This window comes from Alexandromys fortis, unplaced genomic scaffold, assembly GCF_014885135.2.
Source record: "Alexandromys fortis isolate MF-2015 unplaced genomic scaffold, M_Fortis_MF-2015_v1.1 scaffold_48, whole genome shotgun sequence".
NCBI classification, from domain to species: domain Eukaryota; kingdom Metazoa; phylum Chordata; class Mammalia; order Rodentia; family Cricetidae; genus Alexandromys; species Alexandromys fortis.
In genome coordinates this window covers 11,895,860-12,040,038 of record NW_026067947.1, presented here as the reverse complement: position 1 = coordinate 12,040,038, position 144,179 = coordinate 11,895,860, and the positions used below count along the sequence as shown (strand labels likewise).

Genomic DNA, 144,179 nt, shown 5'->3' with positions numbered 1-144,179 from the left:
CTCCCACCTATGTTTTAACCTATCAGGGCCAAGCAGTTTCTTTATTGCTTAACCAATGAAATCAACAGATTGATATATGATACTCCCACATCATAAATGGATCAAATAGAAATGTACAGATGGGATGGTGAGGTGTACAGGCTCTCACTAGCTGGGACCTGATCACCAAGTGAGAATCTACAACAGGAAATGTCAATTAGGGTATCCTGGGCCAGCTTTGGTCAGCTGCAGCCCACCTGTGCATGGCTCACAAGCTAAGAAAGGTTTCACATTTTCACATAATCGGAAACAAAAAACATGTTATTTTATAACATAACATTATATAGAATTCAAATTTCAACATCCATAGAAAAGATGAATGACTCTCACCAATACGAACATTTATGAAACATTTGTTCTCTTGTTATATAATATCCTTAGTTTTGTCTATTGAACTGCAAAGCTTAAAATATCGCCTGTCTCAAGGCTGCAAGCTTGCTCAGTGGGTAAAGGCATTTCCCATATAAGCCTAAAGACTTAGAGTTTAATCCCCAGAACCCAGGAAAGGGATAAGGGTGGGAGGAGAGAATCAACTCCTGGAAGTTATCCTCTGACATTCATATATACAATAAATAAAAATACAAATATTACTTTAAATATTTCCTGTCTCATCCGTTACTGGCAATGTATGCTGACCTGAGACTTGGAAGCTCCTTCTGAGAAGACACAGAAAGCCCCAGAGAGATGCCCTGCCTGAAGCCCTTTGTGAGAGAGGTGCCTTGCTATTGGATAATTTGTGAACGAAACTACCCATTCACAAGCCCTACAGTTTCATGCCTTTTCATATCTACACAATACCCAATAAGCTCCTTTGGGCTCCTCTTCCTATCTAATCTACAGAGATAACCAAGATCAGCAGACATAGGATCCACCTCCCAATGCTACACAGAGGTACCTGAATACTGACAAAAGCAACTGACCCTGAAGAAGCAGAGAGAACAGAAAGAATGGAAGAGAGAAAACAGCAACACTATAGTCAACAACCTCACAGGTTAAGACTGAAAACTATCATCCTAAATATGCACGACACCTTAATAGGTGACAAAGAAAAGAAATTTAAAACAGGGAACCTGAAATACAAGGACAATGCAGTTTTTGAACATAATAAGTTTTTGAAGCCAGGTTGGGAGACTTTTTCCAAAAGTAAAAACAGAGGAAAGAAGAGAAAAAGAACTAGCGGCTAAAACCCACAACTCCAACACCTAAGGATTTCAGAACAAGACACTGCAAGTGCAGAAAATTACTGAAGAAAACATCCTGGGCTTGGAGAAGACGACTTTCTAGGTTGAAAAAAAAAAAAAAACTTCACCAAATCCCTGCATGTGGTGAGAAACCATACATATGGTGGAAATAATTTAGAATAACAAGGAAAAATATGCTTGAGTCTTCTAGCAAGGGGTGGGGAAAGCACCAACTCTTAAACAGCAATATTAAAAATAGAAGAAGAATAATACTATCAGATACTCCATATTAACTATCTCAGGACTCTGTTGCAACACAACAGTGCCTTTAAAATACTGACTTAATAATGATTCTCAGTCTAGAATTCTGAGTGTGCTAAATAACCAAGAAGGCTTGAGAGTCAAATCTCCAGTCAGGAAGCTGTCAGAGGGTACATTCTATCAAAGATGGAGAGGACATTTCTTGGGTTATGTCTATCTGTGTGGAGGTATATGCACATGAGCACACATTCTTGCAGAGACCAGAAGAGGGCATCAGCTCCTTTGGAACTGGAGGTTGCTGAGGAATCGTAAATGAGTGCTGGGAAAAGACATTTTTATTATGATATGTATAAATATTTCTTTGAATGTATGCATATGTACCATACATGTGGCTGTGCCTGGGGGCCCTGGACCCCCATAACTGAAGCTACATGCCTATGATCTACCATGTAGAACTGGAAACTGAACCCAAGTCCTCTACAAAAAAACAAATGCTCTTAGCTGCTGAGTCATCTCTCCAGCCCCAGAGAAGACATTTAAAAAATAGCTATTTGGTGTTTAAAAGATGGTACCATAGTTCAGCTCCATTTCTGTGACATGAATTAAATGTTTAACTATGGCTCTCAACATCACAAACAGCTATGGTAAAGAAAGTTGTATCATGACACATAGTGCAGGCCCTTGTCACTGACACAAGCTGAAACAAAGAGACCAAAAGCCCTAAAGGCAGTACAGTATTAAGGACAAAAGGGAAAGGGAAAGGATCCCTTGCCAATGGAACCATACTGTAGCTTTCAGAGTGAAAAGAGGTTCAGTACATACTATGGGTGATATAGGCAAAGAAAAAAAAAAAACAAGCCTTTGGTCCAGGAAAAAGTAGCACATGAAAGTCATGCTCAACAGTAAATAATATACGCACAGTCATAAAAGCATAAGGCAGAGTATTAATTTAGCTAAAATAAAGTGGAAATGAAATATAGTGAAAGAGAAACAAAGAAGTATCATTAAAGCCAATGCCATATATACTAGCAGTAAGCGGACAAGTGATATTTAAAACAGGCTAGTAATCTATAGATACCAAAAAGTAGTGGTAAACACCAATCCAAAGAAAATGTTAAAGTATTTCAAACTGACCCTGAGAAGTGCAAGGTGTGAGCTATTATTGTTATTAATTGTATTCCATCAATATTTGATAAACACAAATGATGGAGGAGGGTCATCTGTCTATGTGTTACTTTCATTGGTTAATAAAGAAACTGCCTTGGCCCTTTGATAGAACAGAAAATTAGGTAGGCGGAGTAAACAGAACAGAATGCTGGGAGAAAGAAGGCAATGAGGCAGACGCCATGGAGCCAGCCACCAGGTCAGACATGCTGAATCTTTCCCGGTAAGCCACCACTTCGTGGTGCTACACAGATTATTAGAAATGGGTTAAGCAAGATGTGAGAATTAGCCTGTAAGAGGATGAAACTAATGGGACAGGCAGTGTTTAAATGAATACAATTTGTGTGTTGTTATTTCGGGTGTAAAGCTAGCTGTGCGGAAGCCGGGCGGGATGAAAAGCAGGCCTGCTTGCCCCATCACTACACATGAAATCTATCCACATGACATAGAATCAATCATTTCAGAGTGTTCAACTTAGTGGCAATTAGTCCTTTGGCAGCATTGTACAACTGGCATATCTCCCACCTTCCCAATCAGTGTCATCATTTTCCAAAGGAAACCCTGTCCCTACTACTCAACTGCCCCTTCTGTGATTCATATTTGAGTTTTTGAAGGAGGTACATATGTTAATGAAAACATTTATGACTTTAAATTACTTCTGGGTACTCAGTTGTTCACTCAGTCCTGGAATATTACTTTACCTTACAAATGTATGCAGAGGAGATGGTCTAGGAAGGTGCAAGGAGCGGTGGCTGGGAAGCAACTCAACACTTTAACTCATCATCATCAGTGTCCTCATAAGGTGGAGTATCTAAGACATGGTGTTTAGCTGAGCCCTGAGAGAAGCACTGACAATGTGTGCTCCCTATGTGCCTACAGTTTCTGTTACCACAACTTAAGTTTGTCTGGCATTAATTCACTTCGTGCCTCATTGACTGGCTCAATCAATTAAACATAGACTCTTCCAGAATCATGATCTTTAAAAAATACATCACAAACAGGATAAGCAACCAACAAGCTCCCACCGTTGAAAACAACAACAACAAAGCTCCATTTAAGGGCTGGGGAAAATGACTCCATTGGTAAAGTGTCTGCTGCACAGGCAGGAGGACTTGAGTCTGGACCACCAGCATGCATATAAGATCAGAGGCCTGCAGCCTGAGCCTGCAATACCAGAGCTGGGCACGGGGTCAGAATGGTAAAATAGGTACAGTCCTGGGGCTAGCTGGTCAGCCAGCCTATCCAAAATATTGAGTTCCTGGTTTGAAAAGAGACTATGTCTCAAAAATAATGATAAGTTGGGGAACAATTAAGAAAGACACGTGACATCAACTTCTGAACACCCTGTGCACACACGTCCCTGTATACATACATACACACAAAAATTTAAAAATGAAAAGACAAAACTCTTCATTCATTCAGAATATATAAAGGCAACTTTTATCTCTAGCATGTGTGTGTATGTGTGTGTGTGTGTATCACAAATAAAAACAACAACTGTCGATCATTCACTGCTTCCTTTTTTGTGAGAAGAATGAAAACCAGCAGCATGAGTTCAGGGCGAGGTAGGAGGAGGAGTATCAGTTCCTCACCAAGAAAATTTTTTATCAATGAAAAAGAATTACGAAAAATATCATCCCAGTGGAAACTCACTACATGAATAAGATTAATGAGGATGGGTTTGCTGATTCTGCCATACATGCATTCAATAAACATGGGACAAAAAAGAGCAGTTCACAAAACCAATCCTGTGTCCAACAAACGCCTTTCAGTGAGCAAGTCATTAACTCCAGGTCACTCTAAGTGGAAGCCGTTTAGACACTGTTGTGTCTACTGCATGCTAATCACATTTCCTAAGCTGTGGCAGCAGCTTTTTGAAGTTAAGTGACATTTTCCAACTGACAGTGCCCGGCAAACCTGGTATTACCTGTCTGCAAAAGCATAAACAGTGTCATTAGAAGATGAAGTACAACGAGGTACTGTTTTTCCCTTGGAGACACCCAGATGCCTTCTCCAAACAGAAAACTCAAGATGACACCCACGAGGATGATGCTTTCTGCCTTTTGCCACCTTTCCTGTATTAGATGGACGATCTTCACACAATCTCTGGAACTGGAAGTGCAAGAAAGGACTTCTTTTCTGGCCTCCAGCTACGGCAATTCCACTTTTATTTACCTAATGATTATTGTGTTTAGATTGGCACTGGCCCAGAGAATGGCAGCTGCTAGTCAGCTGAAACAGCAACTCTCCCCACTGGAGAAGACAAACGTGCCTGAAAGTGTCCTTACCAACAGAACACATGGCCTACGCTTGTGCGGATACTGTATCCTGGCCTCTACACCTGGGAGATGTCTGCAAGGACCGGGGTCTATTAAAGACTGCCTGGAATAGCAAGGTCACATGACAGAGACAGCAGCGGCCCATCAAGTAAGGATGGGAAGGGAGTTACAGGACCAAAGGCACTGTCTCCTTCCACAAAGTTCTTCATATGAAGCTGGCAGAAACATCGCCACAGCACCGAAATATGGCTCCACCCTCTGTACTGAGTGTGCAGGCTAGCCAGCATTCTTAGTTTTTGGCCAATGCTAGTAATTTTTTATTGTTTGCTGATGGAGGAAGGTCATTGGTTAATTAATAAAGAAACTGCTTGTCCTGATAGGTTAGAACATAGGTGGGTGGAGTAAACAGAACGGAATGCTGGGAGGAAGAGGAAGTGAGCTCAGACGCCATGCTGTTCCTCTCCATGGCAGACGCGATGAAGCAAGCTGCCAGGTCAGACATGCTGAATCTTTTCCGGTAAGACTGGTGCTACACAGATTACTAAATATGGGTTAGGCAAGATGTAAGAATTACCCATTAAGAGGCTAGAACTAATGGGCCAAGCAGTGTTTAAAAGAATACAGTTTCCGTGTAATTATTTCGGGGTATAAGCTAGCCGGGAGCCAGGTGGCAGGAACGCAGCCCTTCTACAGTTTGCAATTAAGATCCTTCACTCAGCTGGTAAAAGGACTAAGAACAAAGGTTTCACCTCATCAAAGAGAATGCCAACTGTGGTTATTCAGGGACCCACAGAGACAGGTTACGGGCCTGCCTCTGCCACTCATTGGCTGGTCAATCTCCCAGGTGGCTAAACCTTTTCCAGTCTTCATGTCTCCCTTCATTGGTACAGATCAATCATCCCTTGGTTCTTCTTGGCAGAGCCTTAGTCATATAAATTCCATTCAACGTCCTGTAACTAACAGGAAATTCAGATCTGCGCATGCTAAACTGTTCAGGAGAGTAGAGTCTTCTCTATCACATAAGTTGTATGTATGAACACAGAAGTTGTATAATTTTGGGGAAAATTTTCCTCCTTTACATATTTAATATTCTTGTCTATACAGGGATAAATCACAAGTTGGCTTTCAAGATGAAATTAGCTGCTTCACTTAAAGCCCTAACCCAGAGCGATGAGTCAATTAAATACCATCGCTATGATGCAGTGGGCAGGCAAATGGCACAGTCACGCTACATTGAGATGCTGGGAGGCCATGCTGCCCTAAAAAGCAAACCAGTGTCACACAGAACAGCAGGAACGGATTTCACAAATGTTATTTTATTTTGAGCAAAAGTTGGCAAAGCAGTGACAACAAAAAGGAGTCTGTTTGTACAGAATGAACTCATTTATATGAAGTTCCAGGTCAGGCAAAACTAACTTAGAATGGCAGTATCAAAACATTGGTGGAATAGGATGGTGTTTGGAGGGATTAAATGCTTTCTGGGGAACCAGTAATTTTGTCTATACTTAAGGGAAATATACTTATGAGAATGAAATGAGTGTGTAAAATTTAATCAGGGATACATTTAATATTTGTACATATATGTATAAATAGATGCCTGTATATACACATACATATATGAAAAACCTCAATGAAATATTTTTAAGGTTTCACGAAAGATCTTGCTGACAAGGAAAAGAAAGAAAAAAACAAAATTTCCCTTGATGGAAAAGGTCAAAAGTGTCTGATTTCTATCACTAGAAAAATATGCTTTGTTTGGTCAGGGTTCAGGGTTGGGAGTGGTAAAGGGAAAGGGAAGGGAGGGAGGTGACATCACCAGCTTCCCCTATGGTCCCAGTCATCTGTGTCACCCACAGGACACTCAGGCAATACAGCTTTTCTGGCCCTATACCTAGTGGCCCAGAGGGACATAGGCAAGCTTTCCTGGTTTTTTATTCTACCCAAACAGCTGGACCACATTAAAAGGTAGCAACTTAAAGATGTCTTCTCTAATCAAATAATACAATGTCTTTAAATTAATCAGGGCAATGAAGCAGGGGTTTGGCCAGTCGCTATAGAAGGTAGGTGTTGTATATATAGAGACCCTCACACTACTGTTCTCCCAATCTACAGGCTCCCATCTCTGTATAATATAACATTTCCAAAATCACCTTTGAAATTTACTTTCAAGCTTACCCTTTTAAACCAAATCCAATATATTGACTAAGTTCAAGGGGTTTTGTTGTTGTTATTCTTGTGTGTTTAAGTCCTAATTCAACACAAAAGGAATGAGAGGAGACATGTCTTCCATGTGAAAAAAGAAAAGAAATGTTAGGTGGATCTATTCAATAAAAATCTGACACATAGAGTCAGGGTTCGTTGACGAGAGAGAGAAGTCAGATTTTTTGATAAAACAGCACTGTAGACTTTGGGTTAGAAACTCTGGCTGTATAGAACTCACATCTTAAGCACCTCTTAAAGTCAAAGGCAAATAAATCTCACCGCACAGGCCTGATGTTTCAAAAACCACAGCCCTAGCCATGACAGGTTATAGCCACAAAAGGGCCTTCAGAAGGCGTAAGGCAGCTGGCATGAAAGGAGTTACATAAGCTACTGGGTTGGTCATTCCCAGCCTCCTGGAAAAGTACTTTTCTCCCGAGAAAGTTCCACTACACAAAAGGAAATTAGGTTGTTTCTGCTCCAGTGCTGGGCTACAGCTTTCACTCAAACACGTATTAAATATCTGTTCACTGGAGATATTAAGTCAGTAAAACCTGGTTGCAAGCATCATGGGAAGCCGCAGGGTATTTGGAGCACAGAGACACAGAGATGCAAACCCAGGCAAGGATGCAAGAGGCATTGAGAGAAGGCCTCTGAGGTGCTTTGCAGGTAAAAGTCACTGACAGGGCAGGAAGAATAGAGTGTGGCATTCAAAGAATGAAAAGCCAGAGGAATAGGTTTCTTGAGAGCCAAGCCAGCAGCTCCATTTCGTTGACTCTACTGCGTAGCAGCCAGACCTCTTGATGTGGTCCTTCCTTACATAGAGGTACTGACTTCCTTAACGCCATGTACACAGAGTACAAGGAAGGCTAAGGGCTAGCTGAGCAGAGCTGGGTTTGACAAGAGAGTCCATGTATGCCATGCTATTCCTGTCTTTCCTGCTTGCCACTAAAGAGGTGACAACCTAAGCGGGACTCCACTGTCCTGTCCTCCACCGCAGCCCTACCATCCAGCTCCTTGCCAGGGGGATATGGGGTCAATTCCTTACTTTTAAAAGACTACGATTTTTAATTAGCACAGAAAATCATCAGTTTCACTGTGACATTTAAAGATAAATGTTTCATTGTACTTTCTTTATATCTACTTCATCTTCCTTTTCCCCATCTCACTTCGTCTCCTCCTAAGCAAGCCCTTCCTACTTTCATATCGGATGGATGGATGGATGGATGGATGGATGGATGGATGGATGGATGGATTTATCTAAACATGGATTCTACATATAGAGAAAACATGATTTTGCTCAATATAATGACCTCCAGAGCCACACATTTCCTGCAGATGTATTGCATTCTTACTGGAATGTTGACCACATTTTCTTTATCCATTCATCTCTTGCTAAACCTTTACGCTGGTTCCATATCTTAGTCATTGTAGCTAGTACATCAAATACATGTACCCAAGTATCTCGGTCATGTGCTGGCTTAGATCCCTTTAGGTATGCGCCCAGGAGTGGAACAGTTGAATCACTGGGTAGTCCTATTTTTAGCTCTTGTAGGAACCTCTAGACTGATTTCCACAGTGATTGCACCAGAGATTACATTCCCACCAGCAGTAAATAAGGGTTCCTTTCTCCCCACATCCTCACCAACGTTTGTCATTTGTTTTCTTGACAATCTGACCAGGGCGAGGTGTTATCCTAATACAGTTTAAATTTATTTTTCCCTTATGGCTAAGAATGTTGAACTTTTTAATGCAGTTGTTAACTGCTCATACTTCTTCCTTCATGTTTCCTCATTCACCTATTTATCAACTGGATGATTTTTTTCAGGTATTTAAATTTTTAGTTTGTTATAAATTCTAGTTATTAATACTTGTCACATGTACAGTTGGCAGAGTTTCTCACAATCTATATATGCTTGTCTCTTGACCCTACTGCTTCTTCTACTGTGCCAAAGGGTTTCATTCCATGCAATCCCATTGTCAATTTTTATAAATATCTCCTGAGCTAGTGGAATTATTTCCAGAAAATTCTTGTCTCTACTTATAACTCCAAGTGTCCCCCTCTGTTTAGAGTTTCTGACGTTAGGTCAAGGCTGCCAATCCATAAGTTCAGGGATCTAGATGAAGATGAAGGTTCATTTCCCTACATGCAGATATGCAGTTTTCCAGCACCACTGTTGACATTTGCACATGGTGAACTGGCTCTTGGTGAAGAGATTCCTTAAAGACCCCAACACTGACCTTATGTCCAATAAAATAGGAACAATTAAACTGGGGCTCACTTTAATGGCACCAAGCATTTGCCCCGAGGATGAAAACTGTTTCCTTAATTTCCTTTATGACCTATGTTTCGTGTGCTTACCCATTATTTTTATCCTAGCAAACACAGCCCACCACTAAACTGCCTTTTGAAAACTCAAAAACTATTAGCCAAGAAGAATGCCTGTCATATTGCCTTTTTCTCAATAGCACCTACTCCAGTGGCACAGCACAGTGCTGCCTCAGATAATGGCTTATAATCAAGCCTCAAGAAGAAACTGCAAACCAAGCGGTGGTGGTGCACACCTTTAATCCCAGCATTTAGAAGGCAGATGTAGGCAGAACTCTGTGAGACTGAAGCCAGCTTGCTCTATAAGAGCTAGTTCCGGGACAGGCTCCAAAGCTACAGAGAAACCCTGCCTCGAAAAATAAGAAAATAAAAAAAAAAGAAGATACCACAAATGATTCTGTGGGGGGAGGGGGGGGTGGAGAGGGAGGTGGGGAAGGGAAAAGGGAGATGGGGAGGGAAATGGGAGGCGGGGAGGAGGCAGAAATTTTTTTTCAATAAAAAATTATATTAAAAAAAAGATGAGATTAGAAGAACAGGGCTCCTCAATGCCATATGCATTTTGGGTACCACTTGTAATTCTTTTTTGGGGAGGTTTGATTTCTACACGAAAGGGTGCTGCCCTGCTTTCAAGACACTCCATCCCCCAAAGAATCATAATCTAGAATCTTGGTACCTAGGGTAAAAGTTGTAGTGAGGTCATGGGGCTTATAATAGTTAATCTTCACTGTCAAGTGGATTCAGAATCACCATGGAAACACACCCCTGGATGTGCCTATAAGGGTGTTTCCAGAAAGGTTTAACAGTGGAAGGAAAAGACCTACCCTAAGTGTGGGTGGTACCATCCCACAGGCTAAGATTCCAGGCTGAACAAAACAGAGAAAGTGAGCTAAGCACCAGCATCCGCCCTGATGCCTTATGCTCCTGATGCCAAGCCATCCTCACCACAATGGGCTGCAAACTTAGACCAGGAGCCAAACTCAACCCTTCCTACTTTACGCTGCTTTTATCAGAGCAATGAGGAATGTAACTCATTGAGGGCTCCACTCTCCACTCAGCAGATGGATGAGTGCCCCTCCTGGGAGTGGATCAAGTCTGGGAGGCTTGATTAGTTCACACTAGAGAAGGCCGTTACGGATAGAGCGAGGCTGGCCTCTTTCTAGTCTCCTGCTCTCTTGCCCCTTCTGCACAGGACATTGAGCCCTTACAGACACTAGAATCATGAGCCAAACATAGCTCTTTCCCTGTGAGTTATCCAGTCTCAAGCAGTCTGACACAGCAATACAGAACAGACTATAAGACATGCTAAGCATCACCTTGGGCTTTCCACAGTAGCTGTCAGCTTCACTCTGCCCTTATTTATAACTATTAAAAGCGACTCCAGGAGTTGGTCAAATGTCCTCCATGGGACGAAATCACTTCCCATAAGAATTATAAAATTAAGCTTTCTTCTTTACCTTTTCTATGAACCAATGCCTTAAAGGCAGTAAGTGGCTGATGAATACAAGAGTGAGAGCAAGAGGTATTTTAGACCCCTTTGAAGAATGCCTCAGAAGCATCATGAAACCCATCTTAATGGATGGAATTCACTCTTTAAAACTGGCTCCCCTGTCAAAAATCGTATAGGGATGTGATAGTCACTGGGGGAGCATTCAAACAACACAATACTCAGGCCTATCAATTGCAAGGTGGGTCGTGGAGAATGTTTCCCGCCCATCTTTCCATGATAGCTACATCTTCCCATGATAGTTTCTGCTGGGAGCAACTTCTCTGGGATTTCACATCACATGTGCTATGGCATGGTAGATGGCACCCAGGTAGATGGAATGGACCTAGGAATTTTTATGTCTCCTAAGGTCTCCAGCTGACTCTGACACAAGAGACCCCTGCACACTGAGAAACACTTAATGTGCAGGTTAGCTGAATTCTGAAAACAGCACTTCTCGCCTGTGACATGCAGGGGGCTTGCCGGGGATCTTGTAAAAATGTGGTCTCTGATATAGGCCCAGGGGAGCCAGGCATCTGAATTCCAGACAAGGTGCTGGTCCAAGACTCACAAGGAAGAGTGAGGCTGGAGCAGACTCAAGTCACTCAGTCACTGCCAACAATCATGGTGGACTTGCCAGTCCAAGGACATCTTAAAGAGCGTGGTGGTACAAACGAGCAGATCCTTCGAACGCTTCTCTTACCTGCTGTATAAGGAACTTCAGCCATGGGCACCAGGCCTTCATTTGGCCCATCAATTACTCTGTTCCATTTTTAAAAAATGTGCCCCCTCCACCATTCTGCCCATTTCAATGTCATTTCAGCTCTCAAGTATGTGCCACGTGTCACCCTCCTGGGTCTTTACCAGGCTGTCCTCCTCTCTCCTCTTTGCAGCAACTATATTCCAGGATACCTTTCCACATCAGTACCGCTTCACCTCAAGGACTGTCTTCATCAATAGTAGTCTAAGCCCACCTCAAAGCCAGTTCTCTAGAGGAGACTTTCCTGTCCTCCACCTGCAGAGCTCATCACTCCATCCTCCAGGACCGCACAGAACTTTTTCCGCTCTAGAACTGCTTTATAATTTGCATATATGAATGTAGTTTAGCTATCAAGAACATATCTGATATTTAAAAAAAAATCTTTGACTCTGATCTTCCATACCTCTGGTGACAGGAAGAGTTGCTCTTTGCTCAGGTGCTAACTCAGACATTAGCAATCTCCGGTGCCACAAGCAATCAAAGCTCCCAGCATTATCTCTACTACCTGCCTTAGTTGCTCTTATATTTCTCTCCATTGTCCCAATCCCATTCCCTTGTTCCCTCCCCTTATTCCACTTGGATGGTGGAACACACCGGACCACAAGAGCAAGGAGGGCTGGAGGATTAAGATGGTTTCTCCCTTTTGGTCCCAAGGCTAAGAAATTCAGGATGACCTGCTCATTTCTGGACACACCGTCCTTAATTTTTATTTGGAAAGAGTTGAAAACTTCAAGAAAGCTTACAAGGAAAACAACATTCTCAACCCAGCATCAACCCTTCAATATTTTACACGTGTGTGTGAGCACACGTTTGTGTATTGGGCTACAATTTGCTTAGCATTTGCTTAGCATATATGAGGCCCTAGCTTTGATCTATAGCATACCCAGATATATGTATATAGAGAGATATGCAAATGTATACATAAAATTATTTCCAGAACCTCACAGTGAGGTGTATCCATCTTGTCCTTATTACAACATGCATTAGTGTAAAATATATTTATTCCTGAACAGTTATCAGTTCCACCAAATTTAATGTTAATGGTTGATGTTTATGTTATCTATGGTTTATATTCCCATTTCGTCATTTGACTCAATGCTGTTTTCCCCAGTGCTTTTTTCGGCCTCCAGTTCAAGATGCAACTGAGGATCAATATACTGTCTGTCGATACAATCTTTCCATTGCTAGTTTTCATCTTTTATGGCCATGACTTTAAAAGTAAACAAAAATAGAATGTTCTTCATATGGGTTTGTCTGATGTTTCCTTGTGCTGAGATTCCAGCTGGAATACTACATAAAGGATGTTGTGTCCTTTGCAGTGCCACCCATCTGAAGACTCACAGTGCCCATCTGCTCTCACTGGCACCTCCGTAGGCATCTTGGCCATCAGCCTGGCATTGCTAGAGGGCCCTCCCCTGCATTCCCATTTCTGAGGAAAGGCATCTGTTCTTCAGTAGCAAGCATCCCCCCTGAGCCTTTCGCCCATAGGCGCTCCACTCTGGAGCTTCCTTTACAGCTATGAAGACGCCCATACCAGTTCCTTCATATGCAAGCCCGTATCTGGAGAAATCGGGAGCTCTTCGCTTAGTCAAACTGCTGCCAACATAGGACAGAAATGATTCTTTATTCCACTTGTCGAGACAGCTAGACAGCCCTGTCAAACCCTAGACATTCTCTTCTCACAGTCAGATCCCTTGATTGCTATGGGTCCATATCCCGGCATTAAGCTCAAAAGCTCAAGGCCAACCTCAGTTACGTAACACGTTGGAGGCCAACAGAATGACGTGGGACTTTGTCCCAAAACAAAAGAAGAAAATCATATACCTCCTTGTTTTCCCAAATGAAGGAAACATATCAGCAGTTCTCTGAGGAAACCACTTGAGGCTTTTCTATGCCAATGACTCTACTGGCAGAGAAACACTCAAGGGTGCAGTGCATGAGTCCCAGGTTCTAGTGCTCCAGTGAAGACTCTGACTTCCATTCTGTCTACTCAACCTCTTCCCCCAGCCATAACTCTATAAGCCCCAAAACACACACTCTAAGTCCATTTTGTTCCAAAGGGCCTCGACCGTACATACACCTGCAATGATGTGCCCCCCCAACTTGGAATATATATTCAGACACAAACAAAACTCATTTCAAGAGCAGATCTCATCTTATTTCCCTCCCCCACACCTCACTTCTCACTTTCTTCACTTTTCTTAGCTTACCCAAAGGAGGTATTTTATTATCTTACTTGACATGTCTCTGGTGTTCTATTTGTACGTATTATGACCAGCAAGCTTAAATATCTTACACATAGACATTTTTACTGATTTCATTCAAATCTAACCAAATGCATAATACAATTTAGCAGTTTTTAAACAACTGAGAGTTTATACCACCATCACTACTATCAATTATAAAGCATTTGGAGTATTCCCCCGGGCGGGTGGAGGTGGGAATTCTGCGCCCATTCGTAGTCACTCCCCATACTCCCATCTCTCTGGCCCTGCCAACTATACTTCCTAAGTTTATGGATTCTGCGCATGTCACATAAAGAGACTTAACTTATGTGTAGTCTTTTGTGACAAGGTCCTTCCACACTGTACCATATGTCAGTACTTCTTTCCTTTTTGTGCGTGAATAATGTTATTGTGTGGTTATATTGTGTATTGCTTCTCCATTTATCAAGCTATAGACCTGTGTCGTCTCCATAATTTAATTCCTATCCATAAAGCTATTATGAATATCCATTCATTAGGGTATATATATCTAGGGTGGAACCGCTGGGTCATATGGTTTGGCTGTGTCTGACCTTTTGAGAACTGCCTATTTGTTTTACAAAGTCATTGCGCAATCATAAACAATCTAGCCAGTGTCATATGATTACAATTTCTCCAAACTCTTGCCAAACTTTCTTCCTCTTTTGTCCGTAATAGGGTGTTTTGTTTTAGACCGTGTGTATGTAGCCAAGGATGGACTCTATATCCCTAAGATCAGAAACTGCAGGCAAGTCCCAACAATGTCCAGTTCTGTACTGAGGACAGAACCCAGAGCCTTGTGCACACCACACAAACGTTCTGCCATTGAACTAGATCCCCAGCCTATGACAACATTTCTTATTGTTATATATATATATATATACCCTTGCTGACCTCTCATTATGGGTGAGATCTGCATGCATTTTCTTAATGACTAATAATTCAGAAGACCTTTCCAAATTCTTACTACTTTGGAAAATTGTCTTGTTAAAGTTGTTTTGCTTCTATTTTTACTCTTGAGTTGTGATTATTCTTTATGTATACTAAATACTAGTTCCCAATTAAAGACTTATTCATGTTTTCTCCCTTTCTTAGTTGTATTTTAGATTTTTAGGATGCTCAGTTTTGCTAAGCTTGTTTTCCCTTTCTTTGTTGTTTGTTTTATTTTGTCATTACCTATTCAAAGCCATGAAGTCTTAAAGCTGTATTTTCAACTAGGAGTCTCATAGTTTTATGTTTTCAACATTTGGTCCATTTTGAGTTATCTTTAGAAACAGGTATTTGCTATAGCAGCACAATTCATAACTATATTCTAAATATTTATCCCTCCTCCCACAGATATGTCTAGCTCTCAACCCTCAAAAAGTAAATTTCTCTTTGAAACAGAGGCCATTAAAGAAAGCGACAACCAACAAAAATGCAGAGTTGTGAAGCCCAAGCCCAGCTGATACATCTACAACACAGCTACTGTACCTAAGGCTCAGGGTAAGGCTCAGGGATCATTCCAGAAAAGGGGCCGAGGGAATAGGAAGCTTTCTGTGAGACTGTGTCTTCTGAGAATGTCAGAGAAGTTATAACCATGAAACTGACCACCATAGCAGCCTAAAAGAGACCCGAATAAGGATGAGGCCAATAGACATGCTAACGTAGAGGGGGGAAAGTCCAGGTGGCTCCAAGCCTAGACAAAGACCTACAGGTAGGAGAAGTTGTCTTCTAGATTCCTTCACACATGGAAATCAATTGTATTCACAGTATTTGTAGAAAAAAAAATGTTCCAGATATAACTGTTTTTGGCATCTCTGCTAAAAATTAGTTGGCCGTAGATTATAAGTTTCTTCCCCTTAACTTCCCCTTAACACATGATTAGAATCCATCAAACCCAACTACCACCTATAAAAAGAAAAGTAATTTCTCAATTATCAACTAAAAAAAATTATAAGTGTGAGGCATGTACCTCACTAGAAGTGTGTACATAGTATGCATAAGTTATGTTTAGTTCTGGGCACCAGAGGGTAAAAAAAGCTAGAAACTCACCAGAAAAGTCTAAAAATATATTTAGGGAGATTTGAAAATATTAAAACATATATATAATTTCTCAAAATTAGACAAACATGGCATATAACAATAACAAATGAAAAATGCTGTTCAGTATGAAGTGATATATGCCTGGATATGAAAATCCAGCTTTTCAGAGACAAGAAGAGAAAGATGGGTGCTCATAATGAGTCTTGTTGATACACAGACTGTGCCATGGGGCATTCCATGGCCACTTTTCTCTAAGGGCTTTGAAGGCCATGAATACAATGCCGTATTTGGTGAAATACCTCTGACCAAGATGCCTTCCAGGAGTAAATGCAGCTGCTAACGACAAATTCATTTTGCTGAAAACCACAAAATCACAATGTGGTTTCATATGGTACACCACACAGCCAAGAAATTAAGTAGTGCTCATGTTTCTACCTCTCCGTTCCTGAGCTGTGAGGCCCAGGGGCGTTCCAGAGGGCTTGCTTGGGGAAGCACAGCCTCAGAAATGAGCTCTTTTGACACAAGCATGGCATTCCTTCCAAGGCCTGCATCTTCCATCACTGACTTCATGGTCTCAGTATACCACATTTCACATCATCCTCTCCACACTGCAGTTCTTCAACAGCCCACAGGCTATCATCTTATGGGGCAGATCCATTCACATGTAATTAACAAAGGCCAGGAAAATGTTTTAATTGTGAAACAAAAACGGAAACTAATTTCAATCGTTCTTTCAAACAGCACAAAATAGGAAGGTCCAAAGAAATGGAGTTCTTTCTGGGCTCCAGCCTGGAGACTTTCAATGGGCCTGTCTACATTTTCCCTAAAAGGCATCTGTGATGGTTGTAAGGCTTCTTCCAAAATTCATGTGGAAATGTAATTCCCATTGTGGTGATACTAAGAGGCAGAACTCTTAAAGAGTTATTAGGTTCTGAGGAAACAAATTTATAGCATTGCTTCATGAGCATGTTCCAAATAAAAGCAATGACTGAGGCCCACAATTTTCTCTTTTCTCACGTGCCCTTCTGTTGCATTGTGACACAGTTTAGTGGCTCTTACAGAAAACCAGTGCCAACCTCTTAGTCTTCCAGAAGGGAGAGATAAAAATCTTATAAACTAGTGGTAAGCCATCAGCAGACAACATCCCAAGACAGTGTGCTTGTCAGTGTTCCATTCCCACAATACCCGAGACAGTCAGGCAATCGAAAACAAAGCTTATTTGATGAGAAATCTATCCATCTCATAGTCACCTCATGGCTGGGATTGGGGAGCTGGGGAAAGAGATGAGGAAGGGAAGAGAGGAAAAGGAAAGGGAGACACACTGAGGTCCTACAATCCCCTTCAAGCACTTTTCCTCAGTGACTGGAAGATCACAAATTAAGTCCTAAATCTCAGAAGTTTGCACCACCTCTAGATATCAACAAGTTGACAAATGAAGTTTTTGACACATGGGTCTTCCTGGAATGTTACAGATTCACAGCACAACCAGGCCTGATCATAAACAGTTTAACAGTTTCCAGCACCTGAGTTTGCGCTCTCTGAGCTCTACATCCCTTGATGCCTAAAATGGTCCTCCTAGACTTTGGGTCCTTTTCCCCCTCCTCTTTTGGTTTTATGAGACAGGGTTCTCTATGTAACAATCCTAGCTGTCCTGGAACTCACTCTGTAGACGAGACTGGCCTTGAACTCAGAGATCCATCTGCCTCTGCCTCCCAAGTACTGGGATTAAAGGTCTTTGCCACCACCATCTAGCTGACTTTGTGTCTTAAATGTCTCCCACAGGCAATTGTGTTGAGGCTTTGTCTACCAGATAGTGCTATTAGATGAGGATCAACCCATAGAGAGGTGGAACCTATCATTTGGAGCAGACAGTAATAAGGTCCTCAGCTCCTTTCTCTTTGCACTGTGACTCATGAGATAAACCAGACTGATGATCTATCAGTTCCCACCATTGTGGACTGCCAGGCCATAGACCCTAAGGCCAACTGATTGTGAACTTCTCTCTTTGTAAGTTGGTTGTCTCTGGTATTTTGTTATAATACTGGAAAACTGACTACACGGGGCCCCATCTGCCCTGTCTCCTTCCCAACAACCGAAATGACTCTTTCCTTGGTGATGACAGGCAGAAATTCTCTCTCCAACTTGGGAACACTCATCTTCCGTCTCTACAGTACTTCTTATAGATGGCCCTGGTTCCATTCTTCTACATTATGAGAGATGTGCTGACTGCTTACCTTTCCTTCAAGCTTCTCAAAACACTTTCCTCACTGCTGTGCACACACAAGCTAATATTGTTTCACTTAAGGAGACATGATTTTAAGTAAAATTTGACTGCTATTAGACTTCATTCTAAATCCTACCCACAAACTTCTATCTGGCCTCTCCAATGTTTTCAACAGACTCACATTAATTGCCACTATTTGGAAACTGGGCTATTTCACATTAAAACCCAGCTCTACAGCTTTTGGCTAACAAGCAAAGAAACCAAACAAACCAGTGTTTGGCAAGACTCTATGGCAGCAGCAGCTGGACGCAAAGGGCCTCCTTAGACAGGCCAGAGACTTTCTCATTTGCACTGTCCTCGTTGAGTTTATTTACTCACTTACTGCTCTTTCTAGCATCCTAACTCAAGCTTGTTGAATACGCATTAGCCGCAAAGCCCCAGTGACACATCAGCACGCCGAGATAATCAGATTCTAAACGCCAGCATACTCCCGCTTGCCCAGAGAAACAATAAAGATCAGCGTGCTGTAACGTGAATTACAGCTACCATCCACCCGGCCCAAGGAGTGCCTTCTGCCGTGCGCTATATAATCTGCATCGAGGACTCGTAGGCTTTGATGGTGATTATGGTACAGACGGGCAGGATGTGCAGTCGCCAAGGAGCATTTCTGATCACAGGAAGCTTCCTAGGAGTTTATGAGAGGTCTATAGAAGTGTACCCTAGCAAAGATGCAGCCAACCCCAACCAGACATTTTACATCTCGATATGACAGCAACCTGGTTTGGGAAACTGAGAGCCCCCCTATGACCAGTTGCTCAGTCCTTTGGAACATAAATAAACCCTGAGTTTCAACTTAGGCCCCTATAAACAGGGGATTGACAAACATAACGATCGCTTCGCAGGGATAACAGGCTACTACTTAATTCTGCTAATAAGTTTGAGTTTGGGAATCAAAGATGACAAACACTATTAGGAACTAATACTTTAAAAGCAGAAAAAGAATGACTCATAGCAAGGCAATGTCTGTTTGTATATGGACTTGGCTTTCAACTGTTTGTCAGAACCTCTACAACACTTCCTTGGGAACTCTCTCTCTGTTCTTGGCTCACAATGCAGTTTTAACTGCAAACACTTGCATGAGATGTAGATACCAATTACATCCAGCCTACCATCTTTCTGAGACAGACAACTTTGGAGAACAGTGTAGGTCTCCAACTTGGGCGTATCTCAATTTTTGTGAATGCTGTTTGGGTTGATGGCAAAAGCCTCAAAGTCAACAGGTCTGTCATTGGCTTGGGAGGAGGTGTTTGGCAAGATAGAGGCACTTGGGTAAAACACACACACACACACACATACACACACACACAGCACAGCTCTTTGTATAGGAAAGCAGTCATGACTTTGCAGGTCCATAAAAGTCTCACCCCCGCATCCTCCCAAAGCCCTCTGAAAGGTTGCTGGGATCTACATGGTAAAGTCAGCATACTTTGCAGATCTCCCCTTCCCCCATCTTGATGTTGTCTGACACCCCCATCACTCTCCTGAGAGGGGCCCAGCACTCTGGCAGTCCCCCTTCCACCCTCTTCTCTACTAGATGGTCCCTTTTTAGGTTGCTTTTCCATCTTCTCTTTTTTAATCCCTTTTAAAATATTCCTGGATCTTGAGAAATGGCTCACTAGTTAGGAGGTAATGGTTGTACTTGTAGAGGACCCCTGTTTCAATTTGCAGCACCCATATGAGGTTCCACAACCATCTGGAATTCCAGTTCCAGAGATCTGATGTACTCTCCTGGCTTCCCCAGCACCAAGTACACATGTAGTACACAGACATACATGCAAGCAAAATACCCATGCATGTAAAATAAAAAAATATTAGAGGGAGATTGCTGGGGAGATTGTGGTTCTCTTTTAAAAAAAATCTCCGAGGGCTGGAGAGATGGCTCAGTGGGAAAAGTGCCTACTAAGTAAGCACGAAGACCTGAATTGGGATTCCCAGCACCCATATAAAAAATACCAAAGCAAGAGCTGCCACCCACCCCAAACTTAGGGCCCATAATCAAGAAGGAGCTGCCTGAATTAGCAGTGTAGTGGGGCAGGAAATCTAACCCTGGCTCACAGCAGAACTCTAGCCAAGAGCCTATGCCATGCCAAACGCAGGCAAACACACCAACCAAGAGCCTACCCAGTAGTGCCTATGGCAACAGGTGGTTAGGCACTGCAGTGATCTCCATATGATGAGGAAGCATGGCCTAGTCCAGAATCGCGGCTACCTGAGTGAGACAGGGAGATCATACTCCAGTCTGGGGTTGACCACCCAGGGCTCCACGATGAAAGCATGGGTCCACCCAGTACCTTGCAGCACCAGCCAAATGGGCACTATTAGAATGAGCAGAAGTATGGTATGGTGACTTACAGAGTGAGGGAGAGGGAAAGAGTGGGGAGGGTTCAGGCCCGGTGGACAGATGCATATCTGAACAGATGAGAGAGGAAGGGAGAGGTCTGAGATGGTCAGGGAGCTGACCCTTTAAGCAAACCCTGCAATTTGTCTAGGTATCATGCAGAGTTGACCCTGTTGATGAAAGCACAGGTGAGCCAACCCTGAGGATGTATGTGTGGGAGATCTAGCACCACCCCTCATCTGCCACATGACAGGGGCTAGGGACAGATGCCCTCCCTCATGCCCATCAACACCAAGGGCAGGTGGGCGAGCTCTGGCCCTGTGGTCATAAGAGTGAGAGAGCTATCCCTAATCCCCACCAGCTGCAACACTCAGAAGAGCAGTTTCTGCACCTTGCTGTCAACAGAGGTGTGAGTAAGCCAGTCCCGAAATGGTAACCATGGGAGAGCTGTCCCCATTCCCCACCTGGCGGACCAACCCTACAGCTGCTGCTCAGGTCAGGCTCAGACCCAGGCTTATGACTTGGTCTGCCCAATCTATAATCTGCTGGAGCATGTTAAGGGACCTGACCTGCAGCCCCAAATTTGCAGGATTTCCACAACACAAGGTAGTAGTGGGATGTTCAGGAAGACTCCTAGTGGGGGCCCAACATTGATTGTGTAGTGGAGACCAGGAGCCTCATACGGAACCAATGACTCCTTGCAATAAACACTTGCATGTAGAGAGTTTGGACAAAGGGGTATATGGCGTGACTTGTTGGGTTGCACAGCAACTTCCATGATGAGATTATTTTTTTCCTATTTTTATTTTTTCCATTTATTTTCTTCCTTTTTTCTCTTGAATTTTATTTTGTTTGGGGGTGGGTGCAGGGGCGGAGGGTAGATGTGAAGGGACAGGAAATGAATGAAATCAAGATACATGGTGTGAAAGACACATCAAATAAATACGAAACAAACAAAATTAAAGAATGGCAGTAAGTATTTATTACCTTAATACCACAAGACAGACAGAGGATTGCAGAGACTTGCCTGCCAGCCAGTCTAACCAACTGGTGAGATCCAAGTTTGTCAGGAGACGCTGTCTCAAAAAGTAATGTGGAGAGTGGCAGAGAAAGACACCAGATGTCAACCATGGACACATGTGCAGACACTAACACAGAGAGATATATTGATTATTCTATTCCTCATATGGCAATTGTTCAAAATTGACGGCTATGGACATTATTATGAGAATCTCATTAATGGATTCTCTTAACTATCATAGTAGCTAGACTGACTGTCTATAGCTAGACTCACTTTTTAGATGGGTAAACTGATGCTTAGCAACTGGTCCAAGATATGCACCATGGGAATGGTAAGACTAGGAGGATTTTAATACAGTCTAAATTCATACCTATTACGGATACCCCCAACCTCCTGGCACACCTCCCTCCCACTCCCCTGCATGACATCATCTCAGTTTCCTCTTAAAGCCTGGTAGCAGACAGTCTATGCTTATACAGAGTCCATTCTCCTCCTTTTCCTTGCTACCAACCACTTTATTGCCGAGATAACGGGGCTAAGGGCCAGCGAAAGGCCTCAGTAGGTACAGGCACACGATAGGGATAGAAAAGCAAGGAATGTCAAGCAGCCCAGCTCTTGTCAACCATACACCAGACATGGATCTCTTTTACCTAAAAAAAAAAAAAAAAAATACCAAATTCTATATTGGATTATGGTCCCTTGAAGGGGACCCTGGAAGAGAGACTCACATCTAACTGACTTACTAAGAAAGTGCTCCTCAGGTAAACCTGATAGGAGGTGACAGAAGCAAGTAGGGTAATGAGTCAAAGTGATCAGGGTGGGTTTCAGGCAAGGGTCTGGAGGAAAATCACTTCAGCATGCTCCATATCAACTCCGAATACTGCTTATGTCCCCTGAAGCCGGGCTGTGCCACTGGACTTTCAGACTTCTGCCCCAGCAGTCCCAGTGAGGGCATGAGAGGGGAACACCCCCAGCCCTCTAGGCTTGCTGAATCTCAGGAAGAGGTGGTGGTTCTTTGATGGTGAGTCTGGCCTCTATAGCTAAAGAACCACAGAAACAAGAATCCAGGCCAAGCACCCACAGCACCCACTGTAACATCTGTGCTGTGACTTACATTCCTGGCTGTATCTGAGCCATAGGCAGTTGCTCTGCAGCTCCACCCTCCATCCTACACCCCAGACTAGGCCTTCGGTTCTTGGTAAATAACCCCATAGCAGTTTAGATCTCAGCTGGTTCCTTCTGGGATCTGGATGGCTGCCATCTACGCCTCTTGGACTTGTCTGCATTAACCAAGGTCAAATCATTTCCTGCCCCTGCCTCATTCAGTACCTAGTCATTCTGACAAGCATCTGCCTTAACTCTTGCTACCCTTTACTTTTCTGGGAGTCAGCAAGGGCTGTTTATATTACCTTTGCTTTCCTCCTCAAATCTTCCAAAGCTGGTGAACACGCCCCAGAGATACTGCTTCCTACTTAAGGCCACCCCCACCTTTTCTGCTGCTTCACTGGGAGCTTCGAACCCCCACTTATAGTCTTTCACCTGGACTCTCCCAGGAGTCTCTCTGGTTCCAATCTTTCAGGTGACTGCCAAAGTTCACTTTCTGAAGCACCTGCTGATTGACTCCATCCATCCCTACCCAGAAATCCTCAAAGGTCTTTACTGGAAGCAGATCCTGAACCCCATGAAATCATCCCTCAAGGTAAGAGTCTCAACCCCCTTGCCTGTCTTTACATCTAGCCTCATCTTGCATGTCTTTACTACGTGCCATATGTTCTCTTTAAAGTAGAGTCACCTGATATGTTACATAAATTTATTAAGCATTTCTCATGTCTTATAATGGAATTATACTAGAACACAGCTACCCCCGTGTTTTACAGTATTCTATATGCCTAATGGGCAATGAGGCTCCATCTGACTCATTTTTTTCCCAAGTATTATTAGAAAAATAAGTCTCTCACCAATCCCGTCGTTGTGCTTATTCTGTTCTGTTTTGTTTTCTACTGCTGAGGATGGAACCCAAGGATATCCATGATGTGCAGGTGCTCTACCACTCAGCTACATAAACCCCAGCCTACATTCATGCCTTTGCGATCCCATGCATTCAATATAATGGAAATACTATTAGACAAATGATAAATGCAAATCTGCTCTAGACTCTTACTCTCTTGGGTCAAATATTCTGTTTCTGAAAAAGCAGAGTCAAGTTTTAGGGCCCAAGGTGACTATGTCTAAGCTTTGTGTTTGCAAATGAAACAGCTAATCAGAAGAAGGAAATAAGTGTATGTTCATAAGCCATATGAACATGCCACATGTATATCCCATGGATGTTAGTAGGCAGACCCAGCAAGGTTCAAGACAACAGTCAGAAGAGCTGAAATCAACCCAATGTTTTATGAGTGTAAGAAGTAAGGAGGGGACCTCTTGACACAGGCATGTTCTCTTACGGCGAACAGCACATCCTCAGTTATCAGACTATGGAACCATGTCCAGTGATCATGTCAAGAAGCTAACTGTTCATTGTATGCCCAGGAAAGACCAGTGTCCAAGAAGGACTTCTAGTGCCACCACTCCCATTTCCTCAGGGAACTAGCCTTCTGTCACTCAGAGCCTATGTACTTGAGTGCAGCTACTGCATCTCTCTACTCTAAAGAAATTCTATGAGCTAGCACTAGGCAGAGACAGAACTCTGCCCTGGCCTCAGTGATGAAGTCTTTGACTCTACAGTTAGCGGACTGAACCCATAGAGGAGTTAAGCAGAGTCTCTCTCCTTCTGGACAAGCTGTAAAAAGGAAGGTTTACATCTAGAGCTACTGACAAGGATTTGGATATCATCAAGGTAGGAATGGACACAGAATTGCTTCACCCATAGGAAAGCAGATGAAAACTGGAGAAGGGGCAGAGTTCAATCCCTAAGGATGGGGTACCATCCCTTGAGTTTCTCTGCCCTGGCCTGTTACATAAGCCAGTGGAAGTGGAAGCTGCTTGTTTGTTTCCCAGCTGCCCAGACCTGAATAATCACATAAAACTATATTAACTACAACAACTCAGACATATTTCTAGATAGCTCTTATATCTTAAATTAATCCATTTCTATTATTTTTATCATGAGGCTCCTGGTTTGTTACCTCTTGCTTCTTGGGCAGCTACATAGTGTCTGCCTCCTTTGACAGCTACATGGCATCTCCTTGACGCTGCCTACTCTCTCTCTCTCTCTCTCTCTCTCTCTATATATATATATATATATATATATATATATATATCTTTCAGCCTGTCTATATTCTACCCTGTCATAGGCCAAAGCAGTTTTATTCATTAACCAATAAGAGCAACACATATACAGAAGGATATCACACATCATCTCCCCTTTTCTGTCTAAATAAAAGTAAGGTTTTAACTCTAACATAGTAAAATTACATATACAAAACAGTTATTAAGCAAGAATTATAGAATATTTCTTTGTGAGTATAAAGTTTTATATCTAATTTATCTTTTATCATAACTAAGGAAAATTATAACTATCTGTCTTCAACTATACCAAAGACCCCAGAAGGATATAATATGACCTAAGTAAATAGGAAGTACATTGTAAGAAACTTCCAAAACTTTAGAATTGAGAGAGACATCTCACTGCAGACAGTCACTGAAAGTTCTTCTATAACACTGGGGCATCCAATTTCAGCCTATAGGCCCATAGTATCTGGCAAACTTGTCCATGAGGCAGGAAATTTGAAGATCTGTTCTGCCTTGTAATGGCAAAGTTCATTAGTTGCTTTCTTCTGTGTCCTTCATAATGTCTGGCAATTTCTTCTATGAAGCAGGAATCCTAAAGAAGCATTCCATTTTCTGGAAAGTTCTGCAGTCACTTTTCTGTGGGCCCTGCATGTCCAGTTCATACAGTGTACCATCAAGCAGTCCATGCAAGACCAGTTTCTTGCCCAAATGGTTAGCCTTGTCACACTGAAGGCAAATTCCATAATGAGTTTCTTCAATGCCCATCAACCTCTCTGAAGTAATTGGTATTGCCAGATGCAGACATGTCTCACTGTCACGAAAAGTCTAAGTTCTTGAAACATTTTAAATGCCATATTCTGTAGGTCTTTGAAGTGTTGAAGATTATCCATCTAGACTTGAAACAGTTTAAATGCTATATTCTGTAGGTCTTTGAAGCACTGAAGATTATCTAACTGAAATGTATCTCTTTATATCCAGAAAACCTAAAGTAATTAAAAGTTTGATTATTATAGCTAACTACCTATTTATCTATTTCTTATCTACAGATTACAGAGCTGAATAATACCTTAAACAAAAGTAGAAATATACATACAACAAAATTGACCTTAACTTTGTATTAATAGATCAAGACCCATACCAATGCAAAGTATTCATTTCTATATCATATCCCTTTATAAATGAAATCAAACATTTATAAACAATTATTTTGTGAATTTGTGAATTGTTTTCTCCGACTGCTTCCTGCTGTCTGTTTGGTAAAGTATTTTTAGGGTTCACGAAGACCTTTCAGGGGATCTTGGTCCATCAAAACACATTAGCCTGAAAGAAATTTACAGGTTCTAATCTTCTGTGAAAACAAAAGCAGAACCTCTTTTCCAATGTAACATATACTTAGACTGAAATTGTGAAGCGAAAATATCTTTAAAATATATATGTTAGCTTAGGTTAGCAGCCCCCAGAATCAAATGTCTCTCTGCAGTCAAACATTCAAAGAAAACACAATAATACACATAATCCAGACTCTGTGAATTTTCCATCTTTGTGTGGTTTTGTAATGCTTATTTTATTATCTTTTTAAATCTATTACTGTCTATACCCTTTTATATTACTTTTACTGTTCTATAACTGTCTATACTCTTTTTCCTTTCTCCCAAGCCTACAGACATTTAAAACACACTGTGACCTGTTCAGAAGTTCATTTTTGTCTGAATTTGTCTGAATCTGTCTTTATTGCATATCTGTAATCGCGAATCTGACTAGAAGCACCTTTTAAAAAAAATTTTTAAAGCTAAGCAGGATAGTACTAACTCCATGGCCCTGCCTGTTGGCTCAACCCTATCCAACATGGCAAAGGTATCACCTCTGTGAGCCATGCTCACCACCCCAGCTCCATATACGGAGCAGGTCTATGTCACCATTAAGCAAACAATTCATAGCACTCTGCTCATAAACCCCACTCAAGTGCACCATAGCCAGACCTCACGAAAGAGGCAGAGCAATTCCTTTATGCTGCTAGTATGAATCATTAAACCATTATTTAAAGGAGCTATGCCTCTGCTTGTGGTCTGCAAACAGAGCCTATCTGAAAAATAATGTGACTGCCAAGAAGCTGTGGTTGGCTCCCATTTTTTGTGGGTAAATAAGCCCTCTTCTTCCCCCTTAAGTTTTTTAGAGGTTTCCATTTTGTAACTGGAGACTGTTCTTTCATTTCCTGGATGCCCAGACCTAAATAATCACACAGAAACTATATGAATTACAACACTGTTTGACCAACAATTCAGGCGTATTTCTAGAAAGCTCTTATATATTAAATTTACCCATTTCTATTATTTTGTATTTTCCCATGGGGCTTGTGGTTTGTTACCTCTTGCTTTCTGAGCAGCTCCATGGCGTCTGCCTCTTTTGGCAGCTACACAGCATCTCCTTGACTCCACCTTTTCTCTCTCTCTCTCTCTCTCTCTCTCTCTCTCTCTCTATATATATATATATATATATATATATATTTATTTATTTATTTATTTATTTATTTATTTATTTATTTATTTATTTCAGCTTGGCTATATTCTGCCCTATACTATAGGCCAAAGCAGCTTTATTCATTAACCAAGAAGACCAACACCTATACAGAAGGACATCACACATCAAACCAGCATATGAAAGCTGGGGTTTTCGATGTTTGTACCTTCAAAGACTACGATTAATAAAAAGGCCATGAAGAAAAAGCAACAGGAACTATTCTCCAGGAAATCAATGACCATGCATTTTATATATAATGAGCAAATTTTAGCACAATGTTTGATATGCACTGAATACCACCAGTACTCAAAGACAGATGTGAGACAAGACACCATATGGTTTTACACTCAGCATCACCAAAGGCAGAGGACTGAGTATCCTACCTAGACTGCTCAGAGACTGGTCAAGCTACCTCCCAGCCTTCCCAGGTATGGCCAGCAGGCTGTGGTGGTATGTCTTTTAAAAAGATAAGACTGACATGATCTTCTGTACTTGCCCAAATTTTATTACACATAGACATTCTCTTTCAAAAGCCCAAGAATCCTTCAGAACCCCAGCTCTGAATTAACCACCTGAAAAGGCTGTATCAAGGGAACAGGATCAGAAGCAGGAAGCCCAAGGCTCAAAGCAGACACAGTAAAAGGAGTTCTAAAGCCTAGCTACAAAAGCTTTCCAATTTGCATCCTTGAAATGTCTGATTACATAAGATGGTTATGTCAGCTCTGACTGTTCAACTGACACTGCTCTAGATGAAGGCTGAAAAAAAAATTTTTTTTCTACTAAGTCCAAGTAAGCCATCACGTTAAATTCATTCCCTCTATACCCAAGCTAGAACAACCTGTGACAAACATGGTCCGGTGACAAGTGCAAATGCTGCGTTCGATTGTGAAAGAAAAATGGTCAGGTGAAATGAAAAAGTCAGCAAAGACCTAGTAATCTAGAAACAGACACTCTGCTTTAGAAAGATAATGACATTGTCTTGTCTTGTCCTTCCTTCCTTCCTCCTCTTTATTTCTTCCCTAGGTAAAAAAGGAAAAATGCCATCTTGAATCAAAATACATGACCAGGTCCAGTGTGACAAATGACTACGAGCAAAGTATTCTTCCTCCCTTGTCCAGCCAGGGAAGCCAGAGAGCCAGCAAAGCCATTCTATATTCAGTCTTTTATGTTACTTCCAGCTGTTGGTTTGCAGGGCTGGGATGGAACCCAGGGCCTTGGGTATGCTAGGCAAGCCCTCTACCATTGAGCTTTACCATGAGCCTGCTACTCCTGTTCATGAGTAATGTGAATTCTGGCTGGGCAATAGTGGCACACATTTCTAATCCCAGCACTCGGGAGGCAGAGGCCAGGGGATCTCTGTGAGTTCAAGGTCAGCCTGGTCTAAAAAGTGAGTTCCAGGGTAGCCAGGGCTGTTACACAGAGAAACCCTGCCTTGAAAACACAAAAACCAACAAAAAAAAAAAGAAAGAAAAGAAATAATGCAAATTCTGAATTATCTTTGAATCAGACACAGTTCCAGATACTAAAAACACAGTGGCGAGCAAGATGGGCAAGGTCTCTGTATAGTCTCACACACAGCTTAAATTCCAAAGGGAGGGAAGGAAAATCAGAAATGAAGCAACACAAAATACAGGACTCCAAGTAGAGTGGAGTATTAAAACACCATGAAGCCGCTAAAGGGGTAAAGGTGACAGAACAGGAAGGTCAGGAGGTATCGGCAGAGAGACACAAAACAGGTGACGGAAGAGAATTCCAAGCAGAAAAGTATAGTGAATGCAAAGACCTGTGCGTGGAAAGACACTAGCTGTTTTCAAGCACTCGTAAGGTAGACAATGTGAGTAGAGTCTAGCAGGCCACAAGCATAGAGAGGCCCATGGTGGAAGGGAGGCAGGGACCAGATGCTGCAAAGCTGTTTATCAGTCCTGACTACATACCCAGAGATTCTCATTCTTTCAAGTCTCAGGCACTGGTTTTGTTGATATTTATGTGCTTTTAATTCCTCCAGATGATACTGACATGCGGCCATCTCCAGCAGTGGCCTGGTTGAATAAAGAGGCCTGCTGGATTTTGTTGAACATGAGGTGGGAGGTCATTATTGTGTTGGCAAAGCATAGGCTGGGTGGCTCTACAGTGACTCTGCAGCTCTGTCCAGGCAGCTGAGCTAAAAGCTAAAGGACCCATGGTGGGGCCACCATGATCACTCAAGAGCATGGGTGGGATCTGTCTCAGCGTAAGCTGTCTGAACAGACTCATAGGGAGCTGACAATTGCATTCCTAAGGGTTCAGGAGCAATGCTACTTACTTCACAGATTGCCTAAAACACCAACATTGAAGACCACTGCTCTTCCAACTACTCTTCCAACGACCGTCCACAGTTGAAACTGAGTCACAACATGAATTACATATATTTCAACTAATAACACACACGCACACTCCCATGAAATATCACAGTGCACTACAGAAACTAAAGGTTAAGTACTGTTCTCTGGCTTTTGTTGAATATGTCTCCTAGATTGCAGCATGATGTATGCTTCTTACTACAAAGGTCAAAGGGTTGTGGGAAACCCTGCTCCAAGAGACAGATGATGATGGCTCACAACAGCAAGAGGCTGTGGAGTAGACGCAGAGATACAGCAGATCAGCAGTACCATCAAGGGTGAGAAAACCAGCCCTCAGGTGGCAATGGATGATGGATGAAGAGGAGCCAGACGGTACAGGGTTCAGAGCAAAGGTCAGCTAGGAAAGGGCAGAGGCAACAGGCAAGAACATGGGAGACTACCAATTTGAGATATTGTATCACTGTGAGATGCTTCTGATGTCTGTTCCTGAGGAGCTGTCACTCAGAAAGATGGATATACAGGTTTAGCACCTGAGAGAACAAATGGTGATGGAAAAAACAAACATGCTATAATCATCTGCATATTCAACCTCTAGGGCTAGGTAAGAGCAGCTAGAGCTCATTGTGTGAATGGGGAAGAGAGGAAAGCAAGAATGAAGCCTGGGGTCATTAGAGGCCAGAAAGAGGTAGGTGGGGAGAGCAAGGGGACGGTGGTGGGGAGGTCTAGAAAATGGCATCTGCTGAGTCTGTGGATGAAAGGCCTTCCTTCATTAGATAGAGGTGGAAAAGCCACTGTTGAGTTGAGGAGGTGACTCAGTAAGAGCCTTTGCCTACAATGCACAAGGCCGTAGGTATCATCTTAAGCAGCACAAAAAGGAAAAAAAGAAAAATAATCACTCTAACCTTAAAATATACAAATAGACATACCCTCAGTAGAAGACCATATACACATGCCATGATTCACTTCCCAGGGCACCCTAATAATGGTAGCTAACTCTAGGGTCCATGTTATGGTTTAATCTGAAATGTCCCCCTTGGGCTCATGTGCTCAATGTTTGTTTGCCAGCTAGTACTGTTACTTTGGGAGGCTGTAGAAACTTTGACAGGATGTTCTTGCCACCAGAAGTAGATTATTAGGGATAGACTCGGCTTCGGCTCTTTTGAGCTCCCTGCTCCCTGGACCACTCTCTTGAGCTTTGATCGCATACTTTTACAGTCATGAGCTGAGCTACCCCACTCTGCCTTCCCCACTGCAACACACTTCTAAAACCATGAGCTACAGTAATCTCTGTCTTTGAGTTGTTCTCTGTCAGGCATTTTAGTCGCAGTAATGAAGCAAATTGAAACTTGAGCCTTTGAGGCTGTCTCTTAATGTTGCAGGAAGATATGGTATGTGTGTCTACTTCATGTCTAACAGAAAATAATATTCTTTTATCCTTATATAAGTCATGATCTGAGGATCAAGGGTGGAGAAGCTGAAGGAGACAGCCAAGCATCAAGTATCCACCTGAATGAAGTTATCTTTAAAGTAGGGGTGTTGTACACACACACATGCACACATGCATGCAGAGACATGCATGCAGGCTCACATGTCAAAGTCAGAAGACAACGTCAGATGTTGGTCCTCACCTTCCACCCTGTGTTAGGATCAATTTTTCTGTTGTTTACCATTGCGAGTTCCTAGCTGGCGCACAGACTTCTGGGAATTTCCCTGCCTCCATCTTTACGCATGACACCAGACCTTGCTTTATTTGGGTTCTGTTTGGAGGATTCAAACTCAAGTCACAACACTCACATGGCAAGCCCTTTACCCACTGAACTATCTCCCAAACCTTCCGTTTTGTGATTTCTGTCTGCCATCTGCATGCCAGGAAGAAGGGGAGCTATATAACTTTAACCACAGCAGTCTTGGCAGCTAAGATCTGCGTAAGGATAACCTCCCTACACAGCTTCTATTTTGGACTCCAGTAGGCTACTTAACAAAACCTCAGATGAAAGGTGTGAAAAAACCTCTGCACTTAGAAGCTGTCTTCAAGAAGACTCCAGGCAGTGTGATTTACAGCCTTTCCTGACAACCATTAGCTGCTAAGGTACCAATTAGGGTTGCCTGTCTTTTTAGCAAGTCCTAGCCCAAATGGCAGCAACTTCTCCTTCAATCCCTGTACATTTTCCTCCTCGTTCATACTTCACTCCAGTGGCAGCAAAGCTTCCAGATGGCTGCTGAAGTCACAAATTCCAGCCATCACAAGAGACAGCTCCACAAATGAATTCAAAAGGGTAAAATATAATTAAAAAAAAATGGATAGCCAGGATGCAGGGCCACAGACTCAGGGTGAGAAATGAGAACTCAGAGCAGCAAACCCTCCCACCACCCAGTGACGTCCTAGACTGTAGAAATGTACACCCTTTGGCTCCAAAGCAAGTCAGACAGAAAAGAGGAAGTTCCTCAGTGTGCATTTTGATGACATCACCAAACATTTTACATATAACTTCCAAAGTATCTACTTGGGGCAAAGCTAGCTGATCATCTTGATCTCCACAGACAGGACTTTTAAAATGATTTCCAAGCCCAACTCACAACTGCAGACACCAGCACAAGGAAACGATGTCTTAATCTCCAAGGCATTTCCTAGCAACCAGCACCTGGGAGACCCTGAGAAATCTGACAGCTCCAACCAGCAGATGAACAAGGGTCAGAAAAAACACAGTAAAGTAACAAAACAGACGCAATTTTAAGTAAAAGAGACGGTGGCCCCCGGGGGAGGGGGGGCAATGGTTCACTCAGTAAGTAACTGTTGCATAAATATGAAGAGAGGACCTAAGTTTGATCCACAGAACCCATGTGAAAAGGTCACACAGTTAACATGCACTTAGAATCCCAACCCTGATGAAGAGACAGGCAGATTCCTAGAACTGGATGGTCAGCCAATCTAGGAACCCAACTGGTAAGATCCAGGCTAAGTAAGAGATCCTACCTTGAAAAGAAAAATTTAAACAACCATGGATGGCTCCTAGGGACTAACACCACAGCATTCCACACATGTATCTACACAATTGTAAACACACACACATACGCACAGCACACAAAGCACATGCACAAAGAGAGCTTTGTCTAAAGAAGGGTGAACAGTGCCTTTATACAAGAATCAGCAATCACTAAAAGAACATATGTGTTTCATGCAGGTAGAGAAAGCACAAAAAGCTACTCTTGATGGGACAGTGACTTCAGATGTGAGAAGACAGTGGCGCAAGCAGCTGGTTAGGCCACTTCCCGAGTCTGGTGGTCAGCTTTCATGTCTCTGACTAACTGTAGGTCTCAGCATGTTAATTCTCTAGGTCTGCCTTCCTAGAATAGTAAAACAAGGATGTGGCTGGCAGAACCTCATGAGAGAACATGTGTGCAAATTTACATACGGGAAACTTTTCAGTGCCGACCAGGTACCATGCAGGACTCCATAGCTGTCAGCAGTAGCAGCAATCACCATTATTAGTGTGAAAAGTTATGTGTGCCGGAATAGAGAAGAGTAAGCAAGAAAAAGACACTCAGTCTACCTGAGGAGCGCTCAGCTCTAGTTCAAGATGACTTTGGGCAGTCTAATCAAAGCAATCCTACATTTCCCTGCAGACAGGTAGCTGGTGGCTTTTACATGTTTCACCCAGCCTCAGGCAGCCTTGCTCCTGATGAGGCATCTAGAGCACTGCTCGGAATCTTCTCAAGTCTGCTTGCTATTTTCTCAGCAGGAAACAGAAATACATGAAGCAGATAGTGCTTCCAGCTACCAAGACAACGAGCAGGCCAGGAAACCAGGCAACAACACACAACCCCACAGGTGGGTCACTCCAATGTCCCTCTGCTGGCTGGAGTGGGTGGGTAACCCATCCCGACAGCTGAGCTCTGATAAGTTTGGTAGCAAGCAGAGACAGGCGTCCTTCCTTCCTATCTCTCTCTCTCCCTCTACCCTAGCAAGCTGCCGGATGTCACTCTTTTTGCCTTTCCCTAGGACTTTCTCAGGGTGTGTATGAGGATGCTAGCTAGCCAGCTCCCTTAACCCAACACATGCCAGAAAACTGCAGGGAACCAGGAAGGATAGGAAGTCATTCTGAGAAAGGCAGGTCTGGAAGAGGGGAATGCAGGCAAGCTGAGAGAAGAGGGTTAACCAAGTTCTAGAAAACGAAAGTGAATTCGGAGCTTCAGCAAGTCCCCCACTGAGCTGCAGCCTCTGAAAGCTGGTGGGAGGGTAACATTCTCCTTGTAGGTAGGCAAATCCAGCTTTAAACAAAAACTCTGTGTGTGTGTGTGTGTGTGTGTGTGTGTGTGTGTGTGTGTTCTCCTCTGAGCCAGGAGCAAGGACTAACTCCATTAACCTTACTTCCTCTCCTCCCCCTTCTCCTTCTCCACCTTCCATCAGGAAGAATCGAATTTCCACTGTACATACTACAAACTTCCTTTTTAGGTTAAAACACAAAATAAACACAGTCTCCAAAGAATAAGGCATGCCTTCTCATCTCTCCTATACTTAATCAGTTTTTTGTTTTGTTTTGTTTGTTTTTGGTTTTTTGAGACAGTTTCTCTGTGAGTAGCCCTGGCTGTCCTGGACTTCACTCTATAGACCAGGCTGGCCTCACAATCTAATTATTTTTAAAATGATGCTGCTTTTCTTACTTAGAAGGAAGACAGGAGTCTAGACCCCAGCAGGTGAAGAAGTTGGGATGGTAGTAACCGTGAGAACAAAACGTTGCGAACAGTGAATACGAAGATTACACACGACTATATGTGATCGTTAAGAGAATAATAAGCAATAGCTAAAAGCGATAGTTAGGAGCCATGAGCGCATTACAACTGTGAATATGGATCTTTACTGCAATCAGTGTGTGGGATAGGATGAAGCTCCCAAAGAAGCAGAAAGAAAGCAGAGCCAGAAATAATTGGGGAAAAGGCAATCTAGACAACAGGATCCGGGAGAATACGAGGACACGCCCTCGTTGGCCTCGGAAAAAGCCAAATAAAGCAGCACTCTCTGGAGCCCCTGGATTCAGAAGGAAGTTTATACTTAACGATATACATTATAGGTAAACATCTCATTAGCCAGAGACCCAACCGCCACCAGCCCTGGAGCCAGTGAGATACCCTTAAAACCAGGAACCCTAAGCTTCGAGCAAGCTCTAGTTCTCCTCAGAATGAGATGCAGGGGGGAAACAGTGCCTGAGAGGGTGAAAAGGCCCTTTCCAGGAATAACAACTCCATGTCTGCCCAAATAAGGCAAGTGAAAGCAAAAGGCCCCGGAGGACCTTCCTAAAGCAGCCAGCTGGATGACAGGGACGTGCACCCCAACTCTAGCCTGCTTTGCCTGGCTCGTACATGGTCAGGGAAAACACGAGGGGCTCCGAAAGTGAAAATGTGGTGCCATGGAGAAGCCTGGGATTCACTGCTTCCATCCCAGCACAGGCTTGGCCTGGGAACCTTCAGATGTTCCGAGCTGCGTCCCTGCACATCCTGTGACACCGAGCAAACTGGCAGAGTCTGGTACTAAAACTCAAAACTGACCTTTTTCTTTCTCAAATGCCCAAATACAGATTCATCATCCAAAGCTTAGATATGACCTCAGTGTTACATATCGGCCTGCATAATCGATTTTCAATTTTCAGAATGAAGACAATTACAAGACTTATCTCACGTAAGTATTTATTTCACTGTATTTTTTTGGTTTCCAAATAAAGTCCAAATTTCATGTTTTAGGAAATCTCTTTACAGAAGAAATGACTTGGTTCTTTAAAATATATTTTTCTCCTCCCATATGCTAAGAGTCCTTTATATGCTGAGAAAATTTAAAATAAGCACCATAGGAAAAGATCGCTATTGCTATAATAAAGCTTGGCTGTGGGAGAAAATAAAAAAACCTCTATACTGGGTTTAAGCTTAGATTCTGCCACCATCTCTTGTGGGGTTTCAGCAATGTCATCAGACCAGAGTGTGGGCACATGACAGGAGAAGACAGAAGCACATACATCCATAGTTGGGAGAAGGAGAACGCATTCCATAGATTTTTCCGGAAAATCTAGTAATGCTTTTCCCTTTCCTTGAGCAATGTAGGTTTCTAAAGGCATACCAGCTCACCGGAAAATAAAACAGATGGTAAGAAACTGTCGCAGCCTGGAAAAGAGGCCCTTGAAGGGTTAAAAGCTCTGCAAACAGAATGTCACCTAAAACAGTTTGTCAGCTGTGCCAGCCTTCCAGGATCAGAGTCCTGCCCATCCACTTCCTCTTTGTGCAATGTGGTCTCTCACTTATCCTCCAGCATCTTTGTTTTGGAAGTCTGGAGCAAATTCTGCAAGCCTCAGCAGTGCAGAGAGGCACCCAAGGCTGTGTGCATCTTGACCCGGACCCAAGGCAGAAGAAGCTGAAATGCACAGGCTGGTGAAGAGAGGGAGAAGGGACCACTCAGAATTGAGTCAGCTGGCTCACCCTGGACACGCTGAGGGAGGTGGAGGTGTCCCAACACTCAGCAGAAACCCAGCCTTTAGGCTGTAAACTGATCAGCTATTCCTTTGGCATGTTTCAACTTTTCTCCTTGGAAAGCTTCCTGGGGGTGGGGAGGGGAGTGGAGGCCACACAGACACAGACATACTTGAACCATCCAATCTCTAGGTTAGTGACTCTAAACTATGGTTTGTTTATTCCCACTAATTCGTAATCCTACTTTTTAGTGTGTGTGTGTGTGTGTGTGTGTGTGTGTGTGTGTGTATGTGTGTGTGCGCCTTCAAAACCCAAGACCCAAGTTGGTGTCTGGGGCTAGTTCTGTGATTGCATGGAATATATTTGGTCTGACCTGACAGCTCAGTGCTTGTCAATGCATTAAGTCCAGAATTAGATCTTTTGAGGCCTGGTACACAGCACAAGCTTGCGAGACACTATCAGAAGCAGGAAATGAGCTGATCACTTTAAAATCCCTAGTGATTCTGATCCTCTCAGTGACTCTAAACTGTGGTTTGTTTATTCCCACTAATTCATAATCCTACTTTTTAGTGTGTGTGTGTGTGTGCGTGTGTGTGTGTGTGTGTACCTTCAAAACCCAAGTAAATTTCTTTTAGGCAATAAGAAATATGAGAAAGTGAAAAAAATTGTTAGCAGCTTGTATAGGCAAGATGGCATTTCGAGTCCGCAGGGAGCAGTGTGCATCCCTCCAACACCAGAAACGCCTTGAAATGAAATGACCTAGCAAATGTAGTTCTAGGGCACAATTTCTGGCCTGTAGGCCTGGGTTATATCCAGGGCAGAAAACAACATGGTTCCCCCCACAGTCATTTTTGCATCGCAAATGATTTCTGAGCATTTGATTATTTTTAGCACATCATACAGTGGAGTCTGCACAAAGCAAAAATAGATGTTTGCTTCATATAAAACTTGTAATGAGGTGGGCGTTGCTTGTTGTCCCAGACTTATTTAATACTGAATTGAGATGGTCCCAATATAGATTACCACTATCATCGCACATTTTTCTAAAAGAGGCTTATGTAGAACATGGCAAGCCATCGACATACAAGTGCAAGAAACCGACATAAACCACGCTTGTCTAGGAGTACCACAAGTACTGATGCCAGCAGTTCTGAATCCGAAAGAGAGCACAGTTCCGGAATGACAAGGGCAGCACGGGGATGGGCTTCATCCACATAAGGGCTCCACCTTTGACTGGACCTTGGCGGCTCTTCTTACTGGACTTCTGCCTTTGGCACTGGCCTGCTAACCTGGCTCTAGCTGCAACCACAAAAGCACTCTCTAAGGTGACCAAGCTGTCAGGCTTAGTTGGGTCTCTTCCAAAGGTTCTCAGGAGAATTACTTGGAAATGTTGTCTACCTGAAACAGGTGGTATGTTCCCTTCCTGGAATGCTGAGTGGGTCATCACAGTTAAATCCTCTGAGTTACATAATCCAGAGGGAGAGAGTTTAATTTCAAGCTGCTCTGGCAGCTAACACAATGCTTGCTGTTCATGTAAAACACTGTTTGCTGGCTGGAAGGGGAAACCTTCATTCCCCTTCCCTGACGCTTCACATAGCGAGGAGGATCTACACTTAAGGACACCACTTCTGGTTTCTCCGTGACCACTCGATCTCTCTTCTCAGTGGGAAGTAATTCCATGAAATGACTGGCAGGTCTGCGCATGTTCCGTTCAGCTGCAACCTGCCCAGAGAGAGTCTGCTATGATGAGATCCCCAGCTGCCATTCAAGGGGAAGGAGAACCAGGACAGCTGTGCGGAACACATCTGTGGGGCGGCAGAGTCACAGGCTCAAGCTATAACACTGAGGCGGATCACTCCCTGATCTGCTTTAATCTCTCTAGAACCTCCGGGGAACATTTGCTCTCAAACCACTGACAGATTAGATAACCATGCTAACGGGAGTAATCAGCTCAGTAGCTCTTAGAGAACTATCCATGGAGATTTGTGGGGCCCTCCTGTTCCATCTCTTTTGTAACAAAAACAAGCGGCGAAGTTTTTAAAAATGTTCATCTGAACTACTGACCAGTTTCTTATTTAATCTGATGTTTCATTTCTTCATGCTAGTGTTCTCTATCAGTATAGCTATAAATATACAATTGAGAAAATTAAAGACAATTTAAAATTAACTGATCAATCCCACTAAAACACACACATTTTCACATAATCTAGGTATATCATTCTGTACAGTTTAATGATCTTGATTTTATTTGTAACAACATGCAGGGGAGCGAGGATGCTTGAGAAAACTGAAGGGAGGCAAGACCCAGAAAGACTATAAGACTATATCTGCCCTTCTTTCGCACATCACCGGGAAGAGGAAAAGCACACGTGCTACCCGGGGATCGCCACTGTAGGTTCTCTCAAATAAAAAACACAAGCACAGCACATCATCTAATGTGAATCTTCCCACAGCAAAGAAGAAAGAGCAGTGACAGACTTTCTGCTTAAAAGGAAAGCCACCAAACAGGGATACGCTCAATTAATGACTCATTGAAATGTCTGTTCTCTAAGCACACCTAGGCAGGCAACCAGCAATATCATAGCTAATTCTCCTGTAAGAAGAAATAATTTTCTATGAAGTCAGTTCTGGGTCATTACATAATCTATAGGACCCTTCCTCTACCCTTAACTTTGGTGCTCTATGACACGTGTGTGTGTGTGTGTGTGTGTGTGTGACACACATTAAGCTGACTAACAGAAATAATGAATGCAGTCAGCCCTCTGTATCCAGGGGTTCCATATACAAGAATCAAATGTAGGCAGAAATAACCATTGGAAAAAGAAAATTAGGCTTATAATGAACATGTAAAGACATATTTCTTACTGTACACGAAATTACCTCATTAACACACATCATTGATGTGGTATTAGGGATTACAAACAATCTTAAAATGATTAAAGTATACAAAATATTATGCCTACTTTATATGAAAACACTATGCCAGCCAGGCAGTGGTGGCCACGCCTTTAATCCAAGCACTCAGGAGGCAAAGGCAGGCGGATCTCTGTGAGTTCGAAGCCAGCCAGTACAACAAGAGCTAGTTCCAGGACAGACCTCAAAGCTACAGAGAAACCCTATCTTGAAAAACAAAAACAAACAAAAAATATATAGAAAAAGAAAACACTATATAAAGCCTTGAACAGTGGCTGATTTTGCTATCTCTAGAGGGTCTGAATTAATCCACTGTGGATACAAAGATACAACTCTGTTTATAAAAAGTTATTGATATTGGTAAGGTATTATCATTTTGTTGTTGTTGTTGCTTCTGTTTGTTTGTTTTGTTTCCAAGATAGAGTTTCTCTGTGTAGCCCTGGCTGACCTAAAATTGACTCTGTAGACCAAGCTAGCCTTGAACTCAGAACTTAGAGATCTGACTGCTTCTGCCTCCCAAATTCTGGGATTAAAAGTGTTTGCCACCACCACCACCCCCGGCAAGATATTAACAGTACAAAACTGATAATCACAAAGCTAAAAATACCCACTTGTATTTTAATTAACTTCCTGCAATGTTTTATCAGCTTTATACATACTTCACAATATTGTCTCACTTAATTATCAAAACAAGCATCCTTTAGTAAAGTCTGAGGTGCAAGAGCTTGAGGAATTTAATAGTATCACAGAGTCAGAAACTAAACCCTGGCAATCTGCCCCCACCACGCCTCCCAAAGCACTCAAAGCTACTGCGTTTGAGTCTGAGCGTTCAGACAGCGATGACCACAGAGTCGTTCATAGGATTAACTACATGGAACTAAACCTACGTTTCAACAGGTTGGAATCAGTGACATCGAGTGAGCCACTATTTTTGCTGTTTAGTCAAAACTGCAGAAGTTATTTTATTTTGACATTTTTATGACACTGTAGAAATAAAAGACTCCCCTACCCCTAGCGCTTCCATGTATGTCTCCTAGGATTCTCCTTGCCACCTAGCTTCTCTGGGGTCTTGGACTATACGCTGGTTATCCTTTGCTTTACATCTAATATCCACTTATGAGTGAGCATATACCGTGTTTGTCTTTCTGCATCTGGGTTACCTCACTCAGGATGGTTTCTTCTAGTTCCATCCATTTGTCTGCAAATTTTACCGCTGAGCAGTACTCTACAGTTCAATCTGATGGGGCATTCTTGTCAATGAAGATTCCCTCTTCCCAGACATATGCAAATTCATGAGAAGCTGACAAAATACTAACCAGAGCAGAAACTCTACCCATTTAATCATGGCAGTCACAGGAACATCACAACTCTTCAATCTCACACACAATGTTGGTTGGAAGATCATGGCACACATGGCTCCATTAGTAATGAGGACTCGACCACTAAAGAATCTCACCACAGAGTGCATGCGCACGGAGCAGAATTAAGTCCTGGTGCCTTTCCCAGCTCTGAAGACATCTGGAATGCCACAATTCTCACTGGCAAGACAACCTGGACTGGAAACTAAATTTGTAATCTTGTTATTTGATGGACTTCTCGGGTGAGCACAGATCTGTGTTAGTTATATACCTCACTGTGACAAAGTACCTAATAAAAGCAGACTAAACAGAGACGGGTTTCTTTGGGCTTATGGTTTATGTGGATGCAACTCACGCTGTCAAGGGTGGCATGGGGTCTGGGGGAGTCTGGTCACATTGCTTTCACGGTTTGCAAAGCAGGTTTGAATGAATACTGGTGCTCAGCCTGCCTCCTCTTTTCATCGTAGTTTAGATCTCTACCTTAGAATGGTGCCACCCACATTTAGGGTGCCACAATTAACCTAATCTAGAAACTCCTTCGTGAACAGGCGCAGAAGTTTGTTCCACCTGGATGCTACATCCTGTCAAGGTGTCAGTGTAAGTCACCACAGGGTCCATTCCACAATGGTAGGGAACTAATTAGAAGGGTTGGTACTGAACTCTCTGTTCCAACATTGCTACATTCTCCACTACTGTCACTCAAAAGAAAACAACAAAAATCACTGCAGAAAAGAAAAAAGAAACACCTAAAAAAGCTGTTTTCTATAAAATCTTATGTAATTAAAATTTTAACTCCATATCAAACAATTTTTGTGAAAAGAAAATACACCCACGTAAAAACTCAATGTGCTCACTTTACAACCTTTAAAAAGCCCAAGAGTGTCAAACATTAGAGCAATGAGAAAATAATAATTTTTCTCATTCTACACACCATAAACAAATTATGAGTCGGAAGGGCTAATATTTCAAGATGTTTGCAAAATGTGTAATTTTACTGTCAGTGGTTATTGTGTGAGCTTCAGATAAAAAGGTTACCACCCTTCAGATCTCTGAGCCAGCTTGGAGTGTGTTAATTACTGCTGTAAGAGGGAGCAGTGGAACTGAGGGGAGGTTTAGTGGGGAGGCACTTGCTGGGAAAACATGGGTACTAGGGTTCAGGTTCCCAGCACCCACATACATGCCAGGTGAGCAGGGCCACGTGCAACCTACAGCTCAGGAGACAAGGGATCTCTGGAGTAAGTGCTCTGTCTGAACCAGCCATACCATCAAGCTCTGGGGTCCAGTTAGCAACCTTGCCTTTATATACAGATGGAGAGTAATTGAGGTCAACCTATGAACTCCACACATGTATGCACGCACACCTGCACACACACAAGTAAGCACACATGTGCGCATGCAAAAACTACACACACACAAACAAACACAGAGAGAGAATTATTTTTTTAAATCTCGGGGGGGGGATGCAGTCTGAGGAGCTGAGATACTGACTCTCGGCGCATGCCCTAAAGCCCTCTGGACTTTCTTTATAGAATCTGCCACACTTCAAGGGCAGTCTGCACCGCTACAGTGGAACAGTTGGTGAACTCAAAAAAGATTATCCTATCCAAAATGATATTATAATCTTTCATAAGGTCAAATAGGGTTAGGGATTAGAAGAGACAAGACTATCGATCAAGAAGCCCCTTTCAGAGAGGAGAAATATTTTTAAAGAAACAGTACATCTTTCCATTATAAACTAGAAAAGTACAAACAACACAATCAAAACTAATGAAACAGAAACTACCACCAAGGAGATCTCTGGAGACCCAAAAGGTCCCTCTTAGCTCTTGATATCTATAATGTTGCTAGACTTGGATGCACCCACTGGGGGCATGAGCAATATTGGGAGTATGTTGGAGATGTGAGACCTCAACTTATTGGGTATCCACAGAATCTTCACTTTTAACAAGATGCTTGAGAGACAACCTTGTACGGTAACATTCAAAAACCAACTGTCAGCATCATCCGACTCATACCAGGGCAGACTGCGTGATGAAAGAACTCAAGGGCAGCTAGCAACCTGCATCTCACACAGTGTGGAGAGCATAGGGCTCTTTGTGTCTCCAGGTACCCATTTCAACATGGGAGAGACCTATGGGACACAAACCTTGTTTCCTAATAAACCAAGCTGCTGTCACAATTAGCTAGCATCTTGCAAACACCACTGGCCATAGAAGAGATACCTGTGGTTGTTCTATTACTGCTCATGAGAACAGTCAAGGGTGGATCTCACTGGGAGGGACTATTTGCTGCGGCAGGATTCCAGGGCCTAGCCCAGAGCTAAGCCCATAGGCGCTACATACCTTAAAAGTACTTGAAGAATAAAGAAATAACTGAAAGGATTGCCCATCCAGTTCTCAAGTCAAGCATGGGGACACACACCTGCAGTCTCAGTACTGAGAAGTCTGAGGCAGGAAGGTCCAGACTGAGTCTACCCTGGGCCACAGAGCAAACAAACCAGAGAAATCTCTGAATTGTAGCCCAGTCTCTGCTCAACCCAACAAGATACTTCTTAGTCTCTAAGTCCTCTCCTAAACGACAGGTAGAAGATCATCTGTAAGATTTGTTTCTGTTCTTGAGCATTAATGAAAATTCCTCCCGAGTGTAATTTTCATTTAAGTACTGAAGCCACCTCCAGATAAAAACAGTAGCTGAGCAGTGGCGCAGCGGTGGACGGGAAGCACATCTTTTGTCAGCTCCTGACCTACTGTCCCCTCTACAGCCATAGTTGGTCCTTTCAGGGACCTTTTCTGTCTCTGGAATTCACCTCCTTCCTCACAGAACACTACCACTTCTTCCTCCAAGTATGCGTGTGTCTTCCTTCACTGTTGCTGATTCTCCCCAGTAATCTTTTCTTTTTTCCCCCCAGTAATCGTTTCTACATGACCCGTCGCCCCTCACAGCTGCTCAGAAAGACTGTAAGTCTAGCCACGTTCCTGGAATCTGGCAGACCTCAGGAATGCCACTGTCTACTCGTTTGTAGCAGTGTCTCTCCTGTGCCCTCAAGTCAAGAACTTGTGTAACTGTTGGCCCTGCCTCAGTAATGCCAGCAGTCTGAGTGTCCATGCATGAATCCTATTTGTAAATACAACTGTTCCTTGCATTTCAAGGAACTTCAACTTCACTTGCTAGTTTCTACCTAGTATAATTTCATTTATTCATACATCAGGATGCAATTACATAATTCTGTGGCTCAACAGACTATAAAGCAAATCAGCACTGTGTGTGTGTGTGTATGCATGCACAAGTGTGTGCAGGTATGCTCACCCACGCAGGTGAATGTTGAGGCCAGAAGTAACACTGAGATGTCTTCTTCAATCATTTATCCTTTTTTTTTTTTTTAAAGACTAAGACTCTGGAGCTATACACTGTATTTCTTTTTTGAAAATTTTTAATTAAAATATAATTACATTATTTCCCCTTCCCTCTCTCCAACCCCTCCCATTCTCCCACCCTTGTGCATTCTCTCTCTCACACTCAAATTCAAACAGCATAGAGAACCCTAAGCAATATAAAAATAAATCTACCATGTGTTCCAGCTCTGCCATTCCTTGTCAAATGCACAAAGGTCTGGACATCCAACTCCGCGGGTAACTGTTCAGCAATATTTATCATAGTGCTGTTCACAATAGCTAGGAAATGGAAACAACCTAATTTTTCCTCAACTGATGAAAGAGTAACAAAAAATGGGGTACATATTCATTTCATTTTTTTCAGACAGTTTCTCGATGAACCTGGAGATCATCATTTCAGTTATATGGCTGTCCTCCAGCCCTGTCTCTTGCTACTTCCTAGTATTGGGGTTACAGGTACACATGAACACACCAAGCATTTATGCAGGTGCTAGAGATCTGAGCCGAAGTCTCCATGCCGGCACAGCACGTACTTATCTGCAAGTTACCTCCCCAGCCTGGTACCCGTACCATTTGAAAAGGAAATATCAGGGGCTTTTGGACATTTCCAACATTCTTGGTACACATACATACAAACACCAACATCAGTCTGCTTCAATACAAGGCCATTGTTCAAGCCTGCAATTGTTTTTTTTTTAATTTTATAAGTATTTTGCCTAATGTGTGTGTGTGTGTGTGTTTATGTGTGCCATGTGTGTCCCTGATGCCCAGGGAGTCCAGAGGAGAAAATCCTATCCCAACCCCAAGAACTGGAGTTACAGATGGCTGTGAACCATGATACATATCTATATATCTGGGAACTGCACTTGGGTAAGGTGGAAGAGCAGCAAGTACTTATCTCACTTGCTGAGCGAGCCATCTTACCAGGCTACTGTTGAATCTTAAATACAACACAATAACAAAATGCAGCAATGGTTAAAACTCACTCTTGGCTTCAATTATCTATGTATTCACCAAGCCATCTTCACTAACAGTGAAGAACATACTCCCTGAGGGCAATGATATCTTTATGTACTTTTCAGGTAATATTTTATCTTCCATGCATACTACTATAGGTCTAGAATCTAGCCTGTTTATTCTGGTTTCTTCATCCTAATCATTCTTCTACAGAAGAAGCCAAGATGATAAATAGATAAAAATTCTTTTTAAATCTTCTCTGACTTCTCTCAATTCTCCTGCAAAAGATGAGTTGATCCCATTAATGTACACAGAGACTGCCCTTCTGTTTCCCGGCCACCTTGAGCCAAATAATCACATAGAAACTATATTAATTACAACACTATTTGGCCAATGGCTCAGGTATATTTCTAGCTAGCTCTTACATCTTAAATTAACCCATTTCTATTAGTCTATGTATTGTCATGTGGCCATGGCTTTACCTCATTTTCTACATGTTTTGTTTCCTCTCCGGCTGGTTGGCATCTGCTTGACTCTGCCTACTCTCTCTTTCTCTCTGTTTGGATCTCCCGCCTGGCTTTACCCTGCTAAGCCATTGGTCGAAGCAAGCTTCATTCAATCAACTAATAAAAGCAACATATATAAAGACGGACATCCCACATCAATTTGCCTTGCTATCATATTTTGTTGTTAATGTTAACAGTAGCCTAAGCTGGTGGTCTTCTATTGATTCTCTCTAGTAGAAGGAGAGGCCTGCATGTTTGGTTTTCTTATGACGACTTCTTCAGTTAGGTGTGGTGATGCAAGTCTCTGATCTAAGATTTAGAAGAATAAGGCAAGAGGTTTTTAAGCTAGGGCTACATAGTAAGCCCTCCCCCATCTCAAAAAGAGGGGAGAAGAGGCCAGTGAGATGGCTCAGTGTGTAAAAACACTTTCCATTCAAGCATGCCTGACTTTGACCCCAGAACTCACATAAAGGAGGAAAGAAAGAACCAACTCCACACACTTGCACACTTGTCCTCTAACCTCTAATGTGCACTGTGGCACACACATTCCCACACAAATCACACAGGGACACACAATAATAATACAGCAATTTTTTAAATTGGGGGGGGAGAGTTTTTTACTGAAGTAAAAACATATGTGTAGAAATTATACAAATTATTTAGTAATGTTAAAAGGAAACTCATTTATGTGTCCCCAGACCAAGAAGTTAAATGACACTAGTACCTTTACGTCCAATCATCATTGGGTCTCTTGTAATGATTAGGTCCCTGGTTACCTATCAAGATACTGGCAACCTGCATCAGAACTAGCAGACGAGTAAGACAGAAATGGTTCCGGACTACGAGGAGGCGTAAACAGGCAAAGATAATGCTCCAGTCCGATGACAAGATCTCTGTGGTGGAGGCATCAGCAGCAGGCTTCCCCAGCAGGGAAGGCCATGGAAGGTAGATGAGCTGCGCTTACAACCAGGTAAAACTCCTTGCCATAAATGAATAACTTCATCATAAACGAAGCCATGAGAAAACAATGCAATTATACATGCTCTTAGCCCATAGCCCCCGAAGTTTAGAGCAGCAGGTGGGAGGATACCAGAACTAACCCAAACCAACTGGGAAGAAAAGCCCATTGTTTGTGGTTTTATATTTTGGTGTCTTTAAGGAGGAGGGTCAGAGGAAATTCCACTGTATAATCCACAGACTTGTCCATGGACCATCTCCCCTGCAGGAGAAATTTCTGGCTTTGGGCTATGTTGCTGACTTCCAGCAAGCAAGTCTTTGGACAGACAAGGCGCTGCTCTCAAAAATTACAACAGGAAATGGAGCTGCAGGTGATAACACGCAGCCAAGACTCAGTTAGCAAAGGTGATCAGAGGCCAAGAGGACCAAGACAGACAATTGTACTCAATCCCTGAACTGTTTTCAGTTAGAGGAGATATCTCCACTTTACTGCTCAAAGCTCTTGACAATGACCCAGAACGCAAGGAGAGTTGCAGAAATCATGAAGTGGATTCCAGAAAGAGGTGCTTTCCTTGAAAATCCCGGACTAAGAATGTCACATGCGCACGCATAAGGAAACTCAGTCAGCATGCCAAAAGCCGTGCAGATGGAAGAGCACACATCATAATAACCTTTTATTGGTTATCCCACAAATATTTACTGAGGCCCTTTGTGTGTGTGTGTGCGTGCGTGTGTTCTCTTCTTGAGACAGGGTTTCTCTGTATAACAGCCCTGGCTGTCCAGGGACTCATTCTGCAGACCAGGCTGGCCTTGAACTCACAGAAACCTACCTGCCTGCCTCTGACTCACAAGTGCTGGGATTGGAGGCATGTGCCGCTACCACTGGGCCTACTGAGCACTTTTGATATCCAAGCCATCGTTCAGATGCTGAGATGGAATTCCTGCATTCATGAGGCTTACATTTGCTCACGAGAGATGGTTATTAAAGCCACAAGTAAAGACAATCTAATATCTGGAAGGAGCAAAAACACACAAAGAAAGCAGAGAATCTAGAGGCAGCTCACAAGGGTCGTCTTTTCAGCGAAGGGTTTGGGGAGCGCTCTGAAGAGGTTATAACTCAGTCGCACTTAAATCACAGGAAGGTGTGAATCAGACCAAGTCCATGGAACACAGCCCCTGAGGCTGAGAGCTCAGCAGGGAGAAGAACCCTGAAGCAGGAAAAGCCTTGCTGTGCTCAAGGTGGGTGACTAAAGCCAAGCCATTATGGGGATGGATGCTCTGGATGTTACAAACCAAGGAAACAATTTTGGGTCTTCTCAGAGTGATGGCTGTCAACTGTGTTTCCTTAAAAGAGGAGGGGAGTGAGCCAGACTACTGCTCAGTTTATCACAATGCAAAGCCGCAGAAAGAAAGCCCCAGTTAGAAGACCAGAGTAGTGGTTCAGAAAGAGTCAATCATGACAGGGGACGGGTGACAGTGATGAAAAGTGACGGGGATGAGAAACTATAAGATGTGGGATATAATGTGTTTCTAAGTTAAGTGGGTTTGCTATGGACTAGATAGGAAATTCGGGGTGGGGGAAGGAACTGGGGACACAGCTTTGCACTGCCTATCATGTGCAAAGCCTTCTTCAGTTTGATCTTCAGCACAAAAGAAAAAGACTTGTTTTCTATGTGGGATCCTGTCTCTAAATAAATAAATACATACATAATAGATAACTAAGGTCTCAAGGCTTGAGTGTATGTGGGGAAGTTGGAATTCTTCACATTTTACTGGGATTGTAAAACAGGGCGACTACTATGGAAAAGACTGAAAGCTTGTTAAAAAAGATAAAAATCAGTTAACCTATGATCCAGCAAGCCCACTTCTGGATAAATAATCAAGTAAATGAGAGCAGGATTCCAGGAGAGATGTGCATAGCCATAGTCAGAGCAGCAACAGTCACATGATTCAAATGGTGCAACTGGAAGATGAGTAAACAATGAACTCAACCTGCCCACAAATAGGAAGAAATCCTGTTATGTGCTACAACACAGAGAAGCTCTACAGGACTATGATGTGAATAAACCCGTGTTGAAATAAGAGCGGCGGGGCTGCATCCCCAGCACCCCAGCCGCCTGGCTAGCTTATGCCCGAAATAACAGCACACAAACTGCATTCATTTAAGAAATGATTGGCCCATTTCTATCTAGCCTCTTCTAGGATAATTTTCATATATTAATTTATCCCATTTCTAATAATGCGTGTAAGCACCCCAAGGTGCGCTTACCAGGAAGATTCTAACCTATGTCCATCTTGGGTCAGAGCTGCCTGGGAGAGCGGAGCCTGGCGTCTCTGCTCCAGAGAGCAGAGCTGTCAAGTCTGAGCTCACTTCCTCTTCCTCCCAGCATCCTCTTCTGTTTACTCCTCCCACCTATGTTTTAACCTATCAGGGCCAAGGAGTTCCTTTATTGCTTAACCAATGAAATCAACAGATTGATATATGACACTCCCACATCAAACCCGTCATAAAGCACCAATACCTTACGATGCCACATACATGAGGTATCTAATGTAACTGGGTACGGTGGCACAGTACTGTGATCCTAGCACTTGGCAGGCTGTATCCCGGTGAATTCAGAGACCATCCTGGGCTACACAGCAAAATCCTGTCTCTAAAAGCAAAGTAGGAAAATTCAGAAATGGAAGTAAGTAGAGCTGTAGTTACTCAAACAAGGAAAATATTAAAATAAAAAAAATGGTTGTCAGATATAGTTTTGGATGCAAACTGAAAAAGTTCAGCAATGTGAACACACTTAGCAGTGTCAAGTGATATTCTTCAAAATCCTTAGGCTGGAAATTTTCTGCTGTTTTAGAAATCACAAATAAATAAATAAATAAATAAATAAATAAATAAATAAACAAACAAACAGAGCATATCTGTGTGTTTAAGATGCTCGTAAATGGCCAGGCGGTGGTGGCGCACACCTTTAATCCCAACACTCGAGAGGCAGAGGCAGGTGGATCTATGAGTTCGAGGCCAGCCTGGTCTACAGAGCTAGTTCCAGGACAAGCTACAAAGCTACAGAGAAACCCTGTCTCAAACAACAACAACAACAACAAAAAAAAATGCTCGTAATGAAAACACAAAACATGGTAAAGAATAAAAATGTAAAGCTCTATTTAGTTTCATCTGCATTAGATTACATTTTCTGATTTGCTTTCCTTTATAATATACACAGTAGATTAGATAGATATGGTATGCATACAACTTAAAATGATTTAACCAATAAGTAGAAAGACAAGTTACTGACTTCTTTTGTAAGTATTCATTAAGGTTGCTTTTAAGAAGTATCACAATAAGCCTTTACCAACACTCTGGCATGTGAATTGTCCAAATCTAGCTGTAATCTTCTTACCCACTCTGAAATGCCCTTTTGCTTAATCCATGGCTGCCCAAAAGAATGAACAAAATTTGGGGTACAGTATGTCCCTATTAATGGACTTTGTTATTATTTTTATTTGTATTTGCTATTAATAAAGACAGACTGGGGAAGACTCAAGAGTCACTCAGCACAAGAAAGAAAGAAAGAGAGAGAGAGAGAGAGAGAGAGAGAGAGAGAGAGAGAGAGAGAGAGAGAGAAAGAAAGAAAGAGACAGTCCACACTCCCAAGGCTTATGCAAGGAAAAGCTTGACATCGTTTATAAGGTTTATAAGGAGGAATTAAAGTGGTCCAGTTAGGGTACAAGTTTGAGATGGCCATAGAATATACACAAGTGGAGCTATGGAATAAAGGAATAAACATAGTAGGCTGAGTCTGTGGCTCACGGGAAAGGTCAAGGGTAACAGAAGAAACTTGTGCGTCTTTGGAAATATAAAATCATGAGTCTTTATGCAATGAATAACTGAAGAGAACGAGATGAAATCATGAGTCTTTAACTACATTATGAACAACTAAAGAGAAAGAAATGAAGATAGGACAGCTCTGCTCAAGACTGGACAGGGGAAGAAACAGTCCATGAGCTTGGAGTTGGGAAGATGAATTTTTACCAAGACAACGAGATAACTGTGAGGCTTGAACTCAAAATCCTCACAGAATTGAGTCCCAGGTGGTCACAGTGAGTTCTACAAAAATAAAATACTGAGAGATAAGAAACAAAAGCAGAAATGAAAGAAGGTTCACAAACCCTATGCACAAAAGACAACCACATGGAGTCTAACACATTAGTGTCTGTCCCATTGCCCCTCCTTCCATTGGTTCCTACTGTCATACAGCTGTGATCTTCCCTCTTATATGTATGGTCATCTTGAAGCAAACTGTCCTTTATCACCAAATAATTCCTGATAAAGACCAAAGGAATAGAAACATAGTATGATATTAAGATGTGAAATCTGCTGCTCTGGGTAAAAGTTACAAGGTAAAGAGGGATGTAACTCAGTGATAGACAACCTGCCTAACATATGTGAAGCCTGTGTTAAATCCCCAGAGCTGCAAAATTAATTTTAAAAAATAACTTAGGAGGTGAATTGCATCAGTTGGTCCCAGGTCTCATTCCTTCCTGTGTCCATGCCCTTTGCCTTGGAACTTTTCAGTGCCAAGCTACCATGGGTGTAGTGACCTTGTCTATTCTTGACTGAAGGTTCTGCCCAAAGGGACATGCTTTGGATCAGTTGGATAGGTCAGCTAATCAAGCAGTCAACCCCAAGGCACATGGGCAGACTTATGCAACATGAGCAGAGACGTTGCGATCCCGGACACATTAACAATGAGCACCATGCTATCAATTACTAAGGTTTTGTGACTACCGTGTAGCAAAGACAATAACAGTGAATGGATGTGGTCAATTTCTTCCCTATTCATGATTATCACTACTAGGCAAGCCCTCCCCCAATATGAACTAAAAGTAATTGACACCACAAAAAAAATGAACATATGGGCATGTCCAACCTGCAGCCAAGGATTAAACTAGAAAGGTAACCCAAAACAAAATATTTAAAACATTATAAGAATTTTTTTAGCAATTTTGAGGGTTTTTTGGTTGTTTGTATTTTACTTGAGTTTGTTGTTGTTGTTTTGTAACTCAGCCAGGACGTTCTCAGGCACTAACTTAGTAGATGACAGTGGTGTGTCACAATGTCAAGTCTGGACATACCTGAGAGATGATACAGGATCTGGTTGATCTGTAAGTTACTGTAACAGACAAACAAAATCAAACAGAAGGCTCTCGGGCATTCAGACTCTCCTACTTAAGATTTGCAGTCCAGGTTGCTAGAACACTCCAAACACAGGCTCTTTTTCTTTCAAAAGGCCTTTGAATCTTTCCTCATAAACACACCACTCCTCTTCAAAGAGTGCTTAGAACTCTGCTTGTCCTTTTAGGTCAAGCAGCATTCTGACTTCCAAAGGCATTGATTCTCAAGATGTGTTAAATGTGCTCACATTAGCACAGCTTCCATAAACGCTGCTCACACACTCTAACAAATTTTGAAGGGAACCACTATTCTCCACGAAGTGTTAAAGTTGTCAATAAAGCGCAATGAATGAACTAGACTATTCGTTTGATGGTGTTACTATGCTTGGGAGGTTATGAAATTCAGAAGCCGCCCGAGTAACAACCTTAGATTCACCTGTGCCAGAGCTGGACCTCTCGCCACTGTCGTCTATCGAGTGTATCTGTGTTGTCCATCAAACCGTTAGCAAGCCTCCAAATCTGAGAGTGAGACTGGCAGGGGCTTGCCACACAAACCCGGCAACTAGACTTCAACCCTTGGGACTCACACAAGGCTAAAGAGAAGTGACTCTATAAGGATGTCCCCTGACCTCCACGCATGCTCTGTGCCATGTGCACCACCCAGCATCATGCATGTACATTCAGAATTGCAGGCACAAAGTTTAAGGAGCTTTATGTTTTAAATGTGTGGAAATATTTGATGCTTCCAATTACAGAGAAACTCAAATGTAGAGTTGAGAGAAGAGAGGAAATGAACAGCAATAGAACCATTAGCTATTATGCTGGACTCAGGAGCACAAGAATGACGGTAAATATCAATTTGTGGCCAACCAACAGTTTAAAAATATTAAATTCCCATAGGAAGTCCTTTCCTTGAACCTGAATATAACTGTCTTTAGCTCTATAATAGCCATTCATAAAAGTCTTTGTTAAATATGTATAAATGCATTCAACAGCTGATCTTTGGAAACAAGACTAAAAACTCATTTCAAGAACTATGCAACTCCCATGACAGGCTTTAAGACCCATTCTCAAACACCAAAATACCCATGTACCCACTGAAAGGTGCTGTAAAACAGCTGTACACGCTTCCTTGGTCTGGAAACATGTAGATTCACCGCTTCCCAGCCAGAGAACTCTGGAGTCCATGAATCCTACTGATAGACAAGAAAGTGTGTCTTCAAAGGTGTGGCTGGAAGGAGGGTACCAGAGGTCTGGATGGCCCTCTGGCATCTGGAGGGGCCAACGCAGAAGACAAAGCATAATTTCTCACACATTTCAGCACTATCCTGTGGCATCAACATTCTTTATTCCGAGATGGCGTGGACACAAAAAGAACTGCACTTCTAAGGCTCTAAAAGGTGATTTGCTTTTAAGTTTAGAAAATTAACATGATAGTTTTGGGTTTTCTACTCTTAGAAATACTGATACACACAACTATAACATTAGAATTTAAACAAAATGCTAAAAACACAATATGCTATTTTGTGCTAAAGACTGAGCAAAAGGGAATACATCTTTCACACCATCACCAGAACTGACTTTTTTTTTTAAAAGCCAATTTAATGACATCGTTTTCTGGCATAAAGGTTCTCATGACTTCCTTGGATTGTACAAGAAAAGGCACATATAATTTAAATATAGCAGGAAGAAAAACCTTTCTCTATAGAGTCTTCATCAACATTTCCAGCCTTATATGGAACCTGTGCTGCCTGCTCCTGGGGACCCACTCCATGCTGGCCACACAGAGAACATTCTTCACTTGAGCTATGACCTTTCACATCTCCTTGATTGTGCAAGCTCCCTGGGTTTGCTGAAGTGACCTTATCCAATAGTTCAATACCCATCCATGTGTAAGACCTCACTCCTCTTGAAGGCATCTCCCTTCTCAGACGAATGCCCATTCAAGCCTCTCCCATATATCGTTCTCCACATGACCACCCACGCTAAACACTGAGCTTAGTTGTCCACTCAAGGAACACTGGGAAAGAAAGGCAGGAATAGCATCTTATATATGCTGGGATCTTCTCCTCCACGGGATGCAACAGGGCACAGCAGAGCTCTGTGGAACAGGAAGTGGAGAGGACGAGAATAGGAGAGAAGCTGAAATAGAAAAAGAGGAAAGTGTACACACACCCTGAGAGGTAATCTAGATACCAGCAGCACAGTATGACTGTAGGTAGAGCACTGGTTTCTGTAGTTACCATAAAGAGCACTGCTAGCCATTCAACTGTGAGATTCCTATCACTATCCAATCTTCTTTGTCTAATGAAATACGTACTTCTAGTACCAACAGCTCACACCAACACACAGGACCATCAAAGACCTTCCTGGGATAGGAGTGGCAGGCGCTGTATTCAAAAGCAGACTTCTTACCCTGCCTTGCCTTGCTGCTCAAAATGCACATCCCAGAAGAGAGGTTGGGGAGTCCCTCAAGCAGGAGGAGGTGAAGACGCAAAGGATGTCACCTAGCAAGCACTCAGGTTGCATGACAGTAGAGGAAATGGAGAGAAAAAAAAAAGTCTCCTGATACAGAAGAGTATGCAGCACTGGCCAAGGCAGGGGGCAGGCTGGTTATTGTTAGTGCAGAGTCATATGGGTTTGACAGGTAGACCACGTCAGGAAAGGCGATAGAGAAGGAAGGTATATGTGCTACATTTAGCAAATAAGGAACTTAGGAAACAGCTCTGCTTCTTCAGCGTGTTTAAAGTTGTGTATATATGTGTGTTTCCTGGCCCAGACAATACTATTTCTCTCTCTTTCCACTTTGACATGGCCTTGAACTATGACATTACCTAGCCTCATTCTTGCCTCAGCTGGTGTGTATCTGTATTTCTTACCTTTCAGCTGTATTTATTTGGAGCTGAGGTTCTAAAAGCTGATACAACAGACACAAGCCTGCTTGCAGGGGAGACTAGAATAAAGGTCACTGCATTCTGGAGAAATCAACTATGGTGCCATAACACACTACTCACACACAGTGTTCCTTAACTCGCCTCTTGAAAAGCAATTGTTAACGCTCTTGAGTTGAAAGAACGCAGCTTTAAAAGAGTCAAGATTCACTTTCCAATTTGGCTTACGAATTCTTACAAGTCGTTAACATTCCTATTTATTTATCCTGTGAACTATGACTATCCTCTCTCACCTCCAACACACTTTTCTGAAGTTCGTCTGAGGACACGTGCAGGTCACTGTGCAGGGGTTTGGCTATCAGGAAGAGCAATGGGCAAGATTCAGTCAACTGTTATGTTGTTTGGATTCATGTCGAGCAACTCTAGACTTCCTGGTACAAGCCTTAAGATAAAATGGTAAAAAGGAGAAGAGTGAAGAAATTACTGTTCCCCAACATTCTTGAACACTAGGGCCAATTTCCAAGGTAATACTCCTAGCAAGATGTGAGAATTGATTTTCAAATGACTTTGGCATTGATCTCCAAATTTCTCAAGTTACATTCAACTTAATTACCTAAAAGTTCGAATTTAAAACCTATCTCAACATCCCATTTCCACCCTAGGGTCTCCTGTGTCCAATGGTCTACAGAATCCTACCTAGGCAGTCAGTCACCATTCAGAAGTAATCATTTCCTCTTAGAAAGATGAGTAATGCAGCCTTTCACCTTGGGAGAAACTCTGTCCTGCATGCCAAGGTTGCTTCCGCCCCAAAAGGATGGAGAGAGCCTGTTTATTCCTTGGCAATAGGTTAGAAAATGCAATTTAAATGATCACGAGCATTTCATCTTCTGATTGCTGAATGACTGAGCTGGAAGGTTAAGTTACATAGTGCTGCTCTGTATCACATGAGAGGATCTCTTGAGGGTAAGGACCATGGGAGTCACTAAAGGAGCTGGGACTGGAACAAGAAAGACAAGAAACATCTCCAACAATGAGATATGCCTTTTCCTAGCGGACTGGCAGCTACAGGACACTCTTGTTAGTAGTTCTGACTACTTCGTCCACCTACCAGTTAAAACTCGGTATGCAGAACAGTGTTGAAACTAGAACCGATATGACAGGGAGGGCAAAGTTTCCTCACAGAAGTGAGGCTGCGTTCCCACAAGTGCAAAAGGGAAAGGGGTTATAATGCCACCTCCAGAAGGTGCTTTGGATGAGTTACAAACACCCGAGGAGCCTTGAGTCTAGCAAAGCTCAATAATTATTAGTTGCTACTGATTAGAAAGGGGACACCGTCCCCAGAAACCTACCCTGAAAAACAGGCTCAAGGGAATCAGCAGGTAGCGTCTCTATCTATTATAGATAATGAATTCTGCCAAATCACACATATTTTTGTTGTTGGCTGAATCATACAACAAAACACCATAAACAAGATGGTTTAAAAACAAGTATGAATTTCTCACAGATCTGGAGGCTGAGAAATACATAATTAAATTGCTGACAAACAAAGTTTGCTGAGAGTCCAGTTCCCCAAGGGTTCTCTCTTGGGCTGCATGCACATGGATGTGTGTGTGTGTGTGTGTGTGTGTGTGTGTGTGTGTGCCCCTGCATATATGTCTGTGCACCATATGTGTCTGGTACCCACAAAGGCCAGAAAAGGACCTCAGATCCCCTGTTACTGAAGTAACAGGCAGCTGTCAGCAGCCATGTGGGTGCTGGGAATTGAACCCAAGTCTTCTAGAAGAGGAGCCATTGCTCTGAAACACTGAGTCACTGCCTCGTCCCCATGTGCCTCTTCTAAGAGGATTATTATAGAAATGTAAAATGTCCCCATAGGCTCATGTACTTGAACACATAGCCCTCAGACTCCTCAGACTATCTGCTTCTGGCTCCTGCCCACACTTTTTGCTTCCTAATTCACCAAGATGTGACATGCAGGAGTGGCTAGCTCCCATCACCTCACTTCTTCTGCCATGTTGTGCTACCATGCCTTGCCCCAAAGGGCAGACTCTAATCCTTGAAACTAAGGGCCAAAATAAACCCTTAATCCCACATTTTGAACAGAGGTCTATTTAGAGAGTAACATGTCACATGAATGTCAAGGAGGATACAGGGACAAAGTAGTCAAAGCCAACAAACAACAAAACAAGCATCCTGTCACAAAACTGAGAACCAATCTCACCAATGACACAGCAAAACCCTCATGACCTAATCATTTCCCAAAGGCATCTTGTCCTGATATCATTACCATGGCAATTAGGCTTCAAAAAAAGAATTATTTCATACAAAACTTTACACACTATATTAAAATAGAATATTATAGGGTCCCTGCAGATGCAGATAGCTATAAGTAGGTCAAACTGATGCAGAGTAGACCCTACTTGACATGACTGCTTTAAAAATAACTATAATTGTGCGTGAAAATATAGATCAGTGGTTAAGAACTCGCTTAGAGGACCACAGTTTAATTCCCTGTAATCATAGGGCAGTTAATAATTGCTTTTAACTTCCATGAGCACTCTCACGTGCATCCACATATACACAAGTAAAAGTAAAAATAAATCTTTTAAAATAGTTACAGGGCCATTGAGATGGTTCAGTGGGTAAAGGCACTTGCCACCAAGCCCAACAGCCTGTGTTCAATGTTCTGACCTAGATAATGCAAAGATAGAACCAGAAAATGGACTCCAGCAAGGTGTGTCCTCTGACTTATAGACACATATTTATACACACAAAAATAAGTGAGTTTAACAAAGTTTTAAAATTATAATTCTATATTGCAAAGGGACTTATTTAATAGTGAATTGCATGTTATATGAATATCTAGGTAGATGTTGATAAAAGCACCCAAAGCCAATGAACAATAGAACAACACTACCACATCAGACTACCACAAGCTAGCCTATAGCAGAACGTGGTGTCTTTCTCATTGCCCTTGAGTGGAAGTAAAGACTTTAACTTAGGCGAGACAATAGATTTCTGTCTTCCAAACCACTTACATCAGCCCAAGTAAATGAGTATGACTTCTAAATAATATTATTTTAATAAATACTCATGCTCATGAACCCACCAATTTGACATATATATTGTTTGGTTTCTTTCCCCCACAGGATCCTAAAATATCCTTAACAATGCATGACAAAGGGTAGCTAAGGTAAGAAAGGGAGCAGGAGAAATGGGAGCAATTGCAGGGACCAAGGAGACATGCTCTAAAATCTCTGGGAAAAACCCAGTTCAGCACATGACTCTGATCCCATGAATAGAGAGGAAAAAGAACTGGACACAGGCTGGACTTCACACTCTGTGACTACATCAGAGTCACTGTTTGCTTCTCTGATGCCCTCCTCCTTTCTCCAACACTAATATGTGCGTGTCCTAGCTTAAGTGTGTGGTCCCAGGACCTTGCATACCCTTCTTCTATAAGCTCACAGGGGCAGCTTCCTAAGAGACTAGTTAGCAGCAAGCCTACATGTTACCTCTACAGAAGAGGTCCCACACCAACAAATTTAGTGCTGGCCTCAGCACACTCCCTCCTGCCCAACTAGATCCTATCTCCAGGCTCCATGCTCAAGGCCTTTCTCATCTGTGGGTGCGATCTTACAAAGGACTGTTTACTTGTGTGTGTCTTATCCCGCCCGGCTAGGGTGTAAGCCCTAGAAGGGCAGAAACAATATCACATCTCTGGTGCTTAGCACACTGCACTGTGAGCACTAATTTTTTTTTTTTTTGAAAGAGAATACCCCCTCCAAAGGTGAGCTCGTTTAGGCTAAGTGCAAAATCCTACTGTCTATTAGAGGAAGAACAACTGCTGATCCGGCAAGACTCTGGAAAATCTCAACATACGGGGCTGGCAAATGTAAAACCTGAGATATTGGTAACACATTTAAATGATCTCTACTGTAAACAATTTGTTCCATGCAATATAAACATGTCAGAAATCTTTTCCTAAGTAATCTCAGTTTAAACAATTAGGCCAACTGCTTCACCCACTCAGTGTTTCCCCACACACACACACACACTATCAGTAAAATGAAAATTAAAAATCTATGGTTATCACAAGCCAAGATGTTAAGACAAATGGGAATTATCATCATTTAATGCAAGCCTATTTAATGCAACTTAACTTTACAGTCTCACAATTTTTTGTACAAAACATGGGACAGAACGTTTTCTGAGGTTATCAAGATCCCGGGATGTGTGTTTAAGTTCCGGTCTTTTACAGTGTTCAGACGACGACAGTTAAAGAGCAAATTGAATAAATGCCAGAGATGCTGGAGCTATTCAGTTCAACTTGTCTAAATTATTCCTCTAAGAAAAATGGCCATTCTAAGAGTCAGGAGCACTGAATTTTGAATGTGACCTTTGGAACAAAACAAACAGTTATCTGCTTTTATTTTAAAATATTTATCGGCAGATCTACTGCTCGTGTTCTTTTAACCCACATTCAATTTTCTAAGGCCTTTAAGTTATTCAAGCTAGATCATAAATATTATACTCTTGGCCTGTGACAGAAGAGGAGGGAGCTGGAAAAGGAAGGAGGTAAGACAGAGCAGGCGGGAGGGAGGGAGGCAGCAGCAGCAAAAGCAGTTAGTTATACCTGCTATTTCTAGACAAATTTAACACTATCCAAAAGTCACTTCAAATTCAAAAGCTAGATGTAAAACGTAGGCAATATAAATTATTTCCCTCTGTTACACTCAGTGTATCACACTGGGCCTCCCAAAATCAACACATTTAAACCCCAGAAATATATTATAATGACTCCTGGTTCACAAGAGTACATAAATTCTAGCTATTCATTCTTCTGCAAATTTCAGGATTAAAAAAATCTGTCAAGATTTCTTGAGCCACCACTATCATTATCAGCTGCTATTACTGGCTGAATCTGCTTTGCTGCTGCTGTTGTTGTGGTCAAGAGACTCTAGGCGGTCCCATGTGGTCCTTCTCAATTAGAGAAATCCTTTGCTAAGAAAGAATTCCACTGACATCGTTATCGTTATAGCAAAAACCAAATACCCAGCCAGGCAGGGCATAGCCATCCTTCCCAGACTCCTCAGCCAAGACTAACTGACATTCACACTACAGGAGATTAATCGGCAAATCATGGCCAACCAGGTCAGGTGCAGAAAATGCCCTAGATTTGGAATAGAGTCTCCACGTCATCCCATGGACACTTCCAGAAGAAGGAATGACTACCACAGCTAAGGCAATACCCTGAATTTTCAAAGTAGTCAAATTCCAACCTGGAAGCAGTTCACAGGTCTCCAACCTCTCTAGTCTCCTGAACTCCAAACAACTATAATAGCAACAGTCAGACCACGAGAGGAGTTCTGGAGCCATCACTAGCGACTCAGCTACATTATCACAATCCACCGTCACCTCTCCTCTGCAGACCATGGATGAAACTTTACTGCTTGTTCTACCTGTGCAGTCAAGCAACCCTGTTCACCTAGACTTTTTTTTAACCAATTAATTTATTTTATTTTTATTAGACTTTTGAGTTTTGAACGCAGTTAGAGGATTAACAGTTTCTGCCACCCTCTCTTTGACAGAAAGGCCCAAATCCATCTTTAATTTCCCAGAAAGTTTAACATGATAGTAGCCTTTAATGATTCCTTGTAATTTATATGATTTTACCTGTGGCAAAGGAACTCTTAGCCACTCAACCTTCAAGTTACTGGGGACCCTGTCACCTTTCCACAGTCTTCTCTACTGGACTACCACGCTTCTGTGTTTTTCTTTTACATAGTCAGGGTTGATTGATGTTACTGCTTTCTAACCATGAGCTGATTGTTAATTTATATATAACTATCACTACGTAAGTATTGGTCAGTGCTATCGAGAACTTATTCAGGAGTAGAGAATATCCTCGTAGGAAAGAAAACAAGAAAGGATTCATATGGCTACAATGAAGAGCTCTGCTACATTTAGATGAGTTTATGCCATGCCACCATGACTGCTGCTGGGTTTACAGTGAAGCTGAAATCACCACACGAAACCCCAAATTCACAGTTACACTGAGAACTGGGACTACCCCACTTCACCTGGGCTTTGAGTCATAACCTGATACTCTTCCTCTGCAGGAGGGAAGAGGGACACTATGAGTAAAAGGAATAGAAAGGAAAAAGCAAACTCAAAAAGGATTCGCACACACACACACACATACACACGTACACAAACACTTTTATTTCTTTAAGCTGGAAGGAAAAAGATCACTACTTGCAAGTCAGGTCAAACCATCTGCTATCACAGTTTACCAAAATAAGATGGAACTGAACACAGTCAAAAAGAAACTGAGGGGTGATTAAGAGTTGAGGCTCTGGGTTCAAGTCACCAACTGTCACTCACTGAATGAATATACTGGGAACAAAAATGTTTTACTAAATTGTTGATGGTTTCTAGCTGACAAGAGGCTAGTAGTACTAAGCATGGAGTACACTGTCAAAGACTATTCACTGACACCATTTTCAATAGAAGCCATCTTGTATTGATCCTGGTTATTTTTGTATTTAAAAAGTACATTTATTTGAAGTTCTTTAGGGGCTGAAAACACGTCTATACTAAACTGCACATGGGTGTTTCTAACGTTTTTCTGTACAGTTGGCAAACTGAATACAGCCAGTATGTCTTTCAGGCAGTCGGTGGGTGAGATCTGGGTATAGCCAAACAACTAAATCTTGCTCGGTGCTGAAAGGAAATGACCTGTCGTGCCATGAAAAGACATGGAGAAAATGCAAAGGTATATTAGAGAGTAAAAAAGCGAATGTGAAAAGAGAGCATAATACTTTATTCTAACTACATGACTTCAAAGTTCAAAGATCAATGGTTCTCAAGAATTGGAGGTGGGGTGGGGTACAGAGAAGGATTGTCAAGACAGTTAAACTATTCCGTAAGATGCTCCAATAGAGGATACATGCTATTTTAAATGTGTCTAACGCCACTGAATACACCTCATGTCAAGGATGAAACCCTCACACTATGGGTTTTAAGTGACAATGACGTCAGCATATCCTAAGGGGTACACCACTCTGAAAGGTGCCACAGCAAACAGAAAGACTGTGCATGTGTAGAACACAGAGTTGATGGGAAATCTCTGTAACTTCCTCTTAATGTTTTTCCCCCCTGGGAACCTCAAATTCACCTAAAGAACAGAGTTTATTTTTAAAACTACGTTAGGAAAAAATTCTTTGATAATTCTACCACTGGGATACTCAATGATCCTTATAAACACTTGCACGTGAGAACAAACAGCCACAGAAAGGTTATGATTGCTAAAAGGCAGCAGAGTGCTAACTAAGAGCACAATGACGGTGCTGAAATTCAGCCTGGCTTGAAATCCTGACAACAGGCCATGGGACATTAAATAATTACTTAACTTCTTCTCTGACTTGGTTTCTTTGTCCGTAAGACTGACAAACATCATTATGCAATTATGAAAAAAATTAGGTTACTCAATATTTATACAACCTTTAGAGAAGAGTAGGGCACAAAGTAAGAGCTACATAAATTCACACTTAGTAAACTGGCAGTACTGCTCATAACAGTAATAAACGAACGACTTAAATGCATACTACTCAGTGTAGATAATCCTGCTCTGGCATAATTATACTATGCAACGAATAATCCTCAACACCTGAAAAGAGCTAGGTAGTAAATGTGTAGGCACTGACTCCAAAGGATAAAAGGAAAAATGTCAAAGAAGCACTAGGAAGTGGAAAAAGTGAGGTGCAGAAGAGTCATTACAGGAGCAAGAAGGCTCCCACAATTGTTCTGTCGTATACATGTCTTCAAATGAGCAGAAGATGTTTGGGGAAGACGTACAATAAAGCATTTTCATCAGATGTCTCTCAACAGTTTTAGTCCAGTCTCCATACTAACTAACCAGCTGTATGTCTTGGACAAGGTCCCTAACTTGGATTTACACAGCTAAGGGATACTAGGATTCAGCAATTTCTCCAAGTGGTACCATTCTCCCAAGTCCCCTGAATCTGAGTACAAGACCAATGTATTCTATAAATAAAAGCACTAAATCTCTCAACGCTCCCACCCTGCTAAGCATTTATCAGCCTCTATAAATCATGGAGCATTGTTTCAAAAGCACAGCCCAAGCCAGATGGAAATTCACTCTGCGTGGGTATAGTTCCATCCCCGGATCATGCTCCCAGTAACAGACTCTTCCCTCCCTCACTCCCAACTCCCACCATTGGCTGCTACAGAAAAGAACTGCTAATCAATTGATGCATGAGCAGCGGCTCCTTGTTTTGTTGCCACTTTTGCTCCTTCTCTCGATTGTCATCAGAAACATATTTATACTATCATACATAAACACAGGCAACCCAAATCAGCAACCCGCAGACAGGAAGGCAAGAAACTACTGTTTAAAATCAGCATCATGTTCTAATCACCTCCTCAGAGACACCGCCTCCCGCTTTCCTTCTGTCCCTCTCCCAGTCTACCACTGATGTTATCATTGGAGAACAGCACCTACATTCAGCTAACATCAAACAAATTTATCAGTGGCATTGATACTTACGATTACCAGGCTCATGGTACTAAAGAGAAATAGTAACCAGACCTGTAAGTGGGCAAACCACAGATTACCTGGAATGTGGCAAGCACAGTGCCCATTCACTTCAGCATGAAGAATGTTACAGGACTGAGGAGACACATGACTTAGTGGGTAAAGTACTTGCTACACACACATGAGTACTGACTGTCAGAGCCCCAGCATCCACAAAATTGCCAGGCGGGCACAACAACCTACCTGAAATTCTAGGATTGAAGACAGGGGACACCCAGGGCCAGCTGGTTAGCTAGACTAGTTATATTTTCAAGATATGGGTTCAACTGAGAGATCCTGCCTCAATGCATAAGTTAAACAGGAATTGGGGAAGACTCATGGCATCATTCTCAGGCCGCTATATGCAAGAGTGCACACACACTTAAAGATACCCATGCACACATACACATGCAAGCACGCAAACACATACAAGTACACACCCCCATAGATATGCATACAAAAGTAAAAGGGGGGGGAATGCATTCCACTTCCCATAGTCACAAAGAAACGCTCGGCTCTGTTCCTATCAAGGAGAATGGAATTCATTGCTAACTATGAGTGTGGGATGTTTCTTAAACTCTTCAAGCCTTTAAGACAGGACACTCTCACTATAGCTAATAGGACTGCCCTGCTTAAATAAGCCCAACCCCTTAGGGGGCGTGTTCGCCTCAGGCGAATGTTTACTTATAAATCGGGCAAGCGGAGCCTGTGCACCCCTTCTGCTTTCCTGGTCTCCGCAGGAATGGTGGTTCTGTAAGTCTATTTCCCCATTAAAGCTGTATATATTTTTACAATCTGTCTGCATTCATTTACACCGTTACACCTGCTGGCTAAGTAAACTGAAGTATATAATCCATTCATCATAGCAACTTATCATGATATTCTATTTTTCTTAAATCAACAACAGTAGTAGAAAGAACAAAATTCAAATGTCTTTGTCCATCAAGAGCATCAGTTGCTCCAACTTCAATATCACACCCACAGTCTATCCATATAGTAGACTTTGCCCATCTGTGACTTTAGTTTTAAAGTGGCCAGGGATATAGTCCAGTGGCACAATGCTTGCCTAGAAGGTTCAATCCCCTATACCTAGGGCAAAAGGGATGGAGGGGATGGAGAAAGGGAGGAGAAAAAGAAAAGATTTCTGTAATAGAATGGCCCTTCCTTCAATCCCAATCTCACTGGTTCCTCCATAATGCTTTACAACAAGCCATAACTCCAGTTCCAGGAGACCTGATGTCCTCTTCTGGTTTTCACAGGCAATGTATGCATGTGTTACATGTACATACATGAAAGCAAAGTGCCTACCTATACACAGCAAAGAATTTTTTAAATATTTTTCAAAAAAGATACATGGGATTATTTCAGCTACCTTGGGACACAAAAACAAATCTATTTCAAAAGGTGAAAGTTCAATTGAGTCTACCAAACTATCTTTTCCATTAAAAGTTGTTTGAGAGTACAAATCACACCATCAGAAAGCAAAGAGGGAGTAAGAAAGAGTAAGTGAAACATCAGCTCTTTGACTTGGGAGTCACAGGACTTAGTCGCACCTTTTCAGTTTTTGGAGTCTACACTGAAATGAATAGACCTTGCAGGGAGGGGCTGAGAGGAGAGGAGGAAGGGAGGGGAAACTTTGGTTAGGCTATAAAAAACAAATTAGTTAATTAACTTTTGAAGAGAGAGAGAAAAAAATCTTTAAACTGTCAAAAGCACTATAGGTGGGGTATGATCTTCTGTGGCAAATGTTGGAGGTATGTTTGCTGAAGGGGTGCTAAGTAACCAACCAAAGCCATGGCTACCTCTGCCATGATCTTGTTTTAAGAGGCAAGGACTCATGCCAATCCTGAGACATCTACTAAACCCTTCATAACTAAAACACAAGCTAAGCTCTCTTGATAAAAGCAGGGGCACTCCGTAGCAAAGCTGAGCAACAAGGAGCATCCTGGGATTTGTTTTTTTTTTTTTTTTCAAAAAGTAGCAATCGGAAGACTGTGTTTACTAGAAAACCTTTGAGAGTTCGTGTTTGTTCACCTCTCAAATGCTCCCAAATGAAGGTCGAGTAAAAGAGTGCACCCCATAAACACAGGCAGGCTGGCATGATCCTAACACTCTCTGTTCTCATTATTTTCCCTTCTAGACACCAGATGGTCTTTTTTTGTGTTTTTGTTACACGCAGAACAAAATCAGAATGAGACCAACTAGACACATGTAGCACAGAAGGTCCTTCCCTGCCCTTGGCCTCCAGATATCCACTGTGAGAAGCCCCAGCTGGAGTCTCCACATTGTGGTCCGTCCGTGTTCGCAGGCCAGCACTTCCACCAAGCCTGCTAGTGCAGGAGACAGCAGCTCCGGGACCATGTGAACACAAAGTCTGGCTCTCTCTCTCTTCTTCAGCCACTTGGGTCTTACTGGAGTCATCTTCCTCTTAAATCAAACTTCCTGTTAACTCCTTCCACCATGTACTAGAAAGCACGTGATTCGTAGCATGGGTGAATTCTAAACTGGGAGGGAGTTGGTCTCATTACATTCCCAAGTGCCTTTTTTTTTCCATGCAAAGCTTTTAGAACATGTATCATGTGCCAAAGCACAAAGATAACTTAAGTTTGCAATTATGTACCAGGCACTGCATAACATCCACAGAGTGCCCAATGACATCATCACCACGATGCTAGACAGTAGATGTCAGCATGTCTGTGAGGGTGGTGGCTACCATATGTTCTGTGGTATATGCCCTTACAGTGCTCCTGCTGAGAGGACCCAGCTTGTCACAGTCTCTGGGCCTATTTAAATAAGCCAAATAAAAATATTAAATGAAAAAATGCAATAAAAGATAAACTGATTAAAATAAATAGCTCATGTGCAGGAAGTCTCCAGTATCGGCTTGGAGGGGCCTGGGTCCTGGCAAACTCTTCAGTGCAGGTGACCAAGCCCACCAAGACCTGCCTGTCAGCAGATTCACTGGCAGGTGAACACGCTAACAATAAAGAGACTGAGAGCACAGGAAATGCTTCAGACGCTGATTCTAGGAGCAGAAGCAACCCTCCAGGGAAAACCAGGACACTGAATGGCTGTCTCCAGGGAAGACTTTTGTTTTCTTGGAGGAAGGGAAAAAAGACTCAGCCTTGACTTTCCATTAATAGAAGGATCCTGGTCTCTTTCTTTCCTTGCACCTCCTTCTTCCAAGGGCTATCACAGTATGAGGCCTTTGAGTGAAAATCCCCCACTTCCCAGGAGGAGACAAAGACAAAAGATGGGGAGAAATAAAGTAAGAGTTAAAAATATGTCACTTCTCAGCAGCCTAAGTTACAGCTTGGAAAAGAAAGTGCCAGAAGCTACTGATAAGGACTTTCAACAAGAAGGGGCTATGATGCTTTGGGACAACCAGACTTCAGCTTTGACTAGAGAGGGGTTTACAAACCTCGACCCTGGGAAATCCAAGAACCCAACTTTATAGAGGAATGGAAGGCAACACCTAAGACCCTTAAGAAAACCACCCGTTCAAAGACTCCACACAGTAAGAGAGGGAGAGAGGCAAAACTGAAAAGAGGCCAAAAGTCAGACTGATGTTTGTAAGAAATGAACAGAGCACTTCTGTGCTTCATTCATGATTGTACTGTTAAGAGTTTAAAAGCTTGAGGGAGTCTTTTAATTATTTTATATTTGTTTATATATATATATAAATGGTACTATAAAAAATAATTTTTTCTAGAGAAAAAAATAACATGAAGCCCCTCTGTTTAAACAGCCACAGTGTCTCTAAAAGTCACTGTGACTTTGATTTGCAATCTCCTCATACAAAGCTAAATGATTCCTAGCATTCCTGTCAGTGCATTAGGCCATTATGGTATTTGTTTTGAGATAGTTCTGACTGCCATACAAAATGAAGGACCTGAGTTCAGATCCCCAGCACTCATGTAAGAAGCCAGTGAGGCAGCATGCATCTGCAAACTCAGCTCCGAGGGGTCACAGACAGGTCCTGCGTCCCTGAGGCTTACTGTCCAGCTAGTCCAACCAAATCTATGAGCTCCAGCTTCGGTGAGAAACCTGTCTCAAAGAACAAAAGTGGAGGGCAATTGAGAAAGACACTCCCCTTCCCCAAACATGTGCATGTACACGGACATATTAACACATACAAAAAGCAAGCTCCATTATTTTTACATTTATTTATTTGCGTGTGGGGGTATTGGTGATGGGGGGGGGGTCTGCCTCCCCACCCCCACGCATACACAGCAAACATATGGAGGTCATAGGACAAGTGTCAGTAATCCCTTTGCTCCTTCCAACAAGTGGGATCTGTGGATGGAACTCAGGCTATCTGGGTTGACAGGAAATACCTTTACCCAGTGAGCCATCTTAACAACCCCCGTGGTATTTATTTAAACTTGTTATGCAAACTGGTATTTGGAATGATTTTATAAAACATTTACACTCTATAATTCTTTAAACAGCCAACAATTTCTAAAAATAAACAAATAAATGTTTAAATCAGCCAGGCATAATGGCATAAAATATTGACTGGATCCCAGCAGTCAAGAGGCAGAGGCAGGCAGATCTCTATGAGTCTGAGGCCAGCCTGGTGTTCATAGGGAGTTTGGGTCCACCAGGGCTACATAATAAAGCCTAGTGTCAAAAAAAAAAAAAAAAAAAAACACCAAAAGCCTCTGCAAAGACTTCCTCTGCTGACTTCCAGCCCAGACTTCTTAGTGTTATTTGAGCTCTGGGACAGAAAAGAGAACCCAGCCCCCTTCTCTTAAAAGTGATTGCGGAGTAACACGAGAACACACATCAGTTTCTGCAACAAGGAGTCCCTTTTTGCTGACGGGGAAATAACAGCCCAAGTGTTGTAAGGGGAGGTGAGAAATGGACCAGCTGCACTCCAGTGTTAACTGCAAATTCTGTAGTTGGAAACTGCTTCTACAGTTCAAAGAGGTAATACAGGGTCCTAAAATCTCACCAAATCTGCAAGTCCACTTAGCCATAGCCCTAAAAATGAAGTTCGTAACCTAAGTCAGGCATCCCCCTCCATAAAAATGACTTTCATGTCACCTCGAAGGGACACGGAATATGGTCACTGGCACAACCCCAATGAACAGGACAAAGAGTTCATTCATGGCTGCCTGTCCGTTTCATAAAGAGGTAAACGGGCTGCAGGGAAAGGTGCTGAACTTTATTTTCTGCATAAGGGAAATTAAACATCTGCTAAGCCTGACGTAAGTTAAACACCAGAGAATGAGAAGTGTGTGGCTGAGCGTTTACTAAAGGACAAGAACATCCTACTTTCGTATGCATACATACAACTTAATACTCGACAAGTTCTTGGATAATATTGTACAAACACCTCTGGAAAAGTTAATCCAAACGTGTAACTAACCAGACTTGGTGTTTGCCCGGCACAAGGATGGAAATATGAAGATGAACACAGGCTGAGATGTAATTCTCAATTAATTAGACAAATTCAATTGCACTGGTTTTAATTCAACTGCAATTTAATCTTGGCAGTGTCTTTCCACTTACAGTCAGATCAAAGTCTTATTAACTTTATCCACTACTGCAAACAAACCGGGGCTGAGCCCAAGGAGAGACTCCATTCAGAGGGAGTTTTTAATGACAACATCTAAAAACCTCCTGGCCTGTGCCTACTCAGTCACCCTACAAAGCTCTGACCTATGTTCAGAGTTGAGAGGCAATCTGATTTTTAAGCTCAAGTGAAAAATAGCCAAATGGGATAGTTTGGCAGAAGATCAAAGCCCCCTATTGAGGTGGTTGTATGGCAATACTTCATAGGTGGGTTTTTAAAAAACAATCTAAAATAGTAGAGTGAATCAAAATTATCTAAATGATTCCCTTGTCCCAAAATAGCTGCACTGTAGAAGTGGTTCAGTGATAGAGCTGTTGCCTAGCATATAAAAGCCATGGGTTCAAAGCCCAGCATGGAAAAGTAATGAAGTAAAGAAATGTGCTGGCCACACATACACAAACACTCATGCAGACACACACAAATAAATAAGATAAAATCTTAAAAAAAAATTCTAAGACAGAAGGGCTAGGGAGATGGTTCAATGTTTAAGAACATTTGATACACAATTAAAAGGACCAAAATTCAAATCTGAATGCAAGCCAGGCTTCCTGGAAATGTCTCTAACTCCACCACAGAAGGGTCAAAGCCCTTTTCTGGCTGCCACCTGCACAGGTGCACATATGCACATGCCCACCCAGGAGCACAGGTACACATACTCACTCAGGAGCAGGTACATATACCCACTCAGGAGCACATACCCACTTAGGAGCACAGGTACACATACCCACTCAGGAGCACAGGTGCACATACCCACTCAGGAGCACAGGTGCACATACCCACTCAGGAGCACAGGTGCACATACCCACTCAGGAACACAGGTACACATACCCACTCAGGAACACAGGTACACTCAGGTGCGCATACCCACTCAGGAGCACAGGTACACATACCCACTCAGGAGCACAGGTGCACATACCCACTCAGGAGCACAGGTACACATACCCACTCAGGAGCACAGGTGCACATACCCACTCAGGAGCACAGGTGCACATACCCACTCAGGAGCACAGGTGCACATACCCACTCAGGAACACAGGTACACATACCCACTCAGGAACACAGGTACACTCAGGTGCGCATACCCACTCAGGAGCACAGGTACACATACCCACTCAGGAGCACAGGTGCACATACCCACTCAGGAGCACAGGTACACATACCCACTCAGGAGCACAGGTGCACATACCCACTCAGGAGCACAGGTACACATACCCACTCAGGAGCACAGGTGCACATACCCACTCAGGAGCACAGGTACACATACCCACTCAGGAGCACAGGTGCACATACCCACTCAGGAGCACAGGTACACATACCCACTCAGGAGCACAGGTGCACATACCCACTCAGGAGCACAGGTACACATACCCACTCAGGAGCACAGGTGCACATACCCACTCAGGAGCACAGGCACACATACCCACTCAGGAGCACAGGTGCTCATACCCACTCAGGAGCACAGGTACACATACCCACTCAGGAGCACAGGTGCTCATACCCACTCAGGAGCACAGGTACACATACCCACTCAGGAGCACAGGTGCTCATACCCACTCAGGAGCACATACCCACTCAGGAGCACAGGTGCACATACCCACTCAGGAACACAGGTACACTCAGGTGCGCATACCCACTCAGGTGTGCATACCCACTCAGGTGAGCATACCACTCATGTGTGCATGAATTCATGCAGAAAATTCAACGAACTTAAAACATAATCTTAATTTTTAGAAAAATGAATGGGCTTGTATCTTTTCTTGGATCCTATCTATCACAATACTACATAAACTCTAGGGCAATTACAGCAAATGCTTGTGGCAGGTAAATGGATTATATTCCTGGCATAAGTAGATGGGAAAGAGGATGGGAATGAACAGTTACTGTCTGCCTATAAGATATATAAAAGACCAACTCTGCTGGAAATGGTATTTTACAGCATAAATAACTAAACTTAAACACTACTCACTTCTAGTAAATGGTGAGTAGTAGCTCACTCGAAGTCTCACTATGAAATCTTTGATAATATCAATGTGGCATTTTGCTTTCCTGCATGCCAAAGTCCTTTGAAGCTGTGAAGTAGAGGTTCTGGGAGCACTGACTTCAGTCTTTTCGTTGCTTATGTTAGAGCTTCCCATTGTGGGTAAGTATAGAAAAATGTTTCAACTTCTTGGCTAAGTAAGTGACTTTAATAAATGCATACATATGCTGGTGACTCATATAAATGAATATGAAGGAAAGAAATGGGCTAGTCTAATTTGAAGATTGTGTGATTCTTAAAACTGAGGAGCAAGAAGAAAATGCCAGGCCTAATCCTTCATAATGCAGAGATTAAAATTTACCAGGAAATAAGAATGACTGCAAACACTCACACTGTAAATTATTCCTGGCCCAAGCCTGGCATGGCATAGACTTGCAGGAAGTTATGTTTTGCTTTATTATCAATCCAATATACTATCAGATTATGTATGAAGAAGCGAGGGTCCAGATAGGTCAAGGGCATTAATGAAGGTCAAGCTGGTATCCACAGACAAAGCAAGTGATGGATTCAAATCGTCCAGCTCTTAAAGCCAAACTGTTCTCAGAACACCAGAAGTCAGTCTTCTGGTTTCCTTGTCCTATCTTATGCGCTCACACTTCCTCACACAGCACTTCCTCCAGGGTGGTCATACCAGACTTACATCAGAACGCAGCACACAGCAATTCTAAGACAACAAAGCGTCATAGTTCTCTCCTTGCCTGTTTTTGTTTTTTTTTTTTTTTGTTATTGTTGTTGTTTTGTTTTTTTGCTGAGTTTGAAACATCTGCCATTGCATTATTTGTCCATTTTTTAGAAAAACTCACAACCTTTCAGCATAGTACATGATGTTTAAAGCAAGACCACAAGCACAATCATCCCTGAAGGTTTCTGGTGATGAACACACATTTGCCACTGAGAGGCGGGGCAGTAGAAAATGGGCCAAACATAAAAAGCTTTGAAGCAAGAAATTTTGGAAAAGAGGAAAGATTCAGAAATTGCTTCTTGGACTCAAATCTCTACTCTACATTTTCCTACCATTTTTAGCCGACTCAAGTTTCACAAACCGTTGGTCACCTCCTCCCTCACCTAGGAAGTGGGCAAAACCCACCAGCTTCAGCGAGCTGAGATGAGGGACAGTGGAAGACAGGGAGGTGAGTGGAAGGTTCTGGAGCACACATGCTCTAATGCACCAACAACTAAAACACCTAAAAGTACCTAAAAAAGATATTCCTGCTGGTTAACTCTACCATCAAATAGTTCTTCTTCCAACTCAGAGGAAGAACCGAAAGAGGGAGATGGACATCTTGATCACCGTGGTGATTTGGTTGAGTGAGTACCCACACATTTACAATGTGTTGGGCATTGTTCTAACCCTCTTGAACAGTGAGTCCCAAATAAAATGTTTTGTTTTGCTTTTATAGCTTTGTTATCCTGTTCTGGCATGGCAATAGAAAAGTAACTAAGACAATAACATTTCAAAAGATATAGTTGCCTATATTTATTTCAGATGTTTTTCACAGGCAACTTCAACAAGAAAAAGACCTGTTTGTTCTTATGGATGCTGCTGACAAAGTCACTGCTCTTCAACTGACAAAACATTAAAAACTAATGGACAGAAACTCACGTGGGATTGATGTGAGATTTTCTGTTGTATGTTGTGAATATGCTTTATTGCCACAGGTTAATAAAGAAGCTGCTTTTGGCCAATGGCTTAACAGTATATAGCCAAGCTAAAAAGGATATATAGAGAGAGTAGTAGGTGGAGTCAAAGGAAAAAGCCATGTAGCCGCTGCAGGAGACAGACACTGGATGGAAACTTACTGGTAGGCCACAACCACATGGCAATACACAAATTAATAAAAATGGTTTAAGATATAAAAGCTAGCTAAAAAATATGCATAAGCTAATAGGCCAGGAAGGGTTTTAACTAATACAATTTCTGTATGGTTATTTTGGGTCTGCGTGGCCGGAAAACAAACAGCCACTGCCAACAGAAGGTCCTCAGTGTGTAATCAATATGCCACAAAGATGTGCCTGTTGTCCATGCTAAGAACCTCCAATTCCTTTCTGATTCACTGCTTCTTATCACAGAGTCATAGAACAAGGCCTGCTTTCCCCAAACTCTGAGAAACTTAGAGTGAGGCTGAAATACAGCTCTGATCAGCGAACGTAGACTGCTGCGGGGAGCACCTTGGAATAGAAACTGGAATGAGACCAGAGCTCAGGGGACTCTGAGCTCCCTCACTCTGACTCACCTCTCACTCCCTGCTTTAATAAATACAATGGCTGGAGTGGCCACTGCACTTTTCAAGTGACAGGAGTATAAAAAGAACTCATGCCAGGGAAATGAGAAGTAAGAAGAATAATACCGAGCCTATCACTGTAGCTAATGCTTTCCATCTCAGTTAACAACAGAAGTCCTTGAGGTTTTTTTAAGCCGTTGTTTCTTGATTGTAGTCAAAAGCACCCCCAATAAATATAAGAATCCTTCTAAGTCCCTCATCCGTGGCAGAGGATATTTTATCTGCCTGGCACCTTTTGGAAACCTAGAACCTGTTTGTTTGTTTGTTTGTTCGCTTGTTTAATTTAGATTAAACTGATACTAATCCAATGGTTACCATGTGAGCTTCCATATTAACAAAGAACATTCCTAATCCTTGAGCGTAAAGCAACTGCAGTACTGGAGTAAATCTGACCCAAGCAAGATTAACTTGAGTCCCCTTCCTTTAATTTGAACATTCAGAACCAGAGATCAATCTCTTCTCAAGGATGCATTTGAGGGCTCCTGGTAACCACGTTTTCCATTACACAAATAATGATTTGCTGTGAACAAAAGACTTGACTTCCACTTCCTTTCTTTAGCGTGTAACAGATGGGATACCCTGAATGAGCCTCTCGACTAAAAATTAAAAGCTTAAGGAAATAGTAAAACGCATTTGAAATGCATTCAATGAAGCTGCTACCCAGTCACGGAGGCCAATATCAAAGTAAAAAAAAAAAAAAAAAAAAGATCAGTAGCCGGGGCGCCTGTCCATTCTTAGGCAAGCATCCTCCTGAAGAATTCTAGAAAACCCAGAGATCTGTGGCAGAATTTCAAACACCAGACAAGGCTTCAGCCCACTCAAGGTTGAAGTCTGAATGCAGCTCCGATGACTAATTCCCATATCTTTGCAATGGTAAATACCAAACAAGCCCACCCTAAATGATGGGGGATAAGGCAACTTACTTTTTAATTCAGTTCATCTACAGGGAAAAACTGACATAATAATTTAGAAGAACCAGGGTAAGACTTCATATTGGCTTGCCACTCACTGTGTTTCATGCCAAATTAAAAATCTGTGGATTTTATGTAGAAAACAAACAGAAAAAAAAAACATTAAAAAACTTGCTAATAATTTGACTTCAAGAAATTTTGAGGCGGCAGCACTTCAGGCAACACACAGCAGAAAACCATTTCCTCTGAAGGAGTATAACAGCAAGCCAGGCCTCAATGAAACTCCACAGATGAAATGTAAAAAATACATAAGCACGTGATCAGAATCACCACACACAATGGAGAAATATGTTTAGAAATAGCCAAAGGAGAAAGAGAGATCTGGAGGCATTGTAGCTATTAGAACTTTTCCAGATAAACTACTTCAGGAAAATATCTTATGGAATAGAAAATAAAACAGAGGCTTCAATGTATTAGGAATGAGATCAACCAAACATATGGAGAAGATCCAAAAGTAATTTTTTGCAATCAGGGTTCCCTGCCCTGTGGGAAGTCCAAGGACCACCCACCTCCATCCAGGTCTAGTAAGGTTAGCATCCACGAAACTGCCTAGGCTCCCACGAAACCAATAGGTACAGTAGGATCAAAAACCCATTGCCATTGTTCTTGAGGTCTCAGTAGTCCTCATTGTCCACTATGTTCAGCGAGACTGGTTTTAACCCGAGCTTTTTCAGACCCAGGCCAGCTGGCCTTGGTGAGTTCCCGATAGAACATCCCCCTTGACTCAGTGTATGGGTGCACCCCTCGCAGTCCTGAGTTCCTTGCTTGTGCTCTCTCTCCTTCTGCTTCTCTTTGCTCTCTCTCTCCTTTTTTGCTCTTTGGGCTGACGGGGGTGGGGGACTTGATTGGGGGTGGGGGAGGGAAAGGGGAGGCAGCGGTGGGGAAGAGACAGAAATCTTTAATAAATAAATAAAAACAAAAAAATGTACAACAGAAACAAAATGCATGCCAGCGTTACTGTGAAAAAAAAAGTAATTTTTTGGAACAAAAATATAAAGAAAATACTCTCTCTAATAAGCGTAGCATAGACTTAGTCAACAAGAATACGGCTAGGCAGTGGTCACATACGTCTTTAATCCCAGCACTCAAGAGGCAAAAGCAGACAGGTCTCTGAGTTCATGGCAAGCCTGGTTCACATAGCAAGTTCCAGGACAGCTAAGGCTACAAAGAAATCCTGTTTCAAGAAAAAAAAAGAAAAATAAACAAACAAAAAAGAATAGATGATATGAAATAAGAAGGTCCAGGCTAAATAGCAAAAATGTAAATAAAAAAGTTTTAAGAAAAATCCTGAAGTTCCAGAAAGTAGCATTTGCATAGTTCTTAATTCTCCATGATTATTTACAAAAGCCAAATTAAAATCTGGAAATCTAGCAAATACTGTGCATAATTAACAGAGGGAAATAAACACTTGGATTCACAGGAGGAAGACTGTAGAGACCAAAGGCAGAGAGAAGTTCGGAAAGTTAGCAAGGGAGAAAAGACACAGGACATTCTCTCCTTAGCACTCAAGCAGACACAAAAGAAACCAAAGCTGAGGGGAAAGTGTCCATAATCTGCAAACCTATACCAAGCAAACTACCAATTACAAATAAAAGTAAAATAGACAAAAAATGAAGATATTCTCAGAATTCCTCAAATTTAAGGCAGCTTCTTGAGGCAGAAAAAATTATCTGAGATATAGATTGATCAAATACAAAGGTCAGGCCAATTTTTTTAAATGGAATATGAAACAAACATATACTTACTTAGCAAAACTAGACAAACAACAAAAAGAGCTCTACCATTAGGGACAATAAAAGCATGTACTGAGAGAGGAGAACAAGAGCTTAAACATTTTAATATCTTAAACATTTTAATATCCTGACACTGTGGGAAAGAACGACAATCATCAACTTCAGGCTTAATAAAAGATGTGGGGTAACTACTAAGACAAACACAGGACGTATGACCTGCAATCCAGCACAGGTGAGCCAAACAGACGCAATAGCAATCCTTTAAAATCTTCAAGTAATGAAATAAAGCAAGCAAACAAACAAGAGAAGAACAAGAAAATTACTTCAAATATACTGGTATTGTCAGCAACTCTAAATGAGCTAAAGATTTCAATTAATAGACAATGACAGGTACAACGTTTAAATATCTGCTTAGCTATAGCTTACAGCATACATCTCTAAAATATGGAAGATCATTTAAAATGTAAGGTTATACCCATAAAAATTAAAAAATGATTCTGTTACCAATGTTTTATTTAGCATAAACTAAAGTGAGCCTTAGTACATAAAACATTAACAGACAAAAAGAATGTGTCCTACCATAATGATAAATAGCTCACTGCCAAACCAACAGTTTCAGCACTTTCGTCCTGTATTAGCATAACCTCACTACACATAAAAGAAGAAAAGAAACTATAAGGCAAACTGGTAAAAATCCACTGTTGAAATTTAACTTTTTATGAATTTTATTTACATTAAAATTCACTCTCTTGCTTGGGACACAGTTCTTTGACCCTAAAGACTTATAAAAATCCATGCCATTACTACTATAGTTAGGATGTTGAGCAGTTGAACATGCCCAGAACATTAATAGCAGAAAAGCTTAACAAACAACTTTCAACAACTGTTAGATCCAACAGACAGAAAGAAATAGTAAAACTCAGACACCCTCAGATTATATATATATATAAAAATAACCAAAAACACTCTATGCAATAGGAAATATAAACACACCCCTGGGGCTGCACAAATTCAGCAAAGAGCCTAAGGGTGCAAGCATCAGGACCTCCACCCCCATGGTGTTTCCAACACCCCCATGAAAAGACAGACATGGTAGCCACACTTGTAATTCCAACAGTGAGAAGATGCAGAAAGGCAAATACCTGAGGCTCTTGGGCTAACCTACCTGGCTGAATGGGTGAGCCCCAAGTCCCACTGAGAAACCCTATCTCAAAAAGCAAGGTAGATGGCTTCTGAGTAATCATACCCAGGGTTGAATCTCTGGCCTCTCCATGGTCACACACACGTAAACACACAACCACATACAAATGAATACACATACACAAACACTTCTAAATAGTCATGGACAAAAACTGTAATTAATATATTAAAATTGAGTAAGAACAGAAAATCTCTTATGGCAAAATGTGTAGAATACAAGTAAAGCAATATTTAAAGGCACTTACAGCTTATAATGCTTAACAACATAATTTGAGAAGTACATTAATTTGTAAATTAATTATTCAACTTAGGAGAGCAATAAGAGGGGCTGAGATGGCTTACTCTCTCAAGTGCCATGCAAAAAGCTGGGCATAGCACCCTGTACCTGTAGCCAGTCAGGCAAACCAATCAGTGAGCTCTAGGCTTGGTGAGTGAACCTGACTCAGAAAATAAGCTATCCATTGACCTCTGGCTTTCACAAGTGCATGCACTGGTGCACCTATGCACGTACACACACACACACACACACACACACACACACACACACACACAGTAAATTAAGAGGTGGGCAGGAGAGTTCCTTTCAGTGAAGAGAAAGCTTCCATGTGCTTTCAGTTCACCATTCTGTTGTTCCTGGCCACATAACTTCAGACTCTTGGGATCCTCACATCTCTTCTTACCGACTCTAAGCCCTTAGCTTCCCTTGTCATTTATCAGGAACAACTGGGAACAGGAGAGAATTCAAGGTCTTCTCACATCTGTTGGGTCTCTTGCCACAACAGAAAAATATTCACAGACAGGTTCTGGGAATCCAGCAAGGGGGCATCATTGAGGGATGTTGGGGAACAAATAAGTTCCTCACCATTAACAAAATAAGAACGCAAGATGACACAGTACATTTTCAAAAAATAAGCTTACAACATTGACTTAAAAAGAAACAGCCCTTTAAAGACAGAAAGACTCTCAGCCAGTAATAAGTCTTCACATAAGGAGAAAAGAAAATGAATGGCTGAGACTTCTTGGGACTTTCCTCCAAAATTCCATTCACCGAAACCACAAGATCACAGATCAAGGAAACAAAGCAAAAGATGGACAAAGAAACCAAAATGAGCCACAGAAAATAAGGGTGTGCTTCCAGACCATTCCCTTCCGTCCTTCATGAGTCGACAAGATCTTTGGGACAGGCCTATCACCCCCAAATCAGAGTCCTTTCTAGTTTACTATTCCACCAGCGAGCCGGTTATTACAACTCACCTCTCAGATGGTTTTAGGGTTTTTTTTTGTTTGTTTGTTTGTTTTTTTTTTCTTTGGATTTTTCGAGACAGGGTTTCTCTGTAGCTTTTGGTTCCTATCCTGGAACTAGCTCTTCTAGACCAGGCTGGCCTCGAACTCACAGAGATCCGCCTGCCTCTGCCTGCCGAGTGCTGGGATTAAAGGCGTGTGCCACCACAGCTCAGATGGTTTTGTTAAATAGCAATGCGATCCATATTAATGGAAAGGCCCGAGGATATACATATAACGAAAACCAGGAAGTGCTTTATAGAATGCCTAGCTTTTCCAGAGAGCTCTCTCACTACATTTTTCTTAATTAATTATTACTAAGATGAATTCAGATTATTTGGACACAATGACCTAAAGGAATAAAAGCATGTCTGGGATTCAGCATTCTCAAGAACAATACACAGAGTAATTCTCAGTTGTCTCTCCCCTCCTAGACTTAAGGGCAGGGGCCATTCCTTTCCATCCAGGTAGATGATTCGGAAGCAGTCAAGGCTCTTTTACAATTCACTAACCTTTGGGGCTGCTTTCCTGAGAGTCTTGCCAAGGATGCATTTTCCATTGCAATAGTTAAGATTCCAGTACAGAAATAAGCAAACTGGCAAGAGGCAGGAAAGGCAAACAAATAATTCATCTTCCCTCAAGTATACTTCATCCTTCGAATTCTATTAAATAAACATCTTAAGGTAAAATTACAAAGCTAAATCATAAAAATTATATGAGAGAAAACTTCCTAAAACGTTATGGACATGGAGCTGTGATGACGGAAATTCATCAAAACATGGGGATTAGTGATAAAGCCAGCACTCAACGGTGCCTTGTCTGGGCCTGTTGGCATAGGCCTCTAATCCCAGCACTCAGGAGGCAGAGGCAGGCCTTTGAGTTCAGGGTCAGATTTTCATGACAGGGTTACATTGGGAAGATCATGTCAAGGGAAAAAAAATGGCAAGAACGTCAACAAAGGATCAGAGAATCTCATTTTTACCTACAAAACCTGAAAGCTACTTGACCATTTTCAAGCTAATGTAAGATTAATGGTATTTTTAATATTTCCAATCAAGTTCGGAAAGATAAACTACTGTAGTTCTTAACAGGCAGTTAATGGGGAATGCCAAATTTTACGTAATCTACATACAGATCATGGTTTGGGGCTCTATCACTGCTCCGTGACTAATGGACAACAGAGCTGGAGGGCTGGGGGAGGTGGAACACAGCTGGATTGAAACAAGGAGATGTTGGCTCCATTTAATGACACGTTAAGCATTCAAAGTAGTAGGAGTCTAGAAACAAGTTGGAACTGCTCAAAAACACTCAAGATTTCACTCAGGAAACACTGCCCTTCACACCCACTAACCAGACCTCAATGCGTGACCATGCCAGCCCCTGACTCGGCATCACTTTCACGCCATGCCTTGTAATTCTGTACCTTGCAGGAAATAATCAGAAATAACGTGGGATGATGTGATGTTTTACTCTCTCAAAAAGCTGTATAACCTCATTCCTGACAGTTCTGGAAATAAAATCAATCCTAATATTAAAACAAAACAAACAAACAATAATAACAGGGGGAAAAAACATTCAAATTCTCCTAGTTTGCAAAAGGCCAATCAAGACGGATTATGGGTTTCCTTCCTCCTCTGCCCAGGTCAGAGGACTGCATTCCCTTGGGCTTTTATAGCCCTGGATAATATTTAATTAAATACTCTGTTCTGACTGCTTTATGTACTAGAGAATACTAATTTTAGAAAACCAGTTAGTTGTTTCTCTCTAACTGTATGTTATTATAGCGAAGGTCAAATTTTTCACTGAAACTATGGCAACGACACCACGGTACTTTTTTGCCGACAAGACTAAAACAAAATTCTCAAGACAGTTTTCCGCTTAATGGCTGAACCTGTACTGGATTATTCTGTTTCTCCTCTTTGCCTGGAGTACCACATTTGTGAGATGGCTGAGGGGTGGGAAGAGGCCTCAGTTGCTGCAATTCGCTACCGTGAGTCCGAGTGAACTTATATCTAAGTGTCATCGCTAGTAACATTTTTAGACGCATATAATTTTAGCAGCATAAAACACTGAGACATTTCAGAGGCACCCAAATTGGAACATATTTATGTACCTGGAAAAATACCAGACCCGGGTGGGGGCATACACTTTTACATTTTAGTAAAAGGGGGAATCCTGAACTTATCTTCTTAAATATTGCAACTATGCAGATTAATTTTTTTTCTCATACTGCTCTGCAACCACTGGCCTCACGAGGAGAAAAGAATGACTCTTTGAAGAGGTGCATCTAGTTCTTCACACCTATGGATGCTCTCCTTGTACTACTGCCAAACCAGTACTATCGAGAGGAGCATAATTTTGGCCTCACGTTTGCACGCCTGAGTGAGAGTGGTCAACTTTGGCCAATGCTACAGAAGTAATCTGTCAGCGTCCCTTTTAGAAGTGTGCTTGCCCTTGGAGACAAAAGGCACAAGCCAAATGGTCTCAACCTCACCAAACTTGCACCCACTGGGGGTAGAGACAAAGAGGTGGCTTCGGAGAAAGACCAGACTGGCTTTAACTTCCTTGTGTCAACAGTCTCGCAGGACTGCTGCTCAGATAAGAGAAACACAACTTCCTCTTCTCTCTGCTAAGGTTGTGATGGTAGACAGAAGGCAGGACTGCCAGCGCAAGCAAAGGGCCTATCAGTTACTGAGGCTGATCAAGACTTGTGAAGGAAAACACCTGAGGACTTCCTTTCCAAAGGCCAGCGTCTGTCAGGAATATCCTCCCAATGGCTGCCACATTCAGTAAAACCTACAAAACTGAGAGGTTAAGGTTGGCCTGCCTATGGATACATGAAAGTAGTTTTTAAGTACAAACAGATCAGTGTTATAGAATAGGGCAAGAGGCGGAGCCATACTGGGTCTTTCTGAGAGATGTCCTAAAAGCTGCTTACATATTCAGTTGCTATGGCTTTTAGGTATTGGGCACTTAGGCTTCGTCATACACGCTGGCAGTGGTTCATGTGCACTGGGTCATCATGAGATAGTATCACCACTATTTTATGGATCAGCAGCAGCAGGAGGAGGGGAAAATGAGGCTTGGAAGGTTTACTAGGCCTGTCCACAGCCACCTAGCTAGTAAAAGGCAAGGCAAAGGCTTGGATCCACGTCTGACCCCGCAGCCAGGCTCCAACCACTCCACTCCACTGACTCTCCACAGCCACTTCCTTGCTCGCTGCAAGCACATTCAGCAGGACCTTAACTTGGCAGGCCTTTGTTTTTGCCATTTGTTGATCTTTACACATATTCAGTCATTCCATCTCTCCACCATTTTGCAACCTTCTCCGCCGACTAGACTGAACCCATTTGGTTTCCCAAGAACCTCTCAGCATGACTGCTGGATCTACACTCTCTCCAGCTGTTTGCTGATCCATGGCCCAACCATAGGGCTTCCACAGGAAGCCGAGCAGAAGAACAGCTGGGTCCTTTGGTGCAAAAACAGACACTGTCAAAGGAGAGCATCTACCTCACCTCTGTCCTAGAGCAGAATTTCTATCTCTGAGCCCCCAACAGATGCTCAGTCCCAACTGACCAGAGGAAACACCTAGATACAGGAGTCTTCAGGAGTAACAAATCCAGACTTACAGTCAGGACCAAGTTCTTTACAGCTAAAGCACTCTGCTCACTCTTGGCCAAGTCCCACAGACTTCCTAGTCCGACTAGAAAGAGGCACCTATCATTGTCTCTGTAGGAGACAAGCAGGAGCCAAAGGGTCTGTCAAAAAAACACAATGCCCCAAAGCCTCACCTCTGATCTTCTGTCCCTGGGACACAGTCTGTCTATCAAAAGCAGAGTTAGGAAGTCACTAAGCAGCTCCTCAGCCCTACACTGACTCCTCTGGTGGCAATGACTGTGATAAACCAGTCCCTATACCTACGCATAAAGACTGCAAAGGTGGGAGTGCCCAAACAAGGGAGGGGCGTGTGCTCGCTCACACGAGTGATGAGACGTGCTACTACAGCTTGTCTACAATGTAGTCTTGCACTCTTGAGTTGAGACCTTGCCTCTTGCTGACCTGCTGACCCTGCGTTAGCTCTGTTTCTACTGGACAACATGCCTGTTTGATTTGGTTTGAAGCAAGAGGCCCCAGACAGCTTCTGAGTAGCACAACTCTACCAGTTCTCCAGATGTGGGTTCAAATATAGGTCCAGTCTGGCTCCCCACACTCTCAAGAGTCAAGGCACCCAACTGTCAAATAGAGACAATAACATCACCTGCATCATGGGGTTGATTTAGCCATTACTAGTCAATGAACATATGGCCCTGCCAAAAGGCCAGACACAAGGCAGTCAAGGAATTTTGAAATTGTAAACTTCACAGGGGCAATAAAAATTCAATGTTAAAAAAAAAAAAAAAAAAAAAAAAAAAAAAAAAAAAAAAAAAAAAAAAAAAAAAACCTCTGAGGACAAATCAGTTTTCTCTCCTGATCACAAACACCTATAATGATCAATTTATAGAGAAAGGTTTGTTGGGCTAACCATTTTGCAGCTCGTGATTGGTTGTCCCTATAGCAAAGCAGCATAATACAGTGAGAGCATGTGGTGGAACAGTCAACTCAGTAAGAAAAGGAGAGAAAGAAGTCCAGGACATCTCCTACCCCAAGCCAAACCATGCAAAAGGTCTAAAGTCTTCTCACTAGGCCAACCTTTTTAAGGTACCACCACATCCTTGCCCAAGTCTTTATACTGTGAGTCTTTGGGGGCCAATCAAGATCCAACATCTAGCCAAAATATGAGACCAACTGCAGCCCACTTTCCAGGGAGAAGACAAGCCTTTATAGAACTACCAAATTCACATCTTTTGGAAAGAGATTACAGCATGAGACAGCATACTAAAAAGATCAGAGGCCAGTTGACTTGAAATGTCATCAACGAAAACACAGTTGGGCTGAGAACCACGAAATGTCAAACCAGGAAAAGCACTGACTCCCCTTCAACCGACTTAGTAAGAAGAATCAACATTATTATAAGCATTGGGTCAGACAGGCGAGGCAATGTATGGTACTTCCACATGCCCCAAAGTCTAGGGGAGAAGACTAAAGTAGAAGACAGCTGTAATAAACACTATACTGGAAGGTCAGGGTTATAGAAAGATCGTATCTCTAGTCTGTAGATGGTGCTCAGAATGACATAGTTGGAGAGCTCACAGCAGAGGCAACTGAGAAATGGAATGATTTTCACTAGGACAAAAAAATAAGGCAAAAGTTGTGTTGGAGCCAGACAACTTCTGGTTCTGTCATTTCTAGCTATATCATCTTGGACCAAACATCCCACATCCTGTATGTCAGTTCCCCATCTATAAAAGAGCACCTCCTTTTAGAATTGTTCTAAGACCAAATGAACTGATGTATATAAAGGAAACTGTACAAATTAAATAAACTGATTTAACTAATTTAATTAAGACTGTGCAAAGCACTCAGAACCATTTATTTGTATTTATAGATGGCAGATTACTCACAAAGGAAGATGGGACAAAAGGGGTGTGTGTGTGTGTGTGTGTGTGTGTGTGTGTGTGTGTGTGTGGCTTTAATCCATGATCCTGAAGAGAAAAAGAAAACTCCAGGCAGTCTGACTCCAATTTTGACACAGCATCATTCTCTGCCCCAGCAGACTAGTTACACAGCTCTAACTTCCTCGCTTGTCAAACGAGGTTATCATAAGCTCAAGTGATTCACCTCGTGTTTGTCTTCACTGATGCCCTGAAGACAGGATTGTAAGAACCCTCTGCCAAAAGGAAAGTCCTTAATCAACCACTACATACTGCTGTCAGAAGAACCATATAATGATATGACAATTTGACCCAATTACACTGGCTGGGATTTCAAAATCCATTTGTTCTTGAGTGAAGGAAGCCACATCGCGTCAGTGAGATTGAATTAGATGACATGGTAATCATATTTATTTTGCTAGGAACATTTTCAGTATACACAGTTGAAAATTATTCTCCATTAGCAAGGGATTAACTATTAGGGTAATTGAATATGAAACAGACAAGGTTATCCTGTTTTCCAATAGGTGACTCAAATATTCAAGAATGAATGGACTCAAAGCATGAGAATACCCATGCTCACTTATTATGCAAGGGACCTCAGACATACATCTCATATTTTCCAGAAAGTGGGCAGAAACATAGGGAGCTGCTCGCAGGAGTGTGTGGGACTCCTGCAATAATCAAGCTACAGGAACCAGCCCCACTGATTGTGTAACACCCTAGAAGCATTCTAGGTTGCCCAGGGAATTGATTTAAATTACAGCTTTGTTCCCTTTAAATGGAGTCTGTTGGTACAAGATTGAGATAAGCTAGCAAATCTGAAATGAAGATTACAAAAACCTACTAATCTTTTTATTAAATTTGAATTGACTTTGTGAATAAAGAACAAGTTGCAAGAGCCTTTCCTACAAGGCAGCTTCAAGCATGCGCAATATCATCAAAATGCTCCGTGGCAAGTATCTGACATGTCCCTTAAATAGACTGATTTTTCTCCACTACTTAATAAGACAGGCAAAAAATAAATTCTGTATTCCCATCATGGATTAGAATCAGAAGAACAAACAAAATTTAAGTTCGGCCCTCCCCTTTACATGTAGGTATTTAAAACTAAATAAGATATGGGTTCATTCCTTGGATGCCTTGCCAAAAGGAGGGGAGTTGCTTAGCAACAATTAAAACAATGTGCAGCAAAGGAGCAGGGTTTGAAAGAAACCTAAGCCAACAAGCTTTCTTTAATCACCCTGGAAGACCTCTGTGACCCAAGATCCTGGCTGTGACTCCTTCTGGCCCCAGGGTGAAGTCTGGCTGTTCCCTTCTTATCTTGACAGAGACAACTTGTAATCCCAGGGAGATCGGGACCTACTTCTCAGCAGCATGAGGCTCCTGAATACCAGCGCTTTCTTGTGAAATATTAACCTGCCCATTTCCAGTCCTGGCTGTAATGTTTGGAGTTGGAAGGGCTTGGAGGAGTTACTTCATTTAAACTGCACTTAACAAATAGGGAAACTGAAACATACAGACAGAATGATCCCTCCAAGATAACGAAGCAGCTTTTTCTAGCTTTGGCCTCAGATGGTATCCTTTCCTCAACGTCTTACCTTAACTGCAGACAAGTCTATGATCTAGTAAGTAGGTTTAGCCATTTATGTCACTGAGCTTGAAATATGCTACTCTTGGTAGAGTCAACTAGCAAAGTTCCCAGGTAGCTTCAAGGCCAACTACAAAGCACATGGACTACATATGAAACACTTCATTCCTTCTTTCCCCACTGAGTCAGCCTATTAAATCTCCAAGACCCCTCACAAAGGGACCGACATCCTGCAAGTACTCTAGACATAAAGAACAGGGGCATCTGGCAAAAGTAGAAAGGCCACAAGCCTGCATCTCAGACCCATAGCTATGCACTGGGCCTCAGAGGGACTCACCCTGGAAAGCTATGTGCTCTTCTCTAGGATCATCCCAAGAGCTAGACTCCCAGGCTGTCAATGTAGGCCCCAAGCTGAGGGACAAGATATTTTCAGCCAACAACCAAGATAAAAATGCTCAGACACTGGGCTACACTGGTCTGGACTGGGCCCTAAATGGCACTACAAATAGGCCCCAAATCATACAGAGAGTATGCGGATGCCTGAGCTTGTGTTGGGAGCAACTAAGGAGTCATTTTGCCAAAGGGTCCAGGCCTTCCTTCCTTCTTAGCATTCCTTCTCATTGAAACAATCCTCAGTAAAAGCTAGGAAGAATGTAAGAACAGAAAAGAAACATCTTGTCTGTTCTCAATTTGAAATGACGCCAGTAACAAGGGTCATGCCCTTGGAGAACCCCTGGGCCAGGGGTTGAAAATGATCTACAGGGTAGAGAGAGGAAAAGACAAGTCTGCCCTCAGGAATCTGACATTCAGGCTCACAGTAACACTGGAGCCAGCTCTGAACATCTGTTAGCCTAAATAGCATTAGGTATTAAGCAGATGTGCCCTGCTCTGGGGAGGCGCTGCAGACAAAGGTACACATGAAGAGTGTCACTATTTACTCTGCTCTCATAGGACACGGGAAAGTACTTTGCCCACTACCCTTCTGCTTACATACGGAACTGCTGTGGTTTGGGAACAGATGACTTCCCAGAGAATGCGGGTAACTTTTCTCCCTGACATATGGAAGGTAACCAATAAATGTTTGTTGAAAGAATGATAACCAGCCTAGGAAGCGGCATCTGACTGTCTATGGGCGAGTTACTCAACTTCTTGGAGCCTCCATTTCCTCCGCTGCATAAACATCAATATCCACCCCCAAGGAAGTGGATCACACATATAAATTAAAAGGTGTCATTCACCAGAGCAATACTTTGCATGAAGGAGATGGTCTTTCAATGTGATCAACTGTTAAATATTAGATGGGTCTGTCTCTCCAGAAAGCCCTAAGACTCTTAAACCACACAAAACTATGTCCAAATCAACCTGCTGCTCATCATCCCGCCTACCCCCATCAGCAGAGCCAGCAGTTGGTACACCATGTTGTCTCAGTCACACACCAGCTTAGGTGGGATAACAGTGTTCGAAATCCATCACACTGTGGGACGAGAAAGGGAACCCAGGGGCAGGGAAGACACCCAGAACATGCTGGCACACTGCAGCCTGATGCAAGCCCCTCCCCCGATTGATGTATCTATTTCCTTTCACTTCAGTTCTTCCCCACTCGATTTCTCTTTCTCCTTCCTTACCCCCCTTTCCCCTTCTGCCCTTCCTTTCCTTCTCTTTCTGAGTCAGGGTCCTCCCTCGGTAGTCAACTCACCATCTTGCTGCCGCAGTCTCCTAAGTGCTGGGATTACAGGGATGGACCACCCTGCCTGGTTTTCCCACCTTAAATGTAAACTCCTCTTCCAAAAGATTTTTTTTTTCAGAAGCTCAATGCTTTCCATAAATTTAAATGCTACAGTTTACTGACGCTGATATGCTAACTGGTCACTGGTCCAAGGTCAAGAATATGGGGCCAAGGTTGTTCTCTTACAGTGAAAGTTTCAAGGATAAAATTTCGACCATTGCCCCAGTGTGGGAAAGAGATTACACAATAGATGGTGTAACTCTAAAGCCTGTTTGATTCCCTCAAAGCCTGAATTCCCTTCTTTCTACTCCAACAACCCTGGAGGTTATGAATGTGAAGCGAGCAGAGGCCCAAGACGAAAATGGGGACTAGCTATCAGTTTCCATCTTTCCTTTCTAGAAAGTGCTTTTTATATTTAGTATCTTGAAGGGGAAGGGATGTGGAGAGATGGGAAGAGCAAAAGATAATACAGAGAAAGGAATTCACTAACCACAAAGTTTCTATTCCTGGTTTCAATCTGATGTTTTCTTCCTTATTCTTCCTAGATTGTGGGCAAAGCTAACATCTATCGGAGAAAACAGTGATTCTGCACCCCTGTGCACAGACTCTAGCACATTCAAATGGTACCATAGTGTCCAAAGAACCAAGGTACCGAAATGACTCCAAATCTCAGCTATTTTTTGTCATTACACAGAAGGAGATGACACAGTTCAAATTCATTCAGATATAAAACTTTGTTTATCCCAACAAAGTTATAGGTCAAGGAAATGACATGCATGAAAAGAGAAATTCATTTTGGAAATGCACTTACAAGCATCAGTGAAAAATCAAGGGCACTCAATACTTAACCCTTCTGCTTCCACTGTACAAAAGAAAAGCTGGTGCTATTAAGGCACAACTCATCCTAATCACTCTGTTTGTCCAAATTATCTTCAATTCTACTACCTTTGTAAGGACAGAAAGCCCCTATTCTACAATTTTCTGGGGAAGCTCAGAAAATTATACAGTCTCTCAAGAACACTCAACTTAAACAGGACAGCAATGGACCTTGAGTCTGGGCATGGAGAGTCCATGTGTGCACCCTCATACACATAACGTACTCTGTACTAGGATACACCAGCTCCTATCTCTCCTAGCCTTATAGCCGCTGACTAGTCCTCTCTTCTTCACTTCTTTCCGTCTCTGTGACCTGGTAAGCACTGTTTTATTTGCAGTTCTTGGGAATCTTTCAGGATTCCCCATGAGTGAAAACAGTCTTTTTCTATCTGTCCCTGTCTTGCTTCATCGCCACAATGCCGTCCAGGTCCACCTACCTTGTCATAACTGACAGAATTTCCTCAAGTACTAAATTCTTTACACACATTTATCTTACATTCAAGATAGCCAGGTTCAGAGGTTAAATAATGTGGCCATGTCATACAGGTTAAAAAAAAAAAAAAAAAAAAAAAAAAAAAACGTGGAACTTCGATTTGAACCCAGAAAAACTCACTGGTTTAAGCTTCCATATTTTTAAACATCAGGGTTGCAAATCACAGAAGGAACCCTGATGTCTCCCAAAATAAGAACCCCAAAGTCAGACGTCACGGGGAGTGGAACATAAACAGGCACCCTCCAATTTCCATCTACTAAAGAACGCTGTAGAATCGTTCTCGATACGGGAAAGCGGTTGGCAAGCCAACAATGCAAACTAAAGCAAATCCAAATGACTCAACGAAGCTCTGCTGATTGCTCGAATAAAGGCCCATCATTCCATTGAGCTGCTTGCCAGCATCTCTTTTTTCCATATGTGTTTGTTCAATGCAGGGAGAAAGGGATCCATGAAGAATGAACCAGGAATTCCTGCGAACTGCCCGTCTGCTCCATGCACAATTTCTAAACCACCAAAATGACCTTCAACTTCAAAATGTACTTAACAATCTCTTCTGAAAGAGAGATCTTTTACTTCACTTCTGGGGGAAAGTTCTTGAAGTAGATGACATCACAGCTGAAGAAATGCTTTCAAAAAAAAAAAAAAAAACTTAAACTATTTCCTCCCCAAGTCCCAAGGTGGAGATCTTTCAAGCAGATTGGCCAGGCTTTTTACCTGCATGTGGGGAGCTCAGACTCAGCACACAGAGGTCAGGAAGTTCGGACCTACATTCTCCAAGTCTGCAGCTCAGCTTATTTCGAACTAGATTTCCCCGCTACCACAAAGCAGCTCATAGCCTAGAAACTACCTAGAAAAATCAATAGACCAAGTCACTTTCTCATTCCTACCTGTACAACTAAGTCAGGATATAAAAGGAGCTTGGTTGTTTCCAAATGGCCTTTTCCAGACTGTTGCTCTGATTTCAAAACAGTCTCTTCAAATCAGCCACCAGAGATGCATCCAAGCAAGAGCCACCCTGACCCTACTGCCAGGGAAACATACATGGCTCTGAACTTCCTCTGTACTGGCCCTATTTACTTTAACATCCTAAACCTGTATTCAAACAGCCACTTGATCATTCCTGATTTAAAAAAAAATAAATAAAAACTAAAAACCCGGGAGACATGAAATTAGGTAAGCACAGAAAAATATATACTCTTATTTGTTAAATCTTAAAAACTTAAACTCAGAGAGGCAGGCTGAAGGCTAGAGGTTATTGGGCCAGGAGGTTGGAGAGGGTCAAAGGCTATAAGATCTCACTTAGATGGGAGGAGCAGAGACAAAAGATTTATTGTACAACATGGTGACAACAAAGCAAACACTAGAAAACCTCAGAGTAAATTTATAGAATTCAGATCACAAAAGCAACATGAAGAAATCCATGTTAATTAGCCCAATGCAGGCATTCCACAATGCCTGCCAATTTCAAATCATACATATGTACAATTTTGTTCGCTTAAAAATGAAAAAGAGTATTGGACAATACTTTTTAAAAATAATTAATAAGCATTGGTTAACTTCATTCATTGCCTTAAATTCTCATGCATCTTTGTCTTGGCCCCCAATGCTGAAATGGAACATGAGGTCCTGCTGGACCCAGGACCCAGCCCCCTGCTTCTGTCCAGCATCCCTTTTCTGTGCCCCAACGGCAAAAGCCAAGCCTGGATTAGCCCTTCCCTCAGCAAGGAAATTGGTAGTTTGTACTGATTAGCAGTGATTTGTAGCCGTGGTTGCACAAGAGAATAACCCAGGGAGCTTTAGAAAACCCCAGTGCCCAATTAAGTGAGGAACATGGCAGGTGGGAGCAGTTATTAGCATTTTTCATAGCTCTCCAGGTGATTTCCTTATGCAGCCAAACTGCAGATCCAAACTCCTATTCCCATCTGCCTGAAGCTATGTGGCCACAGGTGAGATACTCGGGTCTGAATCTAATCAATCCCTTCCAATGCAGAGGAGATATGACTCTCCAACTGAGCTAACACAGGCAGCATCCTCTCTCAGCACAGTGACCAACGCAGTCGATGTTGGCTTGGGAATTAATTCTCAATGTCACTCATTAAATGACATTATGGTCATTAAATAAATCCTTCATTTCTGCTCTACTCAAGATTTTGCTTTAGAATGACCCATGGAGGAGGAGCTGGCTGTGGAGGAAAAAAAAAATACAGCAGAAGCAATAGCTGCTTCAAGTTTCTGTGACTCATTTTTTTAAAAATAGTTTTCCCTCATCCTCAGGTAAAAACATTCTCCTGATAGCCCCGTGCCAACTGGATACAGCTCAACACCATGCTGCATCCAAATGGCTCCTTTCCATCTGAACGCCTGCCTTCTATTTCATCCTAATTTCTTTAGCTTTCATTTAAAGGAGTCAAACAGTTTCTAAATCGCTCAACACAAAGAATTTAGAAGTCAGATGATAAGATCTGCAACTGGTGACTGCTGAACCCTCGATGACTGAGGCTGTGAGTCAAATCCCTAAGACAGTGGGTTCCCAACCCCACTGCACAGAAAAATCACTATGTCACCAGGATGGTCAAGTAGTTAAGGCACTGGACTCAAGATCCAACAGACATCGGTCTGCAGTGGTCTGAGCCACGCTCTCAATAGGACTTCTCTATGCATCCATTTCTCCTTGTTATAAGGGGTGGGGGGATGCCTTATGGATCTCACTGACCATTGGAGTCCATGCACTCAAACTCACATGCTGAGAGGAGAAAACCAACTCCAGCAAATGTCCTCTTACCGCTCCCATGGTACACACATGTACATACACAAAATTCATAAACAAATAAAAATAGTAAATCTAATTCTTAAACCCACTTTGGAAGCTTTAAAATAAAAAGATGCTAGTGCAGAGCTGTGTGCAGTGGCACACACCTTTAATCCCAGCACTGGAGACAAAGGAAAAGGAGGATCTTTGTAAATTCGAGGTCAGCCTGGTCTACACAGTGAGTTCCAGAATAGCCAGAACTACATAGTGAGATTTTTTTTAAAAACAACCAACCAATGAACAAACAAAAAGCAGTGCCCAATCTTAAGGGTTAATTTAATTGGTCCAGAGCATCTATGGAATTGAAAGTACTCTTTAGATAATTCTAAGATGTGGTTCAAACTGAAAACCAACACAACAGAAGTCAGAAACAAAGAGATGGTATCTGAGATATCAACTACCTTTTGAGCAAAATTAAAAACACAGGACTACAAAAGGCGACATTAATAGGCAAGTTGCCCTGCTGTACCTTTTAGCTTAACCTCAACACAATAATCAAGAATATCTCATTCCAGGTAAGGCAGCTAAGAATTACCAAGGCCCTATGAGGGATCATGAGATCTGCTGAAATAGCCCATGCTCCCTGTGACTGGATCCTTAAATCTCATCTGTTTGGAGAAATAGCCTTGCTAACGAAAAGCTTTCAGATGAATTAGCACTTGGCAGCACATATTCTGTAGACAAACTAAGTCCCATGCCAATCTTGACTAAGAATTTATTTACACATTTTTTTCAGGAAGTTTTAATGCCAGGACTTGAATCTGATTTTGAAAAATATACTTAAGTAAATAAACCTCAGGTTGCTACAGGAAGGAAGAAAGGAGTGGAAGGAGGAAGGGAGGGAGGGATGGAGGGAGGGAGGGAGGGAGGGAGGGCCAGCTGCCCTCACAGTCAGAGGAACACCCTTCATAAGTTATCAAGGAAGCCCAGGTGATCACTCCATCAAAGCCACTACTTTACCTCTGAATTTCTTGGGTGGATTGTTAAGGTCCCCAGCTTCTGGCTGCACAACACAGCGATCATCAACCAGGCTGCAAAAAGAAAAATAAATAAATGTTGTATCACACCAAGCCTGCGGAAATACAAACATCAATAAGCATTATGTAAAAGCAGAATATCCCAGGGCTTTTCCTATGTAACATTTAGAATGTCGTGTTCCTCTGCCAGGGAGTGTTGGCCAAGGAGTGAAATATTCTATGTACGGAGTGAAATAAACCTAAACCCATGGCCCAGACATCTGCTTTTGTGATGGACGTGTTACTGTTTTCTGTAGCTCCTTTTTCCCAGAACCACATCTGTGACAGATTTGCATACCAACATGCAATGTTGCTGAGGTCTGAAAAGCTCAGCCAAGGGTCAATGCATTTGATGAATGGTAGGTGAAGAGCCAACCCTGCACCAGGAACTATACCAAGTCCTAAGATGTAGACTAGAGTGAACCAAGCCCCAGCACTGAAAGCTCAAGGCTTGGGTGTAGAAGCCATAAAAAGAAGCTAACAAGTAAGGTGTAAGGCAAGAAGGAAGAAAAGAGAACAGTCAGGGGCCATCTGAGGCAGATGCCTTCTGAAGCTGCAGGCAGAGGAAGATGTTTCAGAACTGTTCAAAAGCTGAAGTAGAGGTTGAAGCATGAGGACTGGAGCAGCTTCTGGTAATGGGAACCCAGTACAAAAGCACAGAAATGGGAAGGGCTTGGGGCTTCAAATGCACAATGATGTTACAAATAAGTAATAGTCCCAGATTACATTAGGACTGATAAATCAAATTCTGACTTCATTAAAACTTAATTTAACTTGCATAATTCTTTTTAGGAGAATCACAAGAAATATAAACATATTTTTGAACTTCTGAGACACTAAGATACTATGAAGTTACATGACCTACCCAAGTTTCTAAAACTAGGAGAGCCAGCTCATTTTCCACATGACCATGGAACTTGATCCCACGTACCATGCTAGGATTTTTTAGAACCTTTTCCATTAACCTATGCTGCCTCTTATTCCAAATGCAAGGGACCATTAAATATTCAACTTTGACCTTTCCTATTCTTTCCTCCAAAACTGACCTTTACCTCCTGAAGTCTGCCCTGTTTTCAAGGCCCTAATTCTGAGTGTCATTTCCTAAACTAAACTATATATCCCCACAGAAGCCTTTCTTGCTTATAAACTCTCTCCTCCATTCTCCCAACCAAGCTGTATGGAAGCAATGGAGTAAGTTCCCTGCTTTGTGGCTCATAAGATGCCCAAGGCTGAAGTTCATTATCTGCCCAATGAACTGAATCAAAGTGTGAAGAGTATCCCACCTTTGCCCTCAATACACAAGCCCTCACTGGGCATCAACAAGAGGCACAGCGTGGTCAGTGCCCTGGGGATTTTCTACAAAAATCAAGAGTACAATGTACACATATAAAATCTCTACCCTGTGCCCTTATATGGACAATACAAGTTCAGTGAGGTCACCAAAGCTAATTCAATACTTAAAAGGGTAGACTCCGAATCCAAAGTAAGTGCTGGTGATATAGTCCAGTGGGAGAGTTTTACTTATTATGTATAAGACACTGGATTTGGTCCATACACAATGCAAAGCTGCACTAATGATCAAATTCCAGCAAGAGGTAGTGATAGGAGGAAGGGGCTCATTGAGCATAGCATTATGGCACCAGCAAAGGGCGTGTTATTATGTGATTTCACTGGCCCCTTGTCTGAGAACTTCATCTGTAAAAACCAAAGAATTGCTTTCAAGAGTCTCCACTCAGGCAATGTTCAGATACTTTCTGCTTCTAAATGTATCAATTCCAGAGTCCTGTCACAGCCCAACCCTCCTACTCAGGCACACTGAAACTCTGTTCCTAGAAGGGATCTAAGAGCCTTTGTTCTTAAGAAGCTCCAAAAGTGATTTAACATGCACACCAGTGTAGATTCCCATACGCACTGGTTCTCCCCGGTCCTGCTGGAATGCTAAAGTTCAGTGAGTCGGAAAGCCACTGAGAGGTACCCACCAACAGTCTATAAAAACAGGACAGACACTTGTCTGGGGGTCATGAGACCAAGTCCCATGAAGAGACTGACAGTCACTCATTTGTGTCTATGACTTGTACTTCATAAATGTTAAACACAGCCCAAGAAGGGGGAGGGAGGTCAAATTTAACTTTCCAGGTTAATGTTTATGTAAGCTACTCTCAAGTATGTGGGAGTGTAAAGGCAAATTATCCTCATCTAAAGGAAGAACCAGTATCCAAAGTTTAAAAAACACGCACCTGAACTTTATGAGGGACTCAACACAGAACACTTGAGAACACTTAAGAATTTTAAGAATGGTGCCCACCTACAATTGTGCACTTAGAAACTGAGGCAAAAGGACTGCAAGTTCAAGGCCAGATTAGGCTCAAAATAATAATATAATGCCGGGCTGTGGTGACAGATGCCTTTAATCCCAGCACTTGGCAGGCAGAGGCAGGCAGATCTCTTCTGAGTTAGAGGCCAGCCTGGTCCACACAGTGAGTTTCAGGATAGCCAGGGCTACACAGAGAAACTCTGTCTCAAAAAACAAACATTAATAATAATAATTAATAACAATAATATAAAATAATGGATATCCTCCTGAAAGGGAAAATAGGAAAGGAAGCTAAGATTTTAGGGACTCAGCATCTGTGAGGTCAGAGGCCACAGAGGAAACATAGGTATAAGATGGGGCAGAGGCTGACAGGCACCCAGATAGGCTGTAAGCAGACAAGGAAGCCAGAAGAAAGGTTGTGTGTTAGGACTCCTGGCCTTGGAGACCTAAGTCTTCTGAGCTCTGAAACTTGGGCAGGTGACTGCCCTGCCTGAAGCACACAAGTGTCGTCTCCATACACAGTGAGGATGGCGGTGCTCACCATGATGAGGGTGCTCGGGAGCTAAGGGGATAATGGAGGCACAGGACTTAGAACAGCCCCTGGTACACAGTGAACACCCACCAGGCTCAGGGAGTGCTTACCACTGCTGTACCGTATTGTAGTCAATGCTGAAAAATAAGAAGAGGTGAAAATTTTAACCACAGGTGATAAAGAAAGATGGCCATCATCGGAGAGGCCCAAGTAACAGGAAGCCTGTTGCCCAAAGCCACGGAAGATCAACTGCTAAGGGTAGGTCTACTATGCAGAGAGACCAAGCATAGAAAGAAGCCGTGGGTGAGTTCTGAAAATAAACTCTCTATAGAGTGAGAGCACAGGTCTAACTGAGGTATAATTCTGCTATCTGAAATTATTTCCTCATGGGGGATGGAATAACCTGAATGAGCGCTTAACAATACTTACTTTGCACAAATACCAGAAAATAAGTACGCTTCCAGTAATAGCTGTAATTACAACGGACAATCTGGCTGTTGTAGGAACGGGCTTTTGGAAAATCTGCTAGCCTGCCTTCTGCCCCCATTTATTTGAGACTAGGTCTTGCCAAAATCAACAATGCCACCCAGGCCTAGCTACTCCTTCCTACACAAAGACGGCAGAGCATTCCTGACTATTCTGGAATGAGCCATCTTGATTCTCCATTCTGTCTCTGTCTGCCTTTGGGGGCTACTCTACTCTACACTTCCTCCCGGAGACAACAGGGGAAAGGAAGAAAATGGCTAGAGGCACGCGATGGAATATATTCATATCCTTCACAGCTGAGTGACGACCGAAGGGAGCACAAGTGAACAAAAGTGATTTCAGAATGCGGTACAGTTTGAAACTTTCAAATGCATTTGGTTATTTAAAGTAGGAAAGGTTCTGTTTCAAAGAAGACAGATAAGCAGGCAACCAGTAATGGTCTTCGCTCAGACTACACACGAGCCACTGGAAGAAAAGACAGCCAAGAAGCTTTCCCACAGAGCCAAAAAGCACTTCTTTGGGTCTGTCTACATGAATCTTTAAACTGCACTCCCTTTCTTAAATCTTCTTCCTCTCATATAAGAGAAGACTATAACAAATTCAAAATTAATAGAGCCTTAACTACAAAGGTGTTGTTCTTTTGAGACTGACAGAAACGTTTCTGTATAAAGGTGACGTGACTAATACGGGATCCGCTAATTTCATGATGGCCTTGGGAAAGCCGAGTAATGAGGACAGCATTCTTAGCTTACAAAAAGCAGATGTTATGATATCTTAAACAACCCCCGATAAGGACTTCCCCACTCTTACCCCAAGGTGCTGATAAATCCATTCGTAGATCCCTCCGCATACAGAGAACAAATGTCTCCAATATGTAGGAAACTAGACATTTTGTCAGACATGTCTTTGTTGAAAATCCTAGACAAAGTAAAACATGCAACATTGTTAGCAAAAGAGAAATGATGAAGGAGGGAAAAAAAAAATGTCACAGAGATTTGGCTTAGCTCCTTTTCCCCCAAGTGCATTACTTAAAATTCAAATTTAAATAGGCATTTGACAAGCAGGCGATTCCATAAGCCAAATGAGGACATACGCAACTACATTCTGTCCTGTGTGTTAAATTCTGGATATTCCAATCACAGTGCCATCTGATTCAAACAAAGCCACATCCGAGTCAGGCTCAGCACTTGGAGGACCCCTCAGCAAAACTGACTGCCCAGACAGCAGGGAACCCAGCCAGGAACTCCAGCTACTAAGGATCTGGAAACTCTGACGTACGACATATTAACATATCCAGGGTACCTCATGGAACATGAAGTCAGAAGGAAACACCTGGTACAAAACTTAGGACTGGCAAAGCCGTGGGGCCTGGGTTAAGGGATCAAAGCAACAAAATGACATTAATCAAAGGAAACTTGGGAACAAGTTTCACAGGGCCTTAGAGGTCTTTTCAAAGGCCAACAACAGTGCAGTACCACACAAATGCTGCTACATGTCTTTCCTTCTTTATCAGGAAATACTCCCGGGTGGAGCAAGACCCTTGCCCAGAGCCAGGCCCAAACTCTTTTCCATCTGGGCGCTAATTAATAGTAAATGTCCCTGGCTAGATTACATGGCTAGTTAGAAGTAGTTTAAATATATATATATATATACTCCTCAATTCTAGGAAATGTCTACAACACCCAGAAACTATTAAATACACACACAAACAAACAAAAATATTGAAGTGTTATACTCCTCAATTCTAGGAAATGTCTACAACACCCAGAAACTATTAAATACACACACAAACAAACAAAAATATTGAAGTGTTATACTCCTCAATTCTAGGAAATGTCTACAACACCCAGAAACTATTAAATACACACACAAACAAACAAAAATATTGAAGTGATTCCTAACAACAGTTTTCACCGGGGCCATGAACACTGAGGAATGGGAGCCAATTGCATGACGTTAAACTGACATTCAGCAAACAAACTCAGTCATGTGGGAAGCAACGGCGCTGGTGTGGACCGCAGAGTTTCCCAATGCTTCCTCAGCATCTGGTGTGTAGATGCATGAAGTGTCAGGGTTTTCCTCCAAGCCAAGACTCCTCTCTGAACACCTTTCCCCCTCTACTGACTCAAATAAATCATTTACTCCACAGGGCCATGAGAGCTGTAATGACGTGCAGGGGTAAAAGGCCCTCTCTTCCTTCTAACCTCTCCGGGTGCCAAGTTTTCCTCTGCAAACTTCTGGAAGCATTCTCCTTCCTCAGCAGGAATGCCAGATGCGGCAAGCAAGCTGTTGAGAGAAGCACCTCCCCTGCCTCTGAGAAGCTGCAGGGAAAGCTGCCCACCGCTCCAACGACCCAGACACTTCAGGAGAGGCAGACGTATGCTTATTTATAGAAGAGTCAGCAACCGAGAACATAATCAGCTCTCAGACAGAACAGCCCTCATCTCTAGAGCTGGAGGAAGGACCGTCGAAGAGCATGCAGAGGAACAATACGCCAGTTACTGCTCTAGAACCGAGTCAATCATGTTGCTATTTCTTCCTAGCGATGTTGTAGCTAGAGCCAAGTCAATGTTTTGAACAACACACACAAAGGAGACACCAATGGAAACCACACAGCCCCAAAAATCACTATCACTTTTTATGACCTACAATTTAAAGGCTTTGTCATCAGGAGCCAGAAAGTTAGTATACTTCTGGGACCAATATCTCCTTTCTTGTGAAAATGCAAGAGTTTTGAGATGCCATTGTATGTTGGCCTTGAACCCAAGAGTCTACTGCCTTGGCTCAGCCTCTTGAGTGTTGAAATTAAAGCAGGCACACCACACCTAGCTCATGATTATACAGAACTGTATGTATGCTGGGCACGTGCTCCACCTCTGAGCCATACCCTCCATCCAAAACTGTGATCTATTTTAAGTGAAACGGGAGACTGTATATAATAAAAGCACAAGATGATTGCTTTGCTTCCTTGGCACTAAGGATTGAATCCAGGGTTTTGATAGGCTAGGCGAGTGCTCTGTTACATAGCTGTATCCCAGTTGTGGAACTAATTCTTAGAAAACATTTCTGTTTGAGTCAGACCAAATTTATGTACATTCTGGCCTTCCGGAGGACCAGTGGGGAGTTGATGGACGCAGGAGGGCAGGAATGTGCTTAGGCAAGACAACCAGGGTCATATTTATGCAGAGTGACTAACGCTCTCCTCCCAGGCTTGTCCTTCTAAGGGGCATTTGACTCCAGTGAAGACCAAGCCAGAAGACAGCCATGTGATGCTGTCCTTCAAATCTGCATCATCTTCTGGGTATGCTACTGAAAGGTTCCCTTACTGAAAAGCAGCAACTATAACCCAGTGTTCTATAATGGCAAAGCATGGCAAAACTAGTAAGGTCTGCAACCTGACAATCGCAATAGGTTCCTGTACTGCAACAGGACACTAAGAGTCTATGTTAGTGCTATTTGGCCCATCCAGGTTCTAACCAGACCCTACCCTGCTTGACTTCCAAGATTCAACAAAATGGGACACTGAGTAGTGTAGACTAGACTTCCTCAGTCACTGCTAAGCCAAACAGCTAACGTCTGTCAAGGACTATCACATCCACCACTGTTGAGAACGTAACAAAAACTCTTTCAGAACCCTCAAGACATGTGTGGCATGAGGCAGAAACCACCACTGCAACCCTATGCTGTGGGACAATGGTCTGTACCCTGTCACTTTTATTTTAAATAAATGCTGACTGGCCAGTAGCCAGGCAGGAAGCAGAGGCGGAGCAATGAGAATTCGGGGAAGAGGAAAACAGTCTGCAGTCACAGAGCAAGCAAGATGAGAATGCCTTGCTGAAAAAGGTACCAAGCCACATGGCTAACACAGACAAGAATTATGGGCTAAGATAAGTTATAAGAATTAGTTAATAAGAAGTATGAGCTAATGGGCCAATCGGTTTATAATTAATGTAGACCTCTGTGTGATTCTTTGGGACTTAATGGCTGTAGGAGCAGGCAGGACAGAAAACTTGAGGCAACAACCCTATTTTGTTGTTGGGGAAGTTGAGCAACAGTTAAAGTTCACATGTTCATCACAGATAATTAACAAATCAGGAGGCACAGAGTCATACCAGGTCGACCAAATTCTGAAGAGGACCTTTACATCAACAGTAATCCCACGGCAGAGGCATAAACGTTGACTGTTCTTATCATCTATGTGGCAATGGAGAATTGTTTTTTCCCCTTTATGGATAATCCTATTCAGTTTTTCCCTACTGAAGAATTTCTCATTTTCTATCTTAGCCATATAACACTTTTGTTCAGTCAGAAGAAAGGTTAAGCGTCTTCTTTCTTACCCATATGCTTATTAAGTAGACAAGATAATTGAACAAGTAACCTTTTGCCATGGTTTACATTTTTCGGGAAAACAGAGGCCAGTACACCCACCACAGTTAATGATCTTCAACTGGGCAGTCTGCCAAAGGTCCCAATTTAAAAAAAAAAAAAAAAAAAAAAACAACCTAAGGATCCTTAGGGCAGATTCTTCCCCAGGGAAATCGGCAGTGGTTCCCGTTTTACACAAGATTTGAGCAGACAAATAGCTTCCAGGTCTGGCTAGCTGGAAACTTCTGGGTCTCCCCTGGTCTGCCTTTAATGGCAGGGGGTAAGTACAGAGGACCAGAGACCCTGAAGCAATTATCAGTTGTGTCCTGAAAGAAAAAACCCAGGCCAGCACAGTCAAAAAACAGGCTTCTGGAGCTGGAGGGGAGAGGTGGGAAGTGGGCCTGGCAACAATCTTCAGGAAGACTTCCTGTTGTTTAGAAGCAGGGTGGGAGGCCCTTCTTTATCTGATTGTGGGCCATTTGTGCCTGCAGGTTTCTACCAGCTGCACTCCCAGTATCCCTCACACACAATGACCAGGGTCACTATGAGAAAAAAAGAGCAGGTACCGACCTGCTATAGAACTCTTTCATAACTGTGCAACTTTCAGTACTACAAGGACACCCGGGGCTCCGTGCCAACAGTTCTACAAAACAGGCTTACTAGTCAGCCTAAGACTCCAGCCCAGCTCTCTACACATAAGCTATTCCTGTTATCTTAGCACCATTTCTCAGTCTCTGTAGACCTCTGTCCATAGCTGTCCACTGCAAATCTACTTCATAGGAAAAGGATGAGACCATGCATGCAAAGTGTCTGCAACAGCAGCTGACATGTTTTCAGCGTTCACTGCTAGCTATTTTTATTAGTCTGTAGGTAAGAGGTAAAGAATAATTCGGAATAATGGAACAGGTCCTCTGCATAAAAAGTCAGCAAGGCATTGAAACAAATGACCGCCTGTAAGACCCATGATGTTGTATTTCACTTTAGGGAAAGATAAATTAGCTTCTCTAATTCCCCTATCAGAAAAAAAGCTCAACAATACAAAACAACTCTCAGTTCCTAATCATGCAGCATGCGGGCCTTTCTGAAGACAGAGAACTGCAGACTGTGCAAGGCACAAACCATTGGCTGAGCATGTTCATTGCTAGAATCCAGCAAAATACTTGTCTAGAGGGTCTCAGCTCCTGGTGTAACACGCTGTCCTGCTAGAAAAATTACTGTCATCCCCACAGTGAGGCAGATGCCTCCCAAAACTTTTCTTTCTTGTCTGTCTACTCAAGTATCAATGGCCTCTAAATCTGTGACTGCACTGTAACCTCTTCTGCACAGAGGTTTACCATTCTCCTTCCACCCCAACATGGTATGGTCTCAAGAGCTCTGGAAGACAGGCAGAAGGCTCCAGGCTCAAAACACCTGCACTGAACCCCAGATCTGCCGTTTACTCAGTGTAGGAATTCAGACCTTCCCTAAGCCTGGCTGTCCCCAGCTAAATTCTAGGTCATCCTGAGGCTCGGGCACATAACTTTGATAATCACGAGCAAAGCCCCATGCCATCTCCATGACCTACAAGTGCCAACGCCCACCACCCTGACTGACTGCTGGCTGAGGTACCTGTCAGAACAGGATTCTCCTAGAGAATCTGGGTCAGAGCAGAGGGAGTAAGCTGGGATGTGCCTGTACACTGGGGCCACTGCGGCTAGATGAGGCTCCCACTACCCACTGTCTGAGTTTCTCATTGACTAAGCAATGGGTAAAGAGAAGGTGATATTTGACTCCACTCCTAAGGAAGGAGCAAGTATAAACACATGAACACAGAGATCTGTTCTCAGAACAGATGCCAGAGAGGACGGCACACACTGTCCATGTTGTTCTCTTTTTCCCGGACACTTTTCCTGGGTCTTCTTATGTGCTCTGCTGGCTTCTTTACATAACTGGGATTTCCACATCTGTATTGCTGGCAACAGCCTCTAGGGTTCTGCTCCTGGCTGCTCACAGCATCTTCCAAAGCTTATGAAGCTGCCCGCCTAGCCCACCCCTTCTCCTCCACACAGCTGAGCATTACCTCCAGCCAGGTGACACAGTGACACTATGACTCCCTGGTCTCCTCTCATACCTCCCACAGCTCTGGCTCTAGTGAAAACCAGCCCTTCAGATCTCAATTCAATTGTTATTCCTACCAGGCCATCACAGGACAGGGACAAACGCTTTGGAAACTTGTACAGACTCTGTCCCTGAGCTCTCTCCTCCTCAGCCTGCATCTCTGTTACAAGTTCACAATTATCTGTGAGATGCATGTCTGACACCCTTGAGGGACAGGGAATTCTGGAGCTCTGCTTTGTGCACAACCGCAGCTCCAACACTAATGCTTTGCAGAAAATGTTTGTCAAATAAAAGACTGAAGAGGTTGAGTTGAACATGATGTCTCAATGCTAAACTTCAACATCACCAAACCCTTCAGTTCTTTTAACCTCCCCTCACTTTCACCAGCGTCTCAGCCAGTATCATTTCTTTTCCCATGTCCTTTGTGTGTGTGCCTGTGACAAGCATGTGTGTACACATGTTTGCATATGTGGGGCACACATGAATGTATGTGCACATCCATAGGGGGCGGAAGTTGATGTTGGGAAATATCCTCAGTCTCGGGATCTTTCACTCAAACTCAGGAGTCACTCAAACTCGGAGCTCTCTGATATGTCTAGTCTCACTGGCTGTCTTGCTCCAGAGATCTGCTGTCTCTATCATTCAAAGCTGAAATTACAGGCAGGTTGTATGTGGAATCCGGCCTGTAGTCTCTACCTTATCATGGCAATCCCTTTAACCATTGAGTCATCTTCCTAGTCCCAAATGTTACTTTTTAATTCATCTTTTTTATTTAAATGTATGCATGTGTAACTGCTTACCCATATGTGCGCTACATTCATGTAGTACTTTCAGAGACCAAAAAAAGAGGCAACGAATCTTCTAGAACTGAGTTACTGGCAGTTGTGAACTACCATATTGGTGCTGGAACTGAAACTGAGTCTTCCACAGGAGCAGCAAGTGATCTAACCACAGAGCCATCCTGCCAACCCCAAGTTTCGTTTCTTAACTAGACTCTTGAAAGGGTCTAGCCTTCTGACATTTCAGCGTACAGTTGGCAGCTCTAAATTTCACACTCAAAACGGCACAATTGAGTTATATCAAAATCAAAACTGAAAAACATACCATGTTTTAAGAAAATTTATGATTTTGTGTTATCTTGAGGCAACATGTAGGGTGTGGGTTCAACTCACCTGGAAGTCTTATTTTTGTAAAGCCATGGGTTTCCCCTTAATCTATTCTGAACACAGACCACATAATCATTTAGAAACATCAACCAGATCATTCTTACAACTTTGCAAAAATCAGAAACAGGTGCAGTGCACACACCTGTGGTCCCAGCTCTTCGTGAGGCTGAAGCAGGAGGGTCACTGGACACAGTAAGGACAGGGTGTATAACAGAGACCCCATGACCCCATTTCAAAAGAAAAAAAAAATGAAATACCCAAAATCTCTTCCAGTCCTGTCTGCCCTCCCTTCCACCATCAACATGACAGCCGGGGTGAATATTTCCTAGGCTCCCCATAGTTCTTACGGCCTGTGACACTCCCCGGCCACACACACTACTTGTATGGCTGACCCCCACACCTTTGCAGCCCCGCTACCACATCTAAGAAGCTCTACTCGCTCCCAAAACGGGAGTTATTTATACGCATCCACTCGTCCCTCCAGCGCAACCCTGTCATCTCCTGGACCTTCTGTCATTGTCAACCCATCGCCTGCCTGCTCTCTTAATTTGTTTCCCCCACACTGCAAACCCACGAGGGAAGGACCGCTGTTGTCTCACACTCACTGTAATCCAGTACCTGGGACATGACAAACATGTCCCAAACTGGGAATCCATGTCACCACGGTGCCATTTTATCTTGACCTCCACCCCACATGTCAGAAATGGCATATGAACGCTGACAAGCGTGTACGCTTAGAAACATACTCAGACTGCTTGTGTGCACTCTGGCTGTGAGCCCTTAAACACCGGGGCCAGCTTCTCTGAACCTCGCACCCTTACATGTTAAAGACAGTGGAAGGAGGGAGTAATTTTTGCATCTCTTGGTTTTATTACATGCATAAACCAATAAACAATCCGCAAAAACGGCTCAAACATAATCCCGGCTCTCAGTGTTCATTTCTGCATCTTTGAACAAGATTAAAACAAACACTACCTCCAGTTACTTCAGCATGTTCCTTCACCTCTGCCCTCACCTTGTGAGTCCTTTACTTGAAATACATTTCTTACTTGGTTGATACTGCTAAGAAAAAGGCTGGAAAAAAACAGGCCCAGAGATATTTAAATCCTCTGCAAGCCCATGGGGCGCCTGTTGCCAGTATAGCACGTCTCAGGTACCCGAATTCACACCACCCAGAGAGTCAACCCACAACTCCACTCCCTCTCTCCCTCTTCCCACATCAAACCAGAGGCCCTGCTGGGAAGGGGGGATGGTAGAGATCTCTTCAAAGGGCTGATAATTTAATTATTTAAAACCTCTCCCACTTTGCTGTAAAAACAGGCTGAAGCTGAGCCTGACTGAAAGAGAACGATGTTCATTTCCTTTTAAACAGCTCCAGATAGGTTTTACATTTCGTTTTCTAAAAGCTCTGATTATGGGGAAGAAAAAAAAAACTCATTTATTATCATTTTCCCATCCATTATATCTCCTGCACGCACTTAAATAATAGCACTTATATTCTTTTTCCTTAAAAAAAATTATTTTAACTTTCGCCTACACACAACTCAGAATTTAAAAGTTAGCAACTCCTCAAGCTGAGTCTAAATTAGAACACATTTATTAACCAAGGAGAAGTCACCAGAATACCACAGCTGTCATTTGTCACAAGCTCCTTACAAGTGGACGGGCTGCTCGAAGAAAACAGAAAGCAGCTCAGCACCGGTCGGTGGACCTCGAACTACAGGTTCAAGCCTGGGCTTCAGCATGAGGGTCAGGCCAGCCTAGGCTATACAGTGAGTTCTCGATCTGCCTAGACCAGAGAGCAAGGACTACTTTCAAAACAAGATAAATCCACATATTTGCACACTTGTGCCAAGAATAACACACATTTTCTGTGCTAAGATGAAGACGCCCGGCTATTGGAGCTGAACAGTTAGTTGCCTTTCAATAACTGGGAAAGACACAAAGTCCACTGACAACTGGACCATCAGCTGGGCCTTTAGCAGCCTCCCCAGCACACCATCCATTTCCTGGTGATCAAGCCCCCCACAGATGCTTTGATACCCAACACCTTCACAGTGACACAAGTGCATGCCACCAGCACAGGGGTACACAAAGTACTCCCCAGACGTCTAAACAGGAACCTCTCAAACACGTTCTCAAATACCTTCGCAAACACTTCCATAGCCCAGTGTATTATCAACAACATTCACCTTGCCCCTTGTAACTGCAAATGCAGCAGAGCCTGTCAACAATAAGACCTCAAGTCAATAGAATTTCCACTGGACTTCTTTTTTCCAGTTCCGGGGACAGAACTCTGTGCCCCCGGCATGCTGGGCAAGCATCCTACCAAGGAGCTACACTTTCAGCCAAGACAATCGAATTTTCATAGTAGAATACTACGTAGCCAAAGCTGCAGGAAGAGCCCAGCAGAGACTGTGGAGTAGCTGCTGTTAAGGAAGATACGTTTCCTTCACGCTGCTCTTCTCAGTCACCAAAGCACCCTACCCACTGCACAGCTTCCAGGCCGTTTGCTATGTTGCTCCTTAGAAACTCAACAGAGAAAAGCACTACTCCCAAGTTCTCAGAGCAATTCTGTTTCGCTAAGACTGCTGAAATGCATGGCCATGCATCTCTTCCTGAACAGGAAGAGATGATACATAGTCTCTAGACTGAGGGATGTTGGGTTGCCTCCTGCCACCATAGGCCTTCAGCACCTCCCAATTTCAGAAGCTCCCTGTCATACCCAACATCTCAAATGACTCATCTATCCTGTGTAGCAGTAGCCCAAATGAAGTCCCCAAGGCCCTTTCAGTTAAGATTCAAAGACAAAATTAAATTGTCAACTCCATGAGGGCATTTGTTTGTCTCTTTGCCCAGTCTCTTGTGTGTACATTAGCGTTATTCAGAGACTGCAAGACATGACATCACAGCAGACAGGAGGCCAGTAAGATGTTTGTGTGCTATGTGCATCTCTCATTCAGCCAGGCCTTAAAATGATCCACAACACTACCCAACAATGCCACTTCTCCTTTAAAAAAAAAAATATATATATATATATATATATATATATATATATAGTTTTTGAGACAGGGTCTCAATACACAAACCTGACTGGACTCAAACTTCCTAAGTAGACCACACTTGCCTCAAGCTCCACAGTGATCTACAGTGCTGGGATTATCACACCCTGCCATCTTGCTAAATTTTGCTTTGTCCTATTCTAGAGGCCATTATCATTTTCTCATTTGAGAAAAAAAAAACTTACTATGCTCATGTGTAATATCTAAAAATGTTTATAATATGATAAATATAAGCAAACATATCTCATATCAGTGTTAGTTTCTGGAGTTTCGTTTGTTTGTTTTTAGCTGTTTTTAAGCTTGTAAAGAATCTCTGGGACTCAAGAATTTGAAAACAAGACTAAGTTAGACTTCTTTTTGAAATTTGATCTGACTCAACCCACAAAGACACTGAAAGATGGGTTAAAAACTTAACAAGGACCCTGTCCTAAAGACATACATTATAACCCTGTCCTAACATTCAACACACATTAGGACCCTGTCCTAAAGACACACATTCAAGTTCCGGCGGACAATAAACAAATGGGATGGATGAAAACAAGACGAACAGGGTCAGTATAAACACATGCAAAAGAATCAAAGCCAGCCTAGAGGTGTGTATCAGTGGGAGACCACCAGCCTAGTATTCATAAGACCTTGGATTACACTCCCAACAGAAACCCCCTCAAAAGAGGAGAAATTTAAACTAGATCATACAACTTAGTGGCAGCTTAATTTTGACTGGTCAGAAAAAACAGATGGCACATTTCGACTGAGACCTGCAAGTGAAGAAAGAGGGGAAAGGAGTGGGAATCAGGCAGAAGAACACTGGGGAAGGGGGAAGTCCTGGTACAATGGCACTAAGGACAGGAAAGAGGTCAGCGGGTTCAAAAACAGACCTCAGGCCATAAATTATCCAGCTGTAACAGAGAGAAGCCTGAAGTTGGAGGACTAGAGCCAGCCCTGAGAACACAAACCAGAGTAAAAGCTATGCTTTTTTTTTCCTTTTGGGTGGGGGGGTGGGCGGGCGGGCAGGTGCATGTGCTCTTCCATTGCTCATGCTCCAGTCCCGCTCCTGCCTCTACTCACGGTAACATTGACAGAGTTACTTAGTTACCACAGCCTTGTCTTCTGTAAGGTACCGTACATGAGGCTATGCTGCGGATTAAATGAAAGGAAGAAAAGAGCGTGTTTGCTTAGCACACAGCAAACAGAACAGGGAGACATTCCTGCCCTCCACTGTACTTTCTAAGCCGCTGTTTGCCTACAGACATCTTAGAGTTAGGTGAGGATAAGCGCTTCCAACCAGCAGCTCCAAATGAATGAGTGTGTGAAAGGGACATTGCAAGTTACACACATACAACCATGTCCAGCAGAACATTCTCTGTGCTATTCCTAATAAAACCAAAGGTACCATGCGTGGAGGAGGGGGGAGGATGCTTACAGAGCTCTTACGCGGCACAAAAACAAGGAGTTCTTGCCAAAGTCCTCCAGTGCTGATTCCATTACAGCGCTGTTTAAATGCTGTCTCATTTAAAAATAACTACGTCTAAAAGATTCGGCTAAAGTTAGACAGGTAAAGAGGGGCTTCTGCGTGAAGACGTGTTTAAAGGCATCTAGAATACAAGCAGGTCTCAGAACTGAGGTGGAGGATCCGTTCAAGAAGACACCACGTCACTGTCAGGCCCAGCAGCCTCCAGATGGGAGGGGTTAACAATGGGCAGAGTCAGGCAAGCCATGAGGTCTTTCATAAGGAAGAGAAAGGAATGCCCCAAGAAGGAAGGGTGGCTGGCATGTGATCAATCTCCTGGCCAGAGGCCAAGGAAACTCTGTCCAGAGGAGAAGTCTCCTCACCCGGGGACATATATGGTAATATGGCTGTAAACCCAGGGTAGAGAAAGTCCAACACTTTTATGGTTGGCTCTCCCAAGACAGAGAAAAAGGGTTTCTTTACAACTATCTGTTTCTGTCCCTGGGCTCTCTCAGGGTTAATTTCTGACCTTCCTTCGGGCAAAGACGATGGATGAGATTTGTACTGTGAAAGCTGGATGAGCCTCAGAATATTCTGGAGTTGGACACAGTGCCGTCTCAGCCTCCCCACACATTCACCCAGGCCACTCCTTGTCTTGTCCTATCAGAAACCATCCTAGCGGACACCACAGTCTGTCATCACGTAACTGATTCCGTTATACGAGCCACTGCTCGGGACATAGGAGTCATAAACATATGCTTTCATTTTCAGCCTGTCCCAAAGGAAGTGATCATCTCAGAAGAGCCAAGGCCCTTTTAGACAATCTCAGAAACAGTTACTCGAAATCTGAAGCTCGGAGCAACAGTTAGTTTAAAAGATGTCTCTTAGGGCTGGTGATACATTTCAGTGGTAGAGAGCTTGCCTCATATGCACAAGTCCCTAGGTCCATCTCCAGCAGGCTGCCCTCACAGGTACAACTTCTACAGCAAGTTATTCTTTGAGAAAGGGGCTAGGACCGATATCTGATCGCATGTCCCCGCCAAGACTGTGTTAAGAGAAGGCGGCCACAAGCTCAGAACTGGCCAGTTAAAGTACTGGGGTATTGGTGGTGAACAGCAGCAAGCTAACATTCCTCATTTTACATGTGAGAAAAACCAACCAGTCAATAATGTCTAGCGATTTTGTGGAGGTTGCAGAGCCTACGAGAAGTCAATGGCAGACCACAGGACTTCGGATACCAGGCCCAGCACTTGGGAGAGGAGAGAGAGGGCATTTATTTTGGTAAGAAGTTCAAGCCCCACCATGGGATGGTTTACAAAGTAAAAGCACTTTCTGCCTCTGCCAGGGCTGACAACGTGAGTTAGATCCCGAGGGAAAGAGAACTGATCGCTCCAAGTCATTCTTTGACCTCCATACATGCAACATGGCATGCATGTACACATGTACATGTGCACACATGCACATATGAAACAAATAAATAAATGGGATTTAAACATTTTTTAAAGTGAAAGTCAACCCCAGCCTCTGAAGAAAGCTCTGCTCAACTAGCCTGAACTAGTAAATTAAGTTAAATCACTCTCTTCAGGGAGGTAATTTTCATTGAATCTGGAAATCTACTCTACCACAGGGTTCTTCAACCCTGGCATGACTGACATTTGGAGCAACTCTTCATGATAGAGACATTTTCCTCAGCACCATAGCACTGTGGTTCTCAACCTTCCTAATCCTGTAATCCTTTAATACTGTTCCTTAGGCTGTGTTGAAAACCCTAACAATAGAATAGGATTTTATTACTACTTCATAACTGTAATTTTGCTACTGCTATGAATCATAATACAAACATATGATATGCACCCCCCCCAAAGGAGTTGTGACCCCCAAGTTGAGAACCACTGCCACAGCACACTGGTCATCATCCTGGGCCTCGACATTGGTTACCAACTGGAGCTCACCCCAAAAGCCACAGGTGGGACAAGCAAAAGTGTCTCCTGACAAAGTCAAATGACACCCCTAGTTGAGACGTATCATGACCCCAGGGATAGGTCTGTAGTTTTTTTGTTTTTGTTTTTGGTGGCAGGTTTTTGGCTGGGGAAGAATGGTATGTGTGCATACACGTGCGGAGCCCGGAAGTCAGCCTTAAGTGCTGCTCCTGAGGAGCCCTCCGCCTTGTTCATTTTTTGGTTTGGTTTGATTTTTCGACACAAGGTTTCTCTCTGTAGCCTGGCTGTCCTGGAACTCACTCTGTAAACCTGGCTTGCCTTGAACTCTCAGATCCTTCAGCCTCTGTCTCCCAAGTAATAGGTTGAAAGGTCATATGCCACCACTGCCCGGCTTGTTCTTGTTTTTGGGAGAAGCTCTCACTTTGACCCGTGGTTCTCTGATTAAGAGCTGACCAGTGCTTTCCAGGAATCTCCTGCCTCCCACTTCGCAGCGTTGGGATTACAAGCGTGCACCATCACACTTAGCTTTGTGTGGGGGCTCTGCGGACTGAACTCAGGCAAGCACTTTCCTGACTGAGCTATCTCCCAGCCCCCAGCCCCCAGCCCCAAGCAGGTATTTTTATACCTAATCTACAGAGGAGGAAACAGACACACAGATGTTCCATGTTTTGTTGATATCTAAGGAACAGTGAACAGTGAACAGGAGGTCGCCCAGGAGCCCCCATCCTGTGGTACAGCAGGGTACAACAAGAGCACTAGCAAGTTTGTCTCACTACCCTGCTCTCCGTTCCACTCTCCTAGTCTCATGGCCAGCAATTCCCCAAGCTGTGTGTCCTCTAGAGAGCTATAGTGAGCAAGAGCTCAAACCCCACCAAAAGAGCAGCTTAAGGCATCTCTCCACGTTCTTCACATCTCTCTGCACACCAAAGCGCTTTCCACAGTAGTAAGGCAATTACGAAAGGATTTAATCAGCACGGAGGTACAGAGGGTTGGTTTCGTCTGAGAAAGCACCTGCAACCCTCAAAGGCAAAGTGGGTATGGATTAGTTCATTCAACAAATATGGTTTGTGCACTTTTAATATGCTAGGTACTCTTGACAGATAAGAAAACAAAACACCCCCGCAAAGAAAACAGAGTTTAAGAGACAGAGCTTCAAATGACAGAAGTCTCAAGTAAAAGGGAAAAGAATTTGGGCAAGCTCCTAGGGAAGAGAAGGACTTGACAACATGGAGAGGGTGAAGTACACAGCAGGCGGAATACACAAAGACACGCGCGCGCGCAAGCCAAATAAATGAACTGCCCTAAGTCTTTTCTATTCAGAAACACATATGAGATGCTTTTAAGCTATCTTTACAAAACAAAAATCTTTCCCCAGATTAACGTCCCACCCCAGTGCAAATGAACCAGGACACTTGGAGGCTGGTGTTGTTTTCCTTCGCTCAGGTTTTTCTGATGAGGAACTTTATACCCAGCGGTGCAGATGTCCTGTGATGAGAGAGGTCCTCAAACATCAATTCCCTCAGGTTAAAATGCAGCTGCACTGTTTCTTCATGTGACTACACGACCCCTGGGCGCACATGTAGCTTGTGGTCTCTTTCTGCCTCTAGGTCCAAGGCCATAAAAGTGTTCTCAACTTTCTCTCTCTCTCTCTCTCTCTCTCTCTCTCTCTCTCTCTCTCTCTCTCTCTCTCTCTCTCTCTCTCTCTCTTCTTCCCTCTCCCTCTCAGTCAGAATTCTGCCTGGTGATTCCGTTTACCTGAAACGGAGAAGGCTGCCAGGGGCATGTACGAAGGTGAGCTTCAACAGGTGGGAACTGGCCATGAAACACAGGGACTATAAAAAGGCCATTGCTAACAGGACTGGGCAGGCATCCTTTAGGACAGACTTTCTCAAGCATGGAAGGGTACACATCACCTGAGGGTCTTCCTAAATGTCAGCTGATACAGGTCTAGGCAGGACCCAAGAGGACAATTAACAAGTTCCCAGGTGATCCCCAATGCTGAGCCTTGGACAACATGGACAGAAAAGTGTAAACAGTATTTCTCAAACTTCTGACTGAATCCAACAGCAAGAGAAATACTGAACTTAGCAGCAGTGTCCTCTTGCATGGTCCCTCTCTCTGCACGTATATGGGAGAGGGGTAGGTGCTGCAAGGAACACATGGGTTAATTTTGCTATTGTTTCAGCACTGAGCTGCTTCACACACAATAAGAATAGTCTGCCTCTGCGCTATCCCCACAGCCCAGTTTCAGTACAGGTTATGCCAGCATAATACAAAATTCAAAATGCTCAAAATTCCATAACTTCTTGAATGCTGACATGATACCACAAAAAAAAATTCCACACCAAAAACTATTTCCATGCACAAACCACTGAAGTTTTGCCTGAGAGTATCGTCAGACGATGGGTATAACATGAAGAAAAGGCAAGTGAGCTTCAGGGTTTACAGGAAGGAGCTATTCCCAAGACGCCTCCCATCTACACCACTGCAGTACACTTGGATGGCTTCTCTTCATCCTACTGCACTGCAAAGTTGAGCAAGATCCACAAATTTGACTTCCCTATCTCTAGATGGAGTGCCACTAAAAAGTGTCAATAGCATTTTTGCTTACCCAGGAATACACTGAAAGTCAGACCAAAATTTTTTTTTTTAAAGTTCAGATTATTGGGGCTGGAGAGTTGGCTCAGCGGTTAAGAGCACTGACTGCTCTTCCAGAGGTTCTGAGTTCAATTCCCAGCAACCACATGGTGGCTCACAACCATCTGTAATGAAATCTGATGCCCTCTTCTGGTCTCTGCAGGCAAAACACTGTATATATAATAAATAAACTTAAAAAAAAAAAAGTTCAGATTATTTCCAGGCTCTTTTGAGACATATCAAAATGGACTGTTGATCAAAATGTTGTTATTACAAAACACTCAGGTAAATCAGGTGCAGTGGCACATGTTTTTAATCCTAGCTCTTTCTTGGGAGGCAGAGGCAGGAGAATCTCTGTGAGTTAGAGGCCAGGCTGATCTATATATTGAGTTCTAGAACAGCCACAGCTACATAGTAAGATCCTGTCTTCAAAGAAGGGGGGAGGGGAAGAGAGTCAGGCATTAAGTTTTCATCATTTAAATTTGGTTTTATCACCTAAAGATGAGGACAAGAATGCTCATGCGGTCCTAAGCAAAGGTGTCCATTTCATTTCTCTCTCAAAAGAACAAGAGCTTCCTGACGAAAAGGCTGATTTATGGTGTAAGACAAGAAATAAAAAAGATAAGCCTGGAACATCTTGTCACACACAAAGGAAGAAAACTATGAGAACTTCCATGGTTTTGTCAAAAGCCTCAGGAGCCAACTCTCTGACTGAGATCAATAACTACAAGGCTGAGGATAGTGGTATACAACTACATCGAATCCCTGCACTCAGGAGGCTGAGGCAGGAGGATCACCGAGTTGAGGCCCACCAGGGCTACACAGTAACCTAGTCTATAAATTACAAGAACCTAAGTGGGTTGAAAGGAAGACAAAGAAAAGTAACGCCATGAAGAAAAGCGTACAAAGTATGCTCCAGTCTGCGAGTTCACAGCGGTACTTTTAAAGGATGCCATATGCAGGGATGCCCAACAGTGGCACTAGCCATATTTTAAAATGAAAACATTGTGCCCCTGAAGGCAAAAACAAACAAAAATAAAAAAGAATCTGGCTTGGACGATGCCTCTGTATCTAACTACCAAAATACGACAGACTGTAGGTTGCTGAGTTAGCAGCCACAGTTTCTATGCAATGAATGCCAACAGCACTCCCTCCCCTCAGCACGGTCACATAAGAGCACCCAGTGCTGCAGACTTGTAAGTATTTCGTTATGTACCTACATAAATAATTCAAACCCTAAGGATTCATGATAAATACAGATGCAGTGGAATGTCTAAGATGGGCTTCCAAATAATCAAAGACTAAAGGGGTGGGGAGTGTGTGAGGATGCAGATGGGACAAGATCGGTGTTGAGCTAGCGATGTTGAACGCGGAGTAGGATGAACCAAGTGGGTTCTGTGTATTAAGAAGCTACTGCTGGGGCTGGAGAGATGACTCAGTGGCTAAGAGCAGCTGTGGCTCTCACAGTGCAGTTCTCAGCACCCACACTGTGCAGCTCACAATGTGGCTTGTAACTCCAGATCCATCAAACCCAGTGCAACTTTCCTGGCATTTGCAGGTACCACAATATATAATGTTGGCTTACGCTTGAAATCTATAGTAAAAATTCCCCTTACAAGCAAACAGGGCTGAAGAGATGGCTCAAAAAAAAAAAAAAAAAAAAAACACTTAAGTTTCCAAGTTTGAGGACTTAGGTCAATCTCTAGAATGGACCATATTTAAAAGAAAAAAAAAAAAGCAGGAGAGAGTACCTGTTTTACAGGGTAAGGTTAGTTTACCAAATGAGAAATGCTATAGTTATATACAGCAAGTACTAGGCTTTTCTTCTGTAATAAGATAGCTTTCAAGTGAACAGGGCTTCAACTACCATTTCATTTTCTTCAAAGGTCAAAATACACCAATTGAGAACATTGGATTGTGCAGCAAATGAGGAACTCTGAAGGATGTAGTATTTTTGTACTTAAATAAATTACTTAAATAAAACCCCAATCAGGGGCTGGAGAGATGGTTGCTCCTTTTCAGAGGACTGTGGTTTGGTTCCCAGCACCTGCACGGTGGCACACAGTCCATCTGCAACCCCAGTTCAGAGTATCCAGTGCCTGTTCTGGCCTCCGAGGTCACCAGGCAGGCAGGCAGTGCACTTCTGCAAATGCAGGGAAAACACTCACACACATAAAATTAAAACTTTTTTTTTTTTTAGTGAAATAAAATCCCATCAGTGGGACAGATCTTTGGAAAAAGGAAAATGCAGGTATCTTCATGTTAACAAGAGACTCAACTGTCTGCGTACCAAAGAAAAGGCAGCAAATGGAAGGGGTGCAACTGTGAGTCTTAAATACACAGCTAATTTTTACACATGGCGAAAAGCTTGGGGTCTGACTCTGGGATGGCTGAGACAGACTTATTCTTTTGCTGTGTGACTTGCCTACTGCTTCCTAGCATTTGATGATGAACATGGAACCTTTGCAGTACTACAATCAGGGACTTTAGCAATGCCCCCCGTGAAGGCCTCTCTCCCGAGTTTTCAAGAAGAATCACTAATATGGAGCGTATCTCGCCCAAGACGATGAAAACATACTGCCCAGGATCAGGTCATTCCCCTTCAGTGAAATCTGATGGCCAGCAGGGTGGTGATGGGGCAGAAAGCTGGAGAAAGCCCAGGACCAGCAGATGCTTCTTAGAATTTGCTGAACAGAACAAAGATGGGTCTACTCTTCAGTGAAGGAGACGCCTTTGCTCCTTAAGTGAACCTCAATGCCAGGAAATGTCACATGACAAACCAGTCTGGAAATCTAGGTTTCCCTCATGCCCCCTGGATCAAGTTTCCACCTGGTATGTGGTCCTGCCAGCCCGGCCAGTCTCTTTAGAAAGCACAGTTGAGCTCAGCAAGGCTGAAAACCCCACTGGGGACCCCGTCAGGGTTCAGAAATCCTCAGAACTGCTGGTGTGCAAAATCGGCCTCCACCATTGGACCCTGACTGCCCTCCTACCCGAGGTCCTCCTCTGCTCCTACCTGCAGCCACTCCACCACTGGACCCTGACCGCCCTCCCACCCAAGGTCCTACCTGCTCCCTACCTGCAGCCACTCCACCATTAGACCCCGACCGCCCTTCCACCCAAGGTCCTACCTGCAGCCTCTCCACCACTGGACCCTGACTGTCCTCCCACCCGAGGACCTCCTCTGCTCCTACCTGCAGCCTCTCCAGCCTCCTTGCCCTGCCTCCAGCATGCCCCACCTCCTTCCACCTCAGGACCTTTGCATTTTCTACTCTGGACTTGAGGAGCTCTGCTCAAATGCCACACAATGAAGACCCCTGCCTTAACTGCCAACCACAACACACCCTTCAACACCCCTTGAACTTTTGCTTTTTATTTCTTATTTGGATAATACAGAAATAAAATTTACCAGTATTATCCATTGCCAGAACTTTTTAATTTTTACAAAGAGAAAGTCTGTGTTCATTAATCCAACTTCCCCTTCCTTTAGCCCCTGAGATAGTACCAATCTCCATTCGGACCCTACTATGTGACTACGCTTACGGGACTTCCTACTATGAGAATCATACACTATATGTCTAGTGATGGCTGGCTTCTTTCAGTTAGCATAGTGTTTTATGGTTTCAATACACTGTGAAAAGAGTTTCTTCCTCTTCTGGGCTGAATAATAGCTCACTGAACACATAAGCAGCACTTTGTTTTTCATTCATGTATTAATAGATACTTCGGGGGTTTTGTTTCAGCCTATTGGCTAACATGAGTGAGGCAACTTTCAGCATAAAACAAACTGCATAAGTCATTGCTTTGAATTATTTAGATAACTAAAAATGGAAATTTCAAACTTTATGGTAACACTGTTTCATATTTTCAGGAGCAACCATTCTGTTCTGCTAAGTGCTACCTCTTGCATTCCCACCAACAATACACAAGGGTTTCAATGTCTCCAAATCTGGCCCACGCTTGTTCTCTGTTCATCCTCTCCTTGCTTGATTTTTCCCCAGAGCACTTAGCACCTGCCATACTGTAACACCTACTTCTTTATTTACAGTGACTGCCTCCCACCAGCAATTGAGAAAGACACCCAACATCTACCTCTAGCCTTCACATGTATACACACACACACACACACACACACACACACACACAGACCAAGCAACAACCTCTGAGGAACAGACTTGATTGCTTATTGCTGTACCCTAAGCACCTAGAACACAGTTGTCACCTAGCAGGTACTCATGAAATCCGCTGAATAAGCAACATAGCACACTTGAATCCTAACACTTTTTAAGTCAGACAGAAATTCCATGAGATCATTATTAGCTAAAAAGCCACGTGGATTTTTCAAGTCAGTTCCTTGCACAACATTGAATTAGTCCCAGAGTATCCCCCTACCACCCCCACCTCTGTAGTCATATTCTTGCAGCTAGAAACACTTTGAGGGCGAAGGCAACAGATCTTTTCTGTGACGTTTATCTACTGCTCTTCTAAGCAAGCACTGCACCTCATATTCTTCAAAGAAGGCTGGCAACAGGAACCACGTTGTCTGAATGGATGATAACACCCAAATGACTTTCGTGGAGAGACCAGAGTGATTCATTTGGAACATCAAGAACTTTCCCTGCTTGCTTTAGAAGGAAATCTTGATGGGATTTTTCTGTTCCGATTTGATTTAGTCAAAGAGCAGATTGTACTTTCAATGTACACGCTCACAAGAACACATCAACACAACTGATCGAAATGAAGAAATAATTTTTTTTAAAAAAAAAAGAAAGAAATGAAATAATGAAGAAGAAAAACATTGCTACCAGGCAAATCAGAGCCTACAGGCCAAGTTACCAGCATTCCACATATTGAACTGAAGCAGTTTAAGGTCTCCAATTATTCAGGCAGAGACACACCTGACTCTTTCAACCTGCTCAGATGCCTTGATGTGAACGGTCAAGATACACTTCAAGCAAGAGAAAAGCCTCATGCTGCACACGGACACTAGGGTTTGTTTCGTTTTCCTTCTCCACTATCCTGACTCAAGCTTTCAGCATAATGCTTTCCAAAATTAATTCGGCCCAACATTAAATCCTTCTACAAATATCTACATTCTTTTATGATATCAGTTCCTTCATACATCAGGGTAAGTATGGTCAGTCTATCATTGGTGGGACCTAACTAAGAACTCTCACATTAAGAGCAATGCGTTCACTATTTTCCCTAGGGCCTCGATCTCCCCCAGCACTGCACAAACTTCAGCACAAGCAGTATACATGACTGTCTGGGCTGCATCTCGGTTTCTTTACCCGTACCTAAGGCCTTCTGTGAGCCACAGCTCTATACCTGGCTTACTACATCCTAACAAGGCAGTCTCATAATTTTTAGGCATCAGGTAGAGAAGACTCTGAGGACCAGTTGTCCCTTGTCTGCAATATACTCTGAAGAGTGGACTGCCCCCAATCTTTGGTCAACATTAGACCACAGAAGAACTAACCTTCCCATCTGAAAGCTGCCTGCTCCACCAGTACTCCTGAGGATCTTATCAGCAGGAAACAAAAGCATTATACTACCATAATGAAGTATCTGGCTTTTATTCCCTAATTAGAAAAACCCAAAGATTGTAGCCCAGGGAACAGCTAAATATTTAGGACGTTAAAGAAGTTACCAAGAACCAGCTGCCCACAGCTCCCCAGCCCCTATTAACCTGTTGTTTACTCGGTTCACAAAAATTTCACAAGAAAAAAAAAACCTGCAACAACTATGAGGGTGTGTGTGCCCCTACAGAGGCTATACATTCTAGAAATGGAGCGGGACCATTTTAGGGCAATAAATAAATAAATAAATAAATAAATAAGCCACTGTATTGACAGAGAAATGCTGCCCTCAGCTCCACTTCCAAGAACACATATCAAAACAAGAGAAGCAGTCTGGGTTCCTTGACGTTCAGGTGGCTCCAGTCAAATCCTGGAAGCTCTTGTGTTATTCTTTTAAACTCTAACTTCCCGTTTATGAAGTTCTCATTCTTTCAATTCGCCACTTTCATTTCTTACAGCCCAGCCCCCTGATTACGTGCGCATCCACAACAGAAAAGAACAAAGTGGCAATGTGCGAAGGGGAGGAGTATTTCACTTTTGCTTAAAGACCTCAACAGAGGAAAAGTTCTGCATCGTTTGGAATTTAAATAATCAGCATGCCTCTCCCATAGACCTATTTTACTGCATTTTGTTGTCGTTTGGTGCCTCCCCGCTTCCCCAAACATCAGGCAGCTTCAATTCTGTGCCACCTTCAAAAGTGGTTGGCACTGGATCTTTACTCGGCAAAGATCATGACCAGTTTTGACCACAGTTTCTTTCTCTCGGCTTCTCTACTGCTGCTACAAGAGGACTTGCGGAAAGGCTTAAGACAAATCCCCCTATTGACTTATTGACTCGACTTCCACACTCACCTGACCCAGGTCAGGTACTCTGTAGTCAAAGCTCGCCCAGCCAAGGATGCGAATCCTGCTCCCTTGCAGTCAGCTCCTAAATATTTACAAAGAAAGAAGACTGAGTAGGGAACCCCGCAAGGGTCTATAAGAAATGTTCCCAAATCCGAGTTTCGACCTTTTTGCCTCCGTTTCCTGCAGATCCCCACTCCTCATCTCCCAATTTAGCAGCCAAATCGGCGGGATCTCTTGCCCCCAGATAACAGCAAACCTAGCTTGGTTATTTCCAGTACGTAGCTGACCAGAAAGATCAGGCACGCAGAAACTTCGAATACGCCGGGGGTGGAACTAAGGTAAGTGTTGAGGAGATCCCAAAGCACTTGTTTCCCCGCGTGGAGGAGGCCAAGTATACAAAACCTGCATCCCCATTGGACACGAGTTGGGTCCACACTTCTTCCCTCACCACTCCCCCCGTCCCCCGGTTTTCTTCCGTTTTTAACCCCCCCCGACACACACACACACACACACACACACACACACACACACACACAGGGGCCCCCACGCATGTATTATTCTACCAGCCATGCGGCGCAACAGGACTAGCTACATTTTTAGAAAGATTATTTCCTTGAGCAAACTCATATGACACCCCCTCAACTGCCCCCTTCCCAACAGGAGAAAAAAAAACTATTTCCTGCAACCACTCCAAGAGTTTCCAACTTGGGCGAATGCCATTTCAGTACAGGGAAGGGGGTTGAAGCTGGTCACTAGAGTCGAGGACATTTGGGGTTGTTTAAACCTAAAAAATAAATAAATAAATCAGACCTCCTCCCGAAATTGCTCGCAGGGAAAGAAGCCCAAAAATACACGCCAAGTGCATGCAAAGCCACCAAAAAAAAAAAAAAAAAAAAAACTCCCAGAGATTAGGGCAAAAACTTCTGCGCACGGGAGCCAGTGCCAACTCCCCGCGCCCTCTGCCCGGCCCCAGCAGCTACCTTGGTGACCGGGGAGCCACGCCGGTTTGGGGGAGCAGGACCAGGAGAGGGGTTAGCAGCCGCTGGGCAATCCCATATCCGCGAAGAGGGAGCTCGTTCCGTTAGGATGGGAGAGAAACACCCACACCTCCTCTCGGCGTGCGCTTTCTTTCTCTCCACCCCCTGCCTCCTCCTCCACCACCACCACCACCTCCTCCTCTCCTCCCACCCCAGCAGGCTTGAGGAAACGCTTCAGCAGAACATCCACATGGTTACTGCACTTTGAAGCGGCGCCCGGCTGCTTATATAGGCCGGGAAGCTCCCTGGGCAATGTAGTCCGAGTCCCAGGTCGTGCCGGCGCCTGGGGCTGTGGAAAAGGACTACAAGTCCCAGAAACCCCTAAACACGGGGCTGGGTTCTAAATCGACGCGCGCGCGCGGAGACGGGGGAGGGGCGTCCAGCGGGACCGCCCGGCTGGCGAAACTGAGTCTGAACAGCCGACTTGCCAGGTTTGGAAAACGCGACCCACAGTCACCCCAGAGGTATCTCCTAGCCCTGTGAACCATTCTCTTTGCCTGTCATATCTTCCCTTTCCTAAAATCCAGGTGTCACTAGGGGCCGGAGAGAGGGGAAGAGCTCGGATTACTGTTTTGGGAAGTTTTTACAAGCTTCCGCGCGTCCTGTGTCCTGGAGCCAAGAATTTCAGAAATCCGAGGCACAAAAACAGTGTTTGCGGTCAAGGATTAACGAAGCGAGTTTGTCTTATTAAATCTCTTCTAATTCTTTATTAAATCGTGCTAGTGTTTGCATGAAAAACTAAGTCTGGGAATGGAGTGGTTTCTGCTATTGGGGACGCGGGCTTGTCGTGTGAGAGACCTTTTCTGAATCCGAGCTGTGTCTTGTCTTTCTTCGCACGGTGGGGGGTAAAAGAAACGGAACCCTCTCCAACGAACAAATAAAGGAGCCGGTGCTGTCACTTGCCTACGGTGCGATTGCGAAGCCGAAAAGAAATACAAACCGCGACCTCGGCCCTGACCCGGTTTCTAGAAGCCCCTTTGCTCCTGGAATTTGTAAACGCTTAAGTAAATAAACCGCAAACCAGAAAAATAAGGCTTTCGGAGAGAGCTGCTCACACTGAAGATGCTTGCGTCCAGGCGAGGCGTGCTCCTAGATTTCAACCCCTGCATCTGGGGTGAAGTGGGTTTCAACCCACCCCCAAGTAGTGTCTAGGCTCCAGCTGCAAAGTGCTTAGGGCTTTGACTTTTGGAAGAAGTCCTTGGATCCCAGGCCAAGTCGTCCTACTCTCTCCTTCCCTGCCCCACACCCCAAAACCAGATTACAACGTATTCATTCCACAAACGTTACCCAAGTGTCATCTGGTGCCAGGCCAGGAACTGTGCCAGGGTAGGAGAGCGCGCCAAAATATAACATCCTAAGCAGGGTTTGGCTGCTCCCGCTAAAGACCTGCTACTAACAGTAATCCTTGTAGTGTTAACAAATGCTTCTACTGAGCTCAGCCTGCATGCATTTCCTACGAGTCATGTTATTGAGTTTTACCAACTCTGGGTTTGTTCTATCTGCGTGGCAGGTGCATGGCTCAGGACCAGGAGAAACCAGGTTAACTTCAATCTCCATTGCAGCTCAAGCCTGTACCTATACTAAGCACTTGCTTTTAGGGACCTCCATTACCATTTCCTTAAAAATTTTTTAAGGAAAAAATTTTTTCCCCACATTTTTTAGGAGCAGCCCCTGAACTGCTCCTAAATAAATTAATCGCTGTCACTTCTTTGCCACAGTTTTGCTATCTAGAGAGGGATTAGATGTTTGTTAGTACTTGCCTGCTGTCTTTCCCTATTGCTTGGTTCAAGTCTTGCCTGAAGCCTTGTGAAACTTTAGGAACAAAGGAGAACAAAATAGCTAATAATTACAGACATCTCATGCATGCATGTTGTGTCCCAGGCATTGTTTTTTTTTTAAGCTCTTCAAGTGTATCATTTCATCAATTCCTATTAAGGAAGCTTTGTTTTTAGCCCATGGGAAGCTAAAGACATGCAGGTTGCATTACTTCCTAAAAGGCACACAACTGGCTGGTCTTGGAAATCTAGTATGTTTCAAGCTGGTTTTCTCCTTTCTCAGGAAAACCCTCAACTTGCCACAGCAGAAGAATCCACGCCTTTTCATATCTGTTGTTTCTCCTTTCCCCCATAGAAACAGTTGGTTCCATTTTCCAAGAACCTTTGACTCTACCTTCCAAGCAATCCCAACAAATTGGTCCATGATGATCTAACTGGTGAAGGCAGAGAGGGTTAACTTCATGAGCATCTTCCTGGGACTCGATGGAGTTGTGATATGGGTTTCCAAAAGAATACTTTGTTGAAAGGAACAGGTCTCGTTTTCATATTCACTACATGGTAGACACACCCTCCCTACCTGCTTTATCCATGGTCTTCCCTCCCCAAACACTTTACATTGAGGGACCATGCCTCATTTATGTGCATATACTGTAGTTCTCTGGACTCAAAAGGACTGACTCTTCTGTCTGCACATCCCTGTAGATGTGGCAGAAAAGTTTCTTAAACCTTTTAATGGAAGGTGTGTTGAGCTTATGAAAGGCAGCGTAAACATGTTTTCTGAGCATGCAAGCATTTAGCTGTCCAGATCATTATCTATGTCAGTGTGTACATGTAGTATTGTTCAACATTTAGCAAGTTCTGGAAGCTGCTGGAGCACAGAACGGTACTTTTGCTAAAAGAGGCCCCTTAAGATGCACACACATCCCTATTGATGTGTGGCGATGCTGACAGTGATGGATGCTGAAACGAGTGATTTGTTCATTATGACCAGGGGTCGGGAGGGGAGCTGTTGCTTCTCTGGTTTTTTTTTCCCCATTGGGAAGAATTTTTCTAGACCTGCATCTGCAATCCAATAGCTGCCAGCCATTGAGTACTAAGATGTGACTACTGCTAATGAAGAGGTGAAGTAGTTGTAAAGTACACAGTTAATTTCAAACACTTTGTTTAAAACCAAAAAACCCTCAATAATTCATGTTGATTACATTCTGTAATTATAATAGTTTGGATAGACTAGATTTCAAAAGTGAGAGGACTGTTTTTCCTAGTTTTTACTTTTTAAATTGACTAAACAATTACTCTGCAGCTCATGTTATATTCTATTAGACAATGCTAATCCAGAAAAAATAAGAGTTAAATCCGTAAAGTAACTCAAAATAATGAGGACCATAGCTGGGAGACAATTCAGAGGCTAAAACCCTTACTAAGAAAGCATGAGTACCCCAGTTCTGATCCCCCAAACCCACATAAAAGCCTGGCAGGTCGCGACCTGTGATTCCAGCACTCCAGAGGCAGAGACCTGATCCCCAGGGCATGCTAACTAACTAGACTAGCTGGAATTGGTGAGTTCTGGATAAAGTGAGAAGCCCTGCTAAGTAAATAAATAACAGAAGATACTCAATGTCACCTTTGGACCTTGACATGCATGTACATACATATGTGCCATGAGCAAATGTGCCTATACATGTGCAAACATATACATATGCACATACTACATGTATACACATGCCCAGTAAAAAGAAACGATAATTCACCATAAATGTAGCCATGTGTGATTTTACCCTTGAAATGTCCATGCAAGGAAGCCAGAGAACTTTGCAGTCAAGACAGTATTATGGACTGAGTCTGAAGAAAGTCCAAAACTAGCACAGCAGCTTACTCCAGGGAAGCCCTACAAATAGAAACAGTGTTTGTCAGCAGCACATGGCTGCAGACTTGGACTAAATTCTAAATTCATCTGCTGAGAAACCCACCCACAGGTCCCCTCCTACTAAAGAAAGCAGGATGTACCAAATCAGAAAAAGAAGGGTTGACATCCAGTTGCACCCTTAACATCCAAGGTGTGTGTTTGTGGAGAGAATAATGTAATTACTGGCTAATCCTTGGCTTGCTAACGGGCTGGGTCATTGAGTTACAGAACATGAAAACACTTTCAAACCTCACCTGAGAGTTACCAAAACAAGAACATGATCCCCAAGGCCAGGGAAATATACTGGTTCATTCTGATACCATGCTTAGCCACAAAAAAAAAAAAAAAAAAAAAAAAAAAGTCATCTTGCTAGAACACAGCTATTCCCAATTTTCTTCTAGGCGTAATCTCCAATCACCCATAACTGTCACAGTGAGCATTGAATGTTTCTGTTAATAGTGTCTCCGCATCACCCATAAGTGGTATGACTCAAGCTATCGAATGTGTTCTGTCCTGGACCTAACTTCTTTTTACCTGGTGTGATGGACAACCATTGCCCATGAGAAATGTCAGTAAAGAGAAATTGATATTACCTGTATAGTTACCAGATCATCTTTCCTGGTCATTTGTTAATCCTGTGTGGTAGAAGAAAGAAGATATAGCCTTTTTGATATGATTTTCTAAAACCCATGACACTTGTCCCTAAACACCAACAGACATTCCAAATGGTAGCAGGGTGATCTGAAAGAAAATGCATGCCCTCCCCCGAAGGGAATGTCACTTTTAGAAGGTGTGGCTTTGTTGGAAGAAGTGCAACTCTAAAGGCAGGCTTTGACATCTTATATATGCTCAAGCCACACCCAGTGTCTCAGACCACTTCCTGTTGCCTGAAAGATGTAGGACTCTCAGCTACCTTTCCGTGTCTGCCTGCTCACTGCCACGTGCATACCAGGATGATAATGGACTAAACTTCTGAACCTGTAAGCCACCACTTCAATTAAATGTTTTCCTTTATAAGAGTTACCATGGTGTCTCTTCACAGCAATAGAAAGCCTAACTAAGACAGGTAGTATCAGCACTTTGAGTTTGTATACTAAGTGGTCCAAAAACCCACTCATAAGCATACCCAAAAGACTAAATTATCTTTGAGCTTCCTGTGTGATCTTTATTCTCTTATCTTCAAAGATAATGAATAAATGATTATTTAATCTTTAAAGGTGGATGTTTGTGTACCTTTTGTAACTCTAACTTGGCGCTGAGTAAAGAGGAGGTGTTTAGCACTAATTGGATCATGAATTCTTGGGACTCCACGAATGGCCAGAAGAAATGATGACCTGCAGGCACTCAACAGCCTGCATGAGATGGAAAAGTAGAGCTGGTAATCAAACAAAAAACAGGAAAGAGAATAAGTTGATATAGAAGTTAAAAATGGAAGGCATTTCCTGACTCCAGATATCTCTGTTTCTCTGTCCTGCTCAGTTCGGCAGCCTCTTCCAAATAATCACTCAGAGGCTTATATTAATTAAAATTGTTTGGCTGATGATTCAGGTTTATTACTAACTAGTGTAAATAGAGGCTGCTCATTCGCTTCCTGGCTGCCCAGACCCGAATAATCACACAGAAACTATATTAATTACAACATGGTTTGGCCTATTAGCTCAAGCTTCTTATTAACTAACTCTTACATCTTAAATTAACCCATTTCTGTTAATCTGTGTATTACCATGAGTCTGTAGCCTACCAGTAAGGTTCTGGCATGTCCTCCTCTGGCAGCTGCATGGCTTCTTTTGTCTTCGCCTACTCTCTCTTTATATCTCTTCCAACCTGGCTGTATGCTGCCCTGCCATAGGCCAAAGCAGCTTTACTCATCAACCAACAAGAACACACATACAGAAGGACATCCCACATCAAACAAGCTCTTACATTTAAATTAGCCCATTTCTTTTAATCTATGTATCACCACGTGGCCATGACTTTTACTGGTCTGCTGGCATGTTGTTACGGGCGGCTGCTAGCATCTCTCCAGTCCCACTCCTCTTGTCCTGTACCTCTGCTTGGAATTCCCACCTGGCTCTATCTGTATCTCTGCCTTGTCATAGACCCAAGAAGCTTTATTTACCAACAAATGAGAGCAACACATATTCGCAGCATACAGAAAGACCACCCCACAGTATCCAGACTCAGGGCATCCTGTACAGCCAAGAGAAAGTATCATAAGTAAAGGCCCTACATTTGTTGTCCTGTCTCTGAAATTTAGAAGAGTTTGCTAGTTGGTCACCTGGTGACTGGGGTTACTTCTGTTTTATTTCACATGGAAATGCAGTTATGCTTTCTCTGATGGTAGCATTGATAATATTATCTGGAATCCCACAAACATAAGAACTATTAATTTCTTACACCTTGTTTCCCTGTGAAACGTGCAGAGTCAGGGGTGTACCACAAAGTAGGACATCCACCGCCACCTCCCGCCTCCGATCTACAAGACTGTTATCCTTAACCTGATAGGGTTGACAAACTGGACCTGGACCCTTGAAATGCCTTGCTGCCGTACTCTATTATTATAGCAGAAATTAAATGCAGGTGTCAAAGAAGACGCATGAAGTTAGTTTGTTGTTGTTTTGAGGTAGGGGTTTCACTGTATAGCCCAACTTGGCTGAACTCAAGATCCTTTCCACCCTTCCCAGTACTGGGATTGCAGGCATATGCCCCTGTAGCTGTCTGAAGCTCAACTTTATACAAGAATTCAGGAATCTCTGTTGTGAAAAAGCACATTTTTTTTAAAAAAAAAAATCAATTATTTTGCAGCTTCTGGGGAACTAATTTATTTAGATTAGATTTTCACAAAGTGAAGTTCCATGGTATCTGAAACTCAATCTCAAATGTTTCACAATTATGTAACCTAAAAATATTACACATTTCTTTATTTATAGTTATTTAACTTACTAAAAGCTATGACAAAAACCCTATATGAATATTTATACATAGTTGATTGTCTTTTTTGATACATTTGCAGTTATGTAGGAGAAGATTGCATTTCAATAGATTGTTGAAAAATATATACGAACTAGCAATAACTAGCAATTTCCATGCCAATAGTCTCCAAGCTTTGAGTAATTCTACATATTTCATGATAGCCTTCTGAAGACTTTTCCAAATTGAGACCTGCCCTTTTCTGAAAAGAAACACAGGATAGAACACTTGAGAATTTTTTCAGACCTCAGTAAATATAATCACTAACCCACGTATTAAATTTTACTTAATTCAGTCACCAATCAAGTGAAACCAGCAACTTTTCTCACTTCCTGTCCTGTGTTAGTATATCCAGATTTAAGTAAATCAACTACTTGCTTTCATTCCCAATTTATTACCTTCCCAGATTTTAAGTCCTGTTTTTAAGTCCACATTTTAAGTCTAATAGTGGGTAAAGGTTTTGATTAACTTGTATGCTGATAGAGTACTTTAGGACCATGTTTCACAATAAGGGTCATTTAGGTAGAAACAGCCCAGAGCAGCAGTGCTAAGGGTGTAGGGCTCAGTTAATTAGTGCTGGACTATCAATCAGTACTGAATAAGTAGTTTCCTGTTTTACCATGTGCTCTGTGGGGCACTGGAGACTATGGAAGACAACGAGACTCGAAGAGCTTTTGCTGTCTGCCTTCTTGTTCATCACAACCTTCCTTCCAGAGGAATTTCTTCATGTGGTTTAGAGGACAATAACCAGGAAGGCTGGCTCCATTTAACCCACAAGCTAGACACCCCTGGGCTTTCACCCCTACCCTTCTGGGTTTCCTTCCAGGGGCAGACTGCAGAGTGTTCAGCTGTAGCCTAGAAAGCAGCCCAGTTGCCGACAAGCCCTCCGCCGTCCTCAGTTACTTACCTCCAGAGCCACCTGTCAGTTCAAGCAACAGTGTTGCTTCATTTACATATTACATATTACCAAGATGGTCCGAAGTCACTGAACCGTTTCTATTGACTTTAATACAGCATATGAAGGAGTGGTTCTGAGTGGTTTCGGTCCATTTTCCTTTCAAAACCAACCCTTGCTTTTGTTTTGTTCTCTGTGTATAAATACTTGATGCTACCTTCTTGGAGAATGAAGAAAAAAGGGAAAGCAGGAGAGGAGGAGGCAGATTGAGGAGAAAGAAAGTGAATCTATTTAAAGATAGTCTAAGCCGACTCTCTTACTGTCCCCTCTGGCGTGTGTACACACGTGTCTCTGTCTCTTTCTCTCTCTCTCTCTCTCTCTCTCTCTCTCTCTCTCTCTCTCTCTCTCCCTCCCTCTCTCTTTCTTTCTCTCTCCTTTAATAAATGTTTAGCTTTATGTGTTAAAAAAAAAAGATAGTCTAAGCCTCTCTCAGTATTTGGAAAACTTTAAGAAACAGAATAGATCCTCTATGCCAAACGAGTAGTTATTCTGTAAAGAAAAAAAGTTTTAAATAAGCCTATGATACTTTTATCAATGAAAGGCTACTTAAAAAAATGATTGTTTTCAGAAGAATTTTACTCCTAGAAAAAGCAAGGCCTTTTCTACCAAGATTCTCTCTTTTGTCCATGAGAGAGAAAACATTACAACACAGAATGGAAAGATTCCACTTAGTAGTAAGTAAATGTATTTGGCCTTTAAGACGAAAGATTCTGGTAAGATGTTACTAATTATTTTAACTTTCAACTGGTGTGTTATCAGATGGTTGTTTGGCCTTCAGAAAAGGTGTATGTGTATCTGGTTTGGGTTTAGGAAGTAGGAGGAACAGTTAAATGGAATAAAAAAATCATGCTGTTTCATTAACCGTCTGTCCTTGCTTCTGACTTTTTATTTTTTTAGACCGTGCTCACCCTGACCCCAAATCAGTATTAGAAAGTAGGTTCTCACGTTAAATTAGCCTTTATTTCTCTTCTGCTTCACTCATTTTCAGAGCATATCACAAGGGAAGAGGCACCAATATTGAAAGGAAAAGGAGGGGGGACCTGCTAACCTATTTTCAAACTATGTTTTGAACGAATAATAAGTCTGGTGAAATGTCACTCCATCTACAAAGTAAAGAAAATAAAACTCCATATGTTTATGGAAAAATGCCCAATGCCCAAGTAAATCTGATTAACATCAGCCATTAAATGACAAGTCTCATTTTATGTTTTTATTTCTTTTACAAATGAAGTAGAAGCAGAAAAATCTTGAGATGGAGGAAAATAGAATGTATTTTAAAGGTTTATTGGCAGAGGGGCTCGTGGTCTTCTAGAATTCTCCAGAAAAGCTGAAGCGTGGTTGGGAGGTACTGAAGACTTCACGCTCATAAGATGGGATGCGCTTTTTGAGGCATGTATTTGGCAAATAGCAGCACTCACAAAGCACACAATGAAGAGCTCTGAGTGGAACTTAGGATGTATGGGCAAGTAGAACTTAAAATGACTTCTGGACTTTTCTCTTTCAGTCCCCTGTCCTAACACCATGTCTGCTATGTAGGGGATCCTTGTTGTATACATGTTTTTTAAACACCTGGAGTCAACTTATTTCTTAGCACCATTTATCTGCATGGAGTATACTTGTCTCTAAAGTTCAGACAAGGTGACAATGCGGGTCCCTGAGGATTTTAAACAGGCTAGTTAGTGATGGTTCTTTAACATTGAACTATATGTGTTAAGACAAATTTGTTCATTTTAAATAATTGTTGATTTAAGATACAGCCTATAGTACTATATCATTTGTATCCTAGACAGGTCAGAACTAAGAAGCCTCACACACAGAAGTAAAGAGGAGCCAAAATGCCTGGTCTTTTCATTTCTAGATGTCTACCTGAGGGAAACAAAAGCTTGGCAGAGTGGCAGTTACATAAGAGCTTGTAAGTGAGTGTTCACAGCAACATTAGTCAGAATAGACAAAAAGTGGGAATGATCTAAATGTCCACTTGGGTCTCCATGCTCTCTCTCTCTCTCTCTCTCTCTCTCTCTCTCTCTCTCTCTCTCTCTCCTGGATTTTCTTATTTATGTGTATGTGTGTGTGTGCGCGCATTATTTATGCGCACCACGGGTGTGCATGAGCCCACAAAAGCCAGAGAAGGGCATTGAATTCCCTGGATTTGGAGTTACAGGCTTTGTGAGCCATCTTGTGGGTGCTGGGAGCTAAACTCAGGTTCTTTGTAAGAACAGTAAGCACTCTTACCTGCTGTCATCCTTTCTGGCCTCAGCCTTTATTCTCTTACCTGTCCACATGCAGTATCATCATTATATTTCCCTTCCTTGAACTATTGATCCTCCTGCATTCACCTCTCAAGTGCTGAAATTACAGACATGCCCACCATGCCCAGTTTTATTCAATGGGGGGATGGAATCCCTAGCTTTTTATTCATGCTAGGCTAACACTCTCCCAACTTTAATCTGACCTTCTTTTAGCCATCAGCCCCTAAATAATAACACAAAACATATTGTTAATTATGAAAGTTTGGCTTTTAGCTTAGGCTTCTTCACAACTAGCTCTTACAATTGAAATCAACCTATTTCTATTAATCTACATTCTGCCACATGGCTTTTTACCTCCCCTTCATTGCTTGCTCCATGTCTTGCTGGCGTTTCCCAAGGGACTCAGATTCCTCTCCAGTTCCTCTCTCTCCCTGAAAGTCTGGATTATTCTACCTAACAGAATGTCCTCCTGATCTAGTCATGTTGTATCAAATGGCATTGCTACATTGCAATGTAGCAATTGCATCCTTTTTAATGGCTAAGTAATATCCCACTGCAAGTATGTGTCACATTTTTTTTCTCCATACATCTATGTTGGGTATTAAATGTGATTACAAATCTTGTCTGTTGTGACTAATGCTACAATAAACATAGCGGTGCAGATATCTTCTTTACATTTTCATTTTCACTTCATTTCAATGTCTGTGTGTGTGTGTGTGTGTGTGTGTGTGCGTGTGTGTGTGTGTGTTGCATTCCAGACACAGAGCACATGTAGAGATCAGAAGGCAACCTTCAGCAGTAGGTTCTCTCCTTCTACCACTTAGATCCTGGGACTCAAACTCAAGTTGTTAGGCACATCAGCAGCAAGCACACTTATTTACCTACTCTGCCATCCCACCGGCCCTTGCAGGTCTGTTTCCAATAAACTTATTTCATTTTCTTTGGATATATGGCAGGTTCTTAGAATGCTAAATTCTGTAGTAATTGTAGTGTTGACGTGTTTAAAAATGTTTTTAACCTTTCTTTTTGTCTTATGTGTATGGATGTTCTGCCTACCTGTATGTCTGCACAACATGTGCATGCAGGACCCACAGAGGCCAGCAAAGGATGTTGTTGGATTTCCCTCTGGAAAAGCAACCAGTGCTCTTAAACACAGCCATTCTCTAGACTCCTGTTTTGTTTTTAAAGTATGTATAACATGTTTGTTAATACTTTGAGATTTGTTTTTGAAGAAACTTCTTATGGTTTCCAAATAGCTATGCTAATGTATATGCCTAACAACGGAGGCTAAGAGTCCCTCTCTCTTCCCAGGCCTGACCAGCATTTGGTATTTCCTATCTTTCCAAGGCAGTTGTTTGATCTGATCACTGTGAGTGACATCTTGCTAAAGTCTCAAGTCTTCAGCTTTGTGTTACCTTGATGATCAGTGATTGAAAAGTGGTTTGCTTTTTCGTGACACGGTTTGACTGTGTAGCTCTGACTAAAGTGGAACTCAGCGAAAGTCACAGAGATCCACCTGCCTCTGCCTCCTCGGAGCTGGAACTAAAGGTGTGCCCCACCATGTCTGAAGAGGATATTCATGTCAGGGATGTAGCTAGAATCCCAGAACTCAGGGAAGACTAGGGAGGAGGGTCCTGAGTTCAAGGCCAGTCTTGCCAAAATACTGTCTCAAAAGAATGAAAAAATACTCAATAATTAAAATGTTAGAAATTTCAGTAATTCTACTCTACCTATTTTTTCTTTTCAATAAAATTTGAAAAGCTAGCATATAGGGGCTGGGGTGATATTTCATTGGTAAAGTGCTGGCCTGGTGAGCTCAGAGATTTAAATATTATCCCAAGAATCCACATGAAAAATTCAGTCAGGTAGCATATATTTATAATACAGCCCTAGGGGTAAAGACAGGAGGATCCCTGGGCCAGGTGCTCAGGCAGCTTAGTCTACTGTGATATTTTTCAGGACAAAGACAGACCCTGTTTCGTCAAAAAGCAAACAAAGAACAGAGCCTGAGGAAAGACACCAGAGGTTGTTCTGTGCCCTCCCCACCACTTTCACACAGGAACCATCCACAAAAGAACTGCACCTTCAAACATGCAGACAGACACACACGCACGCATGCACACACACGCACACACACACACACACCCCGTGTTGGAATAAGAAGCCAAGCTTGGGCTCAGTTCATCAGCTCTCAGACCACTGGAAATCTGAACTACTAAACTAACTTCCCAGCCCTTCCGGTTCTGCCCATTGGCTCTTGGTTATTCTCCCCTGAAACAGAAAATGGGATTAACGTTCTGATGCTGCTTCTATCACTGCATTGCTATTATCACATTGTAATGAATCGGCCTTTCTATTATAGGAGCATTTTATCCCCCTGACATATTTGCTTGTCCATCAGTGTGGCCAGTCCTCACCATGAAAACTTTCCGCGAGGGATCACAGGAACATTCTTCTTTCCCAGTGACCCAGACAAAGAATTCCTCACAGTCATAAGAAAATGGAGTCTTCCCAGGGTGGCGTCTTTTTTTGTCCATATAATGGTGATATCAATTTATTTTTTAATTCTAGAACAGGAAAGCAAAGAGAGCCCAAACCCAGACTTTCTTGCTAGATTTCCCAAAGGAGTGTGGCACAGTTCCTTTTTCTTCTCTGCAATTATGTTCAGATTAATTTGCTCCTGGCCCAGTTGACGTCTATTCATTTCTGCAGCCATTGCATCACCTCCAAAAGAGCTTCCTCTTTCTATTGTTGGACAAGTTTTCACAAAATAGTTAAAAACTTTCTGCTTCCTCTTTACTCAGTGGCATGTGTCAAGCATTTTCTCCAGACTCTTTCCTCTGGCGTCTCCCTGAGGAAATTGAAGTGACAATCCATTACGGGCAGAGCGTCCTGACTTGTGGGGAGGAGCAGACAGGGAAGGCACATTTACTAACTGTCTTTGGCATGCCAAATGGCAGTGCATCTAAGGCCTTTTAGGGTTCTTATACTAAGTGATTTTTTATCGGTCATATCAACACATTACACTAGAGATCATTTATTTTAAATTTTATTTTTATTGTGTGTGTGTGTGCGTGCAAGGATCAGAGAACAACCTTGTAGAGTGGGTTTTTTCCTTCCACTATTATATGGGTTCCAGGGATCTAACTCGGGCTATCGTGTGTTCACGGTAAGTGCCTTTACCGACTGAGCCATCTTGCCAGCCATACAAACAATGTATTAAGGTCTCACGGTTTGTTAGCATTTCATATAGATCACCCTGCTGAATCTTATCAATATCCTCATAGATGGGTTTATTACCTTCTTTGGTAGATGGCGAACATAAGTTCTAAATTTCAAAGAAATTGCTTAAGATGATTCAATTGAAAGAGTGACGACTGATTGACTCCTGAGGAATACCCTGGGTTCTCACAGTGTGGCCCTCAGATCAGCAGCCTCAGCATGGCCTGTCACCCAGGAAATTGCTAGAAATGCAAATTCTCTACTGTACTTCAGATAGATGGAGTCAGAAGTCCCAAGCCAAGGGTGGCAGGTGGAAAGCAATCTCTGTTTTAACCTGTCCTGCAGGTATCTCTGATGGATGCTAGCGTCAAAGACTCAACTGTGCTTTGCTCTCTATATACAAAGGCATCACACTTGTTATTAGGAAACTGTGAAGACCACCTGGAAAATGACTTCAGAAATTTCGGCTGAATGGCCAGGAACTGGAGAGAGCCTGTGGCTTTCTGCTGTGGCATAATCCTTTTGTATTCTGTAAAGATTTGTCACTTGAATTGGCTTAATAAAATGCTGACTGGTCAGTAGCCGGCAGGAAATATAGGCAAGACAACCAAACTAAGGACGCTGGGGTGATGATGAGTTACCAGACAGACACAGAATGAGTCAGACATACAACATGGGATAAAGATAAAAGCCACATGGCAGAATGTAGATTAATAAAAATTGGTTAATTTAAGTTGTAAAAGCTAACTAGTAAAAATTCTGAGCTACTGGTCAATCATTTATAGTTAATATGAAGCCTCTGTGTGTTTATTTGGGAACAGCTGGTGGGAAAGAAACTTCTGCCAATAGCTTTGTGTTTCTCAGCAAGATTCCTGAAATATCTCATGGTTTATGAGATTCTTCCCTAAAGTTTACAGGAACTGGGCAGTTGATATTCTTCTAAATTCCCCTAAATAGCTGGTATCTGAGTTAGACTCTATCTGGTCCCTAGCTGGTTGTTACCACTAGCACCCCATGCAAGATCACTCTCATAGTTTCGGTGGCGGAGGGAGAGCAGAGAGAGAGGGTGGGGATCAGAGTCCCTCCCAGTGTGTATAAGTTACCTCATTCTCCCAAGGATGCAGTGCAATGGTGAACTGTGCACCCGCTGGCCTTTGCCGGTGAATTCAATCCTCACCCTGTAAGATGTTAGAACTGAAATGTACATTTGGCCTAATCCCCCCCTTGTTGTACAAAGGATCACACACCTAGTAACCTTCACAAATACAAATGTATTATTTTAAAGTTCCATGGAGCAGAACTATAACATGGATTTTATTGGGATAAATTCAAAGCTTTAGCAAGGCTGTGTTTCCTTCTGGGGCTCTTGAGAAGAATCTGTTTTTTTGTTTGTTTTCTTTTGCTTTCCAGCTTATAGCAGCCACATTCTTTGGCTTTCTTCAGAACCAACAATGTTGTAGGCCATTGTCTATTTTTTCATAGTCATTTATCTTTCTAGACACAGTTTGAACATTTGTGATGATATTAGAGAATCCAACTTAATGCCTTTGTCTCGGGTTTTTAACTTAAATATACCTGTACAGAGGAAGCTCTGGAGGTCACAAGCCTTTAAGGAAGCTACCAGTTCCTTAGAAGCCCCCAGCCTGAGCAGATCTGGGCCCACAAGCCCCATCCCAGCTCTTCAGAACTTGCCTCTACTAGTTGTTCTGGCACCTCCACCTCTGGAAAGCCAAGAACATGGTCCCAGAAATTTCTTATTGAAGGTCCAGACAAGGCATCCCCAAACAAGAAGATAACAAGGACAGGTGGGCCAGGTAACTCCCAAGATTTGGAAACCAGAGTTCCAACTCTTCCTAAGAACCTGTCTCCTAAGCAGGAGAAGCCACAGTCACCTGGTGTCCCTGGGCTGACCCATCCACTTCATGAGGTCCCCAGTCAAAACTGGCTATGGGAGTCTGAATGTGAACAAATGGAGAGAGAGGAGCCAGTCCCGAGCATTACGGAAGTGCCTGATGCCTCAGGCGACAGGAGGCAGGACATTCACCCTACACCCTCAGCCAAGAAACTGGGCCCAGCCTGCTCTGGAGAAGCCAAGAACCTGGGGGCCAGGAAAAGCATCAGAACTTGGCACTGGCACCAGATGAGCTTTTAAAGCCAACATAGCAGTTGGGTTTGCTTTCCTTGCATTCACCTGTGTAATACATCCTCCTGAAAAACAAAATAAATAAATAAAATAGAATAAATAAAAACACCTTCAAAGTTCCTTTTGCCAATCAAAGTCATGTACTTTCAAGTTCTAGAAAACAGAATGTGGACATCCCTTGGGAGGGGGATTACCCTGCTTACCAGAATCTTTTCTCTATTAATAGGCAACTTTTTATTTGAGTAACTATATTTTCAAATTGCAAGGTATCATAGCAAAAAAAAAAAAGCCTGAGTTCATATAACCTTTGCCGACAAGAGAAATATGGAGAGTCATTTTTCATTTTCATAAGACCAATTACTAAAGTAAGTATCTGTATTTGTATGTCTGTGAAGAGACACATTGACCAAGGCAACTCTTATGAAATAAAGCATTTAATTGGGGGTTTGATTACGGTTTCAGAGGTTTAGTTCATTGTCATCATGGTGGGAAGCATGGTAGCACACATGGTGCTGGAACAATAGCTGAGAAATCCATCCTGTTCTGGAGAGAGAGAGAGAGAGAGAGAGAGAGAGAGAGAGAGAGAGAGAGAGAGAGAAGAGAAGAGAAGAGAAGAGAAGAGAAGAGAAGAGNAGAGAGAGAGAGAGAGAGAGAGAGAGAGAGAGAGAGAGAGAGAGAAGAGAAGAGAAGAGAAGAGAAGAGAAGAGAAGAGAAGAGAAGAGAAGAGAAGAGAAGAGAAGAGAAGAGACCCTGGACTTACCATAGGCCTCTGAAACCTCAAAGCCTACCTCTAGTGATGTGATTCCTCCATTCCTCCAACAAGGGCACATCTTCTAGTCCCTATATTCCTTTCAAATAGTGCTACTCCCTGGTTACTAACCAATTAAATATATGAGCCTATGGGGGTCATTTGTATTCATACCACCACAATATCTATATATAAAATGATTTTTGAGAGTAAATGGAGTGCTAACGTAGCATAGGTATCCATAGCTTGAACGATTACAGAAATCCTGAGATTATCTCAGAAACAAATTATACTCCAGGGATGTGAATGCAGTGTCTGATGAGACCAGAAGAGGGTGCTAGATTTCCCAAGAACTGCAGTGACAGTGGCTGTGAGCCATTCCAATGAGTCTAGGAAATGAATGTGGTTCCTCTGGAAGAGTAGAACTTGCTTTTAACTATTGAACCATCTAACTACCTCCCCCCCCCAACTTTAACTTACTTGGTATAGGGTCTTGTCTTGGTTAGCTGGTTTTTGTTTGTTTTGTTTTGTTTTGTTTTTGTTTTGTCAACTTGATACAAGCTAGAGTCATCTGGGAAGAAGAACCTCCATTGAGAAAATAGATTAGGCGGCACACCATGGGAGTACATTTCTCCATGGCCTCTGCTTCAGTTCCTGCCTCCGGGTTCCTGTCTTGTATTTCTTCCCTGACTTCCATTCATGATGAACTGTGATTGTGAAGTATATTCTACATAAATCATTCCCTCCCCAAGTTGCATTTGTCATGGCATATTTTTCAATAAAAACCTAAGACAGGTCTTATGTATCCCTGGCTGACTCTAAGCTTATTATATAACTGAAGATGACTTTGAACTCTGATCCTCCTCCTGCTTCCACATCCCAGTGCAGAAGTTACAGCCTCTGTCTCACGATCACTGGGATTACAGGTTTGTATCACTAAGCCTCGCTCAGCTAGTTTATTTCTCTTCTCATACTTGTATATTTGACCTCAATAAAGTAGTACAAGGAAGCAGACACAGGCAGGAAACAGGGTTACACAAGTTTAATGAGCAAACTTAATCTTATCTTTGCCTTTAATCATCTCTTTCTACTCCACAAGGTAAGACAGCTCCAAGCAAAGTTCTAGGCCCACAAGCTGTGGTCACGTATGCTAGTAACTCAAAGAAGGATTGTAAGAACTTGAGGTTCACTGTATGCTTGGCATTGGCTGATCTTGGGGCTGCAATGGGCAATAGTAGCTCTCAAAGATGCTTGTTGTAAAAGGAATGGCGGTCTGCGTTCCCACCGCCTGGCTCCCACCTGCCTGGCTAGCTTATACCCTGAAATAACAACACACAAATTATATTCATTTAAACACTGCCTGGCCCATTAGTTTTAGCCTCTTATTGGCTAACTCTCACATATTGATTCAACCTATTTCTAACAATCTGTGTCACCACTTGACCATGGCTTACCAGCATCAGTCTAACCAGTGTCCATCTTGGAGAGAGCCATGGCATCTGCCTGACTCTGCTTTCTTTCTCCCAGCATTCTGTTCGGTCTACTCTGCCTACCTAATTTTCTGCCCTATCAAAAAGCCAAGGCAGTTTTCTTTTTTCTTTTTCTTTTTTTTTTAAATATTTATTTATTTATTATGTATACAATATTCTGTCTGTGTGTATGCGTGCAGACCAGAAGAGGGCACCAGACCTCATTACAGATGGTTGTGAGCCACCATGTGGTTGCTGGGAATTGAACTCAGAACCTTTGGAAGAGCAGGCAATGCTCTTAACCACTGAGCCATCTCTCCAGCCAGTTTTCTTTTTTCAACCAATGAAAGCGACACATAGAAAGAAGACTCTCCTACACCAGATGCTCTTGTGGTGTAGTTGGAAATTTTCATGGCTGATGCATAGTTTTCATAGCAGTATCTTGACATTTCATTTTCTAAACAAATGGGTACCAAAAGTCAAACTGCTGCTGTGGGAATGTCCAGGATAACCATCTGTCTCTTCCTTATTGAGCACTCATGCCCGGAAAAGTCAGGCCCCATTCTTATCAAAGCTAAGGCCTTAAAGAGACCTGCTATGATGATTTCCAAATGTACATAAAACATCTTTTCCTTGGTTTTCATTTTTTTGGTACCATCCTGGTTCTCATTTTTCTCTTCAATCACTACTGTCCAGAAACACCAGGAAGATAAAAAGATGGCAAGTTCAGACAAGGATAATTCTAGGTTATATTGGAGTTTTCAGTTGTGTGCCTCCCATGCCTCCAACGATGTGAAGAGAAAAATGCCTCTCCCAGCACAGACTCCAAGACCAGCACTGCAAACCAATTCTGTGAAAGGGGTTTCTAATAGATGGGAATCACCAGTGTCAGTGGCACAGGAGACCTTGTGACAAATGTAACTTCTTGGGACCCACTTCAGATTTACAGAACAATGCTTTTAAACAATCTTTAAGTGAGTCTAATGCAAGCTACTTGTTCTCTTGACCTAATTACAACAGACTGGTCCAGAGATGGCTTTCCCACTCAAGTGCAGCCAAACCACAGGCTCCCCTTTGAGCTTACAATGTGTTGTGGTGTGAGGAAGAGAAGCAAACCAGGCTTCCCCTTGCAGCAGCTAAATAAGGAAATTGATACCTTGAGCATTACTGTAATAAAAAGAAGTAGAGGCTGAGTGGGGCCACAAAGGTCATGAACTTGTTTGAAACAGGAACTTCAAGTAGACACTACGAAGCTAAACACATTTTTAAAGCGAAAGTGTACAGGGAGATACAGAGCTTGGCGAAATGGGGAGTGAAGCAGGGAGGCAGCCATGTGGAACTGAAGAGCACCTGCTGTGATGGTCTATGGAGCTGGTACACTCTAAAGCAGCCCCTGTTCAAAGTTATGTTTTTCACAGAATGCCAGTTCCCTGTGCAAAACATTTGTCTTTGCTTGTGGTGTTGAGGCTTGAACTCAGGATTTTGAACATCCTGGGCAAGCACCCTAGTACCTAACCATAATGGCTGCTCTGAAATCTAATCATTTCAAGTAATGGAATCTTCATTTCTTCATCTAGGCTCCTTAATTTACTCTCATTGGTCAGTATTTGGGAGGCTGAGGCAGAAGAGTTCAGAGTTCCTGGGCTACATAGTGGGGCCTAAGAAACTCACAAAGTTTTAAAAATCAAAGAGTCCTGTAGGACATAGAATTATAAAGTGGAGGAGGGGAGCAGCGGAACAGGAAGGGTTAAATGGAATGGGATCTGAGGGACAGGTAGAAGAAGAAATATGGAAAGTCTAACACTGAAGCCCTTTTGAAAAGCCCATGTGGAAACCTACTACTAGAAGACATTTCCTAAAATATATGTATGTATAAAAGAGTTTGAGTGGAGTTACCATATAGTGGGAGGATAATACCCCAACTAGATACCACACACTATCAAATAAAACCCCCAGTAGCAGAAGTAGGCTACGTCTCTCTGAGGTGTTGGCTAATGGGGTCCCATCAATCCCCTATGATTACCAGCTACTGCCATTGATCTTGGTTGCCCTTTAGAAATTAATGCTAAGACCATATTGCTGAAGACCTCTCTTATTTACTGAGTTATAAACATAGAGGTGTTATCTGAAAGGTTATTCTTTACTGACTAGTTTTTATAGCATTGGAAGGTATTATAAACACTACTGGAGGGAGAGAAATATCACCAAACTTTGAACATTATGAGCTATAATAACAATTTGCCTACCAAGATATGCCCACTGATGCATAAATGTCTTGGGAGTGACCAACAACTTTCTGTTTGGATTTAAGACCTGTTACACTAAATGAAATTTATATCTGGCACTGTTTACAAGGCCAAGAATGAGTGGATAGATAGGTCAAAGGCCTTAGGGAAAACTTACTACTATTATTCTACCAAATGGATACAATATTAAATGATCCTTAGTGACTTCTTGTTGTACCCATAGCTCAGTGTATCTTCCAACCCTCACCAGAGAAGCTTCTTGTAGCAGATGCCAATTACCACAGTGACTCACAACTGATCAAGTACAGAGAGGAAAAGACTTCAACGTGCTTATCTCTAAACAGGAGGTCTGTATCAAACCCCTCCCCTAATTACTCAGGAATCTTTATAGAAGAGGGGGTACAAAGATTATAAGAGCCAGAGGTGGGGGATGAATTAAAGGAAACAGTACTTTCTGGGTTCAACAGGGCAGTTGCGAATATGAACTCACAACAACACTGCAACATGCAGAAGACATGTGCAAGCTCATCCAGCAACTGTTGGAAGCAGATACAGAGATCCACAGCTAAGCACTGGGCCGAGTCTAGTCATAGAGAGGGAGGGGGGATTATATGAGCAAAGGGGTCAAGACCATGATGGGGAAACCCACAGAAACTACTGATCTGAGCAATTGGGAGCTCACTCACTCCAGAATGACAACTGGGGACCTGCATGGCACCAAATTAGACTTTGTGAATGTGGATGACAATTGTGTGTCTTGGGCAGTTTGTGGGTCCACTGGCAGTGGAAGCAGTATTTATCCCTAGTGCATGGACTGGCTGTTTGAAGCCCACACCCTATGGAGGAATACCTTGCTCAGCCTAGATACAAGGGAGAGGGGCTTGGTCCTGCCTCAAAGTGATGTGACAGACCTTGTTGACTCCATGTGAGGCCTCACCCTCTCTGAGGAGTGGATGGTGGTGTGGAGTCAGGAGAAGGTGGGGGTAGCCGGAGGAGGAGAGGGAGAAGGAACTGAGATTGATATGTAAAAAAAAATTCTTTTAAACAAATTAAAAAATAATGGACCCATATTGACACAGCTGATGGCATAAGTGATAGGAGAATTCAGATGGTACAGATAGTTTTGGGAGACACATATATATCCAAAGGAAAAAATGTATTCAGGAAGCAAAAACATGATCCATAAAAAATAAAATTCTAACCAAATATAATGTATAGCATCTGAAGTGTAGTTTATTGTGAGATTTATTTTTAATTTTGTATATGCATGTGTCATATATGGGCATATGCAAATGCCCATAGAGGCCAAAAGAGGGCATTAAATTCCCTGGAGTTTGAGTTATAGGTTCCTGTGAGAGCCACTTGATATCGGCACTGAGAATCAATGTTGTAAGAGCAGTACGCACTCTTAACTCCTGAGCCATCTCTCCAGCCATTGTATAAAGTCTTGAGCTGTTTTTTTTTCCTGCTTGCAACACCTTCAACTAACATTACCTCTTGAAAGCTTGCAGGATGCCGAGTGGACTATGCACACAAAACATACTATCGAACCAGCAGATCCATTTCTCCATGAATAGGTGAGGGTTAAGCTACAACAATGGTAAGCTTATCCCATACCAACTGGAAGAAGCTGCTCTATTAAGGGGAAGGATCAATTACTGCAAGTGCACATGAAAGACTGGCTTAGAGGCTGTCTTAAGTCCCTCTTGCTACAGCGAGTACCAAGACTGGATCCTTCGTAAAAAAAAAAAGGGGGGGTGGGTTTATTTAGCTCACTGTTTCCAGAGCCAACAAGTAAATATAGATTCTCCCTAAGATGCAGCAGTCTCCATCCTAGTACAACCCCAAGGGGCTGGCAGGATAATTCAGCAATGGAAGGTGCTTGTCACACAAGCCTAACAACCTGAGTCTGATCCCCTGATTCTAGGAAGGAGTGGGACTGATTCATCCAAGCTTTCCTAGGACCTCTACACACATGCCATGGTACCTGTGTTTCTGTCACTACACTAATAAAATTTACCCAAAGCCCCATCTGTCAGTCAGTGCTGAGGATCCTTCTTGGCTGTATATTACAGCATAGCAAAGAGGGATGGGAAACAGTCACGAGCAGAAAGAATCAAGTGAAGAGAGTGGTTTCAACTCATAGTTACCCAGTCTAGCAGAAACCCTATTTCCTTGCAAGAGCAAAACCTACTAAATTTCACCAGATCTCCCATCTAATAGGTTCCACATGGTGACCAAGATTCCATCACATGAGTCTTTGGGATATAGACTATCCAAAGTGTGGTTGAGATAGATGGTTATCTGTAGAGAGAACCGTCTATTAGGGGCCATCTATAAGGGTGTGTCCCCGAATATGCATTCAACCAGAGCCTCTGCATGATACTCTATTCTCTAATGGGAAGCACACAAGACTTCATGAAGCAATATAATAGGCTCATTTATTTTCACTCTATTAACCCATTAGAAATTCTGTTCACTCAACCACCTCTGCTACTATAGAGTCGGTAGAGTTGAAGGCCCTCGTCTCCAGCATAGTGTTCTGTATCTGTCTGCACGTATAGAAGGACCTCCATAGAGGTCAGAGGAGGACACTGGATCTTATGAAACTGGAGTTACATATAGGTAGGAGCTGACATATGGGTTCTAGGAATCAAATCCTGGGTCCTCTGGAAGAACAGTCAGTGCTCTTAGTGGCTGAACCGTTGCTCCAGCCTCTCGTGTCTTCATTTTTGTTTTCTTTCTTTGTGTATGTGTGTGATTAACTGATTTTAATTAGAGTTATAAGAATAATCATGTGTGTGTGTGTGTGTGTGGTGGGTGGAAGTGTGCATGCGTATGTGAGTGTGTGTGCATGTGTGGTGGAGGGAGTCACTGGGGACTGTGTAATTTACCAGATGTTACATCACTTAAGAAAATTACTCTCTCTTCTACATAATTTCATAACTGCCAATAGCTTCTCAGGGAGGGGGTGGGTCCTAATGTACCCCATGTCCATTCATGATGGAATGTTGAGGGACCCAGTATTGTACAAGTAACCACAAATGCTCTGAGTTCCCAGAACTCTTCCCAGTCTCAGGCCCTTACATTCTTCACAACCTTTTTTTCATTCATGTTCTGTAATTTGATTAGCTTATATCCTTTCTAAGCAGCCAATTTTTAAACAAAAAAACCTCTTACTAGTTTAATTATATATTATTTTCTCAACATTTTGCTTCCCCTTAAGAGAAAGAGATAATGTTTTATAATGGCTTTATTCGTCTATCCAATCATTCAATAAATGTTCACTTTCAATGTTTATTGTGTGTCAGGTCTTTGCTTGATTTTTCTGATACAGTAAACAAACCTGCAAGACCTTTAGCTTCCATGGGTCTTACAGCTTAATGATGTGACAGGACCATTGCACTGGCCAGTTTTTATGTCAACTTGACACAAGCTAGGGTCGTTTGGGAAGAAGAAATCTTACTGGAGGAAAAAAATGCCTCCATAGGATTGGCCTGTAGGTAAGACTGAGGGCATTTTTTTTCATTGATGAATGACAGGGCAGGGCCCAGCTTACTTTATGCAGTCCCTCCCTGGACTGGTGGTCCTGGGTTCTATAAGAAATCAGGCAGATCATGAGCAAGCAAGCTGGTAACCAACACTCCATTATGATGTCTGCATCAGTTCTTGCCTTCAAGTCCCTACCTTCAAGTTCTTTCCCTGACTGCCTTCAGAAATGCGACTGTAAGCTGAAATAAACCCTTTCCTCCCCAATTTGCTTTTGGTCATGGTGTTTCATCACAGCCACAGAAGCCCAAACCACGAATCAAAGGCCTTTGAATCACAAACACATGCCAGCACTGAGCTGTTGAAAGGGACAAGCAAAGATTCTCCTCGATCGGGAATACATACAATGTAGAGTGTACACATAGCTTTGGTTTGTGTGGTGACCTCTCAGCCTCACCAATTCAAAAAATGAAAATAGTAATAGGTCTCTTGCCAACTGTTTGTTATATCAAAGAAAATAATGTATGAAAGCTTTCGGAAAACTTCTGTGAAACAGTCAACATGGAGGAAAGGACTTTATATTAAAAAATTGAAAAATATGTTTGAATAGTTCAGTATGTGCTTATATACTTATCAATTGGTTACCACAGTTATCAATTGGTGGCCCATCTTGTCCCATCTGGCATTTTTGGGGTGGGGTTAAGGAAGTAAATCCTCAATCTCTGTCTGTCTGTCTGTCTGTCTGTCTGTCTCTCTCTCTCTCTCTCACACACACACACACAGTGTTTCTATATGTATTAATCAGGAAAGGAATTATTTTTAAAATTAAATTTTTATTTCATATGCATTTGAGTTTTGTCTGCATTGGCATAAAGTGTGTTGCATGCATGGCTGGTACCCTCAGAGGCACTGGATCCTTTAGAACTGGAGTTATGGATGGTTGTAAGTTACCATATGAATGTAGGAAACTAAACCTGGATCTATTGGAAGAGCAGACAGTGATTTTAACTATTGCACTATCTTTCTAGCTCTCAAATAAATTAATTCTTTAAGAAAAGACAGCAGAAACCCAAACAGCCACAATTACCATTATTACTGCTAACAATCCAAAATCGTGGGCTACAGAGATGGCTCAGTGGTCAAGAGCACGTGTTACTCTTCTGGAGGACCCAGGTTTGATTCCCAGCATCCATATGGTGGCTCACAGTTATCTGTAACTCCAGTTCCAGGGAATATGATTTCTTCTTTTGGCTTGCACAGACACATAAAATACACAAATAAATAAACATAATTAAAACATATCTTACTTTTGTTCATATAAGGTACATGTATAGGATTTCATTAGTACAATACTATACCTTTGGATTGTTTTTTCAGGTTGCTCTCAAGCTCTTGGGCTTTACTGACTCTGGCATCCTCCGGTGGAATACCTGATATTAAGAGTAGTACTATCACATCAGACCATTGCTGTGTCTGTTCTA

At 42.7% G+C, this 144,179-nt stretch overlaps 1 long non-coding RNA gene across 1 annotated transcript; it reads right to left on the bottom strand.

Annotated features, from left to right (window-relative positions):
• Positions 1–24,951: 24,951 nt before the first annotated feature.
• LOC126506104 (uncharacterized) lies at positions 24,952–119,700 on the bottom strand. Its single transcript, XR_007593109.1, has 5 exons — positions 119,470–119,700; positions 118,496–118,571; positions 96,162–96,269; positions 91,964–92,034; positions 24,952–25,820 (listed from the first exon to the last, which is right to left on the bottom strand). It is a non-coding gene; the product is annotated as an uncharacterized lncRNA (long non-coding RNA).
• Positions 119,701–144,179: the final 24,479 nt, after the last annotated feature.